This window comes from Ranitomeya imitator, chromosome 3, assembly GCF_032444005.1.
Source record: "Ranitomeya imitator isolate aRanImi1 chromosome 3, aRanImi1.pri, whole genome shotgun sequence".
Taxonomy (NCBI): Eukaryota; Metazoa; Chordata; class Amphibia; order Anura; family Dendrobatidae; genus Ranitomeya; species Ranitomeya imitator.
This window is the reverse complement of record NC_091284.1, coordinates 389404348-389548283: the sequence shown is the minus strand read 5'-3', so window position 1 is coordinate 389548283 and position 143936 is coordinate 389404348. Positions and strand designations below refer to the sequence as shown.

The following is a 143936-nucleotide window of genomic DNA, read 5'->3' as shown; positions in this document are numbered from 1 at the left end:
AAAGACAGTAAAGCTGCTAGAATGGCCGAGCCAATCACCTGACCGGTTTGCAATAGAAATGTAGGGCAGGAACTAAAGCTCAGAGTTCATAGAAGGAGCCCACGGAAGCTTCAGGATTTGAAGAGGGTATGTGTGGAAGAATGGGCCAAAATCCCACCTGAGCAATGCCTGCGACTAGTTTCACCAACAAAGCTATTGTCTGAATTAATGAATTTCTGTAAGCATGTCCAATACTTTTTCCCTGTGTCATTTCTCATTATTACACACAATTTATGGACTTCTAAGTTTGGATTTCTTTGCCTGTGTTGATTGGATGGTTTGTTACTAGTGATGAGCGAGTGTACTCGTTGCTCGGGTTTGGTGAAAATTTCATGTCAATAGCACCTTCAGAAATATGTTTACTTAGAAAATTGGTCAGATGTTCAATACTTAATTCACCCACTGTGTGTGTGTGCATGTGTATGTGACACACACACAGTGAAATAAGAATACATCTATGTATGTCCATAAATAAATATACATACATACAGTGGCATGTAAAAGTTTGTGCACCCCTGGTCAAAATTACTGTTCTTGTGAACAGTTAAGCAAGTTGAAAATGAAATTATCTCTAAAAGGCCTAAAGATGACACAATTCCTTTGTATTTTAGGCAAAAAATATATATATTTTCATCGAAAAATGTGAATTTCATTGCTCCAAGATTCAATTTTTAGGCTATGTTATTTCTCCCCAGGGATTGAATATGGAGTTCAGCAAGATCCAGGCGATCATAGATTGGCCGGTACCAGGAAAAGTTAAAGAGGTACAACGATTCATTGGTTTTGCTAACTTTTATAGACGTTTTATCCAGAATTTTTCGGAAATTGTCCGTCCCATCACTCTTCCCACTAAGAAGGGAAAGAAGTTTGTATGGTCTTCGCAAGCACAGGAAGCCTTTGATCGCCTAAAGGTTTGTTTTACCACGGCTCCGATATTGACGCACCCGGATCCTGCACTGCCTTGGTGGATGCTTCTGACTGTGCACTGGGAGCAATCCTCTCACAACAAACCGGAGTTAAAGGTTTGCTGCACCCGTGTGCCTTCTTTTCTCGCAGGTTATCATCTGCTGAACTATGATATTGCAGATAAGGAACTTTTGGCAATCGTTTCCGCCTTTAAGGAATGGAGACACCATTTGCAGGGAGCAACTCAACAGGTAGTAGTGCTCACAGATCACCGTAATTTGGAGTTCCTTAGGTCCGCCAGATGTCTTTCTCCTTGACAAGCTAGGTGGAGTTTGTTCCTGAACCAGTTTGATTTTATCATCTCGTACCGCCCAGGTTCACGTAATGGGAAAGCCGATGCACTGTCCCGAATCCACACGATGGACTCCATGCCTGGAACCCCATCTAAGACCATCTTGTCTGATGCCAATTTCATAGGAGTGCTCCATGACCGGGACTTGTGAGAGGAAATCAGGCTGGCCTATGATGGTGACGTATTTCTTGCTGCACCACCTGACAATGTGAATCTTGTCTTTCAGAATGGTATATGGCTTAGAGATCGGTGTATTTATGTCCCTGAGGCTGTGAGACTTCGAATTCTCAAATTGGTCCATGACTTCGTATTGGCTGGTCATCGGGGGGTACAGAAAACGCAGGAATTTTTAAGTCATTTTTTCTGGTGGCCTACCTGCTTGAAGGATGTGAATGACTATGTCCGCTCTTGTGAGGTTTGTGCCCGGTACAGAGTTCATCGTGTTTCATCTACTGGCATTTTTAAGCCACTACCCGTACTATCTCGCCTTTGGGGGTCTATTTTGATGGACTTAATTGTGGAGTTACCCACCTCTGGCGGTAAAAGTACTATTTTGGTGGTAGTGGACCAGTTAACGAAGGCTGCTCATTTTATTCCTTGCACCGGTCTTCCCTCAGCTACAGAGACAGTGGATCTGGTTATCCAGAATGTTTTTCGGCTGCATGGGGTACCAGATGAGATCATCTCTGACCGGGGAATACAATTTACCTCTAGGTTTTGGAAAGGATTTTGTTCTCTGCTCCACATTAATGTTTGCTTGTCTTCTGCATACCATCCTCAGACCAATGGGCAGACCGAACAGACCAATCAAACCTTGGAGCAATATCTACGCTGTTACATCAGTCATTTGCAGGATTATTGGCTGAAGCTACTTCCGTTAGCGGAGTTTTTGTATAACAACTCACAGAGCAGTTCCACAAAGGTAACGCCTTTTTTCACCAATCTGGGATATCATCCAAATATTTTGCCTAGGTCTCCGGTTGTTACTTTGGTACCGGCAGTTCAAGACAGAGTGGCGGTGTTGCAACGTAATCTTGAAGTTTTGAAAGACTCCTTGACCGCAGCACAGGAGCGTTACAAGAAGTCGGCAGATAGGTGCTGGTTTCCGGAATCTATGTGTAAGGTAGGAGACTCGGTTTGGTTGTCCACCAAGAATCTAAGATTGGGTGTTCCTTCGCAGAAACTGGGACAGAAGTTCATCGGACCATTCAAGATCACTGGGATTGTGAGCTCTGTTGCTTGTCGGCTGAAGCTGCCACGAACTCTAAAGGTACACCTAGTATTTCACGTTTCTTTATTAAAACCGGTCTCTCTTAACACATTTCAGGGACGTATCGTACCTCCTCCTCCACCAGTGTTGGTTGATGACGAAGAACAATTTGTGGTACAGGACATTATCGATTCAAGACTTCATAGGAACCAGCTTCAGTATCTAGTTAGATGGCAGGGTTACTCTCCTGAAAACGATTCTTGGGAACCAGTAAGTAACATCAATGCTCCCCTGAAGGTTGCTCAATTTCATCATAGATACCCAGACAAGCCTGGTCCAGGATCGTCCTGAGGCCGTTTCTAGGGGGGGGAGTAATGTCAGTATTCCGGGTTTTCCAAGTCACCTTGTGAATAATTTTGCCTTTTGTTTGTTTGCTGTTTTTGTCTGCCCTACTTCCTGTTCATTTGTTTAAAACCCGGGTCAGGTGTCAGCCTCTTTGCTGGAGTATTCTGCTTCCGTTTAACCTTCAGCTCAGCTGCTTGTTCTACTGTGCTTCTACCCGTGGCTCTGGACATTCTCTGCCTATGTAAGTTACACTCTCAGTCTGTTGGCTTTGGACTTAACCCTTGGTTCACTCTTCCTGGTAAGAACTCTGTTTTGGAACTGTGTTTTTGGAACTTTGTTTCTGGACAGTGTTTTCCTGCTTAAACCTTCATTTACTCCCCCCAGTGGGAGCTACTGGAAATTACATCAGTATAATACTTTAATGTGAACTTGTTCTGGACTTACCCGTGTTTATGCCACAACTGAGATCAACTTGAGAACTTGTTTCTGGACTTACCCGTGTTCATGCCACACCTGGGATTAACCTGTGGACTTGTTCTGGACTTCCCTGTGTTTACTACATACCTGGATTTGACTCTTTCTGCACCAACAGTGTTTTGGATCTGCACCCCGTCACACTCACCTTGCCGAGGACTCTGCTCTAAGAACTCTTCTGATTTTCTGTATATGGTTAAGAGACTTGTTTTATTGCGAGTTATCAGTATATTGTTTTGAGTGTTATTGCTGTGGTACAAATACACTATTTGCACTAAAGAAACCCGTCTCTGTCTGTTCATTGCCCCACGCTACCAGAATCCTAGAGTTCCTACAATAGTATTACACACTGTGAACAAACTTTTATTTACAGAAGTGCTTGGTGGAGGATAAAACAAAATTGTCAGTACAGCTTACATGATATGCGACATCGACGCATTTCAGATGTTTCATTAATGATTTAGGGTGAGCAGTCACCTGAAATTCGTCAGTGTCGCATATCATGTAAGATGTACTTCTGATTTTGTTTTATCCTCCACTAAACACTTCTGTGAATAAAAGTTTGTCCACAGTCCATAGAGCTGGATTCTTCATTTTTCATGTGACAGTTAAATGCAGTATGTGCTGAATATTTTTTCCTAAGACTTTGGAAAAGTTATGAAATGTCCTATAAATGTCTGTTCTGTTCCTGATCTAAGGATCTAGGCATTTAGTTGAGACAAATCTATGCTGGACTTCACGTACAAAATCAGTAGTGAAGCCTCTACAGATCAGAGGAAAAAGGCCCTGGGAAGGAATGCCTGCACTCATCTCAGAACTGTTCTATTCCAATAAATATATTTTATGTTCTAGCTAAATAGCTTGATAATTGTATCATAATGGTGATGAAAAGCCAGATGTTGCCATTTTACTACAGTAAATGTATCACTTAAACATGACCTATGTATGAGGGAGTCTGAGTCAGGAAAGTTGAGGAGTCAGAGATTTGGCTTCCTGAGTTTACAGCTTATATGACAGTGTAAGTTTGGAGTGCCCGCTAACTCAATACACACCCATTAATGTCTAAACCGCTGGCTACAAGTGAATACACCACTAAGTGAAAATGGCAATTTTTCCTCCCCAGTGTCATGTGACAGTGTTTCAAGGTCTCAGGTGTGATTGGGGAGCAGGTGTGTTAAATATGATGTTATCGTTCTCACACTCTCTCATATTGGTCACTGTAAGTTCAACATGACACCTCATGGCAAAGAAATCTGCGAATCTGAAAAAAAGAATTGTTGCTGCACATAAAGATGGCCTAGGCCAGAAGAAGATTGCCAGCACCCTGGAGCTGATCTGCAGCAAAATGGGCAAGACCACATAGCGGTCTTATTCCAGTGGTGTATTAATATGTGGCTCTTCAGATACTGTGTTATACTCCAAACGGTGACCAGAAAATTGCACACAGGAAAATTGCCCACAGGAAAAATGCCCACAGGAAAAATGCCCACAGGAAAATTCCCCACACGGAAAATTCCCCACACGGAAAATTGCCAATTGCATCATCACAAAGTTTCAGATCTATGATTTTTCAGGTGCAAGGTTCACATGATATGTGAAAAGTGCCCACAGACATGAATACTCACAGTAGAGAGTGAGAGGTGAGATGCTCTGCAGAACAGAGAATAGCATAGAGCTATAGGCTAAATGCTTTGCAGGACAGGGGGATAGTATTCAGGTATATGTGAGATGCTCTGCAGGGCAGGAGAACAATATAGAATTATAGGTGAGATGCTCTGCAGATCATGAGAATAATATATAATTATAGGTGAGATGCTCTGCAGATCAGGAGAACAATATAGAATTATAGGTGAGATGCTCTGCAGGGCAGGAGAATAATATAGAATTTTGGTTGAGATGCTCTGCAGGGCAGTAGAATAATATAGAATTATAGGTGAGATGCTCTGCAGGGCAGGAGAATAATATAGAATTATAGGTGAGATGCTCTGCATGGCAGGAGAATAATATAGAATTATAGGTGAGATGCTCTGCAGGGCAGGAGAATAATATAGAATTATAGGTGAGATGCTCTGCTGGGTACAGGTCCTCTGGGTACAGGTGCCTGCTTCTGCTGTATCTGCGTCTTCACTGCAGATGCAGATCCAGATGACATGCATCATGTTGCAGAGACCAGTGGGGTCCCTGCACTGCGATACATGCTGCCGGCGCGTTGGCTGTGAGCTGACATCAGAGGTGCAGCCACAGGGAGCGGTGCATGAAATGGCGCACACTCCGATGTCAGCTGCTGGGCTGTGCGGTGGCTACAAAAGACACTGGGCGACGTGGGAGCAGAGGAAAGGTGAGTAGAATGTTATTGTTTTTAATTATGCATTAGGGTCAGAACGGGGACACATACACTAGGATTGGGGACCATGTAAACCAGGATAGGGACATACATACCAGAAAGGGGGCATAAATACCAGGATGGAGATCATGTGGACCATACATACAAGGATGGGGACCATGTATACCAGCATTAGGACATATATACCAGGATGCAGACATATTCACCAGGATGATGGGCATATATACCAGTATAGGGGACATTACTACATAATGAAGGGGGAGGGGGGCAATTCATACGTCTTTATAGAATTTAGAACACTACAGGGGGCCATACATCTGACCAACGTGTGGGTGGGGGGGAAGGGCCAAATTTCACACTGGGGCCCATCGGACTCCACTGCAAAAGTTTGCATCTCGGCTTCAGGAAAATGGCCACCGCGATCTCCATCTGCGCACGCGCGGCATCCCGCAGCCATTTTCCTGAAGCCCCGTGCAGCAGAGCACTCCATCTGCGCACGCGCGGCCTCAGGAAGATTTCCGCCCCCACGGATGACAAGGGTAATAGCGCAGATCGCGCGCTTTTTCTTCACCTGCGCGCAGTGGATTCGGCACTTGGACATGCGCACACCACTACACCACCAACGGAAAGCTGGGGAAGAAACAGCGGTGTCACCACGCCCACCTGACCTGACCATCCTGATTGACAGGCGAAAACGGCGACTTTGGTAATGTATTTTGGCAGCATAGGTGGGGAATCAGGGTACACTACATACACTATTGTAACGCACAGCTCAGGCCCTATTTAACAGTATTTTTATCTCAATCTGAAAAAACGGGGTGACAGGTTCCCTTTAAAAGATATCAACCACTTAGAGCAGAAAACACCAACAGCCCGATTTGGTTACAAAATGATTTACAAAACTTTAAACATCCCAAGGAGCACTGTGCAAGCGATCATATTGAAATGGAAGGAGTATAATACCACTGCAAATCTACCAAGACCCGGCCGTCCCTCTAAACTTTCATCTCAAACAAGAAGAAGACTGATCAGAGATGCAGCCAAGAGGCCCATGATCACTCTGGATGAACTGCAGAGATCTACAGCAGAGGTGGGACAGTCTGTCCATAGGACAACAATCAGTTGGAACACAACTAGTGATGAGCGAGCATGCTCGGGTGTTCTCCGAGTTTTTGGGCGTGCTTGTAAATTTAGTTTGTGTCACCGCAGGTGCACGATTTGTGGCTGTTAGACAACCTGAACAGATGCAGGGATTGCCTGATTGTTAGGGCATCCCCACATGTATTCAGGCTGCCTAGCAGCCGCAAATCATGCACCTGTGGCGATACAAACTAAATTTACGAGCACTCCCAAATACTTGGAGAACACCCCAAGGAAACAGAGAAGCACATTGCTAAGGAGAGTAAAACTAATCCCAAACTGTTCTTCAACTATATCAATAGTAAAAGAATAAAAACTGAAAATGTAGGCCCCTTAAAAAATAGTGAGGAAAGAATGGTTGTAGATGACGAGGAAAAAGCTAACATATTAAACACCTTCTTCTCCACGGTATTCACGGTGGAAAATGAAATGCTAGGTGAAATCCCAAGAAACAATGAAAACCCTATATTAAGAGTCACCAATCTAACCCAAGAAGAGGTGCGAAACCGGCTAAATAAGATCAAAATAGATAAATCTCCGGGTCCGGATGGCATACACCCACGAGTACTAAGAGAACTAAGTAATGTAATAGATAAACCATTATTTCTTATTTTTAGTGACTCTATAGCGACAGGGTCTGTTCCACAGGACTGGCGCATAGCAAATGTGGTGCCAATATTCAAAAAGGGCTCTAAAAGTGAACCTGGAAATTATAGGCCAGTAAGTCTAACCTCTATTGTTGGTAAAATATTTGAAGGGTTTCTGAGGGATGTTATTCTGGATTATCTCAATGAGAATAACTGTTTAACTCCATATCAGCATGGGTTTATGAGAAATCGCTCCTGTCAAACCAATCTAATCAGTTTTTATGAAGAGGTAAGCTATAGACTGGACCACGGTGAGTCATTGGACGTGGTATATCTCGATTTTTCCAAAGCGTTTGATACCGTGCCGCACAAGAGGTTGGTACACAAAATGAGAATGCTTGGTCTGGGGGAAAATGTGTGTAAATGGGTTAGTAACTGGCTTAGTGATAGAAAGCAGAGGGTGGTTATAAATGGTATAGTCTCTAACTGGGTCGCTGTGACCAGTGGGGTACCGCAGGGGTCAGTATTGGGACCTGTTCTCTTCAACATATTCATTAATGATCTGGTAGAAGGTTTACACAGTAAAATATCGATATTTGCAGATGATACAAAACTATGTAAAGCAGTTAATACAAGAGAAGATAGTATTCTGCTACAGATGGATCTGGATAAGTTGGAAACTTGGGCTGAAAGGTGGCAGATGAGGTTTAACAATGATAAATGTAAGGTTATACACATGGGAAGAGGGAATCAATATCACCATTACACACTGAATGGGAAACCACTGGGTAAATCTGACAGGGAGAAGGACTTGGGGATCCTAGTTAATGATAAACTTACCTGGAGCAGCCAGTGCCAGGCAGCAGCTGCCAAGGCAAACAGGATCATGGGGTGCATTAAAAGAGGTCTGGATACACATGATGAGAGCATTATACTGCCTCTGTACAAATCCCTAGTTAGACCGCACATGGAGTACTGTGTCCAGTTTTGGGCACCGGTGCTCAGGAAGGATATAATGGAACTAGAGAGAGTACAAAGGAGGGCAACAAAATTAATAAAGGGGATGGGAGAACTACAATACCCAGATAGATTAGCGAAATTAGGATTATTTAGTCTAGAAAAAAGACGACTGAGGGGCGATCTAATAACCATGTATAAGTATATAAGGGGACAATACAAATATCTCGCTGAGGATCTGTTTATACCAAGGAAGGTGACGGGCACAAGGGGGCATTCTTTGCGTCTGGAGGAGAGAAGGTTTTTCCACCAACATAGAAGAGGATTCTTTACTGTTAGGGCAGTGAGAATCTGGAATTGCTTGCCTGAGGAGGTGGTGATGGCGAACTCAGTCGAGGGGTTCAAGAGAGGCCTGGATGTCTTCCTGGAGCAGAACAATATTGTATCATACAATTATTAGGTTCTGTAGAAGGACGTAGATCTGGGGATTTATTATGATGGAATATAGGCTGAACTGGATGGACAAATGTCTTTTTTCGGCCTTACTAACTATGTTACTATGTTACTATGTTACCCCAGCATGCTCGGGAAAACTCGAGTAACGACCACACTCACACATCACTAAACACAACATAAACATGGGCAGGGTCCTCTCTCCTCCTGTACCAGTCGTGACTTGTATTGTTTAAGATTACTCTACTGTTTTTATTATGTATACCCCTCCTCTCATGTAAAGTGCCATGGAATAAATGGCGCTATAATAATAAATAATATTTATTTTTGTCCTTGATCTTTCTGTATGGAAAACAGACTTGGGCATACAGAACTGCACAGATTACACAAAGATTATTTAAACCCTCCAGGACACCCCATTGTGTCAGGTAGGGACTCGATGTTTAATAAAGTAGCCATTTTTCTTGATAAGGTTTTGTCCAAATTTGCTAACTCTGCACAGTTATACGTAAAGGACACTAATGATTTTTGGGAAAAAAATAGAGAACATTCGGGTGACACCTGACACAATATTGGTGTCTTTTGATGTCGTCTCCTTATATACCTCAATTGAACACACTAGGGGTTTGGCGGCCGTTGATGTGGTGCTATCAGGCTCGGACATGGACAGGGGCTGTGCACAGCTGGTCCTCACTGCTGGAGTTCATCCTCAGGAAGAGTTACTTTCTTTTTGGGGATGATTACTACTTGCAGTTGAGAGGCACCGCCATGGGGTCCAATGTGGCCCCCACTTATGCTAACATCTACATGGCGGCGCTGGAGGAGCAGCACGTGTACGTCTCTAAATATTGGTCCCATGTCTGGGCCTGGTGGCGCTACATCGACGACGTCTTTGTAGTATGGGAGGGACAGTTACAGGAGCTTCTTGATTTTCAGGATGAGCTAAATAACATTTTTCCTGAGTTAGGATTTACAGTGACACATTCGAAGGAGTGTGTTCAATTTTTGGACACATTGGTTTATAAAGATGGTTCCTCTTTGAAAACTAATCTTTTTGTCAAAAGCACAGACAGAAATAGTCTGTTGCAGTTTAGTAGCCATCACCCTAGGGGTATGATTAAGTCTTTACCATGGAGTCAAATGTTGAGGGTTCGTAGGATTGTGGCAGAGGAGTCACGTTTGGATTCAAGGCTAGATGTGATGTGCAAGAAATTTATTGATAGAGGTTATCCTGATAATACAGTTGTAAAATACAGGAGGCGGGTTAAAGAAGTTTGTAGATCAGATTTAAGAGGGCAGAATAGTAGGATCAAAGAGAAACGGATTCCCTTTGTATCCACTTTTAATACGGCTAGTCGCCAGATGAGTAACATCCTGGTTAAACATTGGGGTTTGTTGAGACAAGGTCTTCCGGGGGTGGATGAATTTACTCGACCTCCTATTCTGTCATACAGGAGAGGTCATAATCTAAAAGATAAGTTGGTCAAATCAAACATAGACCCTGAACAGTCCACTATACAAAGGACCTTGGCTCCACCCAAAATGGGGAATTTTCCCTGTTTGGGTTGTGCTTGCTGTGGCAATTTAATTAAGGGGGACTTTTTTTATCATCCACATACCGAGAAGAAAATTTTCATCAAGGGTAGATATACTTGTAATTCTAGTTTTGTTATATATTTAATAAGATGCCCGTGTGGATTGACATATGTGGGTGAGACGACCATGGAGATCAAGGCCCGTATTGGAAAACATAAAAGCACCATCAGGACGAGGATGGTAGAGTTGCCGTTTCCTAAACATTTTGTAGAGAGTGGGCATTCAGTTAGTCAGTTAAGGTTCAGGGTCATCGATAGTGTACCAGTTTTGAGAAGAGGTGGTAATAGGGTCAGACTTTTGAAACAGAAGGAACTGAGGTGGATATCCAGACTTGGTTCTCTTTATCCAGGAGGACTGAATATTGATTTTAATTTCAGTTATGTGCATCTTGAATATCCGTGCTTTATCTAGTTAGTGTGGTGTTGTTTTTATGGTTTTAATTATTATGTGCACAATATGGAGAGATATTCTATGATATCTATTATCTTGAGCCGCTACTGGGGAGATCGTCTTAGAGTTAGGTGCTTATATATACACTGTAATAAGGGTCCCTTTCTGTCAATTTTGGGGATTAAGTGTATTGTGTAATATACGCCTTAGATCATTTTTGGCCCCCTATTACTTATGAGGAATCGTAGATTTGGTGGATATGGGAAATATGCAGATGCATGTAAAGAAGCTGCGGAGACACCATCACGGCCTTTCCCCGGGAAGGAACAACCACGAGAAGGGCAGCATCCTATGAAGGAAAGCACTGCTCCTAATAGCCAGATTCCTACTCCACACTGATGAGGGGCAAAAACCCCGAAACAGCTGTCTGTGGATGGATACCATGCTTGGCATAGGTGGCTTTCCTTCATAGGATGCTGCCCTTCCCGTGGTTGTTCCTTCCCGGGGAAAGGCCTGGCTATTCACTGCTTGCGTCGAGAAACACGTGATGGTGTCTCCGCAGCTTCTTTACATGCATCTGCATATTTCCCATAAGGGATGGGGGCAGTGTTCTGGAATCACTGCGTTGAGAAACACGTGATGGTGTCTCCGCGGTGTTGGATGTTTTGGTCTCCCCGAGGCCAATCATCTGTGCCTTTTTAGCCTTTTTACTAGGCACTGCTCCTAATAGCCAGATTCCTACTCCACACTGATGAGGGGCAAAAACCCCGAAACAGCTGTCTGTGGATGGATACCATGCTTGGCATAGGTGGCTTTCCTTCATAGGATGCTGCCCTTCCGGTGGTTGTTCCTTCCCGGGGAAAGGCCTGGCTATTCACTGCTTGCGTCGAGAAACACGTGATGGTGTCTCCGCAGCTTCTTTACATGCATCTGCATATTTCCCATAAGGGATGGGGGCAGTGTTCTGGAATCACTGCGTTGAGAAACACGTGATGGTGTCTCCGCGGTGTTGGATGTTTTGGTCTCCCCGAGGCCAATCATCTGTGCCTTTTTCGCCTTTTTACTAGGCACTGCTCCTAATAGCCAGATTCCTACTCCACACTGATGAGGGGCAAAAACCCCGAAACAGCTGTCTGTGGATGGATACCATGCTTGGCATAGGTGGCTTTCCTTCATAGGATGCTGCCCTTCCCGTGGTTGTTCCTTCCCGGGGAAAGGCCTGGCTATTCACTGCTTGCGTCGAGAAACACGTGATGGTGTCTCCGCAGCTTCTTTACATGCAACTACTGACAGAAAGACACACACAGAGACCGACACACACACAGAGACACTACATACCATTTCCACCATATGCTTCACATCGACCATACACTAACTTCACTACACTCCGCCCACACACTTCCTCCACATCACTGACGTCACTTCCGTCTGCTGCTGTTTTGACACCCAAATCCGCATAAAATCTGCTGATGGTTTTTACATCTGCAGTTTTTATGCGGATTTGACCCACAAAATGGGAGCCTATGGGTGAAGAAATGCTGCAGAACTGCACAAAAGAAGTGACATGCACTTCTTTGAAATCTGCAGCGTTTCTGCACGGATTTTTCTGCACCATATGCACAGCTTTTTTTTTTCCTATTGATTTTCATTGAATTGTAACTCACAGTGCAGTTCTGCAGCGTTTCTGCTGCAGAAAAAAACGCTGCAGAACTGCACTAAATCTGCATCGTGTGCACATACCCTAAGACATTTTATGAATCCACCTGTAGAATGAAATAGCTCATTAGTCCAACTGTATCCAGTCCCTGAATACCCAGCTGGACTGATATCAACAGCTTGTGCTGAACAGTGTGAGATCTCAGCAGAGAAGAGAGACACTGAGTAGCTATTAATCAGGCTAGGTGGGCAGAGGAATCTTGCATATTGGTTTATTCATCCATTCTGACATGTATTGTGATAGTAAGTACACTAGCCTCATCAAGTGTAGGAGATTTATTTAATAATGTGTGCAGTTTTTATTGTATGAATTACTGAAGGGTCAGATTTAAACATTTAGTATTAGTGTACAGTCGGGTGCATGTATTTTTTGTCCTTGATCTTTCTGTATGGAAAACAGACCTGGGCACACAGAACTGCACAGATGCTGTGTCCACAGGTCAGGATCCGGTCCTTTTGTCTGCCCTTATTCACACACTCAAGGTCAACTCTGCCACATGGTAAGATTTTTAATATTAGACAGCGTAGGACCATCAACTTGTCAAAGGTGGGATGGCTTTTATGCTATTTTTTTAATAAAAAACAGTATTACTAAGAACCCTGTATTATTTAAATGCACTTTTGCTTTTTACTTATTTAGTTACCACAGGGTTTTTGCTCATTTTGTTTCTTGTAGGTTTTGTATGCTTTATGGCCAATATGAACATGCGTTTATGTGCTACATGTATACCAACTTAAACGAAGCTCAATTTTTGCATTTTTTGTTGTTGCTATTTTTGCATTCTATGCAATCTGGGGTGTGGCCTCCCTCTCCGGAGCTGGAAATTACGTTTAAGGCTTCCCCAGACTGGTGTCCACAGGTCGGGACCGGTCCTTTTGTCTACCCTTATTCACACACTGAGGTCAACTCTAAAGGTATCGTCACACTAAGCGACGCTGCAGCGATACCGACAACGATGTCGATCGCTGCAGCGTCGCTGTTTGGTCGCTGGAGAGCTGTCACACAGACAGCTCTCCAGCGACCAACGATCCCGAAGTCCCCGGGTAACCAGGGTAAACATCGGGTTACTAAGCGCAGGGCCGCGCTTAGTAACCCGATGTTTACCCTGGTTACCATTGTAAATGTAAAAAAACAAACACTACATACTTACATTCCCGGTGTCTGGTCATGTCCCTCGCCTTCAGCTTCCCGCACTGACTGAGCGCCGGCCGTAAAGTACAGCGGTGACGTCACCGCTGTGCTGTGCTTTACGGCTGGCCGGCGCTCACCAGTCAGTGCGGGAAGCTGAAGGCGAGGGGCATGACCAGACACCGGGAATGTAAGTATGTAGTGTTTGTTTTTTTACATTTACAACGGTAACCAGGGTAAACATCGGGTTACTAAGCGCGGCCCTGCGCTTAGTAACCCGATGTTTACCCTGGTTACCAGTGAAGACATCGTTGAATCAGCGTCACACACTCCGATTCAGCGATGTCAGCGGGAGATCCAGCGACAAAATATAGTGCTGGACTTTCCCCAGCGACCAACGATCTCCCAGCAGGGGCCTGATCGTTGGTCGCTGTCACACATAACGATTTTGTTAACGATATCGTTGCTACATCACAAAAAGCAACGATATTGTTAACGATATCGTTATGTGTGACGGTACCTTAACACATCGTAAGGTTTTTAATATTAGACAGCGTAGGACCGTCCCGATCAGGGTCACCTTGTCGATGGTGGGATGGCTTTAATTCTATTTTTGATCAAAAATAGTAGTACTAAGAACCCTGTGTTATTTAAATTCACTTTTGTGTTTTACTTATTCAGTTACCACAAAGTTTTTGCTCATTTTGTTTCTTGTAGGTTTTGTTTATAGAAGCCAATCAAGTCTTCACTTTGTGGCTGACTGGTCTGATGCAGTGTGCTGCCTTATTTACTTAACTATATACGAGTTGGCGACTCTGGGTTCAGCACCTGTTCACACTTAGTCTATGTTTGGATGTGCAGGTCAGGTTTTTGAAATGTATTCTCTAGCCTTCTGATCAGTGGCGTAGGAAGGGGGGTGCGGGGTGGGGGGGGGGGGGGCATCTAGCCCTGCTGCCACAAGCATCTTTTCAGTCAGTGCAGGGCCAGGCAGTGCAGGCACATCGGGGTTAAGAACGCAGCCAGCGTGACATTGTTTGTGGGCGGAGAGAGCACGTTCTCCTGCTCTGCTCTCCCGCCCGCCCCTCGCTGGCTGCTGAACTTATCAGGACAGATGCAGATTCCGGAGGAGCTCCTTGGCAAGCCTTGCCGCCCTGAGTGAGTGCGATGTATCTTTGTAATCTTTCTGACAGTCTGGGTGACCTGGGGCGGCCACAGCTGATATACTGTATATTATATACTTCAGCAGCCGCCCAGGCCCCCAGCACCCATCCAGTATATGTATATACTGTATCTGTACAGCCTGTATGACAGTATATATAATATATATACAGGACAGGTGCTGGGGGCCTGGGCGGCTGTTGAAATATATACACTGCACAGTACCATCACTCCCCTGTATATATACACTGCACAGTACCACTCCTCCTGTCCTGTATATATACACTGCACAGTACCGCTCCTCCTGTATATATACACTGCACAGTACCACTCCTCCTGTCCTATATATATACACTGCACAGTACCACTGCCCTGTATATATATACACTGCACCGTACCACTGCCCTGTATATATACACTGCACAGTACCACTGCCCTGTATATATACACTGCACCGTACCACTGCCCTGTATATATACACTGCACCGTACCACTGCCCTGTATATATACACTGCACAGTACCACTGCCCTGTATATATACACTGCACAGTACCACTGCCCTGTATATATACACTGCACAGGACCAATGCCCTGTATATATACACTGCACAGTACCACTGTCCTGTATATATACACTGCACAGGACCACTGTCCTGTATATATACACTGCACAGTACCACTGCCCTGTATATATACACTGCACTGTACCACTGCCCTGTATATATACACTGCACAGTACCACTGCCCTGTATATATACACTGCACAGGACCACTGCCCTGTATATATACACTGCACAGTACCACTGCCCTGTATATATACACTGCACAGGACCACTGCCCTGTATATATACACTGCACAGTACCACTGCCCTGTATATATACACTGCACAGTACCACTGCCCTGTATATATACACTGCACAGGACCACTGCCCTGTATATATACACTGCACAGTACCACTGCCCTGTATATATACACTGCACAGGACCACTGCCCTGTATATATACACTGCACAGTACCACTGCCCTGTATATATACACTGCACAGGACCACTGCCCTGTATATATACACTGCACAGTACCACTGCCCTGTATATATACACTGCACAGTACCACTGCCCTGTATATATACACTGCACAGTACCACTGCCCTGTATATATACACTGCACAGTACCACTGCCCTGTATATATACACTGCACAGTACCACTGCCCTGTATATATACACTGCACAGTACCACTGCCCTGTATATATACACTGCACAGTACCACTGCCCTGTATATATACACTGCACAGGACCACTGCCCTGTATATATACACTGCACAGTACCACTCCTCCTGTATATATACACTGCACAGTACCACTCCTCCTGTCCTGTATATATACACTGCACAGTACCACTCCTCCTGTATATATACACTGCACAGTACCACTCCTCCTGTATATATACACTGCACAGTACCACTGCCCTGTATATATACACTTCACAGTACCACTGCCCTGTATATATACACTGCACAGTACCACTGCCCTGTATATATACACTGCACAGGACCACTGCCCTGTATATATACACTGCACAGTACCACTGTCCTGTATATATACACTGCACAGGACCACTGTCCTGTATATATACACTGCACAGTACCACTGCCCTGTATATATACACTGCACTGTACCACTGCCCTGTATATATACACTGCACATTACCACTTCCCTGTATATATACACTGCACAGCACCACTGCCCTGTATATATACACTGCACAGTACCACTGCCCTGTATATATACACTGCACAGGACCACTGCCCTGTATATATACACTGCACAGTACCACTGCCCTGTATATATACACTGCACAGTACCACTGCCCTGTATATATACACTGCACAGGACCACTGCCCTGTATATATACACTGCACAGTACCACTGCCCTGTATATATACACTGCACTGTACCACTGCCCTGTATATATACACTGCACATTACCACTTCCCTGTATATATACACTGCACAGGACCACTGCCCTGTATATATACACTGCACAGTACCACTGCCCTGTATATATACACTGCACAGGACCACTGCCCTGTATATATACACTGCACAGTACCACTGCCCTGTATATATACACTGCACAGTACCACTGCCCTGTATATATACACTGCACAGTACCACTGCCCTGTATATATACACTGCACAGTACCACTGCCCTGTATATATACACTGCACAGTACCACTGCCCTGTATATATACACTGCACAGTACCACTGCCCTGTATATATACACTGCACTGTACCACTGTCCTGTATATATACACTGCACAGTACCACTGCCCTGTATATATACACTGCACAGTACCACTGCCCTGTATATATACACTGCACAGTACCACTGCCCTGTATATATACACTGCACAGGACCACTGCCCTGTATATATACACTGCACAGTACCACTCCTCCTGTATATATACACTGCACAGTACCACTCCTCCTGTCCTGTATATATACACTGCACAGTACCACTCCTCCTGTATATATACACTGCACAGTACCACTCCTCCTGTATATATACACTGCACAGTACCACTGCCCTGTATATATACACTTCACAGTACCACTGCCCTGTATATATACACTGCACAGTACCACTGCCCTGTATATATACACTGCACAGTACCACTCCTCCTGTCCTGTATATACAGTGGGGCAAAAAAGTATTTAGTCAGTCAGCAATAGTGCAAGTTCCACCACTTAAAAAGATGAGAGGCGTCTGTAATTTATATCATAGGTAGACCTCAACTATGGGAGACAAACTGAAAAAAAAAATCCAGAAAATCACATTGTCTGTTTTTTTAACATTTTATTTGCATATTATGGTGGAAAATAAGTATTTGGTCAGAAACAAACAATCAAGATTTCAGGCTCTCACAGACCTGTAACTTCTTCTTTAAGAGTCTCCTCTTTCCTCCACTCATTACCTGTAGTAATGGCACCTGTTTAAACTTGTTATCAGTATAAAAAGACACCTGTGCACACCCTCAAACAGTCTGACTCCAAACTCCACTATGGTGAAGACCAAAGAGCTGTCAAAGGACACCAGAAACAAAATTGTAGCCCTGCACCAGGCTGGGAAGACTGAATCTGCAATAGCCAACCAGCTTGGAGTGAAAAAATCAACAGTGGGAGCAATAATTAGAAAATGGAAGTCATACAAGACCACTGATAATCTCCCTCGATCTGGGGCTCCACGCAAAATCCCACCCCGTGGGGTCAGAATGATCACAAGAATGGTGAGCAAAAATCCCAGAACCACGCGGGGGGACCTAGTGAATGAACTGCAGAGAGCTGGGACCAATGTAACAAGGCCTACCATAAGTAACACACTACGCCACCATGGACTCAGATCCTGCAGTGCCAGACGTGTCCCACTGCTTAAGCCAGTACATGTCCGGGCCCGTCTGAAGTTTGCTAGAGAGCATTTGGATGATCCAGAGGAGTTTTGGGAGAATGTCCTATGGTCTGATGAAACCAAACTGGAACTGTTTGGTAGAAACACAACTTGTCGTGTTTGGAGGAAAAAGAATACTGAGTTGCATCCATCAAACACCATACCTACTGTAAAGCATGGTGGTGGAAACATCATGCTTTGGGGCTGTTTCTCTGCAAAGGGGCCAGGACGACTGATCCAGGTACATGAAAGAATGAATGGGGCCATGTATAGTGAGATTTTGAGTGCAAACCTCCTTCCATCAGCAAGGGCATTGAAGATGAAACGTGGCTGGGTCTTTCAACATGACAATGATCCTAAGCACACCGCCAGGGCAAAGAAGGAGTGGCTTCATAAGAAGCATTTCAAGGTCCTGGAGTGGCCTAGCCAGTCTCCAGATCTCAACCCTATAGAAAACCTTTGGAGGGAGTTGAAAGTCCGTGTTGCCAAGCGAAAAGCCAAAAACATCACTGCTCTAGAGGAGATCTGCATGGAGGAATGGGCCAACATACCAACAACAGTGTGTGGCAACCTTGTGAAGACTTACAGAAAACGTTTGACCTCTGTCATTGCCAACAAAGGTTATATTACAAAGTATTGAGATGAAATTTTGTTTCTGACCAAATACTTATTTTCCACCATAATATGCAAATAAAATGTTAAAAAAACAGACAATGTGATTTTCTGGATTTTTTTTTCTCAGTTTGTCTCCCATAGTTGAGGTCTACCTATGATGTAAATTACAGACGCCTCTCATCTTTTTAAGTGGTGGAACTTGCACTATTGCTGACTGACTAAATACTTTTTTGCCCCACTGTATACACTGCGCAGTACCACTCCTCCTGTCCTGTATATATACACTGCACAGGACCACTGCCCTGTATATATACACTGCACAGTACCACTGCCCTGTATATATACACTGCACAGTACCATCACTCCCCTGTATATATACAGTGCACAGTACCACTGCCCTGTATATATACACTGCACAGGACCACTGCCCTGTATATATACACTGCACAGTACCACTGCCCTGTATATATACACTGCACAGTACCACTCCTCCTGTATATATACACTGCACAGTACCACTCCTCCTGTCCTGTATATATACACTTCACAGTACCACTCCTCCTGTATATATACACTGCACAGTACCACTCCTCCTGTATATATACACTGCACAGTACCACTGCCCTGTATATATACACTGCACAGTACCACTGCCCTGTATATATACACTGCACAGTACCACTGCCCTGTATATATACACTGCACAGTACCACTGCCCTGTATATATACACTGCACAGTACCACTCCTCCTGTCCTGTATATATACACTGCACAGTACCACTTCTCCTGTATATATACACTGCACAGTGCCATCACTCCCCTGTATATATACACTGCACAGTACCACTCCTCCTGTCCTGTATATATACACTGCACAGTACCACTTCTCCTGTCCTGTATATATACACTGCACAGTACCACTTCTCCTGTATATATACACTGCACAGTGCCATCACTCCCCTGTATATATACACTGCACAGTACCACTCCTCCTGTATATATACACTGCACAGTACCCCTCCTCCTGTACATATACACTACACAGTACCCCTCCTCCTGTCCTGTATATATACACTGTAGAATTTGCAATAGCTATCACTCATGTAAGAAGTGAAATCTGGCATTGTACTATACCTAGATTTCTCTGCCGTATCTGGGCATCATGAATCGTGGTATGTGTTAAAGGGGGGACCCATTGAGACTCTTTTGCCCGGGGCCCTCAAAAACCTGGAGCCAGCCCTGGGGGTGGGTCACCGGGCCGCGGCCGGCGCTGCAGCTGTTTAACGCTATTGACGTGCGGGCCCGCACCCGCACGTCAATAGTTAACAGCCGCCAGCCAATCTGAGGCTGGCAGCTGACGTCAGTCCCAGTGTGCATGTCGCCGGCGTCTGACATCATTGTCAGTCGCCGGCGAGTGCACGTTTCAGCTGCGTGGAGAGAGCAGGAGCGCAGTCAGGTAAGCAGAACTTGGAACTTGTTTTTTTTTTTTGCAGTCCCGATCATGTGATGGTAACATTCACCGGCGAAACAATTAAAGTTCTACATCTGAGGTCTTTTTCCTGCTGGGGGGGGGGGGCGCCAAGCTCGGGAACAGCCCCGGGCGGCAAAAGCTCTAGCTACGCCTCTGCTTCTGATCGTGCACTCCGCCTCCTAGCTTCAGGTCTTTTAATTACAGCAGGTCCAATACCCCTCCACAGCGAGAGAGAATTTTAGTCTAAGAAGAGGTTTCACATGTACCCATTCAGATGGAGACGTTTATTCTCAGCGAGGTAGGGCAAGCATAGGACCTGGTATAAGAGAGATGCCGTAAAGAGGCTACCAGGTACACATAAAATTTGCCATTTTTATGCGCTAAAAGCTCTCATTTTTCATATTTCTAGTGCTGTAATGCAGTTCAAATTTCGTGTTTTCAAGTTTGCATGTTTTAGCGCTGCTGTGGGCTGCCTTATTTACTTAACTATATACGAGTTGGCGACTCTGGGTTCAGCACCTGTTCACACTTAGTCTATGTTTGGATGTGCAGGTCAGGTTTTTGAAACTTATTCTCTAGCCTTCTGATCGTGCACTGCGCCTCCTAGCTTCAGGTGTTTTAATTACAGCAGGTCCAATACCCCTCCACAGAGAGAGAGAATTTTAGTCTAAGAAGAGGTTTCACATGTACCCATTCAGATGGAGACGTTTATTCTCAGTGAGGTAGGGCAAGCGTAGGACCTGGTATAAGAGAGATGCCGTAAAGAGGCTACCAGGTACACATAAAATTGGCCATTTTTATGCGCTAAAAGCTCTCATTTTTCATATTTCTAGTGCAGAAATGCAGTTCAAATTTCGTGTTTTCAAGTTTGCATGTTTTAGCGCTGCAGTGTGCTGCCTTATTTACTTAATTATATACGAGTTGGCGACTCTAGGTTCAGCACCTGTTCACACTGAGTCTATGTTTGGATGTGCAGGTCAGGTTTTTGAAACTTATTCTCTAGCCTTCTGATCGTGCACTCTGCCTCCTAGCTTCAGGTGTTTTAATTACAGCAGGTCCAATACCCCTCCACAGACAGAGAGAATTTTAGTCTAGGAAGAGGTTTTCACATGTACCCATTCAGATGGAGACGTTTATTCTCAGTGAGGTAAGGCAAGTGTAGGACCTGGTATAAGAGAGATGCCGTAAAGGGGCTGTCACGATTCCCCTCACCGCTGACCGTCACCCCTACGTCACGGATTGAGGTGACTTTAGGCCAACAGACGGCTATCACATGTGCAGGGGGGCTTATCTTAGTTATCCCTCCACTCCACGATGTCATGAAAAACCACACACAAGGCTATTGACCTCTTAGTTTACAGCAGGGGCTTATTCTAGGTATCCCACTGCTTTTCTGTATGCCACGAACTGCAGGGATTTATGTATATCCCGCTTACAGTTCCACTTAACACTTGCAGCTCTCTGGCGCCCCCCTTACTCTCAGGTCAGATTAGGTACTGCACCCTGGGTAATTAGTCGCCAGAAAGGCTTCCTGCTATGTACTGGCTATTGGGCACGCTGCAGCGACGCGATAACTACTCCCACTCAGGCAGGAACAATAATTATCAAACCCGCAGTTGCTTCAGCATAATGCAACAGTCAGCACACTTTCGCTGCCACCAGCTTCGATTAAACGGGTCCGAAGCTAACCCAACTCAACAGTAACAGTAGCGTTTTCCCTTCAGAAGGCTTAGGGTACGGTTTTTAGAGCATGGAGAAGAACTAACATATAATAGTATATCCCATTAAAAATTAGGCAGTGCGTTATCAAAAATATTTTATAAAGAAGTTACAAATGAGACAATTGCAAATATGTACATGGGTAATTATACATAAAGGGAATAAATGAGAAAAGCAACACTCACATGTTTAAAGCATGACAGGCATCCAGGCTAGTGGAGTTTTTCCATATGTCCCAGCTCATTTGGACGTGCTGCTGGCTTCAGAAGACAAGCAGTCCAGAAGGAGACATCAGCAGAAGAGAGTGAGCTGGGGCTCCTGCCACCAACTTAATACCTTAAGGCTTTGACATCACAGAAGGGCTGGCTTATCCAGACCCTCCTCTCTCTACATTCTGAGTAAACTTTAAACTATTTCCTCTGATTTCTATAACTTCACTACAAAACATGTCAGAGTCCTAACATACTCATAATTCATCTCGGATTAACGTGAGCATTCTAATGAGATCAAATATGTCCTATCTGGGATACATTTTTCCAGAGAAAACCCTACTTCTTTACCAGATGGAGTTAGAAACCCGAGTTTCATGGGATGTGTAGATACACCGAGTAAGACTACGAATATATATTTTCATGTTCCTAGCTTAAATCGTTTGCCTAATATCTAACAAAAACTAAACAAAGAATCTTTCATGGATTCTTGAAGTTTCTACTTCCCTTATAGCTGAACAAGAGCTTACACAGGAAATGCCAGTTGTAAATTCCATGCGGCAATAAATCCTCTCTTCCCCCATACTCTCAGATAAGGAAAGCCAGGAATTTGCAGCTACAAACTGTTACTCCAAGACGGGGGCTTAGCCCATGCAGGCTAGCAAGAGAACTACTTATGATATTTCATAACATATCGTGACACCTCCCCCTTTTGGTGTGCGCTAGGGAGGCAGTACCCCACGGTATGCCTCCATGGGCACCTCAGTAGGTTCACCCTGGCGGGAGAGTCCATCTGCATTCCCATGCTCTTTGCCCGTTTTATGTTCAATGGTGAAGTCAAACTGCTGAAGGGCAAGGCTCCAGCGTAGCAACCTGCCGTTGGTTCCACACATGGCGTTTAGCCAGCGCAGAGGGTTGTGGTCGGTCACCACAGTGAAAGTGTGACCATATAAGTAGGGCTGCAAGCGCTGCAGGGCCCAGACTATGGCCAGGCACTCCTTCTCAATTGTGGAGTAGGCCACTTCCCTCAGCAAAAGTTTCTGGCTCAGGTATAACACGGGGTGCTCTTGGTCCTCCGAGTCAACCTGGCTGAGCACAGCACCAAGGCCAAACTCGCTGGCGTCGGTCTGCACCAAGAACGGTCGACTGCTTTCAACACAGGGGCGTTGCACAGTGCGGTTTTCAACACCTGGAAGGCCCCCTCACAGCCATCTGTCCAGTTGACAATGTGAGGTAGCTTCTTCCTGGTGAGGTCCATCAAAGGTTTTGCCCGGCTACTATAGTGCTTTACGAAGCGCCTATAGTACCCTGCAGTACCCAAGAAGGACATCACCTGTTTCTTGGTCACGGGAGTGGGCCAGTTCACGATCACTCCCACTTTGTCAGGCTCTGGCTTCAGGGTGTTCCCGCCTACCCGGTGCCCCAGGTAGTGAACCTCCCTCATGCCCATCTGGCACTTTCCCGGCTTGATAGTCAGTCCTGCTTGGTGAATTCGCCTGAGCACCTCCTCGAGATGCTGCAGGTGTTCCTTCCAGGAGGGACTGAAGATGGCAATGTCATCCAAGTACGCCACGGCGTATGTCTCCAGTCCCTGAAGCAGGAGGTTGACCATCCGCTGGAAAGTGGCAGGGGCATTCTTCATGCCGAAGGGCATGACCGTGGACTCGTACAGTCCAAAGGGTGTGATAAAGGCGGACTTTTCCTGCGCCTCGGGGCTCATGGGAATCTGCCAGTATCCTCGACTCAGATCCATTATTGTTAGGTAATCTGCGCCAGCTAACTTCTCAAGCAGCTCCTCCATGCGCGGCATTGGGTGCGCATCCGGGGCTGTGATGGCGTTGAGCCCCCTGTAGTCCACGCAGAACCGGGTGGTCCGGTCTTTCTTTGGCACGAGAACTACAGGGGATGCCCACGCGCTCTTTGACCGTCGAATCACCCCCAGCTGTAATATCTCATCGATCTCTTGGCGCATAGTCTGCTGCACCTGGTCAGAGATTCGATAGGGTGTTCGCCGTAGTGGGGCGTGATTCCCGGTGTCCACCTCGTGGACTGCTAACTCAGTCCTCCCAGGTCGGTTGGAGAATACGACCCGGAAGGGTTCCAGTGTGGTTTGCAACTGCACCCGCTGGGGTTCAGTTAACAAGGCGCTTACCTCCACATCCTCGATGGACCCATTGGCCTTGGCTTGGGCCAGCAAGTCCAGGAGGGTGTCTTCCTCCCCGTCTTCGGGTAAGCTGCAGACCGGTAGGATGAAAGGTTCACGTTCGTGATGAGCCTTCATCATGTTGACGTGAAAGGCCTTTCGCCTACCCCGAGCGTGGTCAAGCGTGACCACGTAAGTGACCGGGTTGAGCTGTTGGTGGATGACGTACGGGCCCTCCCAGGCGGCCTGAAGCTTATCCGTTGGTACGGGGACCAGCACCCACACCTTTTGACCCACGTGGTAGGTCCGCTCCCGGGCGTTCTGGTCGTACCAGTGCTTCTGATCAGCCTGAGCCTGCGTCATGTTGTCATGCACCAACTGCGTCACGGTCTGCATCTTGTCACGGAAGCGCATGACATACTCCACTAGGGACACTTCAGAAGGGTTCGGCTCCTCTTCCCAGGATTCTCTTACCAACCCAAGGGGTCCCCGGACTCGCCTGCCATACAGGAGCTCGAAGGTGGAGAACCCCGTCGAGGCCTGCGGAACCTCTCGGTAAGCGAACAGCAGGTGTGGGAGGTACCGCTCCCAGTCGCGCCCTTGGGTCTCAACCAGCATGCGTAGCATCTGTTTGAGGGTACCATTGAAGCGTTCACACAGGTCATTGGTCTGTGGGTGATACGCACTCGATACCAGGTGCTTCACCTGCATTCTCTTACAGAGAGCCTCCATTAGGCGAGACATAAATTGGGTCCCTTGATCAGTAAGCATTTCCCTGGGAAACCCTACACGTGAAAAGATGGCCAACAGGGCATCCGCCACCTTATCTGCCCTAGTTGACGACAGAGCTACTGCCTCTGGGTACCGGGTAGCATAGTCTACCACAGTAAGGATGTATTGCTTTCCAGAGCTGCTGGGGACGGCCAGCGGGCCCACAATGTCCACCGCGATCCTCTGGAAAGGCTCCTCTATCACTGGCAAAGGGATCAGGGGAGCCTTAATAGCAGGTCCCGCCTTCCCCACTCTTTGACAAGTGATACAGGAGCGGCAGTAGTTTGACACATCTGTCCCCATCTTAGGCCAATAGAAGTGTTGAGACAGCCGGGCCTTAGTTTTGCTGATCCCCAAGTGTCCAGCTAGCGGGATCTCATGGGCAATCCGCAACAACTCACCCCGGAATTGCTGTGGGACGACCAGATGTCTTTCCCTCAACCACTCCTTTTGTGATTCTCCGGGTACTGTCTCCCGGTACAACCTTCCTTGTTCCCAGAACACCTTCTCCTTATCAGTCTCGGAGAAGGGCGTCCCGGCAAGTTGTCTCAAACTCTCTAGGCTCGCATCTGTGTGCAGAGCGGCCTGAAACTCCTAGCTAGGGGAAGCCAGAAGCGACGTCAGGGTCCCTTCCCCACGGGAACCCTCTTGGACCTGCTCTGGGTCCACCTCTGGTTCAGTCACAGTAATGACTGAGGAGGGTCCGGAAGGCAGACAGTTATCTGCGTTCCGGGCACTCTGACTGTGGGTGACAGCAGCTACGTAGGCTGTCTCCCCGGGGGTTTCTATAGACCCATCAGCCGGCGCTGCTATGGGCTCTACCTCCCCATCCACCCCCAACACTTCAGGGGCAGTGCTACTTATGGGCCAGTTACCTTCTTCGGTGGCACTGGTCACTTTCATGGCATCACCTTCCTCACGGTTCCCATGCATCTCCCCATTTCCTGTAGCACCGACACTTGCCCCTGTTAGGGGTTCCTCAGCCGTCTCACTCCGCAGAGCGACGTGGCTGGGCACGCCTGTACCTATGGACACATTAACCTTCACAGAAAAATCATTATCAGGTTCAGCTGGCACAGGTACAACATTTTCACCATCAATCCTAGGGAAAAAATGGTTAATCGATGCATCATTACAAGATAAAGCATGGTCAGGTAACACATGCGATTTCCCATCATCATCATCATCAGGGTTAACTTTACCCTTATTAGTAGATTGGGGAGGGGTGTCAGGGACGTAGTATGCAACCATCCTCCCCAAATCAGTCCCCAACAAAACATCAGTGGGCAAATTATCAGACAGCCCCACTTCCTTCACCCCGCTCCCGACACCCCAATCAATAAAAACCCGGGCCATCGGTAAGGGACAGCTGATGCCCCCAATCCCAGTGACAGTTAGGGTTTTCGCCGGAATGATTTCTTCAGGGGCCGCCAGTTCGGGTCGGATGAGGGTTCGTTCAGCCCCGGTGTCCTTGAGGCCTGTAGCAACATGGCCTCCCACAGTGACGTGCTGTACGTTGTCACACACCCTCCCAACCACACCACCCACCAAAAGAACTGCTGCATTAGGCCCTGGGGCCTTGGCTTGGGTGTTCTTCTGCTTGGTTGGGCAGGAGAGACTGATATGACCAGTCTGATGGCAGGTGTAACACGTGCGAGGTTCGGTGGTCGGTCTGGTGCTGTTGGCCACGGGGCCAGGACCTCTGGTGTGTTGGCTGGCAGGGGTACTGGCGTTGGTTGCAGGCTTACCCCCTCTCCAGCTGGTGGTCACTGGCTTCCGCCCTTCCGATCTACGGTTGGCCTCATAGGCATCGGCAATCTGTGCTGCTTTCGTCACGTCTTTGGGTTCTCTGTCCATCACGAACTGTCGCACCTCAGCTGGGCAAAGATGAAAGAACTGGTCTTTGATCATCAGGTCTCGCAGCTGTGCAAAGGTGGTCACTCACAGTCCTTGGGTCCACTGGTCAAAGTGGGTCCCCAGTCCATGCACCACATCACTGTAACTGTCGTGTGGGCCACGTTGGAGGGTCCGGAACTTTCTACGGTACACCTCGGGTGTAAGCTGGTACTTGGCTATCAAAGCCTTTTTGATGGCCTCATAGTCACCATCTTGTTCTTGAGGGAGGGCAGCAAACGCCTCCAGAGCTTTACCTCTCAGCCCTGGTGTCAGGTATCGGGCCCATTCATCTGTAGGCAGCCGGTACTGTCTGCAGGCTTTCTCAAAGGCCCGCAGAAAAGTGTCTAAGTCTCCGTCCTTCTCCATAACAGGAAAGTGATCGGGCCGGGGCTTAGGTATCTGAGCGCTGCTGGGCTCGCGGCTCTGGGCGGTGGAAGGCATCCCCCCCTGCCGGAGCATCTCCAGTTCATGAGCTCGCTGGGCTTGGCGCTCGGCTCTCTCAGCCTCCCGCTCGGCTCGTGCCTCTCTCTCGGCTCGCTCCTGGTATTGCTGGATCAGCTGCAGACGTCTCTCTAGGTCATCTGCGGAGCATTGTTGCAGAGCCAGCTGCAGGAGGAGGTCTGCACCCCCCTGGTTGCCAGTAGGGACCGTATTCAGTGGTTGGACCTCTGCTGCAGCACCATGTTCGCTTGTGCTGGCTTCTGCGGCCTCTGGGCTCTGTGACCTGGCTTGGTTTGCTTCAAATTGCACCAGTTCAGCGACCATTTGTATCTTGGTCTTGCCCTGGGGGTTCAGGCCATGGTACGTGCATATCCCAGCAAGAATGTCCTTCTTCTGCTGGTTGTACCAGGCTTCCCCTTTCGCAGCCATGGTTGCCAAATAAAAGATAGGATAGAAAAACAAAGAGAAAGGGAGGGGATAATTACCCGTACACAATTGCCTCACAACTAAAAAGCACTGAGTTCGTTCTCCAAACTTATTTGCGCAGAGTCCTCGCAAGAACTTTCTGCAAGTTTTTAGTGAGAGGAATGATTACTCAAACCAAATCACTAATGCTCCAAGATATCCCACCGCCTTGCCACCAATTGTCACGATTCCCCTGACCGCTGTCACCAATGGGTCAGGATTCACACCGTGACCGTCACGGATTGAGGTGACTTTAGGCCAACAGACGGCTATCACATGTGCAGGGGGGCTTATCTTAGTTATCCCTCCACTCCACGATGTGATGAAAAACCACACACAAGGCTACCTCTTAGTTTACAGCAGGGGCTTATTCTAGGTATCCCACTGCTTTTCTGTATACCACGAACTGCAGGGATTTATGTATATCCCGCTTACAGTTCCACTTAACACTTGCAGCTCTCTGGCACCCCCCTTACTCTCAGGTCAGATTAGGTACTGCACCCTGGGTAATTAGTCGCCAGAAAGGCTGCCTGCTATGTACTGGCTATTGGGCACGCTGCAGCGACGCGATAACTACTCCCACTCAGGCAGGAACAATAATTATCAAACCCGCAGTTGCTTCAGCATAATCCAACAGTCAGCACACTTTCGCTGCCACCAGCTTCGATTAAACGGGTCCGAAGCTAACCCAACTCAACAGTAACAGTAGCGTTTTCCCTTCAGAAGACTTAGGGTACGGTTTTTAGAGCATGGAGAAGAACTAACATATAATAGTATATCTCATTAAAAATTAGGTAGTGCATTATCAAAAATATTTTATAAAGAAGTTACAAATGAGACAATTGCAAATATGTACATGGGTAATTATAACATAAAGGGAATAAATGAGAAAAGCAACACTCACATGTTTAAAGCATGACAGGCATCCAGGCTAGTGGAGTTTTTCCATATGTCCCAGCTCATTTGGACGTGCTGCTGGCTTCAGAAGACAAGCAGTCCAGAAGGAGACATCAGCAGAAGAGAGTGAGCTGGGGCTCCTGCCACCAACTTAATACCTTAAGGCTTTGACATCACAGAAGGGCTGGCTTATCCAGACCCTCCTCTCTCTACATTCTGAGTAAACTTTAAACTATTTCCTCTGATTTCTATAACTTCACTACAAAACATGTCAGAGTCCTAACATACTCATAATTCATCTCGGATTAACGTGAGCATTCTAATGAGATCAAATATGTCCTATCTGGGATACATTTTTCCAGAGAAAACCCTACTTCTTTACCAGATGGAGTTAGAAACACGAGTTTCATGGGATGTGTAGATACACCGAGTGAGACTACGAATATATATTTTCATGTTCCTAGCTTAAATCGTTTGCCTAATATCTAACAAAAACTAAACAAAGAATCTTTCATGGATTCTTGAAGTTTCTACTTCTCTTATAGCTGAACAAGAGCTTACACAGGAAATGCCAGTTGTAAATTCCATGCGGCAATAAAACCTCTCTTCCCCCATACTCTCAGAGAAGGAAAGCCAGGAATTTGCAGCTACAAACTGTTACTCCAAGACGGGGGCTTAGCCCATGCAGGCTAGCAAGAGAACTACTTATGATATTTCATACCATATCGTGACACCTCCCCCTTTTGGTGTGCGCTAGGGAGGCAGTACCCCACGGTATGCCTCCATGGGCACCTCAGTAGGTTCACCCTGGCGGGAGAGTCCATCTGCATTCCCATGCTCTTTGCCCGTTTTATGTTCAATGGTGAAGTCAAACTGCTGAAGGGCAAGGCTCCAGCATAGCAACCTGCCGTTGGTTCCACACATGGCGTTTAGCCAGCGCAGAGGGTTGTGGTCGGTCACCACAGTGAAAGTGTGACCATACAAGTAGGGCTGCAAGCGCTGCAGGGCCCAGACTATGGCCAGGCACTCCTTCTCAATTGTGGAGTAGTCCACTTCCCTCGGCAAAAGTTTCCGGCTCAGGTATAACACGGGGTGCTCTTGGTCCTCCGAGTCAACCTGGCTGAGCACAGCACCAAGGCCAAACTCGCTGGCGTCAGTCTGCACCAAGAACGGTCGACTGCTGTCGACTGCTTTCAACACAGGGGCGTTGCACAGTGCGGTTTTCAACGCCTGGAAGGCCCCCTCACAGCCATCTGTCCAGTTGACAATGTGAGGTAGCTTCTTCCTGGTGAGGTCCGTCAAAGGTTTTGCCAGGCTACTATAGTGCTTTACGAAGCGCCTATAGTACCCTGCAGTGCCCAAGAAGGACATCACCTGTTTCTTGGTCACGGGAGTGGGCCAGTTCACGATCACTCCCACTTTGTCAGGCTCTGGCTTCAGGGTGTTCCCGCCTACCCGGTGCCCCAGGTAGTGAACCTCCCTCATGCCCATCTGGCACTTTCCCGGCTTGATAGTCAGTCCTGCTTGGTGAATTCGCCTGAGCACCTCCTCGAGATGCTGCAGGTGTTCCTTCCAGGAGGGACTGAAGATGGCAATGTCATCCAAGTACGCCACGGCGTACGTCTCCAGTCCCTGAAGCAGGAGCTTGACCATCCGCTGGAAAGTGGCAGGGGCATTCTTCATGCCGAAGGGCATGACCGTGGACTCATACAGTCCAAAGGGTGTGATAAAGGCGGACTTTTCCTGCGCCTCGGGGCTCAGGGGAATCTGCCAGTATCCTCGACTCAGATCCATTATTGTTAGGTAATCTGCGCCAGCTAACTTCTCAAGCAGCTCCTCCATGCGCGGCATTGGGTGCGCATCCGGCGCTGTGATGGCGTTGAGCCCCCTGTAGTCCACGCAGAACCGGGTGGTCCGGTCTTTCTTTGGCACGAGAACTACAGGGGATGCCCACGCGCTCTTTGACCGTCGAATCACCCCCAGCTGTAACATCTCATCGATCTCTTGGCGCATAGTCTGCTGCACCTGGTCAGAGATTCGATAGGGTGTTCGCCGTAGTGGGGCGTGATTCCCGGTGTCCACCTCGTGGACTGCTAACTCAGTCCTCCCAGGTCGGTTGGAGAATACGACCCGGAAGGGTTCCAGTGTGGTTTGTAACTGCACCCGCTGGGGTTCAGTTAACAAGGCGCTTACCTCCACATCCTCGATGGACCCATTGGCCTTGGCTTGGGCCAGCAAGTCCAGGAGGGTGTCTTCCTCCCCGTCTTCGGGTAAGCTGCAGACCGGTAGGACGAAAGGTTCACGTTCGTGATGAGCCTTCATCATGTTGACGTGAAAGGCCTTTCGCCTACCCCGAGCGTGGTCAAGCGTGACCACGTAAGTGACCGGGTTGAGCTGTTGGTGGACGACGTACGGGCCCTCCCAGGCGGCCTGAAGCTTATCCGTTGGTACGGGGACCAGCACCCACACCTTTTGACCCACGTGGTAGGTCCGCTCCCGGGCGTTCTGGTCGTACCAGTGCTTCTGATCAGCCTGAGCCTGCAAAATTCCATGCGGCAATAAAACCTCTCTTCCCCCATACTCTCAGAGAAGGAAAGCCAGGAATTTGCAGCTACAAACTGTTACTCCAAGAAGGGGGCTTAGCCCATGCAGGCTAGCAAGAGAACTACTTATGATATTTCATACCATATCGTGACAGGGGCTACCAGGTACACATAAAATTGGCCATTTTTATGCGCTAAAAGCTCTCATTTTTCATATTTCTAGTGCAGTAATGCAGTTCAAATTTCGTGTTTTCAAGTTTGCATGTTTTAGCGCTGCAGTGTGCTGCCTTATTTACTTAACTATATACGAGTTGGCGACTCTGGGTTCAGCACCTGTTCACACTTAGTCTATGTTTGGATGTGCAGGTCAGGTTTTTGAAATGTTTTTGAAATATGGTCTGATAAAGTCAGCAGATAATATGAACTTACGTTGTTATTCTTCTCTTTTTATGTGTTCTCATTAAAATAAATGGAATTGTTTTTTCTCTTTATACTCTTTATACCAAAGCCCCAGTAGACACAGTGCAATTTTTTCTTTTTTTACCCTCTAAAAATAGTGCATACTACTTGTTATATGCTGCAGAAAATTTCCACTTCAAAATGGCCAGATATAACCCAAAAACTCAGATGGTTTCTAAATGCAGATTCTAGCACATATTTTGCTGCAAATCTCATCCCTTAACGGGCAAAGAAATTGATGAAGGACTTGGCATTATTCCGATCTGAAAATCCACGTGTTGCCTTCAAATCTGCACCTAAGATCTGGAGTCAGAGGAATGGAAAGCAGTGGGGGACTAGCGTGAACAAGCTCCTATTGGAATGTTATAAAGAGAGATTGCAATGAATGCAAACAAATAAAATCCAAGGAAATCAACTACACTGACAGATCTGTTCCATCCTCATGGTTTAAATAAGATGAAAGATAATAAAAAAGGCAAAGTTGTGAATAAGCATGTGTGGCATTTCGCATAAAAAAGTGGCAAACCTTGTGTGAACGTACGCCTAAAATGAACTATATCAAGTGAAGGGAAATGCTATGTCATATTCTATAGGGTGATAAATCTTAAAAGACTTGAAAACAGTAGATTGTGACTGTAGTACATGGACTAATTCTATTACCTGTCAAATGTCTTATGCAACTTTCCAATTTGTAATATACATTGCTCAAAAAAATAAAGGGAACACTAAAATCCCACATCCTAGATATCACTGAATGAAATATTCCAGTTGTAAATCTTTATTCATTATGCAGCGCCCCAGAGTCCTGGTCGTTGCAGTAATGTCGCTCTGCCACTAAGGGGAGTGATGTTATGTCTGATTGCACCAAAGGAGTTCACCTGACCAGGTATCACAGTCACACACTACACTTCACACTCCAGCCACCAGGGGGAGCAAAAGGCTCTATGTATTAGGCCACTCCTCACACTCTGGTAAAACTGGGGGTTGGACAGGAAGTTAGGGAGAAAGCAGCGTGGGAGAGCTCCAGGGAGGACCTGTCAGAAGTGGGTACCTGGCAGGTACCTAGCAGAAAGGACAGATTGTTACAGAGGCGCACCTGCACTACCTTGCGGCGGCATCTTAAGAAAGGACACGAAGCGAAGTATATTGTGGAGAAGTGAGAAACGGGATCACAGCACAAGGAGATAGAACCAGTAGGAGTCGTGCCCCGAGATCGGCAACATCCTACTGAGGCGCGTAGCCGGTGGCCGGAACGCTGAGGAAGTAACTGACTCCAAGCATTACTTCAAACAGCGGCAGGACAGTTGATTACAGGTTGGCTGTCTACCTAAATCACCTGAACGGACATAGGAGGCAATCGTGGGAGAGGGGTGTCTCTAGGGTCCCAGAATAACTCCAGGCCTACCTGTCATATGGGTGCGTCCTAGCCATATCATACTAGGGGACGGAGAAAGAGAAAGAACAGATATGACAGTTGTGAGGACTATTCCGTGGTGCTCAGCAGGGAAGGACTACAATACACAGGCGCTAGAAGGTAGACACTGATTTCCACCTGCAAAGGGAATTCTGGATGTGCCTTTGGACCGGCCGGTCTCAGCCAGCCCTGTTAGCAGTGCTCTCGATTGCGGACCCCGAAGCCTTCAGTAAAAAGGTAAAAAGACTGCAACCCTGCGTCCTTGTTATTCCTCGCGTTCTGCACCACGCACTATCACCTTTCATTGGACGCCCCTTAGCAGGGTCACGGATCAGGTCTAGCCACCGTGACAACCCCGGACCAAGTACCCCGCGGCCCTGCGTTTGGCGGCGCTCCAACTTGGCGTCACGAACAGGATTTACTTAAGCCTGATGAATCAGGTCATGTGTGCCTTGGAACTGTGATTGAACTGTGACTTATTGCAAAGACTGTGTATCGCTATTTGCCGCCAAAAAATCTGCCATTGCCGCGCCATGTGGAGCGCGAGGGGAGGAGCCATAGCTTCGTTGGTAGAACCGGCTGGAAAAGAGCGCGGAGCGGGAAGACGCGGTGAAGTGCCGATCCCGGAAGAGGAACCCCGACCCCGGCACCGATCCCAGAAGAACCCCGACCCCTGCAGGTTAGCAGGGGGGAGGAATGGCCATGTCGGATCCCGGGGGAGCGGAGGCGGCGGCCACAGCAGCAGACTCAGGGGCACTTCCAGATTCCGTGGCAGACGCAGCCACAAACCCGCTATCACCACTAGATGCCGCGGGGCTTGCCGCTCCCATCAGCCAGCCGGACACTGCCGCAGCTACGACAGCCATAATGCCCTTCTCTATGCCGTACCTACCAGGAGCCGCCTGGCTCCCGTGATATTCTGGAGAATCCCATACGTTAACTGACTTTAAAGAAGGGATTTGTAACCTTCTCGAGTTTTGAGTTTTATCCCTTGACAGTGCCTCAGAAAGTTCATATGATAATTGGCCAACTCTTTGGAGCAGCATTGAGGGAAGTGAAGTCCTGGCCCATTGCAGATAAGAGAACTGCGCAACAGGTATTTGCAAAGCTTAAAACCACCTTTGACACCCGCACCGCTGCGGAAATTAAATTGACGTTCTATGGGTGCAAGCAGAGGCCGCAGGATAGCTTACGGGACTATGCTACTAATCTTCAGGAGGCGCTGCGGGCCATCAAGCAAAGTGACCCAAACAGCATGCAAGATGAAGATAAACTCCTGAAGGAGCGGTTCATCGAGAGGCTCCTGTGCAGTAACCAAAGGGCCCAGCTACACTTCCTGGCCATGCAGAATGCAGACCTGACTTTTGTGCAATTCAAAGATAAAGCCATCATGGCACTACCAGAGAGACAGCCCAGCCGTGCCACACTTCCCAGGTGTCAAGCCCTCACGTACCACCAGGAGGTGGCACCGAACGCACCCGTTTCCATCGAGGCCGATGCCCAGACCCTGGAAGATGCCTCCCCTGCAGGACTGCGCCTCCAGATACAGGAGATGACCAGGAGGTCAAAAGACTGTAACCTTGCGTCCTTGTTATTCCTCGCGTTCTGCACCACGCACTATCACCTTTCATTGGACGCCCCTTAGCAGGGTCACGGACCGGGTCTAGCCACCGTGACAACCCCAGACCGAGTACCCCGCGACCCTGCATTTGGAGGCGCTCCAATTACATAGTGGAATGTGTTGAGAACAATAAAACCTAAAAATGATCAACATAAATCACAACTAATATCCCACGGAGGTCTGGAGTTGGAACGATGCTCAAAATCAAAGTGGAAAATGAAGTTACAGGCTGATCCAACGTTAGTGGAAATGCCTCAAGACAAGGAAATGATGCTCAGTAGTGTGTGTGGCCTCCACGTGCCTGTATTATCTCTCTACAACGCCTGGGCTTGTTCCTGATGAGGCGGCGGATGATCTCCTGAGGGATCTCCTCCCAGACTTGGACTAAAGCATCTGCCAACTCCTGGACAGTCTGTAGGGCAACGTGACGTTGGTGGATGGTGCGAGACATGATGTCCCAGATGTGTTCAATCGGATTCAGGTCTGGGGAACGGGCAGGCCAGTCCATAGCTTCAATGCCTTCATCTTGCAGGAACTGCTGACACTCCAGCCACATGAGGTCTGGCATTGTCCTGCATTAGGAGGAACCCAGGGCCAACTGTACCAGCATTTGGTCTCACAAGGGGTCTGAAGATCTTATCTCGTTACCCAATGGTGGTCCTGCTGCTGTGTTGTTGCCCTCCTATGAACCCCTCCATGTCTCCTGGTGTACTGGCCTGTCTCCTGGTAGTGTCCCCAGCCTCTAGACACTATGCTGACAGACACAGCAAACCTTCTTGCCACAGCTTGCATTGATATGCCATCCTGGATGAGCTGCACTACCTGAGCCACTTGTGTGGGTTGTAGAGTCATGTTACCACGAGTGTGAAAGCACAACCAACATTCAAAATGATCAGCCGGAAAGCATTCGTACTGAGATATGGTCTATGGTCCCCACCTGCAGAACCATTCCTTTATTGAGTGTGTCTTGATAATATTTTCCATCTGTTGTCAATTCCATTTGCACAACAGCATGGGAAATTGATTATCAAACAGTGTTGCTTCCTAAGTGGACAGTTTGATTTCACAGAAGTTTGATTTACTTGGAGCTATATTCTGTTGTTTAAGTGTTCCCTTTATTTTTTGAGCAGTGTATTTAGATACTGCATCAATAACCATCATTGAGCCAGTTACTCATCAGTTGGCATCATGGCATCATGATTGACTATGCTGGTGAAAAGGGGATCCTGTGTGTGTCTGACTAATCTTATTGACAACTGGTAATTGTAATAAATGCTGACTCTATTATGTTAGGTGTATGAAATGTGTACAGCAACATGTGAAGTGATATTACCATAATATATGAGATACATTTAAAGGGAATCTTTCACCACATTTGACCTATCTAAACTAATAATATGCTAATAATATGCTCACAGCTAAGGAGAGTGATGACTGTGTGCCTCATATCAGATGATTCGTTGAGAAATCATCTTTTATCACTTTAGGTAAATTATGTCTTTCAGGCTCTAGGTAGGACGATGCCTGAAAGATATCTGCCTCTAGAGCTTGTTTTACATGAAAGGGGGCTTTACGAGAAAGACAAGTAACCAACACATATCACTAGAAAGGAAATTTGTCTTCTTGCAAACACATTTTTTGTTTTTTGCTTCTCTCCGAGCTCTGCTGTATTGCAACAATATTATAAGCCTGTCTGCCTGTGAGGTGGAAGATAAAGCTGAGAGGAACCTGCAGATGTGTCAGTTATCAGGAGAGCAGAGAGCGGCAATTACACATCACACTGGTAACACTGGTAACCATTACACATCACTCTGGTAACACTGGAAACCATTACACATCACACTGGTATCTCCTTCATCTAAGGCTGGGTTCACATTGCGTTCAGTGTCTCCGTTTAACGGACTACGTTACACCGCGGCATAACACGGTGTAACGTAGTCCGTTAACGGCACCATTGAATTCAATGTCGGACGCATCGCTGGCGCACGCCCACCGATGCTAGTGCAGATGGAGCTAGCAGATGCTCCATCTGCGCTAGCGCTTTGCAAAGTCGGCACTTGCGTCAGCGCAGTCCGTTTAACGTATGCGTTGAACGGACTGCACTATCGCAATGTGAACCTAGCCTTAACACAAGCTCTGGAGGCAGAGTTATCTCCAGGCAGCGTCCTCCCCATAGGCTGGAAGAGCTCATTTATATTAACCCCTTTACCCCCAAGGGTGGTTTGCACGTCAATGACCAGGCCAATTTTTACAATTCTGACCACTGTCCCTTTATGAGGTTATAACTCCGAAACGCTTCAACGGATCCTGGTGATTCTGACATGGTTTTCTCGTGACATATTGTACTTCATGATAGTGGTAAAATTTCTTTGATAGTACCTGCGTTTATTTGTGAAAAAAACGGAAATTTGGCGAAAATTTTGAAAATTTCGCAATTTTCAAACTTTGAATTTTTATGCAATTAAATCACAGAGATATGTCACACAAAATACTTAATAAGTAACATTTCCCACATGTCTCCTTTACATCAGCATAATTTTGGAACCAATTTTTTTTTTTGTTAGGGAGTTATAAGGGTTAAAAGTTGACCAGCAATTTCTCATTTTTACAACACCATTTTTTTTTAGGGACCACGTCTCATTTGAAGTCATTTTGAGGGGTCTATATGATAGAAAATGCCCAAGTGTGACACCATTCTAAAAACTGCACCCCTCAAGGTGCTCAAAACCACATTCAAGAAGTTTATTAACCCTTCAGGTGTTTAATAGGAATTTTTGGAATGTTTAAATAAAAATGAACATTTAACTTTTTTACACAAAAAATTTACTTCAGCTCCAATTTGTTTTATTTTACCAAGGGTAACAGGAGAAATTGGACCCAAAAAGTTGTTGTCCAATTTGTCCTGAGTACGCTGATACCCCATATGTGGCAGTAAACCACTGTTTGGGCGCATGGGAGAGCTCGGAAGGGAAGGAGCGCTATTTGACTTTTCAATGCAAAATTGACAGGAATTGAGATGGGACGCCATGTTGCGTTTGGAGAGCCACTGATGTGCCTAAACATTGAAACCCCCCACAAGTGACACCATTTTGGAAAGTAGACCCCCTAAGGAACTTATCTGGATGTGTGGTGAGCACTTTGACCCACCAAGTGCTTCACAGAAGTTTATAATGCAGAACCGTAAAAATAAAAAATCATATTTTTTCACAAAAATTATATTTTTGCCCCCAATTTTTTATTTTTCCAAGGGTAAGAGAAGAAATTGGACCTCAAAAGTTGTTGTCCAATTTGTCCTGAGTACGCTGATACCCCATATGTGGCAGTAAACCACTGTTTGGGCGCATGGGAGAGCTCGGAAGGGAAGGAGCGCAGTTTGACTTTTCAATGCAAAATTGACAGAAATTTAGATGGGACGCCATGTTGCATTTGGAGAGCCACTGATGTGCCTAAACATTGAAACCCCCCACAAGTGACACCATTTTGGAAAGTAGACCCCCTAAGGAACTTATCTAGAGGTGTGGTGAGCACTTTGACCCACCAAGTGCTTCACAGAAGTTTATAATGCAGAACCGTAAAAATAAAAAATCATATTTTTTCACAAAAATTATATTTTTGCCCCCAATTTTTTATTTTTCCAAGGGTAAGAGAAGAAATTGGACCTCAAAAGTTGTTGTCCAATTTGTCCCGAGTACGCTGATACCCCATATGTGGCAGTAAACCACTGTTTGGGCGCATGGGAGAGCTCGGAAGGGAAGGAGCGCCGTTTGACTTTTCAATGCAAAATTGACAGGAATTGAGATGGGACGCCATGTTGCGTTTGGAGAGCCACTGATGTGCCTAAACATTGAAACTTATCTGGATGTGTGGTGAGCACTTTGACCCACCAAGGGCTTCACAGAAGTTTATAATGCAGAGCCATAAAAATAAAACAAAATTTTCCCACAAAAATTATTTTTTAGCCCCCAGTTTTGTATTTTCCCTAGGGTAACAGGAGAAATTGGACCCCAAAAGTTGTTGTCCAATTTGTCCTGAGTACGCTGATACCCCATATGTGGGGGGGAACCACCGTTTGGGCACATGGGAGGGCTCGGAAGGGAAGGAGCGCCATTTGGAATGCAGACTTAGATGGAATGGTCTGCAGGCGTCACATTGCGTTTGCAGAGCCCCTAATGTACCTAAACAGTAGAAACCCCCCACAAGTGACACCATTTTGGAAAGTAGACCCCCTAAGGAACTCATCTTGATGTGTTGTGAGAGCTTTGAACCCCCAAGTATTTCACTACAGTTTATAACGCAGAGCCATGCAAATAAAAAATATTTTTTTTTCCACAAAAATTATATTTTAGCCCCCAGTTTTGTATTTTTCCAAGGTTAGCAGGAGAAATTGGACCCTAAATGTTGTTGTCCAATTTGTCCTGAGTACGCTGATACCCGATATGTGGGGGGGAACCACCGTTTGGGCGCATGGGAGGGCTCGGAAGGGAAGGAGCATCATTTGGAATGCAGACTTAGATGGATTGGTCTGCAGGCGTCACATTGCGTTTGCAGAGCCCCTAATGTACCTAAACAGTAGAAACCCCCCACAAGTGACCCCATATTGGAAACTAGACCCCTCAATGAACTTATCTAGATGTGTTGTGAGAACTTTGAACCCCCAAGTGTTTCACTACAGTTTATAACGCAGAGCCGTGAAAATAAAAAATCTTTTTGTTTTCCCACAAAAATTATTTTTTAGCCCCCAGTTTTGTATTTTCCCAAGGGTAACAGGAGAAATTGGTCCACAAAAGTTGTTGTCCAATTTGTCCTGAGTACGCTGATACCCCATATGTTGGGGTAAACCCCTGTTTGGGCACACAGGAGAGCTCGGAAGGGAAGGAGCACTGTTTTACTTTTTCAACGCAGAATTGGCTGGAATTGAGATCGGACGCCATGTCGTGTTTGGAGAGCCCCTGATGTGCCGAAACAGTGGAAACCCCCCAATTATAACTGAAACCCTAATCTAAACACACCCCTAACCCTAATTCCAACGGTAACCCTAACCACACCTCTAACCCTGACACACCCCTAACCCTAATCCCAACCCTATTCCCAACTGTAAATGTAATCTAAACCCTAACCCTAACTTTAGCCCCAACCCTAACTGTAGCCCCAACCCTAACCCTAACCCTAGCCCTAACCCTAGCCCTAACCCTAACCCTAGCCCTAACCCTAGCCCTAACCCTAGCCCTAACCCTAGCCCTAACCCTAACCATAGCCCTAACCCTAGCCCTAACCCTAGCCCTAGCCCTAACCCTAGCCCTAACCCTAGCCCTAACCCTAGCCCTAGCCCTAACCCTAGCCCTAACCCTAGCCCTAACCCTAGCCCTAGCCCTAACCCTAGCCCTAACCCTAGCCCTAATGGGAAAATGGAAATAAATACATTTTTTTTTATTTTTCCCTAACTAAGGGGGTGATGAAGGGGGGTTTGATTTACTTTTATAGCGAGTTTTTTAGCGGATTTTTATGATTGGCAGCCGTCACACACTGAAAGACCCTTTTTATTGCAAAAAATATTTTTTGCAATACCACATTTTGAGAGCTATAATTTTTCCATATTTTGGTCCACAGAGTCATGTCAGGTCTTGTTTTTTGCGGGACGAGTTGACGTTTTTATTGAAAACATTTTTGGGCACGTGACATTTTTTGATCGCTTTTTATTCCGATTTTTGTGAGGAAGAATGACCAAAAGCCAGCTATTCATGAATTTCTATTGGGGGAGGCGTTTATACCGTTCCGCGTTTGGTAAAATTGATAAATCAGTTTTATTCTTCGGGTCAGTACGATTACAGCGATACCTCATTTATATCATTTTTTTATGGTTTGGCGCTTTTATACGATAAAAACTATTTTACAGAAAAAATAATTATTTTTGCATCGCTTTATTCTCAGGACTATAACTTTTTTATTTTTTTGCTGATGATGCTGTATGGCAGCTCTTTTTTTGCGGGACAATATGACGCTTTCAGCGGTACCATGGTTATTTACATCTGTCCTTTTGATCGCGTGTTATTCCACTTTTTGTTCGGCAGTATGATAATAAAGCGTTGTTTTTTGCCTCGTTTTTTTTTTTTTTTTCTTACGGTGTTTACTGAAGGGGTTAACTAGTGGGACAGTTTTATAGGTCGGGTCGTTACGGACGCGGCGATATTAAATATGTGTACTTTTATTGGTTTTTTTTTATTTAGATGAAGAAATGTATTTATGGGAATAATATATATTTTTTTTTTCATTATTTTGGAATATTTTTTTTTATTTTTTTTACACATTTGGAAAATTTTTTTTTTACTTTTTTACTTTGTCCCAGGGGGGGACATCACAGATCAGTGATCTGACAGTTTGCACAGCACTCTGTCAGATCACTGATCTGACATGCAGCGCTGCAGGCTTCACAGTGCCTGCTCTGAGCAGGCTCTGTGAAGCCACCTCCCTCCCTGCAGGACCCGGATCCGCGGCCATCTTGGATCCGGGGCTGGAGGGAGCAGGGAGGGAGGTGAGACCCTCGCAGCAACGCGATCACATCGCGTTGCTGCGGGGGGCTCAGGGAAGCCCGCAGGGAGCCCCCTCCCTGCGCGGTGCTTCCCTGCACCGCCGGCACATCGCGATCATCTTTGATCGCGGTGTGCCAGGGGTTAATGTGCCGGGGGCGGTCTGTGACCGCTCCTGGCACATAGTGCCGGATGTCAGCTGCGATAAGCAGCTGACACCTGGCCGCGATCGGCCGCGCTCCCCCCGTGAGCGCGGCCGATCGGCTATGACGTACTATCCCGTCCAGGGTCAGATAAGCCCAGGGCACCTCGACGGGATAGTACGTCTAAGGTCACAGAGGGGTTAAGTGATAAAAATTAGTTTATCAACAAGGCATCTGATATGAGGCACACAGGTAGGACTTTTTCAGCATTCCACTGTATAACCTGTGTGCCCGTATTATTAGTTTAGGTAGGTCAAATGTGGTGACAGATTCCCTTTAAAGTGCACAGTTACCTACAGTGTCAGGTTGTCACAGTTATATTGAATAAAATGATACCTTGGATCATGAAATCCGTCTTGTGGTGGTTATTTAATCTTTATTTTCATTTTTTAGTTAATGATATGCTGGTGCTTCGAGTGGCCTGTGGGAGGGTTTCATGTGGTGCTCTGATTAGGTATTCATCCATTTGGCTTATGACAGGTCACTGATCCCTTAGTGACCTGCCCCCTAGTTTGCATAATGAATATTATATATTTTTTAAAAATCGCCTTCTGCAGGCAGGCGGCGGGGCGTACACTGCAGCATGATCACCTGTGTGATGTGCATTTAATTATTCTTTTTGATGGTATCCATAAATTCCTAAAAAAAAATCAGTTGAAAATGATGCCAGTGGTGCCTGCGCAGTAACAGCTATCAGTGATCCGATTGCTGCTAGCTGCTATTGTGCAGGCATCGGTGGCGTCATCTTGCTAGAGGAAAAAAAATGTTCTCTTCCAAGATGACAGCTCCTGCGCAGTAGTAGCTATCAGATCACTGATAGCTACTACTGCACAGGCGGCGCCATCTTGCTAGAGAAAAAAAATCGTCTCCACTAAGGCTAGGTTTACATTAGCGTTTCTGTGTGCAGCGTATCATCTGCATGCGCAAAATCATGCGAAAAGGCATACAAACGCATGCTTACGCCTCCGCAACATCTTGCGCATGAAGCAAAAAAAAGCTGCATTTGCATGTGTTTAAATGCATTTTGGCCTGCGTTTGCGTTTTTTATGTACATGGTGTACATGGTGACATCATTTCCTTGACATGCGCAGTCTAAAGTACGCATGCGTATTGAACACATGCGTACGCATGTCCATGCTTGCCAATGCATTCCCATAGACAGTAATGCATTTTCTTACGCACTCATCTGCAATCATGTGCATGATTGCACTATATTTGATGCCTTAAAATAATGCAACATGTTGCGTTTGCTGGACAACGCCGCACACCACGAAACAAAGCATGCGAACGCATGCAAGCTCATGTCCCTGCGTACAGCATGCTAAAGATATGTACACATGCGGATCATACGCTGTGAACCCAGCCTAACATAGCACTGGCCACGCCTGTGCAGTAGCATCTATCGGCCATCCGATAGATACTACTGCGCATGCGCCACCATCTTGGAAGAGGCAATTTGTTTTCTCTAGCAAGTAGCAGCTATCGGATCGTGGAGACAATTTTTTTTTAATATATATAACATTCATTACGTAAAATACGGGGCAGGTTACTGAGGGATTAGTAACCTGTCAGAAGCTATACTGGTGAATACTTAAGCAGAGCACCACATTATGTCCACCTAAATATTGTTGTGCACGTTGTAGATTTAATTATTTTTTACACAAATGTATTGCTATAAAATATCCCATATTTAGCATTATATGCTGGAGGTTTCCTGCCATTGAAGGTATACAGTTGTGTGAAAAAGTGTTTGCCTTCCTGATTTTCGATTCTTTTGCAGGTTTGTCACACTTAGGCCATGTTCACACGATCCTTTTTTTCATGCGGAATTGCCGCGATTTTCCCGCTGCGGGTCCGCAGCTGTTTTCCATGCAGGGTACATTACATTGTACCCTATGGAAAACAGGAACTGCTGTGCCCACAATGCGGAAAATAAAAAAAAAAACCGCGCTGAATAGCTGCGGGAAAAAAGAAGTACCATGTCACTTCTTTTTTCGGAGCCGCAGCGGTTCTGCACCCATTGACCTCCATTGTGAGGTCAAACCCGCAGTAAAACCCGCAGATGAAAAAAATATCTGCGGGTTTTACTGCGGTTTGTGGTGCCGAACCGCTGCAGCAGGAAGTGCGGGGAAGCGGGCGGAAGTGCGTGGGCGGAGTGTGGCTGCCCCCCCGTGCTCCGATCCCGCCCCCCCGTGCTCCAGTCCCACCGCCCCGTGCTCCGATGCCCCCCCCAGTGCTCCGATGCCCCCCCCCCGTGCCCTAATCTCCCCCCCTTATACTTACCCGGCGTCCCGGTGTCCGTCCAGGCGTCTTCTCCCTGGGCGCCGCCATCTTGCAAAATGGCGGGCGCATGCGCAGTGCGCCCGCCGAATCTGCCGGCCGGCAGATTCGTTCCAAAGTGCATTTTGATCACTGAGATATAACCTATCTCAGTGATCAAAATAAAAAAAAATTGTAAATGACACCCCCCCCCCTTTGTCACCCCCATAGGTAGGGACAATAAATAAAAAATAAGTAAGAATTTTTTTTTTTTCCACTAAGGTTAGAATAGGGTTAGGGGTAGGGTTAGGGGTAGGGTTAGGGGTAGGGGTGGGGTTAGGGTTAGGGGTAGGGTTAGGGTTAGGGGTAGGGTTAGGGGTAGGGTTAGGGTTAGGGGTAGGGGTAGGCGGCGCCCAGGGAGAAGACGGCCGGACGGACGCCGGGTAAGTATAAGGGGGGGAGATTAGGGCACGGGGGGGCATCGGAGCACTGGGGGGGGCATCGGAGCACGGGGCGGTGGGATTGGAGCACGGGGGGGCGGGATCGGAGCACGGGGGGCAGCCACACTCCGCCCACGCACTTCCGCCCGCTTCCCCGCACTTTCTGCTGCAGCGGTTCGGCACCACAAACCGCAGTAAAACCCGCAGATATTTTTTTCATCTGCGGGTTTTACTGCGGGTTTGACCTCACAATGGAGGTCAATGGGTGCAGAACCGCTGCGGCTCCGAAAAAAGAAGTGACATGGTACTTCTTTTTTCCCGCAGCTATTCAGCGCGTTTTTTTTTTTTTATTTTCCTCATTGTGGGCACAGCAGTTCCTGTTTTCCATAGGGTACAATGTAATGTACCCTGCATGGAAAACAGCTGCGGACCCGCAGCGGGAAAATCGCGGCAATTCCGCATGAAAAAAAGGATCGTGTGAACATGGCCTTAAATGTTTCAGATCGCCAAACAGATTTAAATATTAGACAAAGATAACACAAGTAAACACAAAATGCAGTTTTTATTAAGGTATTAATTATTATTAAGTGAAAAATAATTCAAACCTACAGGACCCTGTGTGGAAAAGTGATTGCCCTCATCTCCTCTTTAAACATAATTTAACTGTGGTTTATCACATCTTTGGAAAGCGGAGTTCAAATTCCCTAGACACACACAGGCATGATTACTGCCATACCTGTTCTCAATCAAGAAATCACTTAAGTAAGATCTGCCTGACAAAGTGAAATAGATCAAAAGATTCACAAAAGTTAGACATCATGCCGCGATCCAAACAAATTCTGGAACAAATGAGAAATAAAGTAACTGAGATTTATCAGTCTGGAAAAGGTTATAAAGCCATTTCTCAAGATATAGGACTCCAGCGAACCACAGTGAGAACCATTATCCACAAATGGTGGAAACATGGAACAGTGGTCAATATTCTCAGGAGTGGTCAGCCGAATAAAATTACCCCAAAAGTGCAGTGATGACTAGTGTTGAGCGATACCGTCCGATACTTGAAAGTATCGGTATCGGATAGTATCGGCCGATACCCGAAAAATATCGGATATCGCCGATACCGATATCCGATACCAATACAAGTCAATGGGACATCAAGTATCGGAAGGTATTCTCATGGTTCCCAGGGTCTGAAGGAGAGGAAACTCTCCTTCAGGCCCTGGGATCCATAGGGATGTGTAAAATAAAGAATTAAAATAAAAAATATTGATATATTTACCTCTCCGGCGGCCCCTGAACTCAGCGCGGGTAACCGGCAGGCTTCTTTGTTCAAAATCAGCGCTTTTAGGACCTGAGAATCACGTCCCGGCTTCTGATTGGTCGCGGGCCGCCCATGTGACCGCCACGCGACCAATCACAAGCCGCTACGTCTTTGAAAGCCATTAACGCGCTCATTTTTAAAAATGAGCGCGTTAATAGCTTGCGGTGACGTCGCGGCTTGTGATTGGTCGCGGCCACGCGACCAATCACAAGCCGCTACGTCTTTGAAAGCCATTAACGCGCTCATTTTTAAAAATGAGCGCGTTAATAGCTTGCGGTGACGTCGCGGCTTGTGATTGGTCGCGTAACCGCGACCAATCACAAGCCGCTACGTCTTTGAAAGTCATTAACGCGCTCATTTTTCAAAAATGAGCGCGCTAATAGCTTGCGGTGACGTCGCGGCTTGTGATTGGTCGTGTGGCGGTCACATGGGCGGCCCGCGACCAATCAGAAGCCGGGACGTGATTCTCAGGTCCTAAAAGCGCTGATTTTGAACAACGAAGCCTGCCGGTTACCCGCGCTGAGTCCAGGGGCCGCCGGAGAGGTAAATATATCAATATTTTTTATTTTAATTCTTTATTTTACACATCTCTATGTATCCGATACCGATACCACAAAAGTATCGGATCTCGGTATCGGAATTCCGATACCGCAAGTATCGGCCGATACCCGATACTTGCGGTATCGGAATGCTCAACACTAGTGATGACCCATCTATGAGGCCACAAAAGACTCCACTACAACATCCAAATAACTGCAGGCCTCATTTGCCTCAGTAAAGGTCAGTGTTCACGACTCCACCATAAGAAAGAGACCTGGGCAAAAATTACCTGCATGGCAGAGTTCCAAGATGAAAACCACTGCTGAGCAATAAGAACATAAAGGCTTGTCTCAGCTTTGGCAGATAACATCTTGATGATCCCCAAGACTTTTGGGAGAATGCTCTGTGGATTGACAAGAGAAAAGTTGAACTTTTTGGAAAGTGTAGGTCCCATTACATCTGGCATGGAAGTAACACAGCATTTCAGAAAAGGAACATCAATGTGAGCTGTGGCAAGACGGGTAGCTGTGTCTATCAGCACAGTGTCCAAAGCATGGAGCAGATATCAGGAGACAGCCAGTACACAAGGAGATATGGATGGGGCCACAGGATGGCAACAACCCAGCAGCAGGCCCGCTACCTCCTCCTTTGTGCAAGGAGGAACAGGAGGAGCAGTGCCAGAGCCCTTCAAAATGACCTCCAGCAGGCCACTAATATCCATGTGTCTGCTCAAACTGTCAGAAACAGACACCATGAGGGTGGTATGAGAGCCCAACATCCACAATTGGGTGTTGTGCTTACAGCACAACACCATGTAGGGCGATTGGCAATTTCTAAAGAACACCAAGATTGGCAGATTTGACGACGTGGAGAATGTTCTGCTGGCTGCAACATCCTCCAGTATGACCAGTTTGGCAGTGGATCGGTAGTGGTCTGGGGAGGTATTTCTTTGGAGGGCCACGCAGCCCTCCATGTGCTAACCAGAGGTACCCTGACTGCCATTAGGTACCGGGAGAGAGATCCCCAGACCCATTGTGAGACTATATGTAGGTGCAGTGGGCCCTGGGTTCCTTCTGATGCACGACAATGCTAGCCTCATGTAGCTGAAGTGTGTCAGCAGTTCCTGCATGTTGAAGCCATTGATGATATGGACTGGCCTGCCCATTCCCTAGACTTGAATCCAATCAAGCACATCTGGGACATCATGTCTTGTTCCATCAACCAACGCCACATTTCACCACAGACTGTCCAGGAGTTGAATGATCCTTTAATTCAAGTCTGGGAGGAGATCCATCAGGAAAACATCTGCCGCCTCATCAGGAGCATGCCCAGGCATTGTAGGGAGGTCATACAGGCATGTGAAGGCAACTCACGCTACTGAGCATTTTTTCCTTAAAGTTGGATCAGCAGTATTTTGATTTTCCACTTTGATTTTGAGTATCATTCCAAATCCACACCTCCACAGGATATTAATTTTGATTTACATTGGTCATTTTTATGTTTTATTGTTCTCAGCACATTCCACTATGCAATGAATAGAAATTTGCAACTGGAATATTTCATTCAGTGAGACCTGTGATGTGGTATTTTAGTGTTCCCTTTATTTTTTTGAGCAGTGTATATTTTTTAAATAAAATCTCATCTACAAGAATGGTACTATAAATCTCAATTATCAACTGCATGCACACCTTATGTGCACATACACTACCACAATTACTTGCTTTATCTGCTGCATGTACACTCTGTGTGCAAATACCCTACCATTATTGGTGGCCTTATCTGCTGTGTGTGCACATATTCTACACCTATTAGTAGCTTTATATGCTGCATGTACACCCCGTTTGTACATACACTACCCCCATTAGGTGCTTTACCTACCATGCACAACCCCTATTTGTGTTGTCTACTTTATGTACACCCAATGTGTACATACCCGTCCCTCAGCAGTGGCTTTTTCTGCTGCAAGCACACCCTGTGTGTACATTCCTTACCACCATTAGTGGATTTATCTACTGCAAGTACACCCTGTGAGTACATACACTACCCCCATTAGTGGATTTAGCTGCCTCATGTACACCCTATGTGTACATACACAACCACTATTACTGATGTTATCTGCTTTTTGCTCACTCAGTGTGTACATACATTACCCCCTTGTAGAACTGTTAAGGAAGCTTGTCTGTAGTTGTTTCACAGACCAAACCAGCTTCAGATGCATACTAAACAATTTGGTTGGTTGATTTGGTTGGCCAGTGCGCATAAGCTGCCATTGTATTTGGTAGTGCTGGTCCTCAAGACGATGTGCTGCCTAGAACCATGATCTTTTCTGTAGCCTTTTCATAGACGGAATCATGATTGTGAAGCAAGCATTCATAGGAGGGCTTGTTCATGATAATCTTGTAGTATAAAATTATTTGGTTTATATCGGAGTAACTCCTTTATTGTTATCTCTTCTCAATCTTCTGCTTCTGAGTTCCATATTATATTGCTGATTTACATGCGATTCGATGGTAGGAACTGGATGGGAATTTGGACTTATCTGTGATGTTTCTGACTCAGAATCTTTGAGCTTCGCGATATACACCTGTTTCCATTTAGGTCAGTGTCTCTAAACCAGGGCTCCTTTGAAAGCTGGTGAGGAGTTTCCCAAAAAATAGCAAGATTTGCCATTATTCCAGTAGCAATGTGAAGATTTGCTACCATTGGAACCTTTTACATTAATATATTTGCCCCTTAATATGTAATAAAAAGAAGAAAAAAAAAAAGAAAGGAATATTGAAATATTCAACCCTCCTTCTGGGAAAAGTAGCACTGTAGAGCTTGTGAAAAGTTCCATGGAGACCACATAAACTGTGCATGTCTTGGTCATAGAATGTCTGGCACGGCTAGTGCACAAAATATAGCAAGGATGGGTCGCGGGATGCCACAAAGGGTGGCATGTGACCTTTAGGGCCTTCTAACAGCAAACACAGAGGTCACTCATCAAAGTGACCAACTGTTTATGAAGCAAAGACGATATTTCACAGACCAATGCCCAGGATATGAACACAGAAATGCCTATGCGTGCTCTCCCTGCCTCCGAACAGCAAATGTCTACACACATCAAAGTATCGTAGGATCACATGAAAGGAGACAGCATGCATAATTATAGGCAGTCTTCCTGGGCCAACTGGTGCTAACCTTAGTTATATGAATCCAAATGTTATTTTGTAGTATTTTTTTCATTAAGAACACCATTTTGCACGTTTCGTGGAAAACAATATTTTTATTCAGACAGGAATGTTCAGAATGTCATCATTTATCATATTATTACCTAATATATGATAGAAATCCAATTGTATGGGGGAGCATAGATAGAAACGATCTTTATATATAAACATATTAATAAATAGATTTCACATTTCAAGTTTTTATACATTACAATTTAGGCTTCTAATAAAAGTGAGCTTTGAATTACAAAAATAGTATTTGGGGGTTAGTGGAATGTGAATGATAATGAGGCATAGAAAGCATCCGGTATCTTACAGATGTATATACAGATCAGATCAACATACAGTATCATTGGGCCTAATGATATTTAGCTTTATTCCATTAAGTGTACTGTTCACTTTGGTCCTAAGTGGAACTGACCTCTATATGGAAGCCTCAATCCTCTCGCAATTTTTGGCCCCGGAGGGAAATGTCTGTCTATGACAGGTTCACAGGCCTGCGTGCCCCCGGTATATACCCCCAGACAATACGCCTTTGATCCCTTTAGAGATTATAGGATTATATCCACTGTTATCCGCTCTAAAGCCACAGGCTGTGAATCTCCCGTGTCAGCACCACAGGGTCAATAATTATGTCCTGCCTTCATCCTGAGCTGTGACTATTTATCTAGAGAATAGTGATAAAACTGATGTGTGGGCAGCAGAATTCTAGATAGAGAAGGTACTTCTCAGGTGATACCTCAGATGTGTACGGGATGTGTTGAGGAGAACATCTGAATGGTGGGTGAAATAGTCAATGATATATTACTTTATCATCATGTTTCCAGTGTCTGTGTGCTGTGATTCCTGTGGGTAGATGGCCTGGAAATCATATCCCTCACATCAAGCTGATAATGTACCCTCCTTTTGTGTGGTCTACACACCCAGGCACCTAGGACATCCACTTATTGGGCAGTGGACATATTTGGAGATAAAGAGAAACATACATCCCACTGTTTGCCTGTTACAATTTTAACCAAGTCTTGTACTTTTGTTGATATCATTATTTCTTGTGTGAAACATCTTCCATACTGATTCTTCCCCAAACTCCAACTACGAAAGTTTCTATTTCACACTCATTTTCGCCACGAACGATACGGAAATATCCATCTTCTCCCCAGTCCTTGCCCCAAGAATTAGCAGCCAACTAAATAGGACAAAAAAGGGACATGAGTAAGGAACATAAACTACACAAATTAATAGGAAGGAATTGGCACTTGAGACCCCTTCCTTTTCGGTAGGTTCACAAGAGGGTATTTTGGGACCAAGTGCTGTCCGTGAAAAAACGTATAGTACATGGACAAATGTTATACAATGAGACAGAGCAGATAAGCATGGTTTTTTTTCACTAACTGAATCTGCGTGTGAAAAATAAAATCTGCAGTATGCACTATTTTTTTCCAAGTGTCGGATGAGGCTTAAGTCTATGGATGCACAAAAAAAAATGCTTTTTTTTATGGATACATTGCAATTCTTTAGCATGGAAATCTGTAAATGGTCTTGTATATGATTAATAGCTGTTGCACACGGATGACAAGTGAGAAAAAATAATGTCCACATTTTCTGGATGAAACTGATTATTTTTTATGAACAGGTTATTTTCATATTTTATAACCCATGGAGTACTGCATGGCCTATAAGTCATCCGAACTTCCTGGTCTCCTAAAGACAGGTCTACTATAAAAATGCTATTTACCTGCAAAGAGAGTGTTAATAGCATTTAAATCATGCCAGTCTGTCTTACTGGAGCAGCGACTACAGGGAGAAGAAAAATGTTATTCTCCCTGCTGCCGCTCGCTTCCAGTCACAGCGTGGTGAAGGGAGCAGTGAGGCTGCCGTCACACTAGCAGTATTTGGTCAGTATTTTACATCAGTATTTGTAAGCCAAAACCGGGAGTGGAACAAACAGAGGAAAAGTATAATAGAAACATATGCACCACTTCTGCATTTATACTGCGAGTGTGACGGCAGCCTTATACAGTGACCGCTCACTATACAGTGAGTGTGCGGTAATCACTACCTGGCACATTGATTGACCTTGCGTTGTGCAAAAACTTAGCAACTTTTCCAAGTGCTTTATGCCAGACTTCACTTGATGAACTGGAGCCTAGTGCCTAGTGCCTATTAGATGCCTATTAGGGTATGTGCACACGTAGAAAGGAGCTCTGCGGATTTTTCCGCAGCGGATTTTAGAGATCCGCAGGTAAAAGGCACTGCGCTTTACCTGCGGATTTACTGCGGAATTACCACGGTTTTTATGCAGAATTTGTGCGGATTCCACCTGCGGTTTTACACCTGCAGATTCCTATAGAGGGGCAGGTGTAAACCGCAGCGGAATCCGCACAAAGAATTGACCTGCTGCAGAATGTGACCCGCAGCGTTTCCGCGCGTTTTTTTCCGCAGCATGGGCACTGCGGATTGTGTTTTCCATAGGTTTACACTGTACTGTAAATGCATGGAAAGCTGCTGCGGCCATGCAGCACCAGATCCGCAGCAAAATCCGCAACATGTGCACATAGCCTTAGATACAGCAAATCCAAGATTGCCAGTATTATCCAGAAACTAAGGAGGAGTGATGGCAGCTACTTTGATATGTCTACTGATGTATATGGCAGACTTATTGCTGCATACATTATACATTTAGTGAAATTAAAGCAACTTGACATCTATTGCACTTATATCCACATAAATTGCTATATGTTATATTACCCAGTATTTCTGTACACGTCCATTAAGAGTCATACTTTCTCCCCACCTGGTAAAGACAGAAAAAAATAGAGTCAAATATATATTTTTGGAACACCATGTGCAATATTCTTGCCAAAGTACATATTTTGCATTGTGTGTTTGTGTAATGTGTTTTTCGCATGTGTTTTTGAATTTTTTGCATATGAGAAAAAAAAAATAGATTCCACACTGATGATTAAAACAAGACACATGGACCAAAAATGAATGAAAACTGAATCTAGCACACTGATGAAAAATTATTCTCTCTTATATCTGAATGAGACCTAAAGGGGCATTAACACTGCAAGATTATTGGGAAAGAGCAATCCTGATTTCCAATTATCACAAATGAGAATGAAGGCAACTCAATGCTGTAGATGGCATTTAAAAGAGAAAAGTCAATCTACAAAAAGTCTTCACATGGTCAATGAGCTTCGTAGACCTGTCAGCTTAGCTCTTTGTTTTGATGGCTTTCCAGTTAGTCTTGTTGAAATTCTATTAAAAAGAGCACAATATCAATCCTTCAGCATCACCATGATATTTAGATGGGGGCAGATATTTTTTTGTATGCAGTCCTTTATAATGATATATTTTTTGTTTGCGAATATCTAGGACATACTTATTCTAGCTTCATTTACGGTATATAGAAATTATTTTTTTTATCTACTACGGGTAGAAAGGAGATGGTTGTACAGAAAGTGGGCACCATGCCCCTATAGAAACATTGCACAGCTAGTGATATGATCAAGATCTGGGCCGGAGGTAAGATTACAGACCGCCATAGCTGCGGCATTCCTGAGCATTGTGTGTAATTTAGTGAGACACAAATTAGCAAGGTCACTCCAGAAATAATGTGTCGTCTGAACTCTGTAATTCCTCTGCTGTCCTTCTATCATTATCACATACAGCTGTATACATTTTTCACTACACATCTCATCCTGTTCACGGTATTGCACCAGCATCTCTTTCCTTATTAATTGTGTTGCTTACCCTACCTGCCCTTTACGGTCACTACTATCTTTGGCTAGACATCACAAACTTGGCACCAGCCTGGTCAAGCACAGTAACGCTAGTACAGGATGTGTTGGAGTCTCCTTTGGGTGGGGAGAAGAGTTCAGGACAAGGCACTACATGTCCCCTTATCCCTTCAGGAGATCATTTTAATTTTCCTGCCTCTCCCTTCCTCTCTAAATTCAGGGACACCAAGATTACTTGTATAAAAATCCTTTCCAAATACATTTTGAAGAACTAAATTTGATGAAATGCTAAAACCTAAAATGCAGCATAATATCTATATATGTAATTTCTGCCAGTTTTGCTTGTGTATGGCTGGAGTAACTTGGCATTCCAATAGTTTAGTGCTGAAAATGTAACAAGTACCAAAGGCAGCAGTCACTTTACCGGATATTGGTGAGATGAGTAACCTGCTGGACCCATTCACTATCGTAGACCACAGGGATATTAATTTCAATCAACCCTTGCATAATGTTAGACCACCTTGTTTTATGACATTCAAGCTATAGTAGCCAATATGCACCGTGCTTGCCTTTATGATACAAACACTTTGAGCCACCTATGCTGTCAGGAATATAATCTCTAAGCTCAATAGTTCTAAAGACTGTCATCAGTGGGATTTATGAAAGGGCAGGGTAGAATTTAGATTGGTTGCATTTTAGTTCCCATTGGGTGCAAGCTACCTAAAAAAAAAGCTCTATTTTCGAAAAGAAAGGCATGGCTAGAAACGGCCATGCAGACAAAGTTAATTTACTGATTGTTGGGGCTCTGACTACTTGGTCCCTCTGCAATTTAAGACCTGGGACTTACTATTGGTCTGCATGAAAATGAGTACTGTACTCGACCTTCTCCAGCAGTCACATATACAATAAAAGGAGCGGAGGTTAAGCATCTGCATCTATGCTACATCAAAGATGGGACTCTGCAGGGCCCAAATCTCAGGATCATTGGGGTCCCAGAGATCAAACCCCCAGCGATCAGTGAGCTATCCTATATACCATGGATAGGTGATAATTTGTGGTTCTGGAAATACCACTTTAATTTTTTTAAATGTTTTGTTTTTTATGTTTCAGCATGCTGGTCTTGAAGGATACAAAAAAATTTAAAAAGCTTATTTTGTTAATCCCCTTGTGAAAATACATATCCATAAATAAATACTGTACACAGTACTGTTCTGCATCCTGCTAAACATTACTATGTATTCAGTGGGGGCACAATGCTAACTAAGTTTACTTTACCATTTCTCATTTTCCCACATACTTGATACATTCCATCATCAAAGCTGTGCAGCCACCATGGAGATTCTACTACAGTGTCCTCAGGCTAGCTGTAATTATCCTGCATCAAAATTTACTAAGACAGGACAGCAAAGCAAATGTTTCCTTACAAACAGATATTTTTGTTTTATATATAAGGACTGGATGCTCCTCTTCTGGCTAGGATACACCATCACTTCATGGTGGGTCAGAGTCCAACCTCTGAGCCCTCAATGAAACCTGATTTTAGTACTACATCACCTTCTCTGTGTCCTGCCATCCAATGTACAGGAAAACCCACCCTTCATTTTTAGGATCGGTGAGGGTTCCAGAGGTCAGGGGTCCTAGGAATATGATATTAGTTTATAAGATGGGAAAATGCAGAAAACTGATCTCAGGAAATTATCTAAGTACCATACTTTTGAAAGTTCAGGGAAGATTGATTTATTATCACGTGACTCAAAATCTGCTACTATTGTAAGGAGGTGGCGGGGACCCTCATTTGCCTCCTCTCTCCTATATGGCGGGCATGTGTGTCCCATGCGACACCCGGATTGTTCACCCCTGTGTTAATGTTATGTATTACTGTGTTACCAATGCAATGTGTTGTGTAAGTTCTTATATTGTGTAAACTGTACTGAACATGATATCTGTTGCATATGTTGAGATTAGGGATAGAAGGAGTAAAAAAGTGGGCCATTCCCACAGGTTTACAGGAGAAGAATTTCCTGTTCCTGGAGCAGAGCCTGGGCAGGTTTGCCCGCGGCAGAACGTGCTCCACTGCCAGGAGCAGAGGATATCCCAGTCGAAGGGAACACTGACTGCCAAGGACTGCCGGGCAGTGTGTACGGGTCCTAGCATTGTCCAGAAGGAGTTTGGTGGCTCACGAACCCAGATGGGAGCTGGTGATGCTGGACCAGATCATGAAGTTGCAGGGTTAGCGCAGGAAGCATTACTTTAATCTCCTCATGTTACCTCCTGTTCATTAAAAGTTTTCTAACGTTGGACCGAATCGTGACCTGTGTTTCCAGCACGGAGAGCAATCCTATAATAGAGGGAACTGACTGTGCTGCAGGATCAGGACTTTATCTGTCTTTCCATGTGCCAGGGGCCAGGGGGCTTATGGACTGTTGCTTTAATGGACTTGGTCATGACTACCACCCCGGTTGACCTTGTTACACTATCACAGAGGGGGCTTTGATTGGCATTACAGACAATTAAACATCTGGGAATATGTCTTTCAAGATTTTATGAGAGGTCAATCCCACAAATATAACATAAGTTTGTAGCACGATCAATTGTCTATATTCAATGCAAAAAAATTCTCCACGAATGTCATAAAAAATACTGTTAGCATTCACAACCACCAATCGAAATTATTAAACCCGCTACATACCCAATAACTCTAACTGAATGTGTGCCGTGACGACGGAATCGCTCGGGTTCTCCAGCCATCACTGAAATATGTCTATAGATGCCACTCTGATACATAAAGAAGTCTTCATGCACTTCCATAATTGCTATGAAATTAGAGAACAATGACATTTAGAAGAGTTCACAGTGTGGCTATCACATGCATGAGGTTATTTGCTATGTTATTAGCACAAACTATGGTGAACTTTGCACTTCATACACATTTTATATAATTTTCAATAAATATAAATAATAAAACTAAGTAAGTCCAAAGTTATTTATTAACTTTAAATATATATATATAACCTTCATGTTATGACATCTGGTCTTCATCTCTATTCATATACCAAAGCCACAGTAATCTTTAGGTTGACCTTGAATATATGGGTTAATGTAACATCTATAAATTATGAGAATATTAAAAGATGTTGAGAATGACCAGATAAAGCAGCAAGATCACACCTCAGTTGCTGCAGAACCTCCTTTTGACATTGCCACCAATTATGACAAAGTCTTTACTCTTCAATATAATGATTGCAAGCCAAAATAGTCTCACAAAATGGCAATCACAAAGAACCAATACAGTGCAAGCCATGGTTGTAGTAATATTATTCTTAACTTACACTCATATACACGCACATAATACAATAGGAATAGCCCTTCATATTTTATTGGACAGCATTATGTTACTGATCCTATACATTACCTACCTTGCACTGGACCATTCTCAAATATCTCTTTCATTATCTCTTTTTCCTGTCAGAAATAAATAGGATAATGAGTTCATGATTGCGCCAATATTGTCACAGCCAACATTGTATTTACTGTTCTATCATTACAGATTGTCCATTAACACAGGATTCATCATGCTAAACACTGATACTTCCCATTTCAATTACTTTTCTATAGACAGTTTACTCCTGGTTATATATTAATTTTATTAGCATCCTTTCTTAATGATGCAAAAACACCCAGTCTAATATTTAAGGCTCCCCAGACATTAGATCATCAGGGATCAATGACTGATTATAGTCGGACGAGTGGTTACATGGAAGCAGGAAAAAAAAAATCAGACGGCACGGGCTGTGATGGAATTTCTTTAGCCGGATGATGCAGCCAATGCTGAATGATGCAGAATTATCATTGTTTGGTGTTTTGGATAATAGCAGACTTGATTGGTTGGTCATCAGTTAAAACAACATTCACTTCACTGTAACTTTAGTTATGGTCAAAATTGGCCATTTCAGCTGACTTTTATCTAATGAATATAGGTCTTTGTCAAAAAAGCACTTGCCCAGTGCCACTTGCAGACATAGTCAGGAGACAGCCCCTGTGCAAGAACGGTGCATAGCTCATCATAAAGAACAATTCCCCCCATCTCCTGCTTTGGAGGGGGTAATGGGCCCCCTTATCTCTTGGGCCCCTGTGCAACCACACAGGTTGCCCCAATGATATGTCCACCCCTGTTCATTGCTTACCTGAAAAATTATAGCATCACTCCGATAATTACCACAGTACCCAGTCTTATTTTATGCACACAAACGTGATTTTTACTAATCTACATGTTACTGTATGCAACAATGTACAGCGCCAAAGATAATAGTGCTAATCTATAAATGATTTCCAAAAGCAGTTTGTAACGCCAATGCCGGCATCCCTGCGTGGTACCTCTCACTCCTCCGAACAGGGACGCCGACATACTCACCGCCTGGCCACTCAGCGGTGTCTCTATTCCCTGATGTGGCTTCCTACTATCTTGGGCTTGCGCACATTCGGCGGGTCTCCATGCAACTCATAAAGGGGCAGCACATGCATTTTGGAAATGCCCATAGCCAATAGCATCGGATATATAAGGCACCCTCCAGAGTAGGTAGGATAGTTTCCCTACTTAGTTTGTGTACATCTAGTATGTTGCCAGGTTTCTATCCTTGAGACCCGTGTTGTCTGAACCTGAACCTGTTCCTGAAACCCGTGTTGTCTGCACTAGGACCAGTGTCAGTCCTGTCTGGTGATTCAGAATCTGTTCCATCAGTACCAGCTCCGATATCTGTTATACCAGTATCCGACTCCTCTCCAGCCATTGGGGTCAGCTTCTGCAGTACTGGGGACTGCCCAGGAGTGGTACCTGGTGGATAACTGCAGCGCAAGCCTAACTCCACCATCGGGAGTTCTAGCGAAGACCAGGTAACAAATTAGCCATACCCCTCCTGGGTAAGCCCGGCTCATGGCTCAGTGATTCCACAGTCCAGGTGTGTAACACAGACAGTGAAACAACTCAGTTTGCCTCAAATTCATGTACACTTTTCTTCGCCTCCAAAACACTCTAGGCCACATTAACTTGTTGATGAACTAAATACCAATACTGAAACTCACTGAAAGCCAACTTACACTGGATGCCAAGCGATAAGCAGGTGTGGACTGGTAGATTTCATTAGAAGACGCATATGGGTTTGGGCAGTTGTTAGTAGCCTGTCTTTTCCCTCGCCCCATGGAACGACTATGCATCATGCAAGAGGCAGGAGGTCCATTTGTATTTGGAGCCACAAATGGATAACAGTCCTCTGTTACAATCCTGAAATAGAATTTAGTTACATACCAGAATATTCAAACCATAGAAACATTTATAAAAAAAATCTATAATTCTCATCGTAGGAGATATCTCTTCAGAAGCAGAACAATAATCTATAAACCCCACAATGTCATTATCAGCCGTGATGGCCCGGGTGTCCAATATGATTCTGTATGAAACAGTATATGATACGTGAAAATATTTTTGGAAGCCTTTCTACTAATTGTCCTGTTGCTAGGGTTTATTTTGTTTTTCGCCATTCCTATGTGATGATCACAGGGCCGGCGTCAGCACCCGGCGCACCCGGGCAAGTGCCGAGGCCCTGAGCAGGCAGGGGGCCCACTAGCCGTCGGGGACACTGGCGTGCTATAGTGCCGGCCCCCGCAAGTGGCCCCCCACCTCCAGGCCCCGGCACTTGCGATACTTACCTCTCCCGGTTCCAGCGCTGCAGCGTCTTCCATCCTCTGACTGTGACGTTCAGGTCAGAGGGCGCGATGACCTCACCAGTGCGCACCCTCTGCCTGAGCAGTCGCAGCACAGAGAGCTGGAAGACGCAGACGGTGAGGAGTCCAGTGCAGAGCAGCGTCAAGCAACAAGAGGTGAGTATTTCATTATTATTTTTTAATATTTGGAGCAATATATGGGGACCATCAGAAGGGGCCCATATATGGAGCATTATATGGGGCTAATTCTATATGGAGTATCTTATAGGGCAGGGCCAATAATATAGGGAGCATCTTATGAAGCCAATTCTATAGGGAACATTATATGGGGCCAATTTAATATAGGGAGCATCTTATGAAGCCAATTCTATAGGGAGCATCTTAATGGGCCAATAATATAGGGAACATCTTATGGGGCCAATTCTATAGGGAGCATCTTATGGGGCCAATAATATAGGGAGCATTATATGGGGCCAATTTAATATAGGGAGCATCTTATGGGGCCAATTCTATAGGGAGCATCTTATGGGGCCAATAATATAGGGAGCATCTTAGGAAGCCAATTCTGTAGGGAGCATTATATGGGGCCAATTTAACATGGAGCATCTTATGGGGCCAATTCAATATGGAGCAGTATATGGGGCCAATTACATATGGAACAGTATTTGGGGCCAATAATATATGAAGCATCTTATGGGACTAATTATATATGGAGCATTTTATATGGCCAATTATATATGGAGCATTATATGGGGCCCATTATACATGGAGCATCTTATGGGATCAATTATTTTTGGAGCATTATATGGGACCCATTCTGTAAGGAGTATTATATGGGCCCATTCTGGATGGAGCATCATACGGGACCCATTCTGTATGGAGCAATATATGGGACTCAGTATACTGTATGGGGTCGATCATATACTCTATGGAGCATTATGTGAGGCCCATTATATATGGAGCAATAGATGGGGCCCATCATATACTGTATGGAGAATTATATGTGGCTCACTATACTGTGTGGAGCATTATATGGGGTCAATTCCGTATGGAGCAATATAGGCGGCTCATTCTGTATGGAGCACTCTGTGGTGCCCATTATACTGTATGGAGCATTATATGAGGCTCATTATTCTGTTTGGAGCAATATATGGGGCTCATTATTCTGTATAGAGGACTTTGTGGTGCCAATTATACTGTATGGAGCACTATATGGGGCCATTATACTGTATGGGGCAATATATGGGGCTCATTATTCTATTTGGAGCAATATATGGGGCTTATTATTCTGTATAGAGGACTATACTGTCCGGTTTCTGAGCTAATGTAGAATGTACAATAGATATCACTCATGTAATGTAAGTAGTAAGTGAAATCTTTGGCATTGTACTATACCTTTATTTCTCTGCCGTATCGGTGCATTATGAATTGTGGTATGTGTTAAAGGGGCCCACTGGAACTCTTTCGCCCAGGGCCCATGAAAACCTGGAGCCGGCCCTGGATGATCATAATATGATTATAGCTAATACACCTGGCTAGACTACTCTAAGATCACAGCTTGTGTAAATCCTACTACTGTAAATAATTCTTTTTTTCCCCTGTATGGAGAAAAAAACATATTTTTTTAACATCTTGAAACTGGAAATGAGGATAGAAAGGTTTGCAATAAATGGACATAAAACATACGCAACCACATATAATTAATTGAGATCTATTTGGTTCACACACCCTCGCCTTCTCAGATACCACCATGCCCCGTCTACACGTCCTCCTCGACATCCTTGCTGATTTTTTGTATCACATGACAGTAGATTCTGCGGGGACAGAGCAGGAGTCATGTGCCCCATAGACTGAATGGAGAGCCTATCAGAAGCAACGCCTGTGAAAAGACAGATTATACGTGCAATTACAATCTACTATATAATTGTCTAAGGGTCACTGCCGTCTGTCTGTCTGTCCAGCATATTCATTGGTCGCGGCCTCTGTCTGTGATGGAAATCCAAGTCGCTGATTGGTCTCGCCAGCTGCCTGTCATGGCTGCCGCGACCAATCAGCGACGGCCACAGTCCGATTAGTCCCTCCATACTCCCCGCAGTCAGTGCCCGGCGCCCGCTCCATACTCCTCACAGTCCGTGCCCGGCTCCTGCTCCATACTCCTCGCAGTCAGTGCCCGGCGCCCGCTCCATACCCCCCGCAGTCAGTGCCCAGCGCCCGCTCCATACTCCCCGCAGTCAGCGCCCGTTCCATACTCCCCTCCGGTCACCGCTCACTCAGGGTTAATGCCAGCGGACCGCGTTATGCCGCAGGTAACTCACTCCGTTACTGCCACTATTAACCCTGTGTGACCAAGTTTTTACTATTGATGCTACCTATGCAGCATCAATAGTAAAAAGATTTAATGTTAAAAATAATAAAAAAAACTGCAATTCTCACCTTCGGTAGTCCGACGATGCGCTCGCGCCTGCCGCCAGCTTCCGGTCCCAGAGATGCATTCGAAATTACCCAGAAGACTTAGTGGTCTTGCGAGACCGCTAAGTGACCTGGGTAATTTCGCAATGCATCCTGGGAACGCAAGATGGCAGCAACCGCGTGCATCGCCAGAGGTTCGCTGGATCTACGCTGGATCCTGCCGGGTGAGTATATAACTATTTTTTATTTTAATTATTTTTTTAACAGGGATATGGTGCCCACACTGCTAAATACTACGTGGGCTGTGTTACATACCGCGTGGCTGTTATATACTACCTGGCCAGTGTTAGATACTATGTGGGCTGTGCTCTATACTGCGTGGGCTGTGCTATATATTACGTGGCCAGTGTTATATACTGCGTGGGCTGCGTTATATACTACATGGCTGCTATATACTACGTGGGCAGTGATATATACTACGTGGCTGTGTTCTATACTGCGTGCAATATACTGCGTGGCTGCTGTATACTGCATGGCTGCTACTGTGTGGGCTGTGTTATATACTACGTGGGCTGTGTTATTTACTGCGTGGCCTATACTAACGCATCGGGTATTCTACAATATGTATGTATGTATATAGCAGCCACATGGTATATATCACAGGCCACGTAGTACTCCTATATACTATGTGGCCTGTGCTATATACTATAGTATATATACATTTTCTCTTTCTCTCTATAAAACTTGCCCAGACCTTCCCATCCCTGCCTGTGAGAGTTTTGTCTTCTATCTTGCTGGAGTTGGTGTGCTGAAATTGTTGTCTGTTGTTTTTGGGTGTATGCATTCTCCATTATCCTATTCCCATTTGGTTTGTACCTTCCTATCCTTCCCTTTATTCCTCTCTACTCTTGGTGAGTGTTTTTGTATGTAAGATGCTTTTTGTTATCCCAGTTTGACTTATGTGTATTTACACTAACATATCTGTCCCAGGCCTCTCTACCTTTAAGATTACCCACAGCACAGGGACAGTTTGAGGACCCCTTCCTTACCGAAGACCGTCACAGCGTGACATTGTGTAGATATCACATCACATTTGGATTGTCTAAAATTAGCTTCTACAGCAGGACACTGTCTAGGGCAGCAACATTGTCAGACTGAACCAATGCTAGGGGCTTCAATACTATCCAATGTCAGGGGTGCTATCTGAGAAATTTATGGCACATCAAAAGTGTGTGCCAATTCCAACCCGTCAACTCCAAAAATGCTATTTACCTGCAGCTATAGTGGTAATCTGGAGGTAAAATATATTTAAATCGTGCCTGACTGCTTTACTAGAGCAGCAGTTGTAGGGAGAAAATGAAGTTATGCTCTCCCTTCAGCTGCTTGCTTCCAGTCATCGGGGCAGAGCAGGGGGCTGTAACACTCAGAACTTTGGAGACAATGAGCACGCTATAACAACTCCTTCCGCACCTTGACTGACAGACTGCTCTATTGTATGTGTGTGTGCAGGGCAGGCTGTCAATCAAGGCACAGGAGGAGTGATAATATAGCGAGCGGTGACTGTAACTTCCCTCTGCATAATCCAAGTGACTGGAAGGGAGCGGCTACATAGAGGTTACAACTTAATTTTCTCCATGTAGCAAAAAAATGGTTAAAGCATTAACAGTGTTTGTGAAGTTGACAAGTTTCCTTCATTGGCTACTAGGTTTCAGTGCCACTATCAGAAGAGCAGTCACTAGACACAGAAAAGCGTGTATGTGATCTGTTGGTTGGGGGCCGCACAGAGTGGCACTGCAGGCTACATTTGGCTCCTGACAAGCTGTACACCTCTGGTCTAGTGTATAGATGATTTTATAAGAAGAGCATGTACCATAAATCATGCTCTAATATCACTAAGCTTTTGACATTTTTGATACATTTTTAATAGTACATTATGTAATTCCATATAACTGCATGAAGATGCCACACGATTCATTTCCTGAATAGTCTTTTAGTCCCCTAAATCTTACTTTATTTACTTATGGCGTCTAAAACAATTAAAAAAATGCAATTATGTGCAACATTTTATCTAACCATTTCTAGAGAGGAATAAAAGATTCAACATATATGTGTTAGGGAAATGCGCAATTATCAATTGTGGTCCGGGCTGAACTGAAATATTTTAGCAGCCTACCTGCTGTTGAGAAAGCCCAGGAGCCAGCACAGTTGCCTTGGTCAAGTGGCTGATGGATCATTCCCGGCCACTTCTCCGCAGCATTGAAGTTAGTAGGAAGGAAGTCATTGTTCATGTTCACCTGCAGATTAGAGTCAAGAAGTCAATAATAAATACATATACTTGTAGATAATTACTAAATGGCAGCTATTATTTTTATAGAAAAAAAAATCATCTTTGTTATGAAATTGTACCTGAATTTTTAAAATAAATTATATCCTAAATGTTTTGGAAACAGCTCACCCATCATTCATGGCACATGCTACTGTGAAATATTCATTACTTAACCCCTTCACTCCCCAGCCTGTTTTCAGCTTCCTGAGACTTTTTTTCTCATGACATATTGTACTTTATGATAGTGGTAAAATTTGTTTGATACAACTTGCGTTTATTTATGAAAATATCGGAAATTTGTCGAGAATTTCGCAATTTTCAAACTTTTCATTTTTATTCCCTTAAACCTGAGAGTTATGTCACACAAAATAGTTGATAAATAACATTTCCCACAAGTCTACTTTTCATCAGCACAATTTTTGAAACCTAATATTTTATTGTTAGGAAGTTAGAGAGGTTAAAAGTTGATCAGCAATTTCTCATTCTTACAACAAAATTTACCAAACCATTTCTTTTAGGGACCACATCACAATTGAAATGACTTTGAAGGGCCTATATGACAGAAAATACCCCAAAGAGACACCATTCTAAAATTTGCACCTGTCAAAGTCCTCAAAACCGCATTCAAGAAGTTTATTAACTCTTCAGGTGCTTCACAGGAATTCATGCAATGTGGAAAAATGAAATTAACATTTTTCTTTTTTTTTTCACAAAAATGTAACTTTATTCCCCAATTTTTTAATTTTACAAGAGTAACAGGAGAAAATGGACTCCAAAATTTGTTTTGCAATTTCTCCTGAGAACGCCGATACCCCATATGTGGGGAAAACTACTGTTTGGGCGCATGGCAGGGCTCAGAAGGGAAGGAGCATCGTTTTACTTTTTGAAAGCAAACTTGGTTGGAATTGAGAGCGGATACCATGTTACGTTTGGAGAGCCCTTGATGTGCCTAAACAGTGGAAACCGCCCACAAATGACCCTATTTTGGAAACTAGACCCCCCAAGGAATTTATCTAGATGTGTGGTGAGCACCTTGAATTTCCAGTTGCTTCACATAAATTTATAACATTGAGACATGAAAATAAAAAAAAATAAATAAAAAAAAATCACACTTTCCACAAAAATGTTCTTTTAGCCCTAATTTTTTTTATTTTCACAAGGGTAGCAGGATCAAATGGACCCCAATAATTGTTGTGCAATTTCTCCTGAGTACGCTGATACCCCATATGTGGTGGAAAACTACTGTTCGGGCGCAAGGCAGGCCTCAGAAGGGAAGAAGTGGTGGTTTGGATCGCATACTTTGATGGAATGGTGTGCATGCACCATGTTGCGTTTGGGGAGCCCCTGATGTGCCTAAATACTGGAAATACCCCACAAGTGACCCCATTTTGGAAACTACACCCCTTTTGAAATTTATCTATTGGCATACTTATAGTAATGATTATAATGCGTTTGGCTTTACTGGTGTATGAATTTATAATGTGGTGCTATGTGTGTAGGTTGTGTAGAGTACATCAGATTATAAAAACGTTTTGTGTCAACAGGGTAAAACCAAATTCTATTAACTCGGTCGATGCAGTGTGCTGGCTTGGAATAGCAGAGGCATATATGTACTTCGCATTGCGGGAACGCACTTCCAGAGCACTGTATTTGTCATTAAGGGTTTAAAAGGGATGTCCACCTGTAGGGATTTTTTTTAATTTTTACTTAAGTGTATGCAACCAGGGCTGAAAATAATTATATTCCAATTGGTTTTCATTAAACATTTTGCACTGTTTGCCTTCTGTAGCCTCTGTGTTGAACTGGCTATTGCCGGCTGCAGAATGAGTTTACTGTGGGTCCTTTAATGAACTCATTCTGATGGTCTGACAGAGTTTGCAACTCTTATCTGCCTTTTTAGCGCTCCTCTCAGCTGATTTATGAGAATAGTCCAATATCAAAGTTAAATGTGCCAGGAACTAAATGGTCTGTTAAAGCCAAATGGTGCAAATTTTTTAATGAAACCCAATAGCAAAACTTATTATTTTTTTTTTTACCCCAAATACATGCATTGAAAAAAAAAAATCTAGTAGAGTGAATAATCTGTCTACATTTTGTTTTTGCACAGTTGAAGACTAATGTGTATTATTTTAAAAACTTAATAAAAATGATTCAACATTAGTATAAAAAGGCGCAAAAATTCATAAAACATTGACGAATTTCTGCAAATTATAGTGGCGAAAATATGAAGACAAACAGCCGGATAACTTAAAGAAATGAGACAAAAAAAAAATCTTAAAAGAGAACTTAAAAAGACTAGCACAAAAATGGCACAGAAGACATAATAAATTTGGCGCAAAAAATTAAAAAAAAAGCCTCAAATCAAAGCCTTCAACCCCTCAAAAAAGCAGAAAAAGAACAAGGAATCAGTGTCTAAGTGTACACTACCTATTACTTGGCTTACTTTATACCAGAAATTGTGGCAACTTTTTAGATGCAAATTACTTGATCTATTTCCCCCCAATGTTCATTAAAGTCTTCTTGTAGACTTGTTAGGACCTAAATATCTTCACTTTCACTTCAATCCATCAGATACAAAAATAAATGTGCCCTAGTCTAATAAAATCTCAACTATTTACACTGACGTATAGACTTGGAAAGACAAGGATTTCCTAAATAGGCAGACTGTTAGAAGGTTTAGTCCTATGGGTCCTGTGTGACCTAATTTTTCCCAGCTCAAGGAATTTTCCAGTCTCTTGTCCTTTCTCTACTCCAAAGGAACAGTAAAGGAGGGGTTCACACAACAGTAGCGAGCAATGTTTCTTTTTTCATTACAACTTATTCAGAGTGGAGTGGGCTCCGGACTTCCTGAGTGGAAGTTCCCTGCAAAAACTGGCTTAATCACATGTGTATTGTGCTTCTTCTCCTCGGATCTGCCAAGAATTACACGCTGACCCCAATCTCAGGAAAGAGCTATGACTGGCGGAAGAATAATGGGCACATTCCAGCTGCATGCTAACATTGGAAGACGGCAGTCTGATTGCATTGTACCGCTATGGGGATATAGGAAATATTTCATTATTATGGTCAAATCCTATACAACAATGCAAAAATGATCTATATTATTATCTTTATTGCATCGTATGACGATTATTTTTTCATATTTCCCAAAATTCTGCTTAGTATTCAGCTACTCAACAAAATACTATCATTGTGGATCATATACTCACATGTAGCTCATTCATGTTCATAACAGAAGAAGGAGGCTTTGTTGTTCCTAGTCGATACTGAATTCCTTCATCCAGTGTCATACCCCAAAATTGGCTATAATTGCCAGCCTTCCATCTATAGAAATAAAAGCAACATCAATTTTTTTTATTGTGAAGCTATGCCTTAAAGGGGTTATTAAGACTTTTAAAATTGATGGCTAAAGGAGAATTCCCGTTTCCTAGATCCTAGCTCAATATGTATTAGGTGTAATAATAATAATATTAATATTAGCGAATACCTCCAAATAGAAATGTAGTGCAGTTCTTCTGATTTGCTATGTCACTTACCTCATGTGCAGGGCATTGCAGTAGTTATAGGTATCCATGGTTATAACGACTCACATAGTGACAGTTAGTTGTTAGTGGTCACAACCATGGATACCGAAGCTACTGTAATGCCCTGCACATGGGGTAAGCAACATTGCAAAGAACTATACTACATTTATAATTGGAGGTATTTGCTAATATTACGGTATAATTATTATTATACACTTACAACTTATTGGGATAGGATTTTGGGGATGGGAATACTTCTTTAAGATTATCCCATAATACTAGATAGCTTTTATTAAACAAAATTATAAATTGTTATGGAGTAAGCTTCTAAGCTTACCGTAGGGGTGGCTGGTTTTTGGTAGCCAGAATGTTACTATTTAGACAGGTTTTCCCACAATAGACATTCATCATGTAATCATAAGAGTTCTTTGGGATGATAGGGAATCGCGGGCTCGCTTCTCTTGTTCTAGCAATCAGTGGTGGTCTACACAGTGGAATGCCCCTTGATTAGGCTTTTATTATCTATTCTGTGAAAAAATGATAAATCTGCATTGTGGGAAAACCATTTACCTCAATAACTTTGGTAAGATTTTCAGGGAATCTGTGGTTTTGTACAAGGAAATGGAAAATTATTATGAAAATATTCAACATCAGAATTGTTTTTGTTTATAGATAAAAAATTATGAGATACCCTATACAAAATATAAAGATGGTTACATTTATTATGCTGGGGGGTTGGGGTTCGCGGTTCCAGAATAAAAAATGTAAACAATTACATTGTATTTATCTTACCCATAGGAACCTTGATTGATGGCATCAATGATTCTTGAGTTTATAAGACAGGAGTTCTGCTCACAGTGCCAGTTACCATCAGGGGTGCATGTGCTGGGATGGATAAGAGATTCAATAATTATTTCTACACGTAGAATACATTATATATAAATTTTGATGACTTATTGGAAAAAAATCTGAGACACGGTAAACTCTTTAAAATATTTGATGAAGAGAGCCCTAATTAGCACAATTACAGTTGTATGAAAAGTGTTTGCCCCCTTCTTGATTTTCTATTCATTTGCATATTTGTCACACTTAAATGTTTCATATCACCAAACAAATTTAAATATTAGACAAAGATAACAAAAGTAAACACAAAGTGCAGTTTTTAAATGAAGGTCTTTTATTATTAAGGGGAAAAGAAATCCAAATCTACCAGGCCCTGTATGAAAAAGTGATTGCCGCCCTTCCCTCTCCTAATACAAAACTTAACTGTGGTTTATCACATCTTTGGGAAGCGGAGTTCAAATTCCCTAGCCATACCCAGGACTGATTACTGTGACACCTGTTCTTAATCAAGAAATCACTTATACAGGACCTGCCTGGCAAAGTGAAGTAGACAAAAGCTCCTCCAAAGCTAGACATCAAGTTGCAAGAAATTCTGGAACAAATTAGACACAATGTAATTGAGATCTATTTGGAAAAGGTTATAAAGCCTTTTCTAAAGCTTTGGGTCTCCAGCGAACCACAAGTGTCGAAAACATGGAACAGTGGTGAACTTTCCCAGGAGTGGTTGGCCGACCAAAAATACCCCCAGAGTGCAGCGATGACTCATCCAAAAGGTCATAAAACACCCTATAACAACATCAAAAGGACTGCAGGGCCCACTTGCCTCAGTTAAGGTCAGTGTTCATGACTCCACCATAAGAAGGAGACTGGGCAAAAATGGTTTGCATGACAGCGTCCCAAGACGAAAACCAAGTGTGATGGTCTGGGGCTGTTTTGCTGCTTTAGGACCTGGAAGACTTGCTGTGCATATGGAGCAATGAATTCTTCCATCTACCCAAAAAGCATAAAGGATAATGTCCAGCCATCTGTTCGTGACCTCAAGCTGAAGCGCACTTGAGTTATGCAGCAGGACAATGATCCAAAACTCACTAGTAAGTCCACCTCTGAATGGCTAAAGAAAAACAAATTTAAGACTTTAGAGTAGCCTATGCAAAGTCCTGACCTTAATGCGATTGAGATGCTGTGGCATGACCTTAAAGGAAACATGCATTCCAGTCCAACGGCATTCAGTTATGTGCGATTAAACTCCCTCCCTGTATAACATAATTCATTAAATCAATGCTTTATTATATTACTCATATAACCATCAACACCTATCCTCCCAGCCATGCAGCAAAAGCTATCTCTGATGATGTGTGTCAGTCAGGACCCAGATTATATAGGGCAGTATTCCCCAACTCTGGTCCTCAAGAGCCACCAACAGGTTATGTTTTAAGGATTTCCTTAGTATTGCACAGGTGATAATTGCATCACTTGCACAGGCAATAATTCAATCACCTGTGCAATACTCAGGAAATCCTGAAAACATGATCTGTTGGTGGCTCTCGAGGACTGGAGTTGGGGAACACTGATATAGGGGATAGGAGTGGCTAACCGTGCTCTATAGGGGATAGGAGTGGCTAACCGTGCTCAGCTTTGAGCCCTAGCTCCCAGAGCTCCCAACATGGCCGATTAACCCCTGTACTGCCAAAATAAATTTACACCATTTAAAAAGACGGTGAAGTGCTACTTTTCAGCACAGGAGAAGGAGCAATCAGATGTTACAGTCTTCTGGCTCCTCTCTGTCGCAGTAACCCTGTGAAACCTAATTTCAGAGACGCAGTCAGAATAAACGGCACACATGTGCTAGATTTGTATAACTGGCGATGATGCCGCTCATGCAAATTATGTTTTAACATGGATAGAGGGCTGACTAGTCTGGGAAACTAATGCCCAATTGACTAGTCAAAGCCCTCATTTCATTAGCATAAGGAAAGTGGAGGTTATAAATGCTTTTTTAAAGCATTTGTTTAACTGAAATTATGTTATACAGGGCTGGTAATGGAGGGAGTTTAATCACACATAACTGAATGCTGCTGGATTGGAGGGCAAAGGACCAGACAGGATTCCCTTAACTCCTTAACCCACAAGGGTGGTTTGCACGTTAATGACCGGGCCAATTTTTACAATTCTGACCACTGTCCCTTTATGAGGTTATAACTCTGGAATGCTTCCATGGATCCCAGTGATTCCATCATTGTTTTCTTGTGACATATTTTACTTCATGTTAGTGGTAAAATTTCTTTGATATAACTTGCGTTTATTTGTGAAAAAAACATAAATTTGGCAAAAATTTAGAAAATTTCATAATTTTCCAACTTTGAATTTTCATGCCCTTAAATCACAGAGATATGTCACACAACATACTTAATAAGTAACATTTCCCATATGTCTACTTTATATCAGCAAAATTTTGGAACCAAGATTTTTTTTGTTAGGAAGTTATAAGGGTTAAAAGTTGACCAGCGATTTCTCATTTTACAACACCATTTTTTTTTATGAACAACATCATATTTGAAGTCACTTTGAGGGGTCTATGATAGAAAATGCCCAAAAGTGACACCATTCTAAAAACTGCACCCCTCAAGGTGCTCAAAACCACATTCAAGAAGTTTTATTAACCCTTCAAGTGCTTCACATGCATTTTTGGAATGTTTTTTTTTTTAAAAAAAAGAACATTTAACATTTTTTTCACAAAGAAATTTACTTCAGATCCCATTTGTTTTATTTTACCAAGGGTAACAGGAGAAATTGGACCACAAAAGTTGTTGTACAATTTGTCCTGAGTACGCCGATACCCCATATGTGGGGGTAAACCATTGTTTGGGTGCATGGCAGAGTTCGGAAGGGAAGGAGCACCGTTTGACTTTTCAATGCAAAATTGGCTGGAATTAAGATAGGATGCCATGTCGTGTTTGGAGAGTCCCTGACGTGCCTAAACAGTGGAAACCCCCACAAGTGACACCATTTTGGAATGTAGACGCCCTAAGGAACTTATCTAGATGTGGGGTGAGCACTTTGAACCCCCAAGTGCTTCACAGAAGTTTATAAGGTAGAGCAGTAAAAATTTAAAAAATCATATTTTTTTCACAAAAATGATCATTTCGCCCACAATTTTTTATTTTTCCAAGGGTAACAGGAGAAATTGGACCCCAAAAGTTGTTGAAGAATTTGTCTTGAGTAAGCTGACACCCCGTATATGGGAGAAAACTACTGATTGGACACATGTCGGGGCTCGGAAGGGAAGTAGTGGCGTTTTGGAATGCAGATTTTGATGGAATGGTCTGAGGGCGTCATGTTGCGTTTGCAGAGCCCCTGATGTGTCTAAACAGTAGAAACCCCCCACAAGTGACCCCATTTTGGAAACTAGACCCCTTAAAGAACTCACCTAGACGTGCTGTGAGAACTTTGAATCCCCAAGTGTTTCACTAAAGTTTATAACGCAGAGCCATGAAAATAATCTTTTTTTTTCCACAAAAATGATTTTATAGCCCCCAGTTTTGTATTTTCCCAAGGGTAACAGGAGAAATTAGACCCTAAAAGTTGTTGTGAAATTTGTCTGGAGTACGCTGATACCCCATATGTGGGAGAAAACTACTGTTTGGGCACGCGTTGGGGCTCGGAAGGGAAGTAGTGGCGTTTTGGAATGCAGACTTTGATGGAATGGTCTGCGTGCCTCATGTTGCGTTTGCAGAGCCACTGATGTGCCTAAACAGTGGAAACCCCCCAATTCTAACTCCAACACACTCCTAGCCCTAATCCCAACCCTAACCATAACCCTAACCACACCCTTAACCTGAACACGCCCTTAACCCTAATCCCAACCCGAACCTCACCCCTAACCCCAACACACCCCTAACGCTAACCCTACCCACACCCCTAACCCTGACACACCCCTAACCCTAATCCCAACCCAAACCCCAACCCTAAACGTAATCCAAACCCTAACCCCAACTCTAGCCCCTAACGGGAAAATAGAAATACATTTTTTTTAATTTTATTATTTTCCCCTAACTATGGGGGTGATAAACGTAGGTTTGATTTACTATTTATAGCAGGTTTTTATGTTTGGCAGCTGTCACACACTAAAACTCTTTTTATTGCAAAAAAAATAGTTTTTGCATCACCACATTTTGAGAGCTATAATTTTTCCATATTTTGGTCCACAGAGTCATGTGAAGTCTTGTTTTTTGCGGAACTAGTTGACGTTTTTATTGGTACCATTTTTGGGCACATTACATTTTTTGATCGCTTTTTATTACGATTTTTGTGAGGCAGAATGACCAAAAACCAGCAATTCATGAATTTCTTTTGGGGGGTGCATTTATACCATTCAGCGTGTGGTAAAATTGATAAAGCAGTTTTATTCTTCAGGTTAGTGTGATTACAGCGATAACTCATTTATATATATTTTTTTTATATTTTGGCGCTTTTATTTATACAATAAAAACTATTTTATATCAAAATAATTTTGCATTGCTTTATTCTGAGGGCTATAACTTTTTTAATTTTTTGCAGATAATGCTGTTTTGCAGCTCGTTTTTTGCGGGACAACATGATGTTTTCAGCGGTACCATGTTTATTTATATCCATCTTTTTGATTGCATGCTATTCCACTTTTTCTTCAGCAGTATGGTAAAGCATTGTTTTTTGCCTCGTTTTTAATTTATTTTTTTAAGGTGTTCACTGAAGGGGTTAACTAGTGGGACAGTTTTATAGGTCGGGTCGTTACAGACATGGCGATACTAAATATGTGTACTTTTTTTTTTTACATAAAGAAATGTATTTATTGGAACAATATTAATTTCTTTTTTTTCTTTATTTAGGAATTTTAAAAAATATATTTTTACACAGTATATTTTTTTAAAACATTTTTACAATGTCCCAGGAAGGGACATCACTGTATAAAGTCAGATCGCTGATCTGACACTTTGCACAGCACTGTGTCAAATCAGCGATCTGACAGGCAGTGCAGGAGGCTTGCTGGTGCCTGACAAGCAGGCACTGACAAGCCACCTCCCTGCAGGACCCGGAAGGAACCTGTGGCCATATTGGATCCGGGGGCTGCAGGGAGGAGACCCTCGGAACAACGTGATCACATCGCGTTGTTCTGAGGGTCTCAGGGAAGCATGCAGGGAGCCCTCTCCCTGTGCGATGCTTCTCTATGCCACCGGAATGCTGCAATCTTGTTTGATCGCAGTGTTCTGGGGGTTAAAGTGCTGTGATAATCAGCTGACACTCGTCCGCGATCGTCCGCGCCCCCCCCCCCAAGCGTGGCTGATCGCACGTGACGTACTATTCTGTCCATGGGAATTAGGTCCCAGGTCACATGGACGGAATATTACGTCCAATGCCAGAAAGGGGTTAAAAAGGTGGTTCATGCTTGGTAACCTTCTGATGTTGTTGAATTACAACAATTATGCAAAGATGATTGGGTCAAAATTCCTCTAGAGTGTTGTAATAGACTCATTGCCAGTTATCACAAACGTTAGATTGCAGTTGTTGCTGCTAAGGGTGGCCCAACCTGTTATTAGGTTTATGGGGCAATCACTTTTTCACACAGGGCCCTGTAGGTTTGGATTTCTTTTTCCCTTAATAACAAAGACCTTCATTTAAAAAAAAAGTATTTTATTGTACATGAGTTGGTGACTCTAGGTTAGCACCTGTTCACATTTTAGTCTATGTTTGGATGTGACGGTCAGTTTTTTGATTATTCATTAGCCTTCAGACTGAGAACTCCACCTCTTAGCTTCAGGCATTTTTAACCCTGCTGTTCTGTTGGTCAAAAATGACCGACTTTGAACTTCAATATTCTTTAAAATATTCAAGATGCGGCTCTGAAACCCGTGGCCGACCGACCCATCCTCATTTAAGTCAATCAACCACAAGTTTCAGAACCACATCTTGAACACCCCAAAAAATACCAAAGTTCAAAATAGGTCTCCCCAGACCGAACAGAACAGCAGGGTTAATCAAGACAGAACCCTACCCCTCCACAGAGATGTAGATTTTTAGTCAAAGAGAGGACTCACAAGTTCCCATACAGATGAAGACTTTATTCTAAGTGAGGATGGCATTGATAAGTCCTGGTAAATGAGAAATGCCTTATCGTGACTACCAGGTACACAAAAATTGGCCAATTTATACGCTAAACATTCTCAATTTTTCATATTTCTAGTGCAGTAATGCAATTCAATTTTCATATTTGCAAGTTTTGGCGCTACAGTGTGCTGCCTTATTTATTTTATTGTACATGAGTTGGTGACTCTAGGTTAGCACCTGTTCACAGTTAGTCTATGCTTGGATGTGATGGTCAGTTTTTTTATATTTGTATTTAAAAAAACTGCAGTATGTTTTTACTTGTGTTATCTTTGTCTAATATTTACATTTATTTTGTGATCTGAAACATTTAAATGTGACAAACATGCAAAAGAATAGGAAATCAGGAAGGGGGCAAACACTTTCACACAACTGTATAAGAACTACACGAAAGACACTATTTGACAGATGATGAAACAAAGGTACAGCGAGTGTTAGACAATTAGATATAACAGAAGCAGATTCTATACAAAAGGAAAAGAAACAAAAAAAAACACTACTAGTCCTAGCAGTACTCCTGGTATTTGTTCACAGGTGGCCAAACATGCAACCGCTGCCCTCAATGACTGACGGCAGAGGTCACATGCTTTTACCTTTAAACATAGATCAGGCCCATTGCTAGAATTTCAGACTGGGAATCAACACTGGATTATTGGGGTAAGTGCGTGGTAAGTAGTGTTATATTTTACATTTTTTCCCATCATAAAAAAACATTTTTGTATATACTATGGATGTACCTATAGAGGTATAAATTGCAAAACAAGACCTGGTTCCTTATTAGGCCCATACGTCCCTCTGCCATATAAAAAGTTACTAGTATAAAGGCGGTATACATGTAAAATGACACTTTGAGAATTAAGCATGTCTGTGCGGATGAAAGTGCCATATAAACACACACAGTATGCCGTGTTTGCATGCAGACAGTTAACTAAGCGGCAGACAAACTGCAGGGTATGAGGATTACTTGTTCTTTGCTATGCGTTTTAAGTCTCCAGCTTCCTTTTAAGGCTGCATACAGGAGTCTAAGTTTAGCGAAGAACTATCCTGGGAATCTCATCATTTAAGCCCTACTGATTTTCCCACTGATTCACAGTATCTCAAAACTTATTATCTTAGCCTGAGGTCATTTGTCGCACCTCGGGTTAAAGATTACTTGGTATTTTATAAAAATATTACTTTAGACTTGTTACAATTACAACTTAAAGGACTCATCGCAACCTGTCAGTTCATCCACAAGTATTGGTTGTGTAATGTGAAAAGTATTGTCACCTTCAGCGCATTGTCATTAATATTGTAATAAAATGCCTGATTTGTATAAAGGTTTTCTACAGTTTCAGAAATAAATCCCATTCTTGTAAAAGTTACTTTTCGAGATCTCTCTGGCTTGGTGTCTCCCGTGCAGTGCCAGGAGCATATGCTGTACACAGCAATCATATGCTTTCCCTGTGGGTGAGTTTTGGGAAGTGCTGATCATGAGCGCACTCCGGTGATGCTGTCTACAGTGGATGTCTAGATCATTCATCGTCAGTGCCAGTGGCCTTTGTGTTTGATATCCTTGTTGAATTAGGTCAATCGATGAGATAATTAAAAGAAAACACCAGTCATGACATCTTGACTGTCCTAATTTTTTTTAAACTACATCACACATTATATTCTTTTCAGCTGATAATTTGAAAAGTGTCATGGAAAAAAATGTTAGATTTTGGTCTACTAGTAGAGTCCATCAGTGATACCATTAATTACTTCGACTATTTACCTGAGCTACATTACAGTCGGACCAAAAGATCTTGTCTTCAGGAGCGCACAACCCTCTTGCCTCCTAACTTCCGGCTTGCTTGTAGCACCACCCTTCTGCCTCCTAACTTCCTGCTTGCTGGGGGCACCACCCTCCTGTCACCTAATCGCCTGCTTGCTGGTGGGCACCGCCCTGCTGCCGCCTAACCTGCTGCTTGCGGGGGGCACTGCCCTCCTGCCTCCTAACTTCCTACTTGATGGGGGCACCGCCTTCCTGCCTCCTAACTTCCTACTTGATGGGGGCACTGCCCTCCTGCCTCCTAACTTCCTACTTGATGGGGGCACCGCCTTCCTGCCTCCTAACTTCCTACTTGCTGGGGGCACCACATTCCAGCTTGCTTAACTGACAGTTTGGATCAGCGTGTTGCCATGTCACTAGTCCGAACTGTGCACACTCTGATACTGCAACTAGTATTGGCAGCTTTGCCTCTGCGTATCAAGAATGCACGGGCTCTAAAGTTAACCAAATCCATAGCCATTCATTTGCCCAGCTTCAAAGCTGAGCTTGCATGCCCTATTGAAAAGAGCTTAAAACAGTGCGCTTCTTGCCTAGGACACTAGCCACCCCTGATAGACTTCATCAGTGGCCTATAACCTAGGCAACAAACAATAAACAATAGTATTAAAAATACCACTATTCTTGAGAAGAGACATGATTTTTACGTATTATTAAAGTGCAAAGTTATTATTTACCCTGAAGGCATTATGAACACTTTATCAGCCTCCTAATAGCTTCTTCAACAATAATGTACTATCCCTAAATGCTAAATCTATGTGTTTAAAAACAAAGTTTAATCATTCCTGCTCTCCTTGCCTGCGGTAACCGGACTAGTTTGGGACTGCTGTCAAGCAATACTGCTGATCGGTGGAAGCATGCCCACAGCAATGTAACTGACATCCCGATGTGTGCATGTACCCATCTCCTTTGCCTCCCTGCACACACTAGGATGTCTAGTGGCCAGTGTCAGGCAGCTGCTAGTAAGGCAAATAAAATAATGGGATGCATTAAAAGAGGCATAGATGCTCATGAGGAGAACATAATTTTACCTTTATACAAGTCACTAGTTCGACCACACTTAGAATACTGTGCACAGTTCTGGTCTCCGGTGTATAAGAAAGACATAGCTGAACTGGAGCGGGTGCAGAGAAGAGCGACCAAGGTTATTAGAGGACTGGGGGTCTGCAATACCAAGATAGGTTATTACACTTGGGGCTATTTAGTTTGGAAAAACAAAGACTAAGGGGTGATCTTATGTTAATGTATAAATATATGAGGGGACAGTACAAAGACCTTTCTGATGATCTTTTTAATCATAGACCTGAGACAGGGACAAGGGGGCTTCCTTCTATGTATGGAGGAAAGAAGGTTTAGGCATAATAACAGACGCGGGTTCTTTACTGTAAGAGCAGTGAGACTATGGAACTCTCTGCCGTATGATGTTGTAATGAGTGATTCATTACTTAAATTTAAGAGGGGACTGGATGCCTTTCTTGAAAAGTATAATGTTACAGGGTATATATACTAGATTCCTCGATAGGGCGTTGATCCAGGGAACTAGTCTGATTGCCGTATGTGGAGTCAGGAAGGAATTTTTTTCTCCAAATTGGAGCTCACTATTTGCCACATGGGTTTTTTTTGCCTTCCTCTGGATCAACATGTTAGGGCATGTTAGCATGTTAGATTAGGCTATGGGTTGAACTAGATGGACTTATAGTCTTCCTTCAACCTTAATAACTATGTTACTATATTACTATGTCTGTTACACCCCCGGTGGGCGTGCTTCCATCGATCAGCAGTATTAATTGACAGCAGTCCCAAACTAGTCCGGTTACCGCAGGCAGGGAGAGCAGGAATGATTATTAGCATACACTAGTAAGTAGCATTGATTGATGGTGGCTCCGGACTAGTCCGGTGACCGTAGGTGGAGAGAGCACTGAGAATTAACACATACATTTAGTATTTAGGCATCATTAAAGTGGATATTAGAATGCTGATAAAGCGCTTGTAATACCTTTTAGTGGTAAATCCTCTTGTTATATTCCCATTTCTAATATGGAAAGTGTCTATTTTTCAATGTATTTTTCTGACTCACCCTGCCAATTATTTCTTAATTGACCAGCATTTTTTAGTAAATATTGTCTTCTGATCGGATTGTCATGCGGCTGTAATTTCTCTGCATAGGTGGTTACGTTACGGATGACAAGACTTGCGGCACTGAGGAAATACTTTGTCCTCCTTACAGTTAGAAAGAACATGATTGTGAGTTTTCCCCTCTGTCAGCGTGCCAGCTTTTCAAATCAAATTAGATTTCTGTCTCTAGAGAAAATTATGTGGGGGAGAGGCGAATGTCCCTTACAAAGCAGATCTAAAATAACCAGTGTCACAGTATGAGGTAGGACGGAACTAGGGATTTAATTTTTTCCCAATGAAATAAAAAGGCTGCAAAAAATATGAATAAAAAACATGCATCAACAACTGTGTCAGAACTGAAAGCCGGTTGAAAAAAAAAAATGGATACCTGACACAGATTTCTCTTGGACGCCATGTCAGAATTCCAACCCAAATAAAAATCTGTCTGAACTTTACAACGTTATGAAGTGAATTCTAAATTGTAGCATTTAACTACCAAGAAAAATTGTGACGCATGGACGATAAAAAGTCCACACGTGGCAGATTTCTTGCAGAATTCAAGCGTCCGCATTAAAGGGGATATCTAGCTTTTTGTAAACGAACGCCTTATCCTGCGAATAAGCCGTCATTATTAAATCAGTGGGGACAGGATAATTGGCACCATGTCCAATCTACAGCTTGAAGAGTCTGCCCTTGGACTAGTCTTCCTATTACATATTTTCAAAAAGAATTTGCCTCCCCTCTAGCACCAACTGGTCTGAGCACTGCCGCGATGCTTAGGTTGGTCCATAGGCAGGCCCGTTATTACCTACAGTACATAATGTAGACAAGGCTGCAGCAGGGTCACATTATGGTCCCGATTCATCATAGTGAATTCTGGTGTAAATCACCTTGAAAAGTCGAAAAAAATTTGTGCAACACAGTTGTGCATCAATTTTGCGACTTTTGGCATTTCCAAGCCAGTTACACACAATTCTGGCAAAATGGGTGGAACTGGGATGGGATGGAGTTGCAGCAGGGGTGTGGAAATCTTCGGTCTTGTTGAATCTGGCCTATATGTGCAATATATGGGTGTCCAGTAAATAGCAAAGATAGGTAGTGAGCGGAGTGTCATCTAGGTACCTGAGCACCACTGCAATGTTCACATGTAGGGATGACACCAAACACGACAATGTTTTATGGGGAAAAGCTGAATTTCTGTCAGTATTTATTCCGGATACACAGACACTGACCTCATACACATTGCCATACTTTAGATCCATTCTGCAGAGATACTAAATACAAAGCCCATAGCCTGCCATGGTTCAGGATTATAAATTCTGCATCTGATTCCTAAGGACAGGTATCCTTCCATTCACGATAATGGAATCTACATTCTTACCATCGATTGCAGTTATCTTGATAAGTTGCTCCATTTGGATAGTTCTTGCCATTTCTGATACATACTGGAAGAAAAGAGTCCCTGTTATTAGGGCTTGATCATTGACAAGAGAGGATTAGGATTACAAGATATTTTTAATCAAATTAAAAGGCTAAATTTGACCAATCAAAAAAGGAAAATGGCAGAAAATTTAACACATCACATTGCAGTGCTTAGATTGAGACGCACATCTTTATCACTAAGACTGGGCAGCTGACCACATCAAGGGAATACATAATTACATTTTAAATGTAAAATTCAAAGGATGAAAATCGTATCATATCCACAGCTAAAAATCCACACGTAACACACAGTGGCATAGCATGAGGGAGGACACAGGGGCGGTTTCTCCAAATTCTATGGGGGTGCAACATTTCTTCTCCCGCCCCCATTGCCACTGCCAGAAAAGCAATGAGTGCCTACCCACAGAACAAGCAGACAGGGACTCCTTTGATATGTACTGTAAGTCGATTCCACAGAATCACGTGCAGAGCGGAGATGAATTTGTCATTGACTGCGGCGTTCTGCATAGACGTCAACCAAGATGACAAAGCTGTCAGTATGATGGAGAGAGTTATGTCATCTTAGTTGCTGTCTATGTCGAGCACAACAGTCAATGACAAACTCATCTTACCTGCTGCGCTCTGCACAAGAAGCAACTGAGATTAGAAAGGTTGCACTGAGCTACCTGCCTCTCCTCTGCCTCGAAATTTTGTTAGAGGAGAAACAGACCTGCAGGCGAAGTTGTCCCAAATTTAAAAAAAACGGTCAGTCTAAAAAAAAGTTAGGAATAGGGTGAGCGATAGAACAAGGGTTAAGGATGGGACCAGGGTTAGGGATAGGACTAGTATGAAAACATAGTTTTATAGCAAAAACACAAAAATGAAATAAAAATGTAATAAAAATGTAAAAATAAAAAATTATAACAATCTATAACTTTATTTTTAAAAGGTCATGTCTTGCTTTGACCCAGGTGGTGGCAAACCATGATATGCCACTGCTAACCTTAGCCTTAGGCCTTAGGCTATGTGCACACGTAGGAAAAGAGATGAAGAATTTTCTGCACAAAATCCGCATCTCCTGGCAGAATTTGCAGCGGTTTTTATGCGGAATTGATGCGAATTTTGTGTGGATTTTCTGCAGTTTTTACCACTGCGCATTTCTATTAATGGAGGGGTGCAGAAAAGCTGCAGATCCGTACTAAAGTAGTGACATGCACTTCTTTGAAATCTGCAGTAATTCCGCACTGATTTTTCCGCACCATCAGCACAGCTATTTTTTATCCCATTGATTAACATTGTAATGTACATCATAGTGCGGATCTGCAGCATTTCTGCGCGGAAAAATCCGCTGCAGATTCACAGCAAATCCGCATCGTGTGCACATAACCTTAAGCTAGGGTCACACAACTTCATTTTCTCTCAGAGAAAATCGGGTCAATTATGCAAATCACACTGATTACACTCTGAATAGAGTGTGATCTGATTTTTTCTTATGAGGAGAAGATGGAAAAAATAAATCTCCATCTTCTCCATTCTGTAGATTGTTGAAAATTGGATCGCACTCAGATGTCATCCACGTGCAGTCTGATGTTTCCCACGAACTCATTAACTTGCATGGCCGAGAGCGATCCGAAAAACATATGCAAATCATGGATGCTGCAATTTTTTTTCCTCAGATAGAGTGTCCGAGGAAAAAAAATCAGACATTTGAAAAAAAAGCAATGTTTTGCAGGATCGCCCTCGGATCAAAATACAGTCGTCCGCACGAGCCTTTACATTGATTGATTATCATGAATGAGCGTTCCTAGGAAAGCTCATTTCCCAATAATTGAGCATTTTTTTCTGGTGAAATGATCTATAAGCTTGCTTAAAAATCGTTGTCCTCGGCAGCACATCGTCCTGTGTAAACAGGTGCTGTGCTGCTAAGAACAATGGCTGTCTATGAGCAAAGGACGACCTATTACTAACTGTTCTCTACAAATAGGAAATATGGTCTACCTGTAAAGAAACTATTAAATGACCAACAATAAGCAAAACATTAGCTAATTGACGTTTAACGGTGGCGTAGACCCAGCCATAGAAAGGACTTTAGCAAATTGTAAAGACTTTTTTCAGCCTCTAATCTCTAGTCTATTCACCAGTTCCATGTATGATGGTAGAACTGTAATTGGTCACCATTAGTCTATTTACCGGTCACATGTATGATGGTAGAACTGTAACTAGTCACCACCATATTCAGTTATGACATACAAGTGCTTCTTACTAAATTAGAATATCATCAAAAAGTTAATTTATTTCAGTTCTTCAATACAAAAAGTGAAACTCATGATATAGAGTCATTACAAACAGAGTGATCTATTTCAAGTGTTTATTTCTGTTAATGTTGATGATTATGGCTTACAGCCAATGAAAACCCAAAAGTCATTATCTCAATAAATTAGAATGATAACAAAAAACACCTGTAAAGGCTTCCTGAGAGTTTAAAAAGGTCCCTTAGTCTGTTTCAGTAGGTTCCACAATCATGGGGAAGACTGACTTAATAGTCTATCAAATATAGGAGTTTCACTTTTTGTATTGAAGAAATTAAATAAATTAACTTTTTTGATCATATTCTAATTTAGTGAGAAGCACTTGTAGTTGTAGTTAGTCAGGGTAGGTTTGTCAGTTCTATAGAAATTGATATCCTTATTTAAGACTTGTGGTCTTTCTCCACTATATGAAAATAATTTGGATACATGCTATAAATATTAGATATTATAAATAAAATTTAGCTACCCGTTGGCATTTACTGCAAAAGGTAAGGGGATTAGGAATTGTACCGATGGCCCTTGCTAGCTGTTCAAGAATGGGAGAGTCTCTTCTCAGCCATGGGAAAATCACTGTATCTCCCCTCTACATCAATCTATATGAATACAACAAGGCCATTTATATGTTTCCCACTTTTCCAGCTTCCTTGGATTGTCAACAGTAAGTTATTGGGTTACGTGAAAGTTCTTCATTGCTCTTTGCCGAGTACGGTATGTTTGATTAATATCGTTGCTCTGAGTTTTGGGTTAGGTTTTTATAGACTTTCCCTGTTCTCAGTAATATCCTGGCTGTTAGTATAGATGATATGTATATAGTTTGGGCAGGGCCATAATTAACTTTTCCTGATTTTGTATAGCCTTTTCATAAAGTATCCTGTTATATGGCTGACATTACACTTTTACTTAAAGAAAATATCCGTTTTGGAAACCGTGCCTATGTCACATTAAAAGTTTACTGACAGATTTATACATTATTATATAGTTACAGACATTTAGCCCCTCGGGACAAAACCAATTCTTTCGCTAAAGATAAGTGTTTTTTAGAACATTTTTTTACTTCCTACATTCCATTAGCCATAGTTTTTTTTAATTATAGGACTACATTGGTATTTTTATGTCTATGTTGCTGTTTACCATTTTATTTAGCTCAAATTATACCATTACTTTATTTCATGGGTTATTACAAAAATAAGGACACTTGATATGTCGTTTTGTATTACTTTTGGGGACTTTTATGAAATATAATGATTATTAAAATTGTTTTACCATTAGCAGATTAAGGCAGGGGTAACACAAGCGTAGATTCTCATGCAAAAGAATCAGATCGATTAAAAAAAATGACACTCGGCACAAACTCTGATCAGATTGTCAGCTAAGGCTGTGTTCCCACGATGAGCCTTTATCACATTTTTGAAGCTGCGTGTTTTCCTGCGTCAAAACCACAATGTCTTACAGTTCCAGCAAAGTGGAAGGGATTTCTCGAAACCTCGTGCCCACTGTGCTTCTTATTTATGCTGCATAAAATGTACGTTTTTCAAATCCGCATCATGTCAATTTCTCTTGCGGGTACGCAGAATTTTATGTGCAGATTTTCACCGTAGACTCACATTAGATGCAGAAAATCCTCAGGTAAAAAACGCATAAGTTTTTATTGCATTTCCGTGGCAGAAATGCATAAAAAAATGCATGTAATCAGCACCTAAGTATATCAATAAAGTTTGGTGAAGTTTCAAAAATAAGCCAACTTTATTTAAAGAATGACACACTGAATAGAGACAAACACTGCAGCTTTAAAAATGTGATAAACGCACATTTAAATAAAAAATGCACATAAAAACGCAAGTAACCAAATTTAAATAGGTGCAGAAATTCTGAAAGGTCTGTGAATACACCTTTAGGCCGGTTTCACACGTCAGTGGCTCCGGTACATGAGGTGACAGTTTCCTCACGTACCGGAGCCACTGACACAGGTAGACACATTCAAATCAATGCATCTGTGCATATGTCATTGATTTTTTGCGGACCGTGTCTCTGTGTGCCAAACACGGAGACATGTCAGTGTTCGTGGGAGCGCACGTATTACACGGACCCATTAAAGTCAATGGGTCCGTGTAAAACACGTACCGCACACGGACGTTGTCCGTGTGCCGTGCAGGAGACAGCGCTACAGTAAGCGCTGTCCCCCCCACTGGTGCGGAAGCCGCTATTGATATCTTCTCTGCAGCAGCGTTTGCTGTAGGAAGATATGAATATTCCTTTTTTTTTTGGTGGAGCCGCATATTCATTACTGTAAATGAGCGGCCCCACGTGACCGCTCATACAGTAGAAGGTGCAGCCAGGACAGGAAGCAGCGCCAGCGAGGGAGCCGGGTGAGTATTTTAAGAACAGCGGGCGGGCGCACAGGGGATGGGAGGGGGGTGGGGACAGGGATCTTTATTGTAAACACGAGAAACCCCCCAAAAAAAGTAATATTCATATCTTCTCTACAGCAAACGCTGCTGCAGAGAAGATATCAATGGCGGCTTCAGCATCAGATATAGGGGACAGCGCTAAACTTTAGCGCTGTCTCCTGCATGGTGCGTGTGGTACCCAGTGGGCACACGGACACGGATAATTCTGGTACCGATTTTTCCGGTACCGGAATTATCTGGACGTGTGGGACTGCCCTTAAATGGAATGAAAATCTATTTCTCCTGTATATGAAAGGATTCTGAAGCTCACATTTTGGTTTGTTCTGTTCTACATCATGGGGAAGAATTTATGCAATGTCCTTTCTAAAACCTGCACATGTAACCAAAATCTAAATTGCCTTTATTCAGCTTAACCAAGCAAAAGTTTAGACGATGTAATTGGTTTTACTACTGGTGGCAGAAAACTATCTTTCCCTAAATAAGCTGTAAATACTAGAAACAGATAAGATAATAATAAGAATAGCAGACAATTTAAAAGCTGCTGATTCATCACTGAATTTACCCATTTTTTGAGTGTTTAATTTTTTTGTTTTGTTTTCATTTTTCGACTAATTTATTATCAGTTTTGTGCCTTTATGATGCTTTTTTAAGCTGTTTACCACCCTCTCCATTTTTTTGTTTTTTATTGTGGGTGTAGTTAGAAAATTCTAGATGGTTTTGTCTCATTCATAACGTGCAACTCTATAAAACGTACTCTACTGCCCTCCTGGAATATTTTTGTAGATTTTTTTCTGACTATGACCAGACAGACAGGACAATTATGCAATGGACTCTGATCAAACTCTGATCAGAGATTGACCAAAGTGTCAGTATAGCGTGATCTGATTCTCTCAGAAGAGCACACTGAAGAGAAGATGGAGAACAAAATTTCTCCATCTTCTCCATTTTATGAGTCTGCGGAAATTGGACTGCACTCGGATGACATTTGAGTGCAGTTCGATGTTTTCCATGCACCTATACGCAGGTAAACCACACTGCGGATTACCCGCGGATTTACCATGGTTTTTGTGTGGATTCCACCTGTGGTTTTACACCTGCAGATTCATATTATGGACTGCACGAAGAATTGACATGCTGCGGAAAAAACAACGCTGCGTTTCCGCTCATTTTTTTCCGCAGCATGTGCACTGCGGATTTTGTTTTCCATAGGTTTACATGGTACTGTACAACGCATGGAAAACTGCTGCGGATCCGCAGCAAAATCCACACATAGCCTTATAAATACTGGGGTAAAAAGTATTGATGAGGCTTTGATTTATGTGGAATTGATTGTATTTTTAGCACTGTTTTGGGTACACAAATTACTGTGTAATTGCTTTACGTTTTTGCGAGACGAATATAGAGAAAAACTATTTTTATTTAGTGTTTTTATTTTAGTTTATATTACTGTTCATGTTTCAATCAAATAATCCCTAAAATGATTTCTCCTGATTTTTCTGTTTTTTTATGGTGGGGGCTTTTTAGATATATTGCCTAGTAATTCAATTTCAATCATTTAGAGGTAATGCCACATTGCTACATCGCAACCTTCATGCCTGGGGACCATGGTCACTGTGTAGCCCTTAAAGGGAATCTGTCATAATGTTTTTGCTACCTCATCTGAGAGCAGCATAATGTAGGAAAAGAGACCCTGAATCCAGTGATGTATCACTTAGTTCACCGAGTGCAGCAGTTGTTATACAATCAGTTTTTGGATGTAAAATGAAGCAGGGCTGAGAAAGCAAACTCTTCCCACACCATGCTCTGTCATTACATATTTTATTGACAGTGAGCTGCTTATCACAGGAGGGTGTGTGGTCCGATCAGTGTTCACATGACAGCTAGTCACAGCATTAATAATGTTCTTGTAATAAAACCTTCAGTGTAAGTAAACAACAGCACACACTGAATTTTGTGTGTTGATTTACGGTGTGATCGGCCAAACATCTACTGTATATGTGGAGCCCCCTGACTAGCGACAGATTAAGTCAAGGGGATAAGGGTCAATCAGTTTGATCCTTTTGTCCTGTAAACAGAAAAGCTACTGCCAAATAGCGCTTTCTCTTATCCTTCCTTAAAGGAAGCAGTAATGCTTGGCTGAGCCAACTGTTAATAAATATGGGGGAGTCAGGAGAGATAGCTGCCAGCCGAGGACATGACGTATAGCCAGGGCTTGATTTAAAGGAGACATTAAGACATGTTCTTTAACATAAATAAAGCCTTATACACATTTCTACTTCCTGATACTTATCATGGGGACAGGGGATAAGAACCAAGCCTGGTGAATGGAACAGAATCTTACGGGTAATGGAAACACTGAGTAATTTCATAGTTGCGCAGGTTTTCTTTATACATTGAATTATTTACATAACTTCAGAATCCTTCTTAGGCCAGATTTACACAGAACAGACTGGATTCTAAAGAAAGACTAATGCTGAGCATATTTTATTGTACTGTATTTACTGTGTGAACAAGGCCTTCACATTTTAATCCCCATATTTGCCGTAGTGGAGCCATTAATATTAATGAACAGTATAATGAATCGGTCCTGGTCAAACCACCAAGTCTAAAGGGACAGCGACGCAGGAGACTAATGCACCAGCATAAGAGTTTTGACAGGTTCGCACTCAGCAAATAACAATTAAAAGAGGAATGCAAGTGTAGACATGGGGAGACGTCCATTAATATCGTCATTCCTGACTCGGTGTCTTTGACATGGTCAGTTATTATACTTTCACAGCTTGCAAGCATGTACATGCTTGGCTCAAGAATTCATAATCCCGAAGGATTGTTTTCACACTTTAAACACAATAGCAGGCAGTCTTTGTTCTTTATGGTTAAACTTCCATAGTTAATGTTGGGTAATTAGTCTTGTCCATCTGCTGTCAGTTTAAAAAGGACCATAAAGAGACCCATACAATTCAATGTCATACATTTATGGCATATCCTCAGGTGTGATTTGTATCGACTAGTGATGAGTGATCACGCTCGGGTGCTAACCGAGTGTCTTCAGCGTGCTCGAAAAATATGATTGAGTCCCTGCGACTGCATGTCTCGCAGCTGTTAGACAGCCACAACACCTGCAGAGATGTCCTGTTTGTTAGGCTATCCCTGCATGTGTTGCAGCTGTCTAACAGCCGCGAGACATGCAGCAATGGAGACTCGGTCTTATTTTCCGAGCACGCCGAAGACACCCGAGCGTGCTCAGATAACACTTTATCCAAGCACGCTCGCTCTCGATCTCGATAGCTGTCAGTGTAATGGTAGTCAGAATTCCTATACAAATGAATTGACTAATTTTTGGGAGATTAGATTATAGCTCAATTCCAACAAAATAAAATGGAAACGACAATGTGCTGTACTTTCTCTTATGAATGGAACAGAATTTTTTTTAAAATATATATCTTTTCCATAACCTCCATGTCGTGCTGACTGGTGGGAGTTTGGGTCATGCAAGGTGCTCTGCTCAGCTGGTGGAAGCACTAGGCCCCTGCATGAGTGTGCATGGAGTGTTGTATGGGTTTGTAGGCTTTCTGGACTGCTATGAATCATAATGTAATGTCATATGCGAGTGATGTGCCACAACATATAACAAATATAGTCTGGTTGAGTCATTCACCTTTCAGGATGTTTGGAGGACTAACACCCAAGCAGAATCTCCAGAAGTCCGGACAGCAATCTGACACAGTTCTGTTGCAGAACAGATCGCAGTAGCAGATAGTATCCAAATACGGCACAGTGCAGGCATCATCTCTGCCGGGGCAACACGATTCTCTCTGCTGGCAATATGAGCCCCCAGCATCTCTCATACCAAGGCGGTGAAGTCCTGGGGCCAGCTCACGCTTTGTACGAGACCTAGAGGAAGTGACATTGCTGACCTCCCCTAAAACCAGGAAAACTAGAGCCAGCAGAATCAGCTTCATGCTTGGATATTGCTGTTGAAGTTTCCTGTAATGAGATGAATGACAAGATGGTCACATATAATTTTACTTTCTGGAATCCGTACATGTAATGGAAATTTCACAAAACGTTGTTCTTCTACGTTACATAGATAAAATACAAAAAGGCCTAGGTCTCGATTCATCAGTTTTCATCAGCATTAGTGATGAGCGAATGTGCTCGGATAAGATGCTAACTGAGTGTCTTTGGCGGATGCTCGAAAAATATGTTCTAGTGGCTGTTTGACAGCTGCAGCACATGCAGGGATTGTCTGTTTGTTAGGCTATCCCTGCATCTGTTGTGGCTGCCTAACAGCCACGAGACATGTAGCTCTGGGGACTTGAACATATTCGAGCACGCTGAAGTCACTCGGTTAGCACCCGAGTGACTTGTCAGCATTCGAGTGTAAAATAGTTGGAAATGGAGCAATATTTGTAATCAACTTGAGGTAGAACAAAAGAAAAAACTTTTGTGACCTTTGCCATACTAACGCCTAGTACCAGCCAGTTCAGACAACTTTCTTAACAGTGGGCATAGCTTTGCCAGAAGAGGTGTGACCATGAACGGTCAGCAAATTCATTATAATTTATGCCACAAAGGTTCGTAAATTGCAACAGTAGTACACATTTTACACTGGTACATGGCACCTGAAGGATGCGCCAAATTCCTTAACAGGTGCACACCTCTCAATGAATTTGGCGCATGGTATTCCAGCACACTGTTCATGAAGACTGGCATGTAAAATGCCGGTTTTTGATGAATCGGGATCAAAATACTTATTTCATCCAATAGAAATAACAACAGAAAGTGGGTGAGGAGCATCTTGTTAAGAAAACATGGGATTCCCCATTAGTCAACCCAAGCGGGAATGAAATATTGGATATATAATTGACGCGAAAGGTTTCCTTCCCTGGTCCCTGCGGCAATATTTTATTATTATAGGTAACATGTCTTCATTTATGTTGTTATGATTCACATTGCTTGGTTAGTCTATGAATGGATATGATGGTTACAAGTTATCTAAAGACGTACTTAAAATTGACTCTTCTCTTCATAATTGACCTACTAGGGTTTTGGATTATGTGTCTAACCAAGTCACGCCACTCCACTAATCTTACAATGTCTGTTTGGTAAACCAATTTATTTAGTTATTACTTTTAGGGATTAATTTCCTATGTGATTTCTATCAGTATCTATCGGGTTTCCCCAACCTAACATCGTTTGTACAGCAACCCTCTGGTAAGTAATCTCTACGTACACTCTCACTAGTCTGCGCACCGCTAGGGACTGCATTGTGGTCTTCATAGATTTTACGCCCTTTTTATGTTGTTCTCATTGTGATTAATTGTATCTTAATATTTAAATTAAATCTGCAATTTATTGAATTACAGTCCTGTAACTGTTTATTGCTGGTACTTATAAGAATAGCACTTTTCCTAGAATATACATTTAGGCAGGATTAAGCAGTGCAGTCATTATCGGTCTCTTCCGCAAGAGAGGAACATGGGACAAATTCTTAGCATGCGCACAACACATTGTGGTTTCAAAAAGGTGAAATGGGACATTTACAAGTTTTTTTTTCCCAAGTTCAAATTTTCCTACAATTACCCTTGGCAAATTACAGACAAAAAGCTTAAGCTGGGCAATTAAAAGTGAGATGCCACAGGTGAGATTTCAGAATGTAAGGAATGAGAAGGCAACGACCAGCTGCAGGGCAGTGAAGGACGTTTAGTAGAAAGTAGCATGTACAGGCAACTCAGGGCAATTGCATGTAGACAAGTATGCAACACCCAGTATACCTTCCCTTCAGATCTGTACATCTTTTCTTATTTTCTTATTATTTCAATGCCATATGAGGTAGACAAATATGGACCTACACCATAAAAAGCATATAAAAAATTTACAGTTCAAATGTGCCAAAAATGTAGATATTGAAACAAAATTAAAGAGGTTATCCACTACTTTATCATTGATGACCTACCCTTAATTGATTTGAATAGGAGGCAGATGTGCAGTACCCCATTACCATCAGAAGACAGAGCAGCTCTGCATTTGAGCCGTTCCAGCTGGTGGTGCCGCCGCTGACACTATTGACAGTCGATTAGAGGGAGTGCTATCTGTCGGACACCGACCGATCAGATATTGAAGACCTATTCTGAGGATAGGGTATCACTGATTCAGTAGTGGACATCTTTAAATAATTATTTAGCTGCAGTTTAAAAATAAAACCATGCCCTTTTCATTATTTTACAATTATAATAGAAATTATAGACAATAGAAGTGTGATACTGTTCTGGAAGGTCTGCATAAATATACAGTGGCTGACCTGAACTTTGCGGAAAGTACAGGAATCACATCAATGTCATGGTGATGCAAACTCCTAACCAGAGAGATAAGAAGCTGGAAGATCACAGGAACCCTTGCTGAATGTTTCCGAAGCACATGAAGGAATGTGCTCACATCGTCATGTAGACTGGGTTATTCAGCCCTACAGAATAACACAGAAATGTGGCAAATATTTTTGAACACAGATTTGTAGGTATAATAAATGTGGAGCGTCATCGGGTAACTTTACTGTACAATATACGGAAAGTCAAAATGTAGCATTCCAGTAGCAGATTGGTGAAAATTGTTGCCTACAGGGTGAACTGAGAGCTCTTCTTTGCTTTCTAGGAATCCAACAAAAATGCAATACTATAAACTCATTTCAATGTTCTTTTCATTGGATTTTCTCTATTATCTGTTTATAGGAGTTCACACTTTCAGTATTTGGTCAGTATTTTGCATCAGTATGTGTAAGCCAAAATCAGGAGTGGGTGATAAATACAGAAGTGGTGACATGTTTCTACAACCCCTGGCAAAAATTTTGGAATCACCGGCCATGGAGGATGTTCATTCAGTTAACATAGTAACATAGTTAGTAAGGCCGAAAAAAGACATTTGTCCATCCAGTTCAGCCAGTTGTTTAATTTTGTAGAAAAAAAAGCATATCACAGACATGGAACAAACTAAAGTCATTTCAAATGGCAACTTTCTGGCTTTAAGAAACACTAAAAGAAATCAAGAACAAAAAAAAATGTGGTAGTCAGTAATGGTTAATTTTTGAAACCAAGCTTAGGGGAAAAAGTATGGAGTCACTCAATTATGAGGGAAACAATTATTATTATTATTATTTCGCGAAACCTGACTTTGTCAAAAGTCGGGTGAAATCGGCCGATTATTGCGAAAAGTCGGGGGCCGACCGAAACAACCCCAATGCAAGTCAATGGGGAATCAAGGTCGGCAGTGAGTGGAGGACAGGAAAACACCTACAGTGTCCATTTTAATGCCAAAAACATCAATTCTTATTTCTTAAGCTTGTCAATCTTAATTTACTTTATAATAATAGTTAGGCATTAAAAACAGGGGGTCATTTGGCTAAAGTTGTGGGGGGGTAGGGCTGGCTCACGATTTTCGTGGGCCCAGGAAACGCAGAATACGTCACGGCGGTGGAGCAGGGAGAGGTAAGTATTTCAACTTTGCAAGTGCTGTGATCCTGAGCAAGCAGGGGGGGCCCACTCGTTGGCACTTGGCACTGGCACAGGGCCCCTCATAGTACGGCGGTGACACTTTTGCGCACTATGAGAGGCCCTGTGCCAGTGACGTCGCCAACGAGTAAGCCCCCCCACCTGATGAAGGAACCTGCACTTTCATCTGCACCTTCCTCTTTGTCCCCATATAAGGTGGTATAGTATGTGGGAAGGGGGAACCTGACTTTCAGCAGGGTCAGATTCTGGCTGTGTAGAGTGCAAGGGGAATATAGTGGTCTGGGTCAATGTACCAGCAGACTCATCTAGCAGTGGCTGGGCAATGGGCAGGATGAGGAGGAAACACAGATATAGGCCCAAATAATAAAGTAGGCTAAATGCAGTTCAAAATTGGTAACAGAACTAAACAGGCGGCATAGCTTTGTTCAGTGGAGGACAACTGTAATGAGTGGTGCATACAGTTAGTAGGCCAAAAATAAAAAAGTAGGCTAAATGCAGTTCAAAATTGGTAACAGGACTAAACAGGCGGCATAGCTTTGTTCAGTGGAGGACAACTGTAGTGAGTGGTGCAGATACAGTTAGTAGGCCAACAATAAAAAAGTAGGCTAAATGCAGTTCAAAATTTGTAACAGGACTAAACAGGCGGCATAGCTTTGTTCAGTGGAGGATAACTGTAATGAGTGGCACAGACACCGTTAGTAGGCCCAAATACAAAAGTAGGCTAAAAGCAGTTCAAAATTGGTAACAGGACTAAACAGGCAGCATAGCTAGGTACTGGGGTAGGCTCCTCTGCTGAGTAGCAGACAGTGGTAGAAGGCGCAAAGTATTAACTGGTCTAAATGGAGGCCAGGGCCCCTGTATATTTTAACTATCATTTATCATTTCAACAAATTTGTATTGGCAGTGCCATTGAAGGATTTAACAGCACAGACTACACAGCGGTGGAGCAGGGAGAGGTAAGTATTAGAAGTGGTAGAGCACTGTTCGAGCTGGGGGGAACACTCTCTCGTGGGCGGCGGTACTGGCACAGGGTCCCTCATATTACGACGGTGTGTCTGACGTTGGTTGTGTACCACCAACATCAGAGACACTTCATTGTACTATGAGGGATCCTGTGCCAGTGCGGTCGCCCAAGAGTGGGCATACTCACCTGTCCAGGCAAACGGCACTCGCACGGGTGCTTGCTCCAGGTGGTGACCACAGCCCTGTGGGGGCAGTCAGCCCATTTAGGGAGGTATAAAAATGGCCTATGGTGGACATACCGCAGCTGCAAATGGTGGAATTGGAGAAGTCAGTAAGAGGAGGCCAAAAGCAAGACATTTTTCAGGCAAGCTACGTGTCAGCAGGAGAAGGTGGGGCAAAATAATTTGAAATCCATGATTGGTTCATTTTAATGGAGGTTAGATCATCAACATTCTGGGTAGCCAGAAGTGTCCTTTTTTCGGTCAGGATTGAACCAGCAGCACTGAAAACTATTTCTGATAGCACACTAGAAGTAGGGCAAGCGAGCTCCTGTAATGTATATTCTGCCAATTCAGGCCAGGTGTCTATTTTAGATGCCCAGTAATCAAAGGGGAATGACCTGTGAGGGAGAACATCAATAAGGGAGGAAAAGTAGTCCGTAACCATACTGGACAAATGCTGTCTCCTGTCACTTTGAATCGATGCAGCAGTACCTGTCGTGTCAGCGGTCATTGCGAAATCACTCCACAACCTGGTCATAAAACCCCTCTGTCCAATGCCACTTCGGATTTGTGCATCTATAACACCTCTGCCATGTTGCCCCCTACAGCTCGTGTGAGAACCATCACCGCCGCTGTGTGCTGGGAACGCCTGAACCAAACGGTCTACAAGAGTTGCTTGTTTGGTAGCCAATATTTGCTCAAGGTTCTCATGTGGCATGATATTTTGTAATTTTCCTTTATATCGTGGATCCAGGAGGCAGGCCAACCAATAATCATCATCAGTTATCATTTTGATAATGCGGGGGTCCCTTTTTAGGATACACAAGGCATACTCAGCCATGTGGGCCAATGTTCCAGGTGTCAATTCACTGCTTGTGCTGGGTTGAGGAGCACTTTCTTGCAAATCAACATCAATTGTGTCCTGCAAAAACCCTGTATCTGACCTTGCAACAACACCAGTTTCTATTGCCCCCTGTGAAGCATCCTCCTCCCATAAAAATTTATCCCCATCATCCTCCTCCTCTTTGTCCGTCACCTCGTCCAGGAGAGTTCCCTGAGCAGACAATGGCTGACTGTCATCAAGGCTTCCCTCCTCCTCGGCTGCAGACGCCAGCTCCTTAATGTGCGTCAAACTTTGCATCAGCAGACGCATTAGTGGGATGCTCATGCTTATGATGGCGTCATCTGCACTTACCAGCCGTGTGCATTCCTCAAAACACTGAAGGATTTGACAGAGGTCTTGGAGCTTCGACCACTGCACACTAGAGAACTCCATGTCTGCCATCCAACTGCCTGCCCGTGTATGTGTATCCTCCCACAAATTAATTACAGCACGCCTCTGTTCGCACAGCCTCTGAACCATGTGCAGTGTGAAGTTCCACCTTGTAGCAACGTCGATTATTAGGCGGTGCTGGGGAAGATTCAGCGAAAGTTCTGAAAGGGCTATGGCAGCCATAAAATTCCTTCCATTATCACTGACTACCTTGCCTGCCTCAAGATGTACACTGCCCAGCCATGACGGAGTTTGTTGCTGCAAGTACTCGGCCAGTACTTCCGCGGTGTGTCTGTTGTCACCCAAACACTTCATTTCTAACACAGCCTGCTGACGCTTACCACTAGCTGTTCGATAATGGGACACCTCGTGTGCAACACTGGCAGCTGCGGATGGAGTGGTTGTGCGACTGCACTCTGTGGACGAGCTTTCGCTTCTGGAGGAGGAGGAGGAGGAGGGGTGGCGAACGCCTACAGCCAACTGTTTCCTAGACCGTGGGCTAGGCAGAACTGTCCCTCTATGGCTGTCCCCTGTGGACCCTGCATCCACCACATTAACCCAGTGTGCCATGATGGACACGTAACATCCCTGGCCATGCCTACTGGTCCATGCGTCTGTTGTGAGGTGCACCTTTCTACTGACTGATTGCCTCAGTGCATGGACAATGCGGTCTTTGACATGCTGGTGGAGGGTTGGGATGGCTTTTCTCGCAAAGAAGTGTCGACTGGGTAGGTCATAGCGTGGTACTGTGTCATTTTACATCAACTAAGGAACTTGCCCCTCAGACTATGAGGGGTCATCACAACAGAGACCCTAATCAGAGGACAATAAAACATTCCTTATCTAAGAGCTGGCCCAATATTTATGGACATAACTGTTTATCACTCATGGTAATTCTGCTTCATGTCACCTGTCTTATCCATGGTTTTTTCCCTTTTTTTTTTCTTTTTCTCTGTGCTATGTTGTGCATAAATATGTGATTCTTCAGAATTTGTTTTAGTCTTTGCCTGATGAAGAGACCTGTGTAGTCTCGAAAGCTTGCAATTTGTTACCATCTTTTCAGTTAGCCATTAAAAAGGTATCAACCACTGAGGACTCTCAATTCTAAGTATTTTTCTATCTACTGGCTAACACGGTACCAAGATATATATCTTTCCTTTTTTTTTGGGGGGGGGGGGAGACTGAACACAAAATCAGGCCCTGTGCAAAAAACACCACAATGCAAGTGGCTGAAAGTGGCTGGCTGATATACGACAAACTAACAGGACTGAAGTATATCCACTTTGTGAGAATTTGAATCTCCCCCTTTTTTGGGAGACTGAACCACAACTTAGGCCCAGTGTATATAACACAATGTAAGTGGCAGAAAGTTGCTGGCTGACATACCACAAACTAACAGGACTGAACTCAGGCCCAGTGCATAAAACACCACAATGTAAGTGGCAGAAAATGGCTGGAAGATATATGAAAAAAATACAAGGACTGTAGTACAATTTTAATCTCCCTACAATATATCTCAGGAAAAGTATGGCAGCAATAAAAAGGACTGCTGCACACAATAGTGTGGATAAATAAACAAGATAACTGTGCAGAAAGGAGCAACATGATTTTTGCTTTTAAAAAAGCAGTTGGTTTGCACAGCAGCGTGCAAACAGCAATGCAGCTATCAGGGAGCCTTATAAGGCAGCCTGATAAGCTACAGAGCCGATGCACAAAAATATAGCCTCCACTGTCCCTGCAAACAAATGGTGGTGTTGGACAGTGGAAATCGCTACAGCACAAGCAGTTTGGGAGTTAATCTTCCCTCCCTAACTATATCCATTCTTCTGATGAAGCTGCAGCAACCTCTCCCTATGTTACGATCGGCAGAAGTAAGATGGTGGTCAGCGTGCACGCCCCTTTATAGCCCCTGTGACGCCGCAGAAAGCAAGCCAATCACTGTCATGCCCTTTTCTAAGATGGTGGGGACCGAGACCTATGTCATCACGCTGCCCACACTCTGCGTCCTCCTTTATTGGCTGAAAAATGGCGCTGAAAACGTCATACGAAACGCGACTTTGGAGCGAAGATCACCGACCTCATGGCCGATCCCACACTAGGATCGTGTCGGGTTTCATGAAACCCGACTTTGCCGAAAGTCGGTGATTTTTGAATTTGTCTGATACATTTCGCTCAACCCTAGTCCGGATCTCAATCCAACTGAAAATCTCTGGTGGAAGTTGAAGAAAATGGTCCATGACAAGGCTCCAACCTGAAAAGCTGATCTGGCAACAGCAATCAGAGAAAGTTGGAGCCAGATTGATGAAGAGTAGAGTTGAGCGACCTTGACCTTTTTAGAGTCGAGCCGGGTTTCGCGAAACCCGACTATCTCAAAAGTCGGGTCGAGTGAAATCGGCCGATTATGACGTAAAGTCGGGATCGACCGAAACACGAAACCCAATGCAAGTCAATGGGGCAGCATAGTCGGCAGTGAGTGGGGGCCAGGAAAACACCTAGAGTGCCCATTTTAATGTCAAAACCATCCATTCTTCTTAATGAAGCTTGTCAAGCGTAATTTACCTTATAATAATTGGAAGGCATTTGAAATTGGGGGTCATTTGGCTAAAGTTGTGGTGGGTAGGGCTGGTTCAAGTAATTAGTGGGCCCAGGAAATCTGGACCACGTCACGGCAGTGGAGCAGGGAGAGGTAAGTATTTCAACTTTGCAAGTGCTGTGAACCTGAGCAAGCAAGGGGGGCCCACTCGTTGGCATTGGCACTGGCACAGGGCCCCTCAAAGTACAGCGGTGTGTTTGCACGGCGGGGGCGCCTCCCACCGGCAGCAACACTTTTGCGTACCATGAGAGGCCCTGTGCCAGTGACGTCGCCAACTAGTATTCCTCCCCCCACCTGATGAAGGAACCTGCACTTTCATCTGCACCTTCCTGTTTGTCCCCGTGTAAGGTGGTATGGTATGCGGGAAGGGGGACCTGACTTTCAGCAGGGTCACAATCTTGCAGTGTAGCGTGCACGGGAAATGTTGCATTATGGGTCAATGTACCAGCAGACTCATCTATCACTGGCTGGGCAATGGGCAGGATGAGGAGGAAACACAGATATAGGCCCAAATAATAAAGTGGGCTAAATGCAGTTCAAAATTGGTAACAGGACTAATCAGGGGGCATTGCAGTGGAGGACAACTGGAATGAGAGGCTGACACAGAGAGTAGGCCCAAATCAGTAAGTAGTCGAAATGCAGTTCAAAATTGGCAACAGTAGTAAACAGGCGGCACAGCTTTGTTCAGTGGAGGAGAACAGCAAGGAGTGGCAGACACCGATAGTAGGCCCCAACCCAACTAGTAGGCCAAATGCAGTCTAACATTAACAACTACTTAACGAGCGCCTGAAAACGGAATTTCAGGACAGGAAACCAGGAGAACAGCAAGGAGCGGCAGACACCGATAGTAGGCCCCAAACCAACTAGTACGCCAAATGCAGTTGTTCCGTTTAACCACAATTTAATGAGAGCCTGAAGATAGAAGTTCAGGAAAGGCAACCTGGAGAACACCTTGGAGTGGAACACACCATCTCTCTACACCCCATACCCAATTTGTAGGTCTAATGCAGCGTAGTTTCCAACAACTACTAAACGAGAGCATGATGATCGAAGCATTGGCGAGGAAACCTGGGGAACACCTTGGAGTGTAACACACCATCTCTCTACACCCCATACCCAATTTGTAGGCCTAATGCAGCGTAGTTTCCAACAACTACTAAACGAGAGCATGAAGATCGAAGCAATGGAGAGGAAACCTGGGGAACACCTTGGAGTGTAACACACCATCTCTCTACACCCCATACCCAATTTGTAGGCCTAATGCAGCGTAGTTTCCAACAACTACTAAACGAGAGCCGGAAGATCGAAGCATTGGCGAGGAAACCTGGGGAACACCTTGGAGTGGAACACACCATCTCTCTACAGTGGAACACACCATCTCTCTACACCCCATACCCAATTTGTAGGCCTAATGCAGCGTAGTTTCCAACAACTACTAAACGAGAGCATGAAGATCGAAGCAATGGAGAGGAAACCTGGGGAACACCTTGGAGTGGAACACACCATCTCTCTACACCCCATACCCAATTTGTAGGCCTAATGCAGCGTACTTTCCAACAACTACTAAACGAGAGCCGGAAGATCGAAGCAATGGAGAGGAAACCTGGGGAACACCTTGGAGTGTAACACACCATCTCTCTACACCCCATACCCAATTTGTAGGCCTAATGCAGCGTAGTTTCCAACAACTACTAAACGAGAGCCGGAAGATCGAAGCAATGGAGAGGAAACCTGGGGAACACCTTGGAGTGGAACACACCATCTCTCTACAGTGGAACACACCATCTCTCTACACCCGATACCCAATTTGTAGGCCTAATGCAGCGTAGTTTCCAACAACTACTAAACGAGAGCCGGAAGATCGAAGCTAAGGAAAGGCAACCTGGGGAACACCTTGGAGTGGAACACACCATCTCTCTACACCCCATACCCAATTTGTAGGCCCAATGCAGCGTAGTTTCCAACAACTACTAAACGAGAGCCGGAAGATCGAAGCTCAGGAAAGGCAACCTGGGGAACACCTTGGAGTGTAACAAACCCTCTCTCTACACCACGGAAGGGCTGATTCTTAGGAAGGAAGGCTGTCGGAAAGAAGTAGGGCGCGTCCGAGGGTGATTATATTCTTATTAGGTATATACTCACCCTCGGACGCGCCCTGCTTCTTTATTTGTAATGAATGTTTATTTGCAATGTGGTTTTGACTTACTCTATTTTTTTGGTAAATAATGATTTTATTATTTTCATTGTTTTGCATCTTCTTGGCAATAATATAAAGAAGACGCGACAGGACAACACTCGGTGGATGCCATGTCTGTGTTTAAAATTGAAAAAACCTTTCAGTTAACTACTTGCAGGAGAAAGTTATTGTAGCTGGTGGCCATTTTTAGTACTGTACCAGATTTTTGTTGTATGTGTTTGTTTTTAATGTTAAAATGTCTGCATTTGATATCTCTCCAGTATTTTCTTTTTTATAAGCAAAATACTTATTTTTATATTTTCTGATGTTGGTTCCAGGGGTACACGGGCAGCAGTGGTGTGGTCAGTGGAGGCCTAGTGGAAGGAGTGACCGCAGACAGGCATCGAAGGCCTAAAATAATAACACATGGCTGTAGGCAATTTTAAATTGGTTCCAGGGGTACACGGGCAGCAGTGGTGTGGTCAGTGGAGGCCTAGTGGAAGGAGTCACCGCAGACAGGCATCGAAGGCCTAAAATAATAACACATGGCTGTAGGCTATTTTAAATTGGCTACAGGGGTACACGGGCAGCAGTGGTGTGGTCAGTGGAGGCCTAGTGGAAGGAGTCACCGCAGACAGGCATCGAAGGCCTAAAATAATAACACATGGCTGTAGGCAATTTTAAATTGGTTCCAGGGGTACACGGGCAGCAGTGGTGTGGTCAGTGGAGGCCTAGTGGAAGGAGTGACCGCAGACAGGCATCGAAGGCCTAAAATAATAACACATGGCTGTAGGCAATTTTAAATTGGTTCCAGGGGTACACGGGCAGCAGTGGTGTGGTCAGTGGAGGCCTAGTGGAAGGAGTGACCGCAGACAGGCATCGAAGGCCTAAAATAATAACACATGGCTGTAGGCAATTTTAAATTGGTTACAGGGGTACACGGGCAGCAGTGGTGTGGTCAGTGGAGGCCTAGTGGAAGGAGTGACCGCAGACAGGCATCGAAGGCCTAAAATAATAACACATGGCTGTAGGCAATTTTAAATTGGTTACAGGGGTACACGGGCAGCAGTGGTGTGGTCAGTGGAGGCCTAGTGGAAGGAGTCACCGTAGACAGGCATCGAAGGCCTAAAATAATAACACATGGCTGTAGGCAATTTTAAATTGGTTCCAGGGGTACACGGGCAGCAGTGGTGTGGTCAGTGGAGGCCTAGTGGAAGGAGTGACCGCAGACAGGCATCGAAGGCCTAAAATAATAACACATGGCTGTAGGCAATTTTAAATTGGTTCCAGGGGTACACGGGCAGCAGTGGTGTGGTCAGTGGAGGCCTAGTGGAAGGAGTGACCGCAGACAGGCATCGAAGGCCTAAAATAATAACACATGGCTGTAGGCAATTTTAAATTGGTTCCAGGGGTACACGGGCAGCAGTGGTGTGGTCAGTGGAGGCCTAGTGGAAGGAGTCACCGCAGACAGGCATCGAAGGCCTAAAATAATAACACATGGCTGTAGGCAATTTTAAATTGGTTACAGGGGTACACGGGCAGCAGTGGTGTGGTCAGTGGAGGCCTAGTGGAAGGAGTCACCGCAGACAGGCATCGAAGGCCTAAAATAATAACACATGGCTGTAGGCAATTTTAAATTGGTTACAGGGGTACACGGGCAGCAGTGGTGTGGTCAGTGGAGGCCTAGTGGAAGGAGTGACCACAGACAGGCATCGAAGGCCTAACATAACAAAAATGTCAATACAATGGTATTGTCAGTGGCAGGCATTGAAGGATGTCAGCGCATAGACTAAACATTGGTGGAGCTGTGAGATAATTTTGCAAGTGGTAGAGCACTGTTTGAGCTGGGGTGGGGGGAAACTGTCTTGTGGCCGGCGGTACAGGCCCAGGGCCCCTCATATTACAACGGTGTGTCTGACGTTGGGTGCGCACCACCACCGCCAGAGACACTTTATTGTACTAGGAGGGACCCAGTGGCAGTGCCGTCGACCAAAAGCGGGCTCACCCACCTCTTCAGACAAACTGCACTCTCACGGGTGCTGTCGCCAAGTGTCGATACCACGGCCCCGTGTGGGGAGTTTGGCCATTTAGTGAGGTGTAAACATGTCGTATGCTGGACAATCAGGTGCAGAAAATTACGAGATTGGAAAAGGCATTCAGAATAGTCCACAGGCAAGACCTTTTCATAGGAAAGCTAGGTGTCAGCCGGGCAAGGTGGGGCAAAAGATTTCGAAATCCAGTTGTGGTTCATTTTAATGAAGGTTAGATCATCTACATTTTGGGTAGCCAGACGAGTCCTTTTTTCTGTTAGTATTGAACCTGCAGCACTGAATACTCTTTCTGATAGGACACTAGCTGCCGGGCAAGCAAGCTCCTGCAATGCATATTCTGCCAATTCTGGCCAGGTGTCTAATTTTGATGCCCAGTAATCAAATGGGAATGACGGTTGAGGGAGAACATCGATAAGGGATGAAAAATAGTTTGTAACCATACTGGACAAATGTTGTCTCCTGTCACTTTGAATTGATGCTGCAGTACCTGTCCTGTCTGCGGTCATAGCAAAATCACTCCACAACCTGGTCAGAAAACCCCTCTGGCCAACGCCACTTCTGATTTCTGCCCCTCTAACTCCTCTGGTCTGCTGGCCCCTGCAGCTCGTGTGAGAACGATCACGGGCGCTGTGTGCAGGGAATGCCAGAAGCAAACGGTCAACAAGAGTTGATTGTTTGGTTGCTAATATTAGTTCCAAGTTCTCATGTGGCATTATATTTTGCAATTTGCCTTTATAGCGAGGATCAAGGAGGCAGGCCAACCAGTAATCGTCATCATTCATCATTTTAGTTATGCGTGTGTCCCTTTTGAGGATACGTAAGGCATAATCCGCCATGTGGGCCAAAGTTCCAGTTCTCAAATCTGCGGTTGTGCTTGGTTGAGGGGCAGTTTCAGGCAAATCCACGTCACTTGTGTCCCTCAAAAAACCAGAACCCGGCCTTGCCGCGCCACCAATTTCCAGTGGCCCCGGAAAAGCTTCCTCATTAAAAATATAATCATCCCCATCATCCTCCTCGTCCTCCTCCTCCTCTTCGCCCGCTACCTCGTCCTGTACACTGCCCTGGCCAGACAATGGCTGACTGTCATCAAGGCTTTCCTCTTCCTCAGCTGCAGACGCCTGATCCTTTATGTGCGTCAAACTTTGCATCAGCAGACGCATTAGGGGGATGCTCATGCTTATTATGGCGTTGTCTGCACTAACCAGCCGTGTGCATTCCTCAAAACACTGAAGGACTTGACACATGTCTTGAATCTTCGACCACTGCACACCTGACAACTCCATGTCTGCCATCCTACTGCCTGCCCGTGTATGTGTATCCTCCCACAAAAACATAACAGCCCGCCTCTGTTCACACAGTCTCTGAAGCATGTGCAGTGTTGAGTTCCACCTTGTTGCAACGTCTATGATTAGGCGATGCTGGGGAAGGTTCAAAGAACGCTGATAGGTCTGCATACGGCTGGAGTGTACGGGCGAACGGCGGATATGTGAACAAAGTCCACGCACTTTGAGGAGCAGGTCGGATAACCCCGGATAACTTTTCAGGAAGCACTGCACCACCAGGTTTAAGGTGTGAGCCAGGCAAGGAATGTGTTTCAGTTGGGAAAAGGAGATGGCAGCCATGAAATTCCTTCCGTTATCACTCACTACCTTGCCTGCCTCAAGATCTACAGTGCCCAGCCATGACTGCGTTTCTTTCTGCAAGAACTCGGACAGAACTTCCGCGGTGTGTCTGTTGTCGCCCAAACACTTCATAGCCAATACAGCCTGCTGACGTTTGCCAGTAGCTGCCCCATAATGGGAGACCTGGTGTGCAACAGTGGCAGCTGCGGATGGAGTGGTTGTGCGACTGCGGTCTGTGGATGAGCTCTCGCTTCTGCAGGAGGACGAAGAGGAGTAGGAGGGGGTGTGAACGGCTACAGCCAATTGTTTCCTAGACCGTGGGCTAGGCAGAACTGTCCCAAACTTGCTGTCCCCTGTGGACCCTGCATCCACCACATTTACCCAGTGTGCCGTGATGGACACGTAACGTCCCTGGCCATGCCTACTGGTCCATGCATCTGTTGTCAGGTGCACCTTTGTGCTCACAGATTGCCTGAGTGCATGGACGATGCGCTCTTTAACATGCTGGTGGAGAGCTGGGATGGCTTTTCTGGAAAAAAAGTGTCGACTGGGTAGCTCGTAGCGTGGTACAGCGTAGTCCATCAGGGCTTTGAAAGCTTCGCTTTCAACTAACCGGTAGGGCATCATCTCTAACGAGATTAGTCTAGCTATGTGTGCGTTCAAACCCTGTGTACGCGGATGCGAGGCTAAGTACTTCCTTTTTCTAACCATAGTCTCATGTAGGGTGAGCTGGACTGGAGAGCTGGAGATCGTGGAACTAGCGGGGGTGCCGGTGGACATGGCAGACTGAGAGACGGTGGGAGATGGTATTGTTGCCACCGGTGCCCTAGATGCAGTGTTTCCTACTACGAAACTGGTGATTCCGTGACCCTGACTGCTTTGGCCTGGCAAAGAAACCTGCAAATATACTGCAGGTGGTGCGGAAAATGGTGGCCCTACACTGCCGGAAGGGATGTTGCGTTGCTGACTAGCTTCATTGGCCGAGGGTGCTACAACCTTAAGGGACGTTTGGTAGTTAGTACAGGCTTGCAAATGCATGGTGGTTAAATGTCTATACATGCAACTTGTATTGAGACTTTTCAGATTCTATCCTCTGCTTAAGGTAGTTGAACATTTTTGACAGATGACTTTGCGCTGATCAATTGGATGTTGTTTAAAAAAATGCCAGACTGCACTCTTTCTAGCATCGGATACCTTTTCAGGCATTGCAGACTGAGCTTTAACCGGATGGCCACGCTGTCTTCCAACAGGTTTTGGCTTTGCCACGCGTTTTGGGCAAGATACGGGCCCGGCAGATGGAACCTGTTGCGATGTTGATGCCTGCTGCGGCCCCTCCTCCTCCGCTTCAGAACTGCTGCCGCCTGCACCCTGTTCCCCCAATGGCTGCCAATCGGGGTCAAGAACTGGGTCATCTATTACCTCTTCTTGTAGCTCGTGTGCAACTTCGTCTGTGTCACCGTGTCGGTCGGTGGTATAGCGTTCGTGATGGGGCAACATAGTCTCATCAGGGTCTGATTCTTGATCAGCACCCTGCGAGGGCAATGTTGTGGTCTGAGTCAAAGGACCAGCATAGTAGTCTGGCTGTGGCTGTGCATCAGTGCACTCCATGTCAGATTCAACTTGTAATGGGCATGGACTGTTAACTGCTTCACTTTCTAAGCCAGGGACGGTATGTGTAAAGAGCTCCATGGAGTAACCCGTTGTGTCGCCTGCTGCATTCTTCTCTGTTGTTGTTTTTGCTGAAGAGGACAAGGAAGCGACTTGTCCCTGACCGTGAACATCCACTAACGACGCGCTGCTTTGACATTTACCAGTTTCACGAGAGGAGGCAAAAGAGCTAGAGACTGAGTCAGCAAGATAAGCCAAAACTTGCTCTTGCTGCTCCGGCTTTAAAAGCGGTTTTCCTACTCCCAGAAAAGGGAGCGTTCGAGGCCTTGTGTAGCCAGACGACGAACCTGGCTCCACAGCTCCAGACTTAGGTGCAATATTTTTTTTCCCACGACCAGCTGATGCTCCACCACTACCACTACCCTCATTACCAGCTGACAATGAACGCCCCCGGCCACGACCTCTTCCACCATACTTCCTCATTGTTTTAAAAACGTAAACAAACTAACGGTATTTGTTGCTGTCACACAAATTACACGGTGAGCTATAACTTCAGTTTGATTTAGCTACCCCTTTACAGGTGAGTGAGACCACAACGAAAATCAGGCACAATGTTACACACTCTGTTGTTGGTGGCAACAAATGAGAGAGATGCCACACACGCAGGACTGTCACTGAAGCACAAATGTAAATATTAATCTCCCACTGATTTGATTTTTTTTTTTTTTTAAGGGAGACTTTAGGAAAAAAAATAATAGAATAAAATGATTTTTTCAGGAAGAATTTAGAAACCAAATAAAATAAAATGATTTTTTCAGGAAGAATTTATAAAACAAATAAAACAAAAAAAGGCTTTCTATGGCCCACTGAGTGAGAGATGACGCACACAGGAGTCAGGAGTGGCACACAAGCCCAGAGGCCAATATTTATCTCCCACTGATTGATGTAGTGATTTTTTCAGGTAGATTTTGGAACCCAAATCAAGCTAAAAAAAATAATAGGCTTTCTATGGCCCACAATTGGAGAGAGAGAGATGGCACACCCAGGAGTCAAGACTGGCACACAAGCAGAAAGGGCAATATTAATCTCCCACTGATTTGTTTTTTGTTTTTGTTTTTCAGGGAGACTTTAGGAAAAAAAAATAGAATAAAATGATTTTTTCAGGAAGAATTTAGAAACCAAAGAAAATAAAATGATTTTTTCAGGGAGAATTTAGAAAACAAATAAAACAAAAAAAAGGCTTTCTATGGTCCACTGAGTGAGAGATGACGCACACAGGAGTCAGGAGTGGCACACAAGCCCAGAGGCCAATATTTATCTCCCACTGATTGATGTAGTGATTTTTTCAGGTAGATTTTGGAACCCAAATCAAGCTAAAAAAATAATAGGCTTTCTATGGCCCACAATTGGAGAGAGAGAGAGAGATGGCACACCCAGGAGTCAAGACTGGCACACAAGCAGAAAGGGCAATATTAATCTCCCACTGATTTGTTTTTTGTTTTGTTTTTTTTGTTTTTCAGGGAGACTTTAGGAAAAAAAAAATAGAATAAAATGATTTTTTCAGGGAGAATTTAGAAAACAAATAAAACAAAAAAAGGCTTTCTATGGCCCACTGAGTGAGAGATGACGCACACAGGAGTCAGGAGTGGCACACAAGCCCAGAGGCCAATATTTATCTCCCACTTTTTTTTTTTTGTTCCAGGGAAAATTTATAAACCCAATAAAAAAAAATAATAAATAGGCTTTCTATGGCCCACTATCTGAGAGACAGAGAGAGATGGCACGCTTAGGACTGGCACACAAGCCCAAAGGCCAATATTAATCTCCCTTTTTTTTTTTAAGGGAGAATTTATAAAACCAAAAAAAAAATAAATAAATAGGCTTTCTATGGCCCACTATTTGTGAGAGAGATGGCACGCTCAGGACTGGCACACAAGCCCAGAGGCCAATATTAATCTCCCACTTTTTTTTTTTTTTTCCAGGGAAAATTTATAAACCCAATAAAAAAAATAAAAAATAAATAGGCTTTCTATGGCCCACTATCTGAGAGAGAGAGATGGCACGCTTAGGACTGGCACACAAGCCCAAAGGCCAATATTAATCTCCCACTGATTGATTTATTGATTTTTTCAGGTAGAATTTAGAACCCAAATAAAGCAAAAAAAAAAAAAAAATGGGCTTTCTATGGCCCACTGAGTGAGTGATGATGCACACAGGAGTCAGGAGTGGCACACAAGCCCTGAGGCCAATATTTTTCTCCCACTGATTGATGTAGTGATTTTTTCAGGTAGATTTTAGAACCAAAATCAAGCAAAAAAATAAATAGGCTTTCTATGGCCCACTGACTGAGAGATGGCACACACAGGAGTCAAGAGTGGCACACAAGCCCTGAGGCCAATATTTTTCTCCCACTGATTGATGTAGTGATTTTTTCAGGTACATTTTATAACCCAAATCAAGCAAAAAAATAAATAGGCTTTCTATGGCCCACTGAGTGCGAGATGACACAGACAGGGATGGCACTCTAGCAGAAATGTCAATCTTAATCTCCCACAAAAAAAAAAAAAAAAAAAACAGGGAGTGTCCTTCAATTACTATCTCCCTGCAGTAATCTCAGCCAGGTATGGCAGGCAGCAATAAGGAGTGGAAAGATGCACAAATTAAATAAAAAGTGTGGACAAACCAAAAAGATAGCTGTGCAGAAAGGAAGGAACAAGAGGATTTGTGCTTTGAAAAAAGCAGTTGGTTTGCACAGCGGCGTACACACAGCAATGCAGCTATCAGGGAGCCTTCTAGGGCAGCCCAATGAGCTACAGCGCTGAGGGGGAAAAAAAAAAAATGTATCTTCCACTGTCCCTGCACACCGAAGGTGGTGTTGGGCAGTGGAAATCGCTACAGCACAAGCGGTTTGGTGGTTAATGGACCCTGCCTAACGCTATCCCTGCTTCTGACGAAGCGGCAGCAACCTCTCCCTAAGCTCAGATCAGCAGCAGTAACATGGCGGTCGGCGGGAACGCCCCTTTATAGCCCCTGTGACGCCGCAGACAGCAAGCCAATCACTGCAATGCCCTTCTCTAAGATGGTGGGGACCAGGACCTATGTCATCACGCTGCCCACACTCTGCGTTTACCTTCATTGGCTGAGAAATGGCGCTTTTCGCATCATTGAAACGCGACTTTGGCGCGAAAGTCGCGTACCGCATGGCCGACCCCGCACAGGGGTCGGATCGGGTTTCATGAAACCCGACTTTGCCAAAAGTCGGCGACTTTTGAAAATGAACGACCAGTTTCGCTCAACCCTAATGAAGAGTACTGTCTGACACTCATTAAGTCGATGCCTCAGAGACTGCAAGCTGTTATAAAAGCCAGAGGTGATGCAACAAAATACTAGTGATGTTTTGGAGTGTTTGCTTGTTTGTCTTTCACGATTCCATAATTTTTCCCTCAGAATTGAGTGACTCTATAATTTTTCCCCTATGCTTGGTTAAAAAAAAAGTAACCATTAATGACTACCACATTTTTTGTTCTTGATTTATTTTAGTGTTTCTTAAAGCCAGAAAGTTGCCATTTGAAATGACTTTAGTTTTGTGCCATGTCTGTAATCCGCTTTTTTTCTACAAAATGAAACAACTGAATGAACAATGCCTCCAAGGCCGGTGATTCCATAATTTTTGAGGGAAGTATTATACTTTTTCTCTGATTGTTCCACTCCTGGTTTTGGCTTATAAATACTGAGGTAAAATACTCATCTGTGTGATACGTCCTAGTGCTCCCTTTTTTTCTCAGACAGCACACTGACCCATAGAGTTTCATTGATCCAAATGTACATGTATCAGTTTTAAAAACAGACCTGTGTCTCCGATGCATGAGACTCAGAGCATGTCCTATTATCATCCGTACTGCGGAGAAGACTCTGCCATTAAAGTTGATACCCTAACAATCTATGTGCACACAATCAGTAAACACTGTGGGTTGGACACTGTACTTACAGATCCTTCTAAAAAAATTAGCATATAGTGTTAAATTTCATTATTTACCATAATGTAATGATTACAATTAAACTTTCATATATTATAGATTCATTATCCACCAACTGAAATTTGTCAGGTCTTTTATTGTTTTAATACTGATGATTTTGACATACAACTCCTGATAACCCAAAAAACCTGTCTCAATAAATTAGCATATTTCACCCATCCAATCAAATAAAAGTGTTTTTTAATAACAAACAAAAAAAACCAACAAATAATAATGTTCAGTTATGCACTCAATACTTGGTCGGGAATCCTTTGGCAGAAATGACTGCTTCAATGCGGCGTGGCATGGAGGCAATCAGCCTGTGACACTGCTGAGATGTTATGGAGGCCCAGGATGCTTCAATAGCGGCCTTAAGCTCATCCAGAGTGTTGGGTCTTGCGTCTCTCAACTTTCTCTTCACAATATCCCACAGATTCTCTATGGGGTTCAGGTCAGGAGAGTTGGCAGGCCAATTGAGCACAGTAATACCATGGTCAGTAAACCATTTACCAGTGGTTTTGGCACTGTGAGCAGGTGCCAGGTCATGCTGAAAAATGAAATCTTCATCTCCATAAAGCATTTCAGCCGATGGAAGCATGAAGTGCTCCAAAATCTCCTGATAGCTAGCTGCATTGACCCTGCCCTTGATGAAACACAGTGGACCAACACCAGTAGCTGACATGGCACCCCACACCATCACAGACTGTGGGTACTTGACACTGGACTTCAGGCATTTTGGCATTTCCTTCTCCCCAGTCTTCCTCCAGACTCTGGCACCTTGATTTCCGAATGACATGCAAAATTTGCTTTCATCAGAAAAAAGTACTTGGGACCACTTAGCAACAGTCCAGTGCTGCTTCTCTGTAGCCCAGGTCAGGCGCCTCTGCCGCTGTTTATGGTTCAAAAGTGGCTTTACCTGTGCACGGTGGCTCTGGATGTTTCCACACCAGACTCAGTCCACTGCTTCCTCAGGTTCCCCAAGGTCTGGAATCGGTCCTTCTCCACAATCTTCCTCAGGGTCCGGTCTCCTCTTCTCATTGTACAGCATTTTCTGCCACATTGTTTCCTTCCAACAGACTTACCATTGAGGTGCCTTGATACAGCACTCTGGGAACAGCCTATTTGTTGAGAAATTTCTTTCTGGGTCTTACCCTCTTGCTTGAGGGTGTCAATGATGGCCTTCTTGACATCTGTCAGGTCGCTAGTCTTACCCATGATGGGGGTTTTGAGTAATGAACCAGGCAGGGAGTTTATAAAAGCCTCAGGTATCTTTTGCATGTGTTTAGAGTTAATTAGTTGATTCAGAAGATTAGGGTAATAGGTCGTTTAGAGAACCTTTTCTTGATATGCTAATTTATTGAGACAGGTTTTTTGGGTTATCAGGAGTTGTATGCCAAAATCATCAGTATTAAAACAATAAAAGACCTGACAAATTTCAGTTGGTGGATAATGAATCTATAATATATGAAAGTTTAATTGTAATCATTACATTATGGTAAATAATGAAATTTAACACTATATGCTAATTTTTTGAGAAGGACCTGTATGCAGTGTCCAACCCGCAGCATCAAGCTATTATAGCACAGTGAACTGGATTTCAAGAAATACAATTTCCACTATTCGTCTACAGACTCCTGTGGCTTACCTGCGGAGACAGACATGAGGTGCATCTTTCCAGACAGTTTCCGCAAGAGAAATTTGCAGCGACCCAGAGTCCTGGTCGTTGCAGTAATGTCGCTCTGCCACTAAGGGGAGTGATGTTATGTCTGATTGCACTAAAGGAGTTCACCTGACCAGGTATCACAGTCACACATTACACTTCACACTCCGGCCACCAGGGGGAGCAAAAGGCACTATGTATTAGGCCACTCCTCACATTGGTAAAACTGGGGGTTGGATAAGAAGTTAGAGAGAACGCAGCCTGGGAGAGCTCCAGAGAGGACCTGTCAGGGGTGGGTTCCTGGCAGGTACCTAGCAGAAGGATAGAACGTGACAGAGCCGCGCCTGCACTACCTTGCGGCGGCATCCTAAGAAAGGACACGAAGCGAAGGATATTGTGGAGAAGTGAGAAACGAAATCACAGCACAAAGGAGAGCCAGTAGGAGTCGTGCCCCGAGATCGGCAACATCGCCGAGGAAGTAACTGACTCCAAGCATTACTTCAAACAGCGGCAGGACAGTTGATTATAGGTTGGCTGTCTACCATACATCACCTAAGAAGACATAGGGGGCAAGCGTGGAGAGGGGCGTCTCTAGGGTCCCAGAATAGCTCCGAGCCTTCCCGTCAAACGGGTGCGTCCTATCCAGATAAACTTGGGGGACGGAGAGAGAGAGAGAAAGAACGAATACAAAAGTTGTGAGGACTATCCCGAATGCTCAGCAGGGAAGAACTACAACACACAGGCGCTAGTTGGTAGGCACTGATTTCCACCTGCAAAGGGAAGTCTGGATGTGCCTTCGGATCGGCCGGTCTCAGACAGCCCAGTTAGCAGTGTTCTGGATTGCGGATCCCAAAGCCTTCAGTAAAAGGAAAAGAGACTGCAACCCTGTGTCCTCGTTATTAACTGCACCTCACATCATCACCACCTACACTACTGGGAAGCCCTGGGGAAGCACTTCACCTGTGGGAAGGTATACTATCTAGCTGCCATAACACCACCCCAGTGGACCCCAAGCAGCGTCGGTCACCCTGACCGAATACCACAGGTGGCGTCACAAAACCTTGGCCGACTTTCATCACCCTTTCATTGGACGCCCCTTAGCAGGGTCACGGACTGGGTCGAGCCACCGTGACAACCCTAGAACTGAGATAGAGAGGACCGGTACCGAGTAACCCGCGGCCCTGTGTCTGGGGGCGCTCCAAATTCATGTTCATATATACAGGAGGTGGGGACAGTGATGCCAGCGCTGATTGGGCAATGGACACCACGTGTCATTCCACCACATCACAGCCCCAGAACTGGGAACACCAACACCGATGGAATGGTGCCAGCACTGGAGGTGAGTATAGATTTGTTTTTTTAATCGAGGCCGAACATTTAGTTTAAGAAGGGGTAGTCCTAGTAGTGGACAACCTCTTTAATAGACAGTTAACGGAGCAATTTTCGCACATGCTCATTAATGCACATTCACACAGGCTTTAGGCCCCCTTTTTTTGGAATCATGGGTGGGTATTTCAGCCGTCATACATTTATCATCTGTCCTGCAGATAGGCGATATGTAACATTTAATGGACAATCCCTTTAAGTAACAAGAGTCTAAACCAGCAGTAGTCCAGAATAAAACATGAAACCAGCAATACTGAAATTGAAGTTAGGAATGGTTCTCAAAGAGCTAAATTCTTGCTTTCTATGGCATGCACTTTCACATCACAGAACTGGTTGATCAAAGCACCTGTTCAAGGAAGGACAAAACAAACAGGTTCATTTCTTGAGAAATGACTGAACTGTATCACGGATTTCCTGAACATGCAATAGCTTGATTTGTGTTTTGCCAGAAATATATAAAATATCCCCAGAAAAGTTCAACAATCTCAAATAGTCCATCCAAATAAGAAGCCAATTTTTTTTATTAATTTCCAGGATTGTAATAACAAGAATGCTTTCTTCAAAGGTTCAAAGAGTATGTAGTAGGACAGCACAGTAGATACCAATGAATGTGCGCGCAAGACATTTATCCAACACATAATATTATGAGTACAAAGCCAAGTCACACTATTCTGGAGCTATAAGGATGACAGGGACAGTCAAATTCCAGTGATTGGTGGTGAACCAGTAGTGGGTCCCCCTCACAGGGCTGCCACTAGGAATTTCAGGGCCCCATACGAAATAAATTTTGGGGGCCCCCTTGAGACTCCTCCCAGGCTCCACCCGAGCTCTGCCTCCACCTCTCGAACCTCTGCACCACATCCTTACCAGCTTTTGTTTTGGCCAAAAGATTTTTTTAACTGCCACCATGACAAGGTAGACTCTTTTGGCCGTGAACTACTCTACTCTAAAACTATTAAACATTTGTTAAAATATCCAATACTCTTTTTAGGTATGTATTTTTTTCTTTAAGGGAATTAGTCACATACATTTTTTTCATAGTGACCGAATAATACCACATACAAGGGACAAATACCGCCATACCATGACCAGACCACATATTACAGTACCACCACATAGTGACCGAATACTACAATACTGATCATCAATAAAAAAACAAAAAACAATAGTAAGCGCCATAATACACAGCAGCTCGGTATATAGTGTTAGTGTACAGGTAATACAGTGATCACCAGTGACATTATACCCAGGAGTTCTGTATATGGTGTCAGTTTACAGGTAATACAGTGATCACCAGTGACCATATACACAGGAGCTCTGTATATAGTATACAGTGTCAGTGTGCAGGTAACACTGACTCACTAGTTGAAGTCCTTCATTTATCTTTTCTTCTTCATCTAGTGCAGACCGCCATCACTTCTTCCAGCCACTTTTTCCCTTACTTCTACACTGTGCAGCTGAATATAGACGTGCACCCAGCATTAATATATAATTAGTTACTATACAACCACCATTCCAAATATAAATTATACATTACCACTGTGCCCCCACTAACTATAAATAGCCACTTTCCCCACCTAATAAATATAGAAATTAATTAGCCCCTGTACTCTTTCCCCCAATTTAATACTAGTCACTGGATCCTCAACGGCCCCTACTATGTATGTCCCGCTCCCCTGATTCATTATATTTACACGCCTCTTCTGCCCCAATTCATTATGTCATATCTTCTCTCTCCCATCGCCTCCCTCTATCTATTATCAACTTCTCTCTCCCACATTCAATACATCATTTACTCTCCCTAAACCTTATCATTATTTGCTGCCCCCACCCCAATTCATCATCATTTTTTGCCCCTCACCCTCAATTCATCATTAACTGTCCCCATCCACCAGTCTCAATCCATCATTTACTTCCCCCACCCTCAAAATTCATCATTATTTGCTCTCTTCCCACCTTCAATTCATCATATGCAGTCCCCCTTCCCCACTCACTTCATCGTTTGCAGTCCTCCTCACATCATTATTTGCAGTCTCCCTCACTCACTTCATCATGTGCAGTCCCCCTCCTTCCACTCACTTCATCATGTGTCGTCCCCCTCCACCACTCACTTCATCATTTGCAGTCCTCGTCCCCACAACTTCAACATGTGCAGTCCTCCTCCCCACAAATTCATCATTGCAGTCACTAACAGAAGTTGAAGTCTCCCTCCCCCATTTAATTAATTTTATAAAGAAAAGAAAAAAAGTTTGTCACACTTACCTCACAGGCGATCCCCAGCAGGCGCAGCTCTACTTCTGGTGTCCTCGTACATGTCAGCTCATACGCGCCATCACCTGACCAGAAGTCCAGGGAGGGATGAGAGCAGGAGCTGTGCAGCCGTCAAGGTTAGACGACCATGGAGCTCCGAAAATGCTCCCAGGCCCCAGCGCTGACGTGTGCGCCACAGTACTTTAGTGCACGATGGGGCCCGGTAAGCAGAAGCACAAGAGCGGGGCTCGTTGGGCCCCCCTGTACTGCTGCTCACTGGGCCCCATACAGCAATAAGGGCAGTAATGCCCTGATGGCGGCCCTACCCCCTCATATATGAGACATTATTTGCACTGTGAAAGAGATCTCTGTAAGGCTACAGTCCCATGAGCTTTTGATACTGCATGCTTTCACTGCACAAAAGCTGCAACGTCTTACAGTTCCACCAAAGTGGATGGAATTTATAGGCATCTCATGCCCACTGTGCTTTTTTATGCTGCGTAAACTGACGGTGAGTTTTTCAGATCTGTAACATATCAATATCTCTTGCAGGTACGCTGAGTTTTCTGTGCAGATTTTCCCCTGACTTGTATTATGTGTGTAAGATCCACAGGTAAAATAATGCATTAGCATTTGTAATGGGTTTCAGCTGTGGAAGCGCATAAAAAACGCATGTAATCCACTCTTGACTATATCAATTATTATTATTATTATTTATTATTATAGCGCCATTTATTCCATGGCGCTTTACATGTGAGGAGGGGTATACATAATAAAACAAGTACAATAATCTTGAACAATACAAGTCACAACTGGTACAGGAGGAGAGAAGACCCTGCCCGCGAGGGCTCACAATCTACAAGATCTATATCAATAACGTTTTGTGAAAACCAGCTACTGAGAAGTATCAAAAACAGCAGCTTTATTTAAAACATAACATACGGTACTTAAAAAAAAAAAAAACATAAGATGCTGCCTTTGTACATAGTGATTCAAATATATTGTGCAAAGTACTTCTCATATAGGAGGGTGGTGGCCCATTCTTGCAAAGGGGCCCACCGGAGGGTTCTCCTGTTCGACTGTGGGCCTGTCCAAACCTGGTCCTATCTGAAGGTTGGGTGATAACTTGAGGATCTGTAGTCATCCACCTGCAGGGAGGTCACTGATCCTGAGAATAGGGCTATGAATTGCCCCACTGATATGGAGTGGGACAGGCATGGGACAAAACTATCCTTTTAGATAAGTGATAGCTTTTAACATTGGGAATAACCCTTTCCACTTATACCATCCAGTGTAGACAGCAATGCTACAGATACCGCCATACATGGAACATCTCATGGAGCTTGTCCATACAGAATCCTACTCTTATGTCACTCTGTTCTCACCTGCAATAAAGAATGTTCCAGTGCCACCAGTGACCGGCGTAACACTGTGAAACAGAAAATGTGTTTCAGCAGGTACAAAAATGTACTGATTCTATCTGCCAGGAAATTGATTACAGTATGGAGGCATTTAAGACATTTTTTTTTATTTTCATGTGAGTGGGTGGCTTAAAAAAGCAACCAACGCTATAGAAATGCATCTATGTAGAACAGAGTGTATATACGATGTGTTGTGCGAGAATTCTCCTCCAGGCTATAGTTTTAGGATTACCTATGTAAACATACAAATATGCTTTCCGCCAATGCAATTCCTCACAGCCTTTTAAAGCAAGTTATACTCTGCCGTCCTGAAAATCACAATGCAGCCATCGTCATCAGGTGACAAGACTTACATGTTATTCCAGGAATGTCTGGAACCTTCACAGTAAAGCAGTCCTTACCCCCTGTGCATGTTACATATTAACACTTGGAGGATTATGGTTACCGAACTTCACTGAGCAAAGGGTGACATTCTTAGGCCAAGTCCACAGGACTGCATTTTCGGTCCTAATGCTGTCAAAACTGATAGGACCGATGTTATTGAGTTAGCTGCATCCAAAACGCTGCGTTGTACAGTACATGGGATGGGATTTATAGAAATCCCATGCCCACTGTGCTTTTTTTGTGCTGTGTAAAATCACTTGCGGTGCGGGTATTCTAGCAGCAGCATGTCAATCCTTCTTGTGGGATGCGGAAAATCTACATTAAAAAAAAAGTACGTTTTTAGCCTGGTTTTACCTAATAAATAAATAGTAAAACAAAAAAACATGATGTGGGTCCACCTTATTTTTGAATGTGAACTTGATGCCCTAACTTCCATTACTCCAATTGTCTACGCACCAGGGCAATCGGGAAGAGCAGCGCAAGGGGCAAGAATTGGTGCTTGTGATGCTCCAAATCTGGGGTGGCTGCGGGCTGGTATTTTTAGGTTGGGAAGGAAGGGCCCAATAACCATGGACATTCCCAGCCAATAATATCAGCCGCAGCTGTCTGCTTTACATTGGCTGGTTATCAAAAATAGTGGGGGATCCTACATATTTAAAAGCGTTTTTGCACTACTCTCCTGCCTCCTGGGGGCAGTGCGACACTGTGAAAATTGAAAGCTTGGACCCATGGCATTCTCCTGCCATTGCTCCAAACTGTACGCATGCTTCTAATAGAGGCAGCCATCCATCCAGCTGCAGAGCAGCACTTGCAAGTTCTAAAGCAAAAATTTTGAGGAGCTTACAAGTCTACACTTCTTGCTAAGAAAACTGGTCACTTCTGATAAACTCTAGAGGTGGCTGGTAACCTGGGAAATGAGCAGTGAACTATAGAATTAAAAATCCTTCCACACTTGAGAGAGGAGAGGGATATTTAAGAGAGGTAAACTGCAAAGTTGCCTTAGCTTGTCTATCATTTCTGAAAAGGTGCACCCAACTTATAAAAGATATGTCGTGGAACCAGAATAGGGAAGAATAAAAGTAAAAATCAACTGTAGAAAGGTGGCAATTACTCTTCACTGTCTTAATATACTTATTATATCTTTTAACCAATTGTTGCATAATGTTGGATAAGGCGATAAGGCGACTTTGGCCACAAGATAGATCACGCAGACAAAGTTCGCTGTGTTGCTGCTACCCCACAGAATAATGCAAGTGAATGCGGTCGCATTGTGACCCCAATGGTACCACGACCTCAACATAACATTTTTTTGTGACTTCATTGTTTTGGATACGGTACCCTAGGGGTTGCATTTCACTTGTATAGAGCTGCAATGTAACAATGATCTTTGGCTGTGCGATCTGCGTCGAGGCCAAAGTCACCGTGTAACCCTAGCCAAAAGAGCACTGTAGACGTATTCAATAAAATAATGGTAACAGATGAAAATAACTGAAAATAGCCCTAGAATTTTTGCTGATTAGTTACACTGGATACATAGAAGAGTCATATTAGGCATTATGCTACAGAGGTCAGAAATTCCAACTTAGTATCTTCGAATGTAATGTTTTTCTGACCCGGAATCTTGGTGCAGGGTATAGACAGTGTTTGGAATTCTTTTTTCCTTATCTACAGTTAAAGGATGAAATTGTTACTGGAAACAGGAACTGATATAGAATTGGAAATCAGTGTACAGCATGTCATGTACTTCAGGGTCATCTAAACCTGCATTTGTTATTATGGCAAGAAGATTCTCCTCCCAACATAACGTGGGCTGATCTTAGTTCATTTATTCAAACTGTTGATGCACAATCTATTCTCTATATTAATACTAGTATAACTTACACACAGCTAATTCTGAAGTTCATTTAATAATACAGATTATACCCAGCATTTTGCCAAAGAGAACCTGTGATATCTCTTAAGATGTCTGTTTAGGCAAATACTTTTGTTGTTCACTAATGCAACCTCTTGTTAGTCTTCAAATTTATTAAAAAAAACAAAAATACACCTGAGTGTTATCAGTTAGGGTTTGTGTCATTACGGTCTGATCAGTCAGTGCTCCCAGTGGAAATTTGTGCCTCCTTAGCATGAGATACAGTGTTTGCCTAAGGGTCGGCTGACACCCGAAACGCGTTGATGTTGCTTTTCTATTAGCTGTACTGCTGATCATGTCCTCTGTTATGCACTTTCTGTGAAGAAAAGCCTATTCACTAGGGTTGAGCGAAACGGGTCGGCCAGATTCAGAAGTCGCCGACTTTTGGCAAAGTCGGGTTTCATGAAACCCGACCCGACCCCTGTGTGGGGTCGGCCATGAGGTCGGCGATCTTCTGAACTGGGATCGGAATTCCGATACCGATTCCCGATATGTTTAAGATATCGGGAATCGGTATCGGAATTCATATTTAAGTGTAAAATAAAGAATAAAAATAAAAAAATATTGATATACTCACCCTCGGACACGCCCTGGTTCTCACCGGCAGCCTTCCTTCCTAAGAATCAGCGCCTGAAAGGCCTTCGATGACGTCGCGGCTTGTGATTGGTCACGTGAGCGGTCACATGGGCGTCACGCGACCAATCACAAGCCGCGACGTCATCGAAGGTCCTTCAGGCGCTGATTCTTAGGAAGGAAGGCTGCGGGTTAGAACCAGGGCGCGTCCGAGGGTAAGTATAGCAATATTTTTTATTTTGATTCTTTATTTTACACATAAATATGGATCCCAGGGCCTGAAGGAGAGTTTCCTCTCCTTCAGACCCTGGGAACCATTAGAAACCCAATGCACTGCATTGGGTTTCGTGTTTCGGCCGACCCCGACCCCGACTTTTCTATAGGATCGGCCGATTTCACTCGACCCGACTTTTGAAAAAGTCGAGTTTCATGAAACCCGACCCTATAAAAAGAAAAGTCGCTCAACCCTAGTGGTGACGTGTTTCTATTATACTTTCCCTCTGATTGTTCCACTCCTGGTTTTGGCTTACAAATACTGAGGTAAAAAACTCACCAAACACTGAATATGTGCATGTGGCCTAATGGTAAAAGCTGAAACACTGACCAAACACTAATGAGATGAAACTCTGATGCAAAACACTGATAAAACCGGTCCTTTATTGTGTGCAAGTGGTGCTATTGGCCCATTCTTCCTAGCACCGCTGCATGTGATTGACAGGTCTCTCCCTCGCATGTACATTGGGAGAGGCCTCTCAATCATCTACTGTGGCGCTGGGAGAAGCTGGTCGTACGTGATGCCGGAATATTCTTTTCTCTGTCTATGTTTACTGGCCGGACCTTCAAAGTATATTTTATCTGAAACGCCAATGAATTTCAGAGAATGTTATAAGCTGGCTGAAATTCATGCTGCCCGTGGTTTTGGCAGCATGGATCGCTTGACACGTTTAAGGGGGGGGGGGGGGGGGAGCAGACTAATTGTCCACAAAAGAAACAGACAAGTAGAAATGCTCATAGACTTTGTTTTTCTTGAAAAACATTGAGGGTATGTGCACACGTATGTGCAGATTTAGCTGCAGATTTGCAGCTGTTTTCCATGCGTTTTACAGTAGCATGTAAACCTCTGGAAAACCAAATCCGCTGTGCACATGCTGCGGAAAATTCAGCGAGAATTGCTGCGGCTTATTTTCTGCAGCATGTCAATTCTTTGTGCGATTCTGCAGCGTTTTACACCTGTTCCTTAATAGGAATCCGCAGGTGTAAAAACGCAGGTGAAATCTGCACTAAATTTTGCAGAACTCGTGCGGACAAATCCGCAATGGAATCCGCAACATGTGCACGTACCCTTATAGAATATGTACGTGAAACATGGAAGTTTGAATGAGGCCTTAGAAACAGTGCTACTCATATCGTAGAAATGATTGCAGATCGGCCTAATTCACTTAATTTCATGCAGAAGTCACTGAAAACAAGTTTACACCATAAACACGACTACTATAATTCTAAACCGTAAACCTGTCAATGTGCTGGTACGTGTAAGACGTGAATCATACTTATGGCCAGCAAAAACATACATTACTATTATGTGGGTAAATATTGATTAATTGAACATATTTTTAATAATGATTACAAAATACCATGAAACAAACGCAAATATTTTACTCTAATAACCTCGCCGACCTCACAGTGAATAATGCATGTTCATTAAAGGTAATGTCCACTACTAGGACACCCCTTCTCATTCTTCATGTTTGGACCTGTTAAAATAAAAACACTTATACTCAGCTCCCATGCCGGCACTGTTCCAGCGGTGTCGGCACTTGCTTACCCAATCAGTGCTGGCGTTGCTGTCCCTGCCTTCAGATGTATAAGTAATGCTCGCCTCTGTTTGATTACTTATCCGTCCGAAGCGTAGGGCTCATGTGCCGTCACAACCTCACATGAGCCATGGGAACGCAATTAGTGACACTGCTGGAACAGCGACGGCACTGGTGGTGAGTATAGGTGTTTTTATATTAATGGGAATAAACACTCAGATTGAGAAGGGGTTGTCCTAGTAGTGGACAGCCCATTTAAAGGGAACCTGTCACCTCGAAAAATCGAAGGTGAGCTAAGCCCACCGGCATCAGGGGCTTATCTACAGCATTCTGTAATGCTGTAGATAAGCCCCCGATGTATCCTGAAAGATGAGAAATAAAGGTTAAATTATACTCACCCAGGGGCGGTCCCGCTGCGGTCTGGTCCGATGGGCATCACTGTCCTGGACCGGGGCCTCCCATCTTCTTACGATGACGTTCTCTTCTTGTCTTCACACTGCGGCTCCGGTGCAGGCGTACTTTGTCTGCCCTGTCGAAGGCAGAGCAAAATACTGCAGTGCGCAGGCGCCGGGAATGGTCAGAGAGGCCCAACACCTGCGCACAGCAGTACTTTGCTCTGCCCTCAACAGGACAGACAAAGTACACCTGCGCCGGAGCCGCAGCGTGAAGACAAGAAGAGGACGTCATCGTAAGAAGATGGGAGGCCCTGGACCGGACCGCGACACACATCGGATCGGACCGTCCACCCAGGTAAGTATAATCTAACCTCTTTATCTCATCTTTCAGGATACATCAGGGGCTTATCTACAGCATTACATAATGCTGTAGATAAGCCCCTGATACTGGTAGGCTTAGCTCACCTTCGATTTTGGGGGTGACAGGTTCCCTTTAAAGCTCATTTCAATATTAGTACTTTTTCTTGTTCACAAAAATGTCATCAATTTGTGTCATTTAACTCGTTTTTCTGATATGAAAAACTCGTTAAAAGTTTCTCAAGCATCTCCAAACAGTTCATGGCAAAAAACACGGATGCATCCATTTTTTCACGCGCCCATATACTTGCACTTCTGACTTTGATCCGTTACTTGGATCAAAATTGTCTCTTTGATTTTGATGAAAACCTCTCAGTCATCAAAATTACACAGATATGTGAACAGCTCCATTGACTATAATGGGTGCAAGTTCTATCAGTAAAAAATACAGAACTTGTATGTGAAAAACTGACGTCTGATGAGCTTTTACACGTATTCAATATTGGTAATAATGTAAAATCTGAGACATTTCTCAGATAGGTACAAGTCAGACTGAACACGTAAAGGTGCTGGACTCCATAGCTGTATGGCCAAACACTGGCATGGAAAGCAGTGGCAGAATGAAGAAAGCATGATGAAATTTCATGTGTAAAACATAATATTCGGAGCGGAAACCTGAAGTGGCCATTTATTTGGCAGAGGAATAAGAGGTCTGAGTAGTGTGGAAAGCTTGCCATTTGTTACCATCTTTTCAGTTAGCCATTAAAAGGTATCAACCACTGAGGACTCTCAATTCTAAATATTTTTCCATTTTTTTGGCAGAATTTCATCAGGGATTAAACGTTTTGCAATTCATAAGGTTAAATCTAAGACGAATTTATGGCAAAATTCGCATCAAATCTGCATGCAAAGGCTCATTGACATGCCAATTTTTAAAAACGGACTGAGATTAATCAGATTATCAGCAGTTTTATCATTTTTTTACTGATGAGACACATAGATATTTTCTCCGCATACCATGTATTTAACACACGGTTTACCATTGCAGGGGTATATGTGACCAGGATTCCCAGTTTCTATCCTTTTCAGACCATTTCACATCTACAATACAGGTGCGTTTTAGTGTCTGAATTCTGTCGGCAACGCTCGGACCTACTGTAGATCTACTGAACCAGACCTGGGTCATCACGGGATGCCAAGACCGCGCCAGCTGTATAGTGAGGGGCACGGGCACTGCGGGCATAATGGAGATGCTTAAATAGGAAAGTGTGATAGCGGCCGTGGTCTGTTCACACATTGCATTTCTGACGCGTGCATGAACTCTGGCCAGTTATAGTAAAAAAAAAAGCATTAAAAATGACACATGTCCTGTAAACCCATCCTTCAGATTCCCTGCACTGTTTTCAAGTGATAATCACATCTGAATTTATGTTGGAGCCGACATTTCCAGGGGGAATAGTAGAGGAATGGTAAAACACAGAGCTGCAGGAAAAGTTGCACTATTATTTCATGAAGAACACTATAGGAGATGATGATGGGTGCAAAGATGATAGTCCGGATCTGCAGGGATGGGATCACGGGCTCTAATCTTAGCAGGATCCTAAGATTCTGGGTCACAGAAAGCCACTTTGCACCAGTTTGGCCATTTGTCTTCTACTTTGTAGAATGTTCCCACACTCATTACTAGAGATCAAAGACTTGGAACGTAAGAAGTTCTGAAGGAAAGATGTTCCTGACCCCTTACTGGTGGGTCTATGCCCCCTGGTCACCAGCTGCTTGAGCAGTGAAGGGGTTAAGTGAAAGTTCCGATGGCTGCAGTACCCTTACCGGCTCCCTAGCCCGGTACAGTCACTAGATGACCGGTCACCTGCCTCACCATCAACCTACAGACATACAGAACTGTACCAGCATGGAAGTGATCCAAGGTTCTCCTTACCTGGACGCTGCTGGGGCCGCGATCGTCCCCCTGGAGGCAGGTAACCGCGATCGTGCACTTGTTGGGAATCCTCCCCGGGACGCTCCTTATGTATGAGGCGGCGGCGCCGAGGTAACGCCCAGGCCCGGTAATCTGCATGTTAGCCACGCCCTCCTGTCATGCCTGTGTCCCCGTTATAGCCCCCGGTGACCGCACAGACGCGGAGTGTCCCTGATGCTGGCACTGCCCGTTGTGTGCCCTCGGTGGCCAGTACACGACATGCTGTTCTCCAGTTCGCACTATAGATAGTGGGCTTCACCGGAGCCAGGGTTCATGCTGCCCCATTACACAGCTGGAGATGGCCGCTCTGGCTAGTCTTTTGTAACCTCTTCATGATCAGGCGATTTTTCCATTTTGCCATTACTTTTTTCTTCCCTTTCTTCCAAGGACCATAAAGTTTTTATATAGCCCGCTGACACTGAGGAATGAGGACTTGTCGTTTTGAGAGCCATCGTTCGCTAGACTGTGAATGTATGGATTACGCCAATACCAAATCGCCTTAGCAGTCACGTAAAATTCAGAGATTTGCAAAAAATTGGTTTCTGTTGTCTTTTTCTGGGTCCTCGAACTTTTTATGTTTCCATAGATGATGGTATGTGAGGGTTTGGGTATTTTTGTGTGCCACACTGGCTCATATTGGTACTATTTTGGAATACAAGTCATCATGGTTTGATCATTTATTTTATTGTATTTTATGTGGCAAATGCGGTGACCAAAGGTCTGCAAATTCTGTTATTCTTTTCAGCATTCAAAGGGAATCTGTCACCCCCAAAATCGAAGGTGAGCTAAGCCCACCGTCATCAGGGGCTTATCTACAGCATTCTGGAATGTTTTGTTCTGGTCCGATGGGCGTCGCGGTCCCAGTCCGGTCCGGGGCCTCCCATCTTCTTACGATGACGTCCTCTTTTGGTCTTCATGCTGCAGGTGTACTTTATCTGCCCTGTTGAGGGCAAAGCAAAGTACTGCAGTGCGCATGCAGCGGAAAAGGTCAGAGAGGCCCAACGCCTGCGCACTGCAGTACTTTGCTCTGCCCTCAACAGGGCAGATAAAGTACACCTGCAGCATGAAGACCAAAAGAGGACGTCATTGTAAGAAGATGGGAGGCCCCGGACCACGATGCCCATCGGACCGGGTCGCCCGCCCAGGTAAGTATAATCTAACCTCTTTTTCTTATCTTTCAGGATACATCGGGGGCTTATCTACAGCATTACAGAATGCTGTAGATAAGCCCCTGATGCCAGTGGGCTTAGCTCACCTTCCAATTTGGGGGTGACAGGTTCCCTTTAACTTGTTTTAATTGATTTTAGATTATGATAGTTTTGACATTTACAGATGTGGCCGGAGCAAATATGTTAGTTTTTTTGTAAATGGGAAAGGTAATTTTAATATAATATAATATTAATATAATATATATATATATATATATATATATATTGTGGCCCGATTCTAATGCATCGGGTATTCTAGAATATGCATGTCCCCGTAGTATATGGACAATGATGATTCCAGAAATCACGGCAGACTGTGCCCATCGCTGATTGGTCGAGGCAACCTTTATGACATCATCGTCACCATGCTGTGCCCATCGCTGATTGGTCGAGGCAACCTTTATGACATCATCGTCACCATGCTGTGCCCGTCGCTGGCGGCCTCGACCAATCAGAGACGCGGGATTTCCAGGACAGACAGACAGAAAAACCCTTAGACAATTATATATATATATAGATATATAACATTAAATAAATCTAGTTAAGAAACATTATTTTTTAGTCCTTTAGGGGAATTGAACCTGAGATCACTTGATTAGGGATGAGCAGACCCGTAGAAGTTTGGGTTCTGGTAATTTGGAGCTGGAAAATCTCTCTTTCCCACCTTCTCTCACACTGTCACAGTCTCTCACACACTCTCATATTCTGTCACACTCACACTCGTTCACACTCACATTCTCTCACACACTCACATTCTCTCACACACACTCTCTCACACTCACATTCTCTCACACACTCTCTCACACTCACATTCTCTCACACACACTCTCTCACACTCACATTCTCTCACACACACTCTCACACTCACATTCTCTCACACACACTCACACTCACATTCTCTCACACACACTCTCTCACACTCACATTCTCTCACACACTCACATTTTCTCACACACACTCTCTCACACACTGACATTCTCTCACACACTCACATTCTCTCACACACTCTCTCACACTCACATTCTCTCACACACTCTCTCACACTCACATTCTCTCACACACACTCTCTCACACTCACATTCTCTCACACACACTCTCTCACACTCAAATTCTCTCACACACACTCTCTCACACTCACATTCTCTCACACACACTCCCTCACACTCACATTCTCTCACACACACTCTCTCACACTCTCATTCTCTCACACACTCTCTCACACTCACATTCTCTCACACACACTCTCTCACACTCACATTCTCTCACACACACTCCCTCACACTCACATTCTCTCACACACACTCTCTCACACTCACATTCTCTCACACACTCTCTCACACTCACATTCTCTCACACACACTCACACTCACATTCTCTCACACACTCTCTCACACTCACATTCTCTCACACACACTCTCTCACACTCACATTCTCTCACATTCTATCACACACTCACACACACTTTCAGGCTGTGTGCACATGTTCCGGATTTTTTTGCGTTTTTTCCATGTTTTTTTGCTAGAAGGACGTGATAAAACCGCGAAAAAACTCGCATTCATCAAGCATCCTATTAATAGAAAGCAATCCACAATTTTTGTGCACATGTTGTGTTTTTTTCTGCAAAAAAAGCGCATCGCGGTAAAACACGCAGCATGTTCATTAATTTTGCGGATTTTTTGCGGATTTCCCGCTATTTAATGCATTAGGAAGCTCCGGAAAAACACACAAAAAATCCGCACAAAAAACACGAAAAAACACGGATTTCCTGCAGAAAAAGTCCAGTTTTGTTCAGGAAATTTCTGCAAAGAATCCTAACGTGTGCACATAGCCTCACACTCTCCTCCGGGAGAAGTCTGTGTCCAGAGTTCAGCATTGGACACTAGGTGTTCTGTACCAACACTGAACTTTATAGTTCGGGTTCACTCATCTCTACACACACTCTCTCACACACTGACATTCTCTCACACACTCACACTCACATTCTCTCACACACTCTCTCACACTCACATTCTCTCACACACTCTCTCACACTCACATTCTCTCACACACACTCTCTCACACTCACATTCTCTCACACACACTCTCTCACACTCACATTCTCTCACACACACTCTCTCACACTCACATTCTCTCACACACACTCTCTCACACTCACATTCTCTCACACACACGCTCTCACACTCACATTCTCTCACACACACTCCCTCACACTCACATTCTCTCACACACACTCACACTCACATTCTCTCACACACTCTCTCACACTCACATTCTCTCACACACACTCTCTCACACTCACATTCTCTCACACACACTCCCTCACACTCACATTCTCTCACACACACTCTCTCACACTCACATTCTCTCACACACACTCTCTCACACTCACATTCTCTCACACACACTCACACTCACATTCTCTCACACACTCTCTCACACTCACATTCTCTCACACACACTCTCTCACACTCACATTCTCTCACATTCTATCACACACTCACACACACTTTCAGGCTGTGTGCACATGTTCCGGATTTTTTTGCGTTTTTTCCATGTTTTTTTGCTAGAAGGACGTGATAAAACCGCGAAAAAACTCGCATCCATCAAGCATCCTATTAATAGAAAGCAATCCACAATTTTTGTGCACATGTTGTGTTTTTTTCTGCAAAAAAAGCGCATCGCGGTAAAACACGCAGCATGTTCATTAATTTTGCGGATTTTTTGCGGATTTCCCGCTATTTAATGCATTGGGAAGCTCCGGAAAAACACACAAAAAATCCGCACAAAAAACACGAAAAAACACGGATTTCCTGCAGAAAAAGTCCAGTTTTGTTCAGGAAATTTCTGCAAAGAATCCTAACGTGTGCACATAGCCTCACACTCTCCTCCGGGAGAAGTCTGTGTCCAGAGTTCAGCATTGGACACTAGGTGTTCTGTACCAACACTGAACTTTATAGTTCGGGTTCACTCATCTCTACACTCATACTATATTGCAGCATAGAGATAAATTGCTGTCCTGCTATGAAGCTGCGAGCTGGACTTTATAGGAATTCTAACATTGCCATTGTGGGGGCCTTAAAGGGATTCTGTAAGTAATCTGAGGACAAAATGATGTAGGGGTTAAAACAGATTTCAACCATGTGTCACTTATGAAGCTGTGTGCTGTTGTTTACTTACAGTGAAGGTTTTATCACTAGGACATTATCATTGCCAGGTCTGATGTGCACACAACTGCTAGTCTGACTCTGCCTCCTCCTCCTGTGATAAGCAGCTCACTGTCAACAGACAATGTAAATACAGAACCTGGTGTGGGCAGGATTAGCTTTCTCAGCTCTGCTTCATACTAAATCTAAGAATTCTGATTGTGTCAGAACTGATGTACCCAATATAATAAGTGATGCATTGTTAGAATCAGGGTCTCTTTTCCTATATCATTCTGTTGTCAGATGATTAGGTCAGCAATCTTTGGACTATGGTTTTTAGCTGGTTTTATTATTTTTAATTGTTGTTTATGTTTACTCTTGCTCTTTATTTTGTAGGACCTTGGTGTTGGTTTATGTGTAATTTGGAGAACTGGAACGGAGTATTATCGGCGTTGGAGTACCTCTGTTATATATTGGATCTTCTGTCTATGCACCGTTTTTTTAATCATTTGTTGTCTAGGGCTATTTTTACATGTATCTGTTGTGATGTGACTGTGCCCATGTACTTACTATGCACCTTTTATTAAATAAATGTATTTTTCACTTTTTGCACTTATTTATGGATATCGTTGATCTGTATCGGTGTTCTCGTTATATATATACATATATATATATATATATATATATATATATAGTAATCATTGGCATTTTATCTTAGTATCAGCACGTGACGTATTGTCTTTATATTGGGGCTCTATTGTGCTCCTTGTTGTATTATTGTTGTTCTAACTCCCCTTTTTTTCCTTGCAGCTTTCGCTTTTTGCGCACTTTATTGATCACTTACGCACTTTTTGCACTTTTGGCTCCAGTAATATTACTGTTTGAGCCAATTTCTTAATATTCCTGGTTGTGACCATTTTTTACTATTATCCATTTTAGCCATTTGGCGCATGCGCGGGTGTGTTTCCAGACGGTGTTGTTATTTTGTTGTGGCGCAGTGGTGTCTATGGCAACGTGTTCTCGTACACCGGAAGTTACGTCGGCGGCATGCAACGCTTCTCAGGAATGAAGCAGGTGAGGTGCCTGACCTGTGCACCGGAAACTGTTGCCGGTTTGTGCGCGCTGGGAGGCGCGGTGTACTCAATATGCGCGCCGTTGGAAGGTATCTGGTGACCATGGTTACGTTTGTGGCGCACCGGATATTACGTCGGCTGTGTTCGTGTATGGCCTATAGCCGTGATATGGAAGGTAGGCGTTGTTTTGGGCCAGTCGATTTGATTGCCGGATCAGGTGTGGTTACTGTTGCCACGACCTCTTGTCTCTGACGCATGCTCTGTTCTTTGTTCTCCCGTTATCAGCTGCTTCTGTGTTGGCTATCTTAGGGTTCTATTGCGCATGTGTGCACACAGGAGTATGTCATTTTGCAATTAATTCAAGCACCGTTTCCATTGGTCCTTAGGGACATATATACCTTCTCTGGCTAGTACCCAACCACCCCTGGACAAAGCATTTCATTGCGAAACGCGCGTCGGGTGTGGTGGGTCTCCAGGAGCGCTCCGTAGGTAATTATTACATCATATACACTTGCATTTACTTTAACTGTTCGTATTTTCTTTATTATCTATTTTCCTTTGCATGTATGTACATGGTCACTTGGCACAAATGTCATGTATTAGGATTTAGTCATTACTATACTTGGAGTGTGTTTCCTGGACAGCCCACCTTCTTTTCCTGTGCTGTGGATTTTATTTATTACTGTTTACTCTTTTTAAATATTGTCAATAAAGTATACATGGTTTTTATTGGTATTGTGTGAAGGATGGTTTTCTTGGTGTTTCATGTTGTCAGATGAGGTAGCAAAAACCTGGTAAGCTATTGGCTGCCATGGTAACCCTCTGGCTCCAACAATTATGTCATAGGGGAATGGGGGGTAAGGTGGGTCACGGGCACACTCTCACATGCTCTAGTTAGTTAGCCATTTAGATGACCCTGCCAATGATTGACAGTAGGATTTAACCCCTTTCTGACCACGGACGGGATAGTACGATTAACAGATAACTGAATGTATCACAAGCAGCCAAGGTCAGTGTTAGAGTGTGTGGATTCGGACCCTGCTCTGCACCCCTCTTAGTTTGGCACTTACTGTATATCATACAGTGACTGTCAAGTACTACAACGTCGTGATGGGTACCGTCTATAAGTACGAGGGTGCTTGTTGGTTACAGCCAGTTTGCACAAGCACTAGGCAGTTATAATCTATTGGCATATAGACTAGGGGGGTTCACAAACTTCAGGGCAATTCTCGGACAATGCCATTTATTTTGATAATAGAAAATACTCTGCCTGAACCTCAAATTAGATTCTAGTTATACCACAGTTGGCCAGCGGGTCAGGAATATACGCTTGAAACACATAAACTATCGAGACATCCAGTATCCTGGATGATGAAATGGCCCATTTGGAACGTATCTGTCGCCATAGCCGTTTTTTACAGTTGGAAAGTGCAGTGCAGTGCACAAAAATGTAGAAAGCTAAATGCATGTATGCATCTTCAGTTCTGAAAGTAAATGGCAGACAGAGCCAACTGTATGAATAAATATATGGATAGTATAGTTTTGGTTGAATCTAAAGAAAATAGGCAAACAAATTTTCCCCTTTAAAAAAAAGACATCTTTAAAAAAAATGTCATCTGTATGTGATTATAAAAGTGTTTGACTGATCTATTGAAAATATGTAGATGATATCCTTGTGTCATTCCATGCAGAATTCATTTTTCCCTAAATATACTAACTTATGGCCCGGTTGGACTGAGAATTTAGCCCAGTTAAAGGTTTATTCCCATCTGACACATCTATGATATGTAAACAGGATATGCCAGAAATGTCGGCTGCAGGTCACACACTTGGATCCATCTCAAGAATAGCAGTCTGTCATGCTCCTCTGAGAATGGAACGGTGGCCATTCATGCTCATCTTTCTCCATTCACTTGTATGTGATTTCCTACATTTTCTTAGCCTGTTCTCGGCATTTTGCAGAATTCCTATGCAAGTGCAGATTTCTGCGCACTGACCTCTCAGACGACACTTAAAGGCACCCAGTCTCAAGGGGGCCCGTATCTATCAGACATTTATGGCATATCCTGTGAGGCATTGGAGAGTGAGTATATATTATTTCATTAGACTGCGGCGACCCCCCATAAACATCGCACCAGCAAAACCACTCTCCCTCCCCCTCCCAAGTAATCTTCCATCTCCCAATAAAGGGACAACACAAGTAAATTGCTGGGTGAGGGTCACAGCTTTAATTTCTTTTTTCATATATAACATATATAACAATGGAAGGAAGCACTTTTCAACTCCACAACAGACCAGTAGCCAAATGCCCTGTAACATCTACAGGCAAGTCAGCCTACTTAGCCTCAACTTTCCGGTGCTTCCTATTGTTGAAACAGCCGCTGTGACATTTATGCAGTAACAAATATTAAAACTACCTAAACATAGGGGAGGGAGGGCGGGACGAGCACCTCCGGGACCCAAAGGGGAAGAGGAGGAACCACGCAGCTACTGCTGCTATATACCAGGTACAAGAGGGAGGGGGGGCTGAATCGCCCTAAGAGCTACCATTGGCCAACTGTTGTGAATTCTGTGGCAGAGCTCCCTCCTGTGGTCACAAGTGGTACTTCGGCTGATTCTCTCTGTAAGCTTCCGTTGGTGGAGGGAAGTGGTACTGCGGCTTCTGAGTTTCCTCCCTCAGGTGATGTGGTGAGGTCGTTAGGTGCTGCTCTACTTAACTCCACCTAGTGCTTTGATCCTGGCTTCCTGTCAATGTTCCAGTATTGGACTTGTTTTCCTCCTGGATCGTTCCTGTGGCCTGCTGCTCTGCATAGCTAAGTTTTCCTTGCTATTTTGTTTGCTTTTCTTCTGTCCAGCTTATCTATTTGTTTGCTGGAAGCTCTGGGACGCAGAGGGTGTACCTCCGTGCTGTTAGTTCGGTACGGAGGGTCTTTTTGCCCCCTTTGCGTGGTTTTTAGGGTTTTGTGTTGACCGCAAAGTTACCTTTCCTATCCTCGCTCTGTTCAGAAAGTCGGGCCTCACTTTGCTAAATCTATTTCATCTCTACGTTTGTCTTTTCATCTTACTCACAGTCATTATATGTGGGGGGCTGCCTTTTCCTTTGGGGTATTTCTCTGAGGCAAGGTAGGCTTATTTTCTATCTTCAGGCTAGCTAGTTTCTCAGGCTGTGCCGAGTTGCATAGGTAGCGTTAGGCGCAATCCACGGCTGCCTCTAGTGTTGTTGGATAGGATTAGGGATTGCGATCAACAGAGTTCCCACGTCTCAGAGCTCGTTCTATGTTTTTGGATTATTGTCAGATCACTGTGTGTGCTCTGACCTCTATGTTCACTGTGGTACTGAGTTGCCTAATCATAACAGTACAGGAAGCCAAAGTACTGATGATTCTCAATAGAGGGAAAAAAGAAGTTCTGAGACCATTTTTTTTTCTCTGCACTGTGTTTTGCCTTTTTTTTCCCTAGACATTTGGGTGGTTCAGGACACAGGTGTAGCAATGGACATTAGAAGTCTGTCTTCATGTGTGGATCAGCTCTCGGCAAGAGTACAAAAGATTCAAGACACTATTGATCAGAAATCTATATTAGAACCAAGAATTCCTATTCCTGATTTGTTTTTTGGTGATAGAACTAAGTTTCTGAGTTTCAAAAATAATTGTAAACTATTTCTGGCCTTGAAACCTCGCTCCTCTGGTGATCCAGTTCAACAGGTTTTGATCATTATTTCTTTTTTGCGTGGCGACCCTCAGGACTGGGCATTTTCTCTTGCGCCAGGAGATCCTGCATTAAGTAATATCGATGCGTTTTTCCTGGCGCTCGGATTGCTGTACGATGAGCCTAATTCTGTGGATCAGGCAGAAAAAAATTTGCTGGCTCTTTGTCAGGGTCAGGATGAGATAGAGTTATATTGTCAGAAATTTAGAAAGTGGTCCGTGCTCACTCAATGGAATGAATCTGCGCTGGCAGCTATGTTCAGAAAGGGTCTCTCTGAAGCCCTTAAGGATGTCATGGTGGGATTTCCTATGCCTGCTGGTTTGAATGAGTCTATGTCTTTGGCCATTCAGATTGGTCGACGCTTGCGTGAGCGTAAATCTGTGCACCATTTGGCGGTATTACCTGAGCTTAAACCTGAGCCTATGCAGTGCGATAGGACTTTGACCAGAGTTGAACGGCAAGAACACAGACGTCTGAATGGGCTGTGTTTCTACTGTGGTGATTCCACTCATGCTATCTCTGATTGTCCTAAGCGCACTAAGCGGTTCGCTAGGTCTGCCACCATTGGTACAGTACAGTCAAAATTTCTTCTGTCCGTTACCTTGATCTGCTCTTTGTCATCGTATTCTGTCATGGCATTTGTGGATTCAGGCGCTGCCCTGAATTTGATGGACTTGGAGTATGCTAAGCATTGTGGGTTTTTCTTGGAACCCTTGCAGTGTCCTATTCCATTGAGAGGAATTGATGCTACGCCTTTGGCCAAGAATAAGCCTCAGTACTGGACCCAGCTGACCATGTGCATGGCTCCTGCACATCAGGAGGTTATTCGCTTTCTGGTGTTGCATAATCTGCATGATGTGGTCGTGTTGGGGTTGCCATGGCTACAAGTCCATAATCCAGTATTAGATTGGAAATCCATGTCGGTGTCCAGCTGGGGTTGTCAGGGGGTACATGGTGATGTTCCATTTCTGTCAATTTCGTCATCCACCCCTTCTGAGGTTCCAGAGTTCTTGTCTGATTACCGGGATGTATTTGATGAGCCCAAGTCCGATGCCCTACCTCCGCATAGGGATTGTGATTGTGCTATCAATTTGATTCCTGGTAGTAAATTCCCAAAAGGTCGACTGTTTAATTTATCTGTGCCTGAGCACGCCGCTATGCGGAGTTATGTGAAGGAGTCTTTGGAGAAGGGGCATATTCGCCCGTCATCGTCGCCATTAGGAGCAGGGTTCTTTTTTGTAGCCAAGAAGGATGGTTCGCTGAGACCTTGTATAGATTACCGCCTTCTAAATAAGATCACGGTTAAATTTCAGTACCCCTTGCCGTTGTTATCTGATTTGTTTGCTCGGATTAAGGGGGCTAGTTGGTTCACCAAGATAGATCTTCGTGGTGCGTATAATCTTGTGCGAATTAAGCGAGGCGATGAATGGAAAACTGCATTTAATACGCCCAAGGGTCATTTTGAGTATCTAGTAATGCCATTCGGACTTGCCAATGCTCCATCAGTGTTTCAGTCCTTTATGCATGACATCTTCCGAGAGTACCTGGATAAATTCCTGATTGTGTACTTGGATGACATTTTGATCTTCTCGGATGATTGGGAGTCTCATGTGAAGCAGGTCAGAACGGTTTTTCAGGTCCTGCGTGCTAATTCTTTGTTTGTGAAGGGATCAAAGTGTCTCTTTGGTGTGCAGAAGGTTTCATTTTTGGGGTTCATCTTTTCCCCTTCTACTATCGAGATGGATCCTGTTAAGGTCCAAGCCATCCATGATTGGACTCAGCCCACATCTCTGAAAAGTCTGCAAAAGTTCCTGGGCTTTGCTAATTTTTATCGTCGCTTCATCTGCAATTTTTCTAGTATTGCTAAACCATTGACCGATTTGACCAAGAAGGGTGCTGATGTGGTCAATTGGTCTTCTGCTGCTGTGGAAGCTTTTCAAGAGTTGAAGCGTCGTTTTTCTTCTGCCCCTGTGTTGTGTCAACCAGATGTTTCGCTTCCGTTCCAGGTCGAGGTTGATGCTTCTGAGATTGGAGCAGGGGCTGTTTTGTCGCAGAGAGGTTCTGATTGCTCAGTGATGAAACCGTGCGCCTTCTTTTCCACGAAGTTTTCGCCTGCTGAGCGAAATTATGATGTGGGCAACCGAGAGTTGCTGGCCATGAAGTGGGCATTCGAGGAGTGGCATCATTGGCTTGAAGGAGCTAAGCATCGCGTGGTGGTCTTGACTGATCATAAGAACTTGACTTATCTCGAGTCCGCCAAGCGGTTGAATCCTAGACAAGCTGGTTGGTCGTTGTTTTTTGCCCGTTTTGACTTTGTGATTTCATACCTTCCGGGCTCTAAAAATGTGAAGGCGGATGCTCTGTCTAGGAGTTTTGTGCCCGACTCTCCGGGTGTATCTGAGCCGGCGGGTATCCTCAAAGAGGGAGTAATTGTGTCTGCCATCTCCCCTGATTTGCGGCGAGTGCTGCAAAAATTTCAGGCTAATAAACCTGATCGTTGTCCAGCGGAGAAACTGTTTGTCCCTGATAGGTGGACGAATAAAGTTATCTCTGAGGTTCATTGTTCGGTCTTGGCTGGTCATCCTGGAATCTTTGGTACCAGAGAGTTAGTGGCTAGATCCTTTTGGTGGCCACCTCTGTCGCGGGATGTGCGTACTTTTGTGCAGTCCTGTGGGATTTGTGCTCGGGCTAAGCCCTGCTGTTCTCGTGCCAGTGGGTTGCTTTTGCCCTTGCCAGTCCCGAAGAGGCCTTGGACACATATCTCTATGGATTTTATTTCAGATCTTCCCGTTTCTCAAAAGATGTCAGTCATTTGGGTGGTCTGTGATCGCTTTTCTAAGATGGTCCATTTGGTACCCTTGTCTAAATTGCCTTCCTCCTCTGATTTGGTGCCATTGTTCTTCCAGCATGTGGTTCGTTTACATGGCATTCCAGAGAATATCATTTCTGACAGAGGTTCCCAGTTTGTTTCGAGGTTTTGGCGAGCCTTTTGTGGTAGGATGGGCATTGACTTGTCTTTTTCCTCGGCTTTCCATCCTCAGACTAATGGCCAGACCGAACGAACCAATCAGACCTTGGAAACATATCTGAGATGTTTTGTTTCTGCTGATCAGGATGACTGGGTGTCCTTTTTGCCTTTGGCTGAGTTCACCCTTAATAATCGGGCTAGCTCGGCTACCTTGATTTCACCATTTTTCTGCAACTCTGGGTTCCATCCTCGTTTCTCGTCAGGACAGGTTGAGTCTTCGGACTTTCCTGGTGTGGATACTGTAGTGGACAGGTTGCAGCAGATTTGGACTCAGGTAGTGGACAATTTGACCTTGTCCCAGGAGAAGGCTCAACATTGTGCTAATCGCAGACGCTGTGTGGGTCCCCGACTTCGTGTTGGGGATCTGGTTTGGTTATCTTCTCGTCATATTCCTATGAAGGTTTCCTCTCCTAAGTTTAAACCTCGTTTCATTGGTCCGTATAGGATATCTGAGGTTCTTAATCCTGTGTCTTTTCGTCTGACCCTTCCAGATTCTTTTTCCATACATAACGTATTCCATAGGTCATTGTTGCGGAGATACGTGGCACCTATGGTTCCTTCTGTTGACCCTCCTGCCCCGGTTTTGGTGGAGGGGGAGTTGGAGTATATTGTGGAGAAGATTTTGGATTCTCGTGTTTCAAGACGGAAACTCCAGTATCTGGTTAAGTGGAAGGGTTATGCTCAGGAAGATAATTCCTGGGTCTTTGCCTCTGATGTCCATGCTCCCGATCTTGTTCGTGCCTTTCATGTGGCTCATCCTGGTCGGCCTGGGGGCTCTGGTGAGGGTTCGGTGACCCCTCCTCAAGGGGGGGGTACTGTTGTGAATTCTGTGGCAGAGCTCCCTCCTGTGGTCACAAGTTGTACTTCGGCTGATTCTCTCTGTAAGCTTCCGTAGGTGGAGGGAAGTGGTACTGCGGCTTCTGAGTTTCCTCCCTCAGGTGATGTGGTGAGGTCGTTAGGTGCTGCTCTACTTAACTCCACCTAGTGCTTTGATCCTGGCTTCCTGTCAATGTTCCAGTATTGGACTTGTTTTCCTCCTGGATCGTTCCTGTGGCCTGCTGCTCTGCATAGCTAAGTTTTCCTTGCTATTTTGTTTGCTTTTCTTCTGTCCAGCTTATCTATTTGTTTGCTGGAAGCTCTGGGACGCAGAGGGTGTACCTCCGTGCCGTTAGTTCGGTACAGAGGGTCTTTTTGCCCCCTTTGCGTGGTTTTTAGGGTTTTGTGTTGACCGCAAAGTTACCTTTCCTATCCTCGCTCTGTTCAGAAAGTCGGGCCTCACTTTGCTAAATCTATTTCATCTCTACGTTTGTCTTTTCATCTTACTCACAGTCATTATATGTGGGGGGCTGCCTTTTCCTTTGGGGTATTTCTCTGAGGCAAGGTAGGCTTATTTTCTATCTTCAGGCTAGCTAGTTTCTCAGGCTGTGCCGAGTTGCATAGGTAGCGTTAGGCGCAATCCACGGCTGCCTCTAGTGTTGTTGGATAGGATTAGGGATTGCGGTCAACAGAGTTCCCACGTCTCAGAGCTCGTTCTATGTTTTTGGATTATTGTCAGATCACTGTATGTGCTCTGACCTCTATGTTCACTGTGGTACTGAGTTGCCTAATCATAACAGCCAACCAAAACGGGCCAGACCATTTTCCCCAAAACCAAAAGAAAGGGGGGAGGGAAAGGAGAGTACCAATTAATGGAATAGGAGGGGGAGGGGGCCACCGCAGTCAGTGGCACACTCCTTAAACAGTGCTGTGCCATCCAGACTGCGGCGACCCCCCATAAACATCGCACCAGCAAAACCACTCTCCCTCCCCCTCCCAAGTAATCTTCCATCTCCCAATAAAGGGACAACACAAGTAAATTGCTGGGTAAGGGTCACAGCTTTAATTTATTTTTTCATGTATAACATATATAACAATGGAAGGAAGCACTTTTCAACTCCACAACAGACCAGTAGCCAAATGCCCTGTAACATCTACAGGCAAGTCAGCCTACTTAGCCTCAACTTTCCGGTGCTTCCTATTGTTCAAACAGCCATGGAGGATCCCGTGTAGATCTACACGGGACTCCGACCCCCACCCATCAAGTACAACACTTGTTCTATCCCATCTTGCAGCCCAGACAACAGGATATCCAAACCGATATCAGTGAGATGGACGCCATCTGACCTCAGGAGAGCCGAATTGTCACCCTCCAGCTGTCGATGCCGCACCACCACACCGAACTTATCCCTTACAAATTTGGACATACGTGCATTTATGGTGCATCTAGTCCTCTCTACCGCCATCCCATCCCGTGCACCTTGCCACACGGCTCTAGGTACTATCTCTGACCAGACCAGTATGAGCTCTGGGAAAAAACTAGGAAATCTTACCAAATCAGACCTCATCATAGTCAGCAGCTCAGCAACCTTGTAAGAACACAAATCATTCCCGCCAACATGCAGAACTAGAATTACTGGCCCAAACATATCCCTCCCGATATCAACCACTTCTTGTAGCACCTGGGGCCATCTCAGACCCCGAATGCCCCTCCAATTAACATCCAAACCCTGGAAACCCATATGTCTTCCTCCAGGACAGCATTCGGCTCTCTGAGCAGCCCAGAAAATATATGAATGGCCTAGGAGCCACACTGTTGGCCTGGAACGACCTAAACAAGAAAAGAATCAAATTAGTAAATCTTGTCTAATGTACCTAGCATAACAAGCAGAGCGCCATCTACCTATCCTTTTAACCTCCGCCTCTGGTAAACCCGCTTTTGCAGCCTCCGTGGCGACCCCTATACGAAAGGAGTGTGTCCCATATTCCCCAGGTAGAACCCCGGAAGCCTGTAGGCCTTTGATAAAAACCGACTGAAATTGAAATTTAGTCAACGGGGACCCATCCGCATGCGCAAGGAAAAATTTACCATTAATTCTGAATTCCATATATTTTAAAACTGTCGTAACCGGGCAAACTGGGCATCCTGAAACTGTGCTTACCAGAATCCAGGCACCCCTACCAGAAGGGTCAGTTTTTGATTTGCGAATACGGAGACGTATAGCATTTTCTACTACCACCACGTCTTCGCTCAATAAACCCTTATCTGGCATATTTTTTGATTTAGGGACTAACTCGCTAATGCGTAAGGCTCCAAAATACAGGATGACATATGCAGCGGAAAAAAGAGCAGCTTCAAATTGCGAAGAGCATGTAACAGGGGTAGATGAAACCAATTGATGTAATAATGAAAAGGAAATGGGGCGTCTACTCTCTTTACAGGGTTGAACTCTCTTCCACCCTTTTAAGGCCTGCCTAATTATAAAGGCCTTTGTAACATCTGGCCAATCTAGCAACTGGAAATAAAAGGCCAAACCAGATAGCCGTTGTTGCGCCGAAGAACCCGAAATTCCAGAATTCCAGAGTAACAACACAAATTCAACTGTTACCTCAAGTCTGGCCTGGCAGCAAGAATGAACTGGTCTCCCATTGATCAGCTGACACCATTCCACCCAAGACTTACCGTATGACTGCCAAGTAGAGGGAGCCACTGACGAACGGGCCAACGGGATTAACTGTTGGCCACAATGTCCCATAGGAAAGAAGGGGACAGCAATCCTTCCTGTTGCGCACTGGGGAGAAGCTCCCTGAAGACCTGCCAATTAAAACGCGACAAAGCATCAGCAATATCATTTTCCACACCTGGAACATGGCGAGCCCGGAACCATATGTTTTATTTAAACAGACCAGGACTAGGTGACGAAGTAGGCTAAGAACCAGAGGAGAAGATGAAGACAAGCGATTTATACAATGGACCATGCTGAGATTGTCGCACAAGAAGCATATTTTTTTGTTGGCGAATTGTGTGCCCCATATCTCCACAGCTACTACAATGGGAATAAGTTCCAACAGCGTAAGGTTTTTGCAAAGACCTTGCAACTTCTATGACTCCGGCCAAGCGGCCGCGCACCACTGATCTCCGAAGTTAGTACCAAAACCAGCTGACCCGGCCACATCCGAAAATAATTTTAGCTCCTGGCTAGAAATTTCTGAAGACATAAAACAATTACGGCCATTGAATGAACTCAAAAATTTTTTCCAAACCTCCAAATCAGCCCGTAAACATCTTGTTATCCGAATTTTATGACCGGGAAGAGTAGCCCCTCTTGTCGCTAAGGACAAACGCCGTGAAAAAACTCTACCCGCCGGCATGACTTTACAGGCAAAAACCAATAGCCCGAGTAAAGATTGCATTTGTTGGAGGGTAACTTTTTTAGCTGAACAAAAACCTTCAATCATGCACATCAGTTTTTCCACTTTTTCCGCAGGTAACCGATAAACCATATTCACGGTGTCAATTTCAATCCCCAAGAACGACAGGGTTGTAACTGGGCCTACAGTTTTTTCCACAGATAACGGGACCCCAAAATGGTGTGCTATATCCCTGAAAAAATTCAATAATTGCACACAAACAGTTGAATCTTTTGGACCCACAAACAGAAAATCGTCCAAGTAGTGTGTGACAGACCTGTAACCCGTTCCGGATCTAACAACCCAATCCAAAAAGGAACTGAAGAGTTCAAAGTAATAACAAGATATGGAACAACCCATCGGGAGGCACATGTCGTAATAAAAACCATCATCCACCTGGCATCCCAAAAGATGGAAACAATCGGGGTGAACTGGTAAGAGACGGAAGGCAGACTCGATATCAGACTTCGCGAGAAGGGCGCCAGCGCCAGCCTGGCGGACCAAGGCCACCGCCCTGTCAAACGAAATGTACGATACCGATGCTTCCTCCGTTGAAATTCCGTCATTGACAGACTCACCCTTGGGGTAGGATAGATGGTGTATAAGACGAAAACTGCCAGGTTCCTTTTTTGGAACTAAACCCAAAGGGGAAACTCTAAAGTTCCAAAAAGGAGGAGTTTTGAACGGGCCAGCAATCCTGCCTAGCTTCACTTCTTTGACGATTTTCTCGCGTAAAACATCAGAGTGGTCCCGGGCAGATTTTAAATTCGCAGCAAACGACGGGGACCTGCTAAATTTGAAAGGGATAAAAAACCCATATGAAAAACCAAATCGAAGTTGGCCCGCCGCCTCTTTATTAGGATAACGGTCTAGCCAAGGGCCCATCGCGGATACGCTCACCGGGGTCCTTATGTTCCCTGCCTTCACTAGAGGCAGGCTTGACTGGCAGTTTGCTCGTTGGACGGGGGCAGCGGGCCGCAGGATGAGCTCCTCCGCAGGAAGAGCATTCATGCTTGTACTTGCATAACCCAAAGAAACGGCAGTGTCCCTCATTAAACAACCAGCAGGCTCCAGGTCTACGGACGACCACTGAGTTGTGAGCTGCTGTTGTGGGGTGACTAGTGGCCGCTGTTGGAAAGGGGGGCTGTTTTTGAGAAAGCATTAACCTGATCCACACGTCCGTAGCTTTTACCCCCCAACCTATTTCAGGCTGTAGGGCCAGCCGCCTCCGGAACTCCTCATCATAGCGCCACCAAGCGGTACCGCCGTGGGCCTTGTAAGAAGTGTAAATCATGTCCTGATAAATAAACAACTCAGAACACCGTTCCGGATGTTTCTGGCCCATGACACAGCCCAAAACGGAAAACGCCTGTAACCAATTACTCATGGTTTTTGCGACCTTCTGCCTGCTCCTATCAAATGGCCTATCATTAATACGCCTCTCCTTATCTATCGTATGCTGATCCACTGATACTAATGACCATATACCTACATAATTGTTTGACCAAATTTTTGTCTTGGTTTCACTATCTAAATGAGAACCAAGTGGGCTAATCCCGCAATAAAGGGAATCTTTAAATACACTGGCTAGCGGTGGTTCAACCGTTTTAACTAAATTCTCCTGATTTACTAGTGTATTGCCAACCGGCGTCACAAATTGCTCAAACAAAGTCTTAAGGGCCGGTAGAAAATCAAAATTCACATTTTTACCTGCAAAAGAAAAATTGCACTCACCCAAATCTGCCGTAGGAGGAGGGACTCCGCTAGATGGAGGAACTCCAGCCCCTGGGTCGACGGTTGGGTGAGTAAGAGCCAGGCTGGCAGCCCTGGACGCAGCTCTCGGCTCGGCCAGGCTGGATGCCCTGGAAGCTGAACTTGGCTCACGTCTCTCGCCACGAGAACGATGCCGATAATCGGGACTCGCCGATGCGCTCGAAGACTCCGATGATGACGGAGAGCGCCATCTTGAGGACCGTGACCTATGACCCCTCCTGTAAGATCCGGACCTCCGGCGCACATGCGTGGAACGCTTGCTACGCCGGCGTGAGGAGCGGTGTCCATGACGACGATGATGCTGTGGTGATTCAGATGATGATGATAAACTAGAATCACGGCGTCTACGCCTATGTGATACAGCCTCGTTAGATGTGGCAGTAGCCAAAATAGAGGAAGCCCTTTGAGGCACAGCAGGGGCTACAACCACCCCACAATCAACATTACTACCAGCGACAGTGTCGGGTATGGCACCGTCAGGCAGGGGGGGGCCCCCCGAAGTTTGCTGCATGCCTAGCTGCGTGCTTACTGTTAATATCTCAGCAGAGTCATCTGCAGAGGCAGAGGTACTGCCTCTGGACCCCATCTGCAAACTATGTGATGGCTGTAATAAAAAATACTGAGGCCGAGGGGTTAAACTTGGAGCCACAGTAATGGCGTCCACAGTTCCCTGCACGCTGACCTGTGGGAGGGGAGGAGGACAGAGCTGGGGCACAGTGGGCGGAGCCACACTCTCTGTCCGGCCCGAGTGTATTACCACTAACTCGGCAGGCTGCGGAGCAGAGAGAGTGGCCAAGGAGGGATTACTTGTGCTCACTCCTTCTGAATAGCGCTCATGTGAGCGCCCGACAGAAGGAATGAAAGCATTATTAGGAGCAGGCTGAGCAGGAGCGATCACAGTAGAAGGGGGCGGAGCTACGGCGCTATGAGGAAAAGGGGGCGGAGCTATTGCGCTCTGAAAGACAGGGGCGGAGCTACAGCAGACAGAGCTGGTTTGGGCAGGACCGCCCTGCTTGCCCTGCGATTATGTGTACGCCCTGCTCGCAGAGCAGGAGAGGGAATGGGGCAGGGGCTAGGGCTGAGAAGGACAGGATTGCGGGAACACCTAGTGGACCGCCGGCCTCCAGAGACTGCAGCAGCCGGAGGAGGAAGACAGGCACTAAGCCCTGAAATCAGAGCCTGCACCCAGTGCTCACCCTCCTGCGATGCCCTGACACGCAGCATGTCCATGATAGGATCAGCCATCGCTCCACTCTTCACCAGTGCAGACGAGCACCTCCGGGACCCAAAGGGGAAGAGGAGGAACCACGCAGCTACTGCTGCTATATACCAGGTACAAGAGGGAGGGGGGGCTGAATCGCCCTAAGAGCTACCATTGGCCAACCAAAACGGGCCAGACCATTTTCCCCAAAACCAAAAGAAAGGGGGGAGGGAAAGGAGAGTACCAATTAATGGAATAGGTGGGGGAGGGGGGCACCGCAGTCAGTGGCACACTCCTTAAACAGTGCTGTGCCATCCATTCTAGCAGTATTGCTGCCATGGGCAGCTTTTCACTTAATGTGGATAATTCCTTTAAGCAGAATCTAAAAATGTAGTTGTGACTCTATTCCATTCCAATACCTCTCTTCCTCTGTGTTACTCTCAAACATTGGGGCTTTGTGTTCTCAATGTGATTTCCTGCATCACTGTGCAAACTGTCACAATTCTTCCTATCAGTGTGTCTAGACGCAGTGAATGACAGTTCTGCCATCCAATCTAGGACAGAGGCGTGCTGATGGCGATTGACAGCTCAGCCGTCCAATCAGATGTTTAGCCATCCAATCAAGACCAGGGTGTGCTGGAGTATCATCCATGCGTCTCCTGTTGGGAGTAATTACTTGGCTATTTAGCCAACTCTCTGCCTAGAGGTGTCTGTTTGCTTTGTGTTCCTAGTCTTTTATTCTGATCTTTGCTGCTCAACCTTGACCATCCGTTTGCCTAGCCCTTTTGTCGTGGTCTGCTACCTTCTTGGAATTCTGACATCGGACCTTCTACCTGACTAAGCCTTTGTCTCACCTCTCTGTCTATGACGTATCCACCTGGCTTTTGATCTCGGACCACCGACTATCCAGCCTCACGGCTTGTCCGTGACTAGTGACTAGCGTCGCACAAACAATGTGGTCACTGTTCACTTTCTGACATATTAGTGGTTCTCCAGGAATAAGAAAAAAATAGGTACTTTTTTGAAATCACAGAGCTACTGCATTATCAGTGAAAGGAAATCATCTATTTTCCCTTCGCTTCACAGGCAGTCGCAAGATTAGTAAGAACGGCTCTGCAGTGTGGAGATCCAAAAAATTAGGCAAAGCCCATACATCGATGGCAAAAGCAATTAAGTGAACATATAATAAAAAATAAAAATGATAGACATTGCAATGCCAGGGGTCAAAAAACAAAATAAAACTAATTTTATCCTTAAAAGTAAATAGCCTCTGTCCTAAAGTGAAGCATAAAAGAGACAAAGGAATGCTACTTTCTTCCAATATTTGCCCATTTTTCCCTATAGAAAATGCTCGTACGCGGGTCCAGTAGTGGCTGAGACCTCTGAACTTCCTAAAGCTATACCGGCGGTGAAGAAAGCTGAGGTAGGCAAGGTTAGAAAGAGGAAAGTGCCTAGAATGAGGAATGTAGATATTACTTAATGATGACGTTGATTCGTGTATAGTGTTGAGCGATACCGTCCGATACTTGAAAGTATCGGTATCGGATAGTATCGGCCGATACCCGAAAAATATCGGATATCGCCGATACCGATATCCGATACCAATACAAGTCAATGGGACATCAAGTATCGGAATGTATCCTCATGGATCCCAGGGTCTGAAGGAGAGGAAACTCTCCTTCAGGCCCTGGGATCCATATTAAAGTGTAAAATAAAGAATTAAAATAAAAAATATTGTTATATTCACCTCTCCGGCGGCCCCTGGACATCAGCGGGAGGATCCGGCGTCCGGCACGGCTTCTTTCTTCAAAATGCGCGCCTTCAGGACCTGTGGAATGACGTCCCGGCTTCTGATTGGTCGCGTGCCGCCCATGTGACCGCCACGCGACCAATCAGAAGCCGCGACGTCATTCCTCAGGTCCTAGAAGGCGCTCATTCTAGGACTTTAGCTGAGGAATGACGTCGCGGCTTCTGATTGGTCGCGTGGCGGTCACATGGGCGGCACGCGACCAATCAGAAGCCGGGACGTCATTCCACAGGTCCTGAAGGCGCGCATTTTGAAGAAAGAAGCCGTGCCGGACGCCGGATCCTCCCGCTGATGTCCAGGGGCCGCCGGAGAGGTGAATATAACAATATTTTTTATTTTAATTCTTTATTTTACACTTCCGATACCGATACCCGATATCACAAAAATATCGGATCTCGGTATCGGAATTCCGATACCGCAAGTATCGGCCGATACCCGATAC

At 44.3% G+C, this 143936-nt stretch overlaps 1 protein-coding gene across 2 annotated transcripts; it reads right to left on the bottom strand.

Annotated features, from left to right (window-relative positions):
* Positions 1-49442: 49442 nt before the first annotated feature.
* TINAGL1 (tubulointerstitial nephritis antigen like 1) lies at positions 49443-122404 on the bottom strand. Of its 2 annotated transcripts, none has more exons than XM_069756990.1 (12): positions 122288-122404; positions 87830-88158; positions 79414-79477; positions 67919-68011; positions 66812-66926; positions 63450-63570; positions 60596-60746; positions 58244-58427; positions 56566-56611; positions 55839-55962; positions 52155-52200; positions 49443-50592 (listed from the first exon to the last, which is right to left on the bottom strand). In XM_069756990.1, exons 2-12 carry the CDS (start codon positions 88131-88133, stop codon positions 50449-50451), a joined length of 1392 nt encoding a protein of 463 aa, XP_069613091.1. In that variant the 5' UTR covers positions 88134-88158; positions 122288-122404; the 3' UTR covers positions 49443-50448. The 2 variants fall into 2 exon arrangements, with proteins under 2 accessions (XP_069613091.1, XP_069613092.1); XM_069756991.1 differs by lacking the exon at positions 122288-122404 and adding an exon at positions 90476-90637.
* Positions 122405-143936: the final 21532 nt, after the last annotated feature.

What these genes read in the sequence shown, in the direction of transcription:
- TINAGL1 (XM_069756990.1), bottom strand. Translation starts at nt 88,133, where the DNA reads ATGAAGCTGATTCTGCTGGCTCTAGTTTTCCTGGTTTTAGGGGAGGTC. An exon ending in TGAACATGAATGAGCTACAT is followed by an intron (nt 63,571 to 66,811) that starts GTGAGTATATGA and finishes TCTAATCTGCAG; the next exon opens with GTGAACATGAACAATGACTT. An exon ending in CATTCAGTTAGAGTTATTGG is followed by an intron (nt 52,201 to 55,838) that starts GTATGTAGCGGG and finishes TGTCTTTACCAG; the next exon opens with GTGGGGAGAAAGTATGACTC.